Genomic DNA, 123,342 nt, shown 5'->3' with positions numbered 1-123,342 from the left:
TCTAGGTGATCCACCCGCCTTGGCCTCCCAGAATGCTGGGATTACAGGCGTGAGGTACCGCCGCCCGGCCCGGCCTACATTTTTAAATGGTGAAAAAAATGGTATGTGAAAATTATATAAATTTAAAATTTTATATAATTTTATTTTATTTTATTTTATTTTATTTTATTTTATTTTGAGACGGAGTCTTGCTCTGTCACCCAGGCTGGAGTGCAGTGGCCGGATCTCAGCTCACTGCAAGCTCCGCCTCCCGGGTTTATGCCATTCTCCTGCCTCAGCCTCCCGAGTAGCTGGGACTACAGGCGCCCGCCACCTCGCCCGGCTATTTTTTTGTATTTTTTAGTAGAGACGGGGTTTCACCGTGTTAGCCGGGATCGTCTCTCGATCTCCTGACCTCGTGATCCGCCCGTCTCGGCCTCCCAAAGTGCTGGGATTACAGGCTTGAGCCACCGCGCCCGGCCTAAAATTTTATATAATTTTAATAAATTTTTGTAATACAGCCACAATCATTCTATTTACATACTGTCCATGTATAATTTTATGCCAAGACATTGTATGTTGGGTAGTTGCCATAGATACCTCAAGGCTCACAAAACCAAAAATATTTAGTGTCTGATCCTTTGCAGAAGTGTGCCTCTACCTGTTCTGTATATATATGGTATGTCTGTTTATTTGAGGTTGATCCATTTCTTTTATATGAGGTATGTGCTCATTAGGTATTTTTCGAAATGTTATTACAATGCATAACCCCATAAAACTGTTCATCTTCTTAAGAGGAGAAGCTCCGTTTTGCTCACCACTGGACTCCCAGTGCCTTACTCAGTGCTGGCAATTGCAGGGACTCAGTATATGTTATTGGGTAAGCATTTTAACATCAGTGCTAAAACAGTGATTTCAAAACTCCAGAAGGAATTTCTCACCTACTAGAAAGTTAAGTTGACTATATCGGTAGTGTCTAATTTTTCTTTAAAATTATTTTTTTAATCCTTCTTTGCTGATTAAAATTCTCCCTACCCGTCCCCCAACCACTGAATTTTAGATATGCAATGAAAAGATAATTAGAACCAAACTATTGGAGTCGTTTTTCTTTCTAAATAAAGCAACATTTATTAATAATACTAGCAAAATTGAAATGGCCTCAGCCTTTTACATCCGTGCGCCACGTTTTAAAAATGACGATTACTGGATTCCAAGGCATGGTTGTCAGAAACATTCTGCGTAATTAAAGCAGAGCAGCAAAAAATACAAACGTGAGTGCCGATCAACATGAGTGTGTAAAGAAAAAAAGTAAAATTTTGCATTCTGTGCGATGTGTCGAACGTGAACGTATTGCACGTTGTGTTGCAGATTTACTACAGCTGAGTCATTTCGGGACACGAGTGTGTGTTTCCAGGAAAAACGAGAGGAAGGAACCAGGCTGAGGGGCTCGCCGGGTTCCCCCAGGCACTCCCAGCAGCAGACACCAGTATTCGGCGGCGGGCGGCGGCGTGGTCAAAAAAAGGCGCCGCTGCCCCTTTAAGAGGCAAAGCACCTTTTCCAAGATACCATCTTGCACCAGGAGTTCACGTAAGCTCTCCACCTACCTTGCTATATCTCTCCTCCCTGACTGGGTACGGCCTGCCGGCGGGGCGAGCGAGCCTTTTCATTGGTCTTGCCCTCAGGGCCCTCTCTCTCTTATTGGCTCTCAGGCCTGCCACTCGGCACTGTCTCCCGCCCACCTCAACCTTCGGGCTAGGTTGAGTGAGGGCTCTTGGGTTAGTTCCTGTTAGGCCCCGGCCGGGGGAGTAGGTTGAAGTCTCCTAAGATGCCCGGTGGGCTGGGGCACCGGGAGCTGTGAAGGGAACGTGAGGAGGCGGCGTAGTGGAGACCCACGGCAGGCCTGAAGAAGAGCGGCGGCCGAGCCCGCCTTCCCTGCACCATGCTCATAGAGGATGTGGATGCCCTCAAGTCCTGGCTGGCCAAGTTACTGGAGCCGATGTGAGTGAGCCGGGCTGGGCCGGGGCCGGCGAACGTGGGCGTTGGGGGCCCGCGGGGGCGTGGGGGAGGGGAGGCGGCGTGGGGGGCGGCGCTGAGGGGCCGCGGCCGGGAGGTCCCGGCGACGCCTTCCCTGTAGTACTATCACCATTGTGGTGGGGCTGAGGGTGGAAGAGGAGCGCTGGGGACGGAGAGGCACCGTGGATGTGGGACTGGGGGGGCAGGCAAGGACAGCGAGGGCTTTTGAAACGCAAATATCGGGGTGTTGGAAGGGGTAGCAGGGGCAGTAAGGGAATTTAAAACATTGCTGTTTGAGAACTGAGAGAGGGGTAGCAGGGCTCTTGAGGAATTTTTGAAATGTGAATATTGGGATGTCGAAGGGAATAGCAGAATATCATCAAGGGTTTGATAAACATTATTATTCTGGGACTGAAAGGTCTACAAGCAAAATATCGAGGGCATTTTCGAAATATGAGGGCAGAAGCGGATAGCAGGGACATTGAAACTATATAGCTATTATTGGTGAGTTCTAAGGGATCGAGAATATTGGAGGATTTGAAAAATACTATGGAGTAGATGGAAAGGATGTGTGGCATTTGAAGGGTTTTAGAAATTATTGGGGACGTGATAAGTGTGGTAGCAAAGATATTAAGGGATTTTAAAGTATTATTGAGGACTCGATAGTGCTAGGGGAACTGATGACTTTTAGATACATGAAGGTTGGAAAAAATAGGTTTTTGTAAGTTTAGTTGAGGGTTGAAAGGGCTACACTGGTATGCAGCATTTATTGGTGGGGGAGTGTACCTAACAGCATATAGGGATTTTTAGATACAGGTGTTGGAGGAATAAAAGGAGCGGTAGAAAGAATAAGAGATTTGTAAATATTCTTGTGCGATTGAGAGGATAGTTTTGTAAATGTTTTTGTAAGATTGAGAGGACACCTGAAGATAATTGGGGTGTAGGATGAGGGACTCAAAAGAATGAGACCGGTCTTTTAAAAATATTTTGGGTAGTGTTAGTAGAAATGTTCTTGGGAGGCTTGAAAGAGGTAATAGAGGTATCAACATTTTGTTTGTTTTATAACCTTTTTTTTCCAAACAATGCCTCACTCTGTCTCCTAGGCTGGAGTTCAGTGGCTCGATCTCGGCTCACTGCAACCTCCACCTCCCGGGTTCAAGCGATTCTTCTGCCTCAGCCTCCCGAGTAGCTGGGACTACAGGCGCGCGCCAGCACGCCCAGCTAATTTTTTGTGTTTTTAGTAGAGACATGTTGGCCAGGGTGGTCTCGAACTCCTGACCTCAGGTGATCCGCTCGCCTTGGCCTTCCAAAGTGCTGGGATTACAGGCGTGAGCCACTGGACCTGGCCATGTTTGATAACCATTTTAAAGGCTAGGGTTGTGGAGTGTTTATTTGGGGGAATGGGGTATGGCTAGTTACTGGAAAGGAAAGGATAATGTTCTGCCTCCTCCTTGCTTCTGCTTATTCTCTTATTGAAGGTTAGGGCTTTCTGCTTGAAAGAAAGGGATAGAAGAAGAGATGTGCAGGCTTCGATTCATTAGGTCAGACTGCATTAGTGGAAAATTGAGTGTTTTTCAGAGGTGAAGATAGGGAGTAGTTTGGGAGGTGTGGAGGCATGATAAAGGAGCTTTTGGGGGACAGTGTGAAGCTACTTCCCTGTTAATTTTTCAGTGAAAATGACTTCTGAACACACTCGAAGGTTTTTTAGAAGAATATAGGTCTCTTGAATAGGGGTTTTTTCACCCCTACAATGAAGTTTTGGGCACAAAGATGGAAATGGTTTGTGGTGAAGGTGGGAAATAAAATGGATGTAGTGAAATTGACCGTATATGGGAAAAGATTGAAAAAAGAAAAATATCTTTATGTTTAAAGTGTTCTTCATGTGGCCGGGCACGGTGGCTCACGCCTCTAATCCCAATACTTTGGGAAGCCCAGGTGGGCGGATCATGAGGTCAGGAGTTCGAGACCAGCCTGGCCAATATGGTGAAACTCCGTCTCTACAGAAAATGTAGAAATTAGCCGGGCGTGGTGGGGCGTGTCTGTAGTCCCAGCTACTGGGGAGGCTGAGGCAGAAGAATCACTTGAATCCCAGGAGGCGTAGGTTTCAGTGATCTGAGATGAGATGGTGCCACTGCACTCCAGCCTGGGCGACAGAGCCAGACTCCATCTCAAAATAATAAAAATAAGAAAAGTATTATTCATGTTAAGATTAAAAAAGAAAAAATACATCTCTTTATTTTGTATTCCTGCTGCTCTGATGCCTTTAAAAAAAAAACCTACTTTCCATACAAGTTTAATTTTGTTAGTAGATATCCTTTTAAGAAGTATTAAACATACATTTTATGTCTTGGATAGAAGGTAACAACTTTTAGCCTTGTAGTTACTTGCTTTTTCTTTTCTTTTCTTTTTTTTTTTTTTAAAGCTCCCTAAGATGTTTTACTCTGAGTAGTGCTTTTTGGTTTTTTTTTCCCCCCTTAATGTTGAAAGTTAGTCTGGGTGGGAGCTTCATCTTGCTTAGGCTTTTTTTTTTTTTTTCTAAAGCTACTTAGACTCATAAGTATGATCATTCTGTAATTTTCATGAGTAAAAATTATCTTTCAAAATGATTACTTGAGTTTAGTTTCTCTTTTTGAGTTATATATTCAACTTAAAGTTCACATGCTTATTTTTTTTTTAAATTTTTGTTATTTAGGGTAAAAAAAAAGGCTAAAATATTTATTTATTTGTTTGTTTGTTTGTTTATTTGAGATGGCGTTTCGCTTTTGTTGCCCAGGCTGGAGTTTGGTGGTGCAATCTCAGGTCACTGCAACCTCTGCCTCCTGGGTTCAAGCGATTCTTCTACCCCAGCCTCACTAGTAGCTGGGCTTACAGGCACTTGCCACCATGCCCGGGTAATTTTTTGTATTTTTAGTAGAGATGGGGGTTTTACCGTGTTGGCCAGGTTGGTCTCCAGTTCTTGACCTCAGGTGATCCACCCGCCTCAGCCTCCCAGAATGCTGGGATTACAGGCATGAGCCGCTGCACCTGGCCTAAAATACTTACTTTTAACTCGCCTAAGTAATGGTTTTGAATGGAGATATTAATAATAATAAAGTAAATGCAGATACCATGTATATTTTTATCCTTAGTATGTCATCATGGGAGATTTTTTGTTTGTTTAGATATCCTAAAATGTAATAAATGATATGCTAAAGTGGGCTGTGTTTGTAAATTTACTTTTTTGCATATTCCAGATTCAAGAAAATTTTCATGGCAGATTGGCATGTTGCTACAACATTGCATTTCAGAGCAGTTGCTAGGCTTTGAGATAGTATAGTTGCACTGGCTAGGTTGGAATCAAAACTATAGCTGTGCACATGATTTTTTTTTTTTCCTTTTGCTTTTGTTTTTGAGATGGAGTCTCACACTGTTGCCCAGGCTGGAGTGCGGTGGCGCTCACTGCAACCTCCGCCTGCCGGGTTCAAGTGATTCTCCTGCTTCAGCCTCCTGAGTAGCTGGGATTACAGGTGCCCGCCACCATGCCTGGCTAATTTTTTGTGTTTTTTAGTAGAGAGGGAGTTTCACTATGTTGGCCAGGCTGGTTTTGAACTCCTGACCTCGTGATCCGTCTGCCTCGGCCTCCCAAAGCGCTGGGATTACAGGCATGAGCCACTGCGCCCGGCCTGTGTGCACATGATTTTCTATCACATTTTCTTATTTAACTTAGTTTACAGTAAATTAAATTTATAAAAGCTTCCAATTCCTGGGGGATTTTTAAAATGTTACAGCTTGTCCCTAGTGAAACATATGCATATAACAGGAGGTATTTCTTTTTTTTTTTTTTTTTCAAGACAGAGTCTCGGTTGCCGAGGCTGGAGTGCAGTGGCACGATCTTGGCTCACTGCAGCCTCCGTCCCCGGGGTTCAAGCGATTCTCCTGCCTCAACCTCCCAAGTATCTGGGATTACAGGCATGCACCACCTTGCCTGGCTAATTTTTGTATTTTTGGTAGAGATGGGGTTTCACCGTGTTGGTCAGGCTGGTCTTGAACTCCTGACCTCAGGTGACCCGGCTCCCAAAGTGCTGGGATTACAGGCGTGAGCTGCCGCACCCGGCCTAACAGGAGGTATTTCTAAACCAATCTAGTTTACAGTTGATTATTCCCTATGGACTAGTTAGTAATGTCATGGGCTAGTAGAGCTTATAACTGTCATCTTCCATTCCCTTTGTAGGTAGCAAACACATCTATTACTTTTATTAGAGGAAAGACAGGAGGGAGACAGGAAGAAACGACACCTTAACTGGCTGGAATAAACTAGTACCACCATTTTTGTTGGCAGTGCAGTAAAAGGGAGGGAAACCAATATCTCAGTCAAGAAGTTTCTCTCTTTCCCTACAGCTGTATGAGTAAACTAGACTCAGTTCTTGTTTGGGGCCTTCATCTTTCCTCACTTTCAAAATATCCTAGATATCCTAGTCATAGAGACTGTGTAGGGATCATGCACAATTTAGAGATGTCATGGTTTCTTTCTGTCAGAAATAACTGCTCATTGTAAGTATGTGAACCCCTTTAAAGTACGGTTCTACTAAATTCAGGAGATAAGTGCATCACTAAATAAATTTCTGCAAGTTTAAAAAAAGATCAGGCAAGCATTTTTCAGTAACCTGTAATTCTATCAAAACATGTTGTATTTAATGGGGAATGTTTTATTTATATTATATAAAATGTATAAATATGTATTATTCACTGCTGCTTGTTTGGCTTAGTGTAAAACTTTCTCTTGGTGTATGTTTTAAAAAGCATGGTGGAATTTGTAAACTCTTTGGACAATTTGCATCTGTCTATCTTACTTTAATAGACGTTGTATGAATCAGGGCATTTAATTTCCAGTTCCATATCTGTTTCTGATTCACTCTGTGACAGGAGAAATTGTCTACCTTTTTCTGTTAAACAGAATTAAATTTTATTTGCCTTTTACCTACTTCACCAAGTCTGTTATGAGTATTAAAAATGTAGACTAAGTGGTTTGTGTACCTTTGAATCATTCTATAAATATAAACAACATTTTATGGTTTTTGGAGTATGAAAATACGTGAAACTGTCTACAAAAGTATTTTGCTTATTACTGTTAAACACCACTGCCACTTAAATAATAATGATCAGTCTATTACAAGGCAGATCTAGAGTCTCATTGCAGGTGCTATAGGTAGCAACAGGAACTGCTAGTCAAAGTCATAGACTTGATGTGCGGTTTTTGTGAGTTCTGGCCATATCAGTGTCTTTTAAAGTGCACTGGGAGACTGAATATGTTGTCAGCTTGGAGTGTGATAGAAAAGGCAGCAATAAGGTTAATAGAATAAGTTTATTTCATTGGTTCATATTTATGGGTTCAGTGATCATGATGCGTATACTTTGGTTGAACTCTAGAGTTTACATGTTGCTTTATGTTGGCAGTCCTTTTCAAATTGAACTCTGGATGGTAATCTCTGCAGTTGCCCAAATGGGAGGAAAAATAATCATCTAGCAATTGTTAGACCTGACCACCTGGTAAATAAACTACGGGTTAAATAAGTATTTTGAGGTATATTCTTAAGTTTGGGAAGAATTGGTAATTTTCTAAGTGTACTTAGTGGCTTCAGAGAGTTAGTGTGCCTCTAAAGTGCTGTAGGACTTAAGGATACCATTCATGATTTCATAGAAAAGAACTTTGGCCAGAAGACTTCTTGGCAAGTTTTAGTCCACTAACTTAAGAATGTATTTATTCTTATGTCCTTTGGTCTGCCTTTTAAAGATGTCTGACTTCATCCTTCCTGGCCCGATAACTATAGGCTAGAAGCCAGAAGTTGCTTTTATAGCCCTATGTTTCTTGCCACTGTCTTCTCTTATCCTCTCACAATGTTGCTACTTACTTCCTTATTAGTATCTTTTTATACAATTTGTTATTTTGTACTGTAATTATTTGTTTGCATGTCTACCTCTTGGCCATGGGAGTGCAGGGCAAGGTCTGTTTTGTTCAGAGTAATTCCATTACCAAGCAATATGCTTGGCACTTAGTAAACATTCAGTATATGTTTAAATGAATGAACATTCTCATATGTATATATAGGTAATTGACAATTAGAAGAGAAAGAAGTTTTTAGTAGTCTAATTTTGCGCATATGTTTAGCTGGTGGTTACTATACCAGGAGCTATCGTCCAAATACCCAAATGGTATTTGCAACTGATGAATGTATGTATATGTTTTCCTCCCAAATAAACCTAGGGTTATTTCTTCCACATCATGTTCATTCATGAAAGCCCCTAATTACTTAAAAGGAAGATGAAAGTACTATGGTCTGAATGTTGTTGTCCCCCCAAAATTCATGTTGGACATCTCAAAAAAAAAAAAAAAATGTAAGGAGCCTGCTTGTTACCATGAGAGGACATAGAAGGTACCATCTATGAGGAATGGGCCCTCACTAGACTCCAAGTTTGCTGATGCTTTAATCTTGAACTTCCCAGCCTGCAGAATTCTGAGCAACACATTTCTGTTTATAAATTACCTAGTTGGCTGGGAACTGTGGGCTCATGCCTGTCATCCCAGCACTTTGGGAGGCTGAGGTGGGTGGATCACTTGAGTCCAGGAATTCGAGACCAGCCTGGACAACGGGGCAAAACTCTGCCTTTACAAAAAAGTAAAAAAAATAGCCTTAGTCGGGCATGGTGGTGCACGCTTGTAGTCCCACCTACTTGGGAGGCTAAGGTGGGAGGATCACTTGAGCCTGGGACGTTGAGGCTGCAGTGAGCCATGATCATGCCACTGTACTCCATCCTGGGTAACAGAATGAGACCCTGTCTCAAAAAATAAATAAATACTAAATTGCCTAGTCTAAGGTATTCTGTTATAGTAGCCCAAACAGACTAAGACAGAAAGTTTTCATTTGAAAGTACCAATACATGTATATCTTTAATAGGTATTAACAAATGTGAAAGTCAACTCCATTTTTACTTACTTTGTCCAGTATGGTCTTGTCTTTTTTTTTTTTTTTCTTTTGAGAGGAGTTTTGCTCTTGTTGCCCAGACTGGAGTGCAATAGCACGATCTCGGCTCACTGCAACCTCCGCCACCTGGGATCAAGCGATTCTCCTGCCTCAGCCTCCTGAGTAGCTGGGATTACAGGCATGCGCCACCACGCCTGGCTAATTTTGTATTTTTAGTAGAGACGGGGTTTCTCCATATTGGTCAGGCTAGTCGCGAACTCCTGACCTCAGGTGATCCGCCCCTGGGATTACAGGTGTGAGCCCCCGGGCCTGGCCCAGTATGGTCTTATCAAAGGAATAATCTGAACACAGATCTCAGAGTCAGACTGTTTTAAAAAATTTACTTTCATTCTTTTAAAATAAAAATAAAAGTATTATTGCATTATGACAATATAGAAAATAGAGAAAACAAAATTATTAGTATTTAATTTCAGTTTCTCTTCTGTGTATAAATTTTTTTTTTTTTTTTTTTTTTTTTTTGAGACGGAGTCTGGCTCTGTCACCCAGGCTGGAGTGCAGTGGCGCGATCTCGGCTCACTGCAAGCTCCGCCTCCCGGGTTTACGCCATTCTCCTGCCTCAGCCTCCCGAGTAGCTGGGACTACAGGCGCCCGCCACCTCGCCCGGCTAGTTTTTTGTATTTTTTAGTAGAGACGGGGTTTCACCGTGTTAGCCAGGATGGTCTCGATCTCCTGATCTCGTGATCCGCCCGTCTCGGCCTCCCAAAGTGCTGGGATTACAGGCTTGACTGTGTATAAATTTTTATATAGCTACAGTCAAACTCATTGTAAAATTCTGATTTCTTTGACATTACATTAGAAGCATTTTTCACATGTATATGTTGCTTTTATAACCGTCACTTTGGTTTTTTTGTTTTTTGTTATTCCCCCCACCCCTGAGGTGGAGTCTTGCTCTGTCGCCCAGGCTGGAGTGCAGTGGTGTGATCTCGACTCACTACAACCTCTGCCTCCCGGTTTCAAGTGATTCTCCTGCCTCAGCCTCCCAAGTACCTGGGATTACAGGCATGTGCCGCCACGCCTGGCTAATTTTTGCATTCTTAGTAGAGACGGGCTTTCACCATGTTGGCCAGGCTGGTCTCGAACTCTTGACCTCATGATCTGCCTGCCTCGGCCTCCCAAAGTGCTGGGATTACAGGCGTTAGCCACCCCGCCCGGCCCTTGTTTTTTTTATCAAGACAGGGTTTTGCTCTGTCACCCAGGCTGGAGTGCAGTGACGTGGTCATAGCTCACTGTAGCCTCAACCTTCCAGGATCCAGTGGCATGGTCATAGCTCACTGTAGCCTCAGCCTTCCAGGATTGTACAGTCCTCCCGCTTCAGCCTCGTAAGTAGCTGGGACTATAGGCGCGTGCCGCCACATCAGGCTAATTTTTTAATTTTGTTTTTTTAGAGATGGGGGTCTCACTATGTTGCCCAGACTGGTCTTGAACTCCTGAGCTGAAGCTATCCTCCCACCTCAGCCTCCTGAAGTGCTGGGATTACACGCATGAGCCACTGTGCCTGGCCATAACCATAATTTTTAAAAAAAACATTTGTTTATTATATTGTATTTTATATTACATATATATTTTTTGAGATGGAGTCTTGCTTTGTTGCTCAGTCTGGAGTGCAGTGGCATGATCTCAGTTCACTGCAACCTCTGTCTCCTGGATGGATTCAAGCGATACTCCTGCCTCAGCCTCCTGAGTAGCTGGGATTACAAGCGCCTACCACCATGCGCAGCTAATAACCATCACTTTGGATGTCTAATATTTCACAAACATCCAACAATAAGAGAATGGTTACCTTGGCACTATTTTTTTTGTTAAAAAGTAATGCTGTTTTTATATAATAAATACATTTTATGTGTGTGTAGCTTTAGGTGCCAGTAGTATTTTCTATATTTGCCTTTATTTCCTTAGTCTGGTCTCTCATAAGTGTAACTACTGGTCAGAGAATATGGATTTTTTTTTTTTTTTTTTTGAGACGGAGTTTCGCTTTTGTTGCCGAGGCTGGAATGCAATGGCGCAATCTCAGCTCACCGCAACCACTGCCTCCCGGGTTCAAGCGATTCTTCTGCCTCAACCTCCCGAGTAGCTGGGATTACAGGCATGTACTACCACGCCCAGCTAATTTTGTATTTTTAGTAGAGATGGGGTTTATCCATGTTAGTCAGGCTGGTCTCGAACTCCCGATCTCAGGTGATCCACCTGCCTCAGCCTCCCAAAGTGTTGGGATTACAGGCATGAGCCACCACGCCCCACCGAGAATATGGATATTTTTAATGACTGTTGATACACATTAAGATCAGGAGATATAATTTTTTTTACCTGTGGCTCAGAAGCACATGTATTAGCTATTTCACCTCTGAAAGAAAGAGCACATTAAGATGGAACTTAAAATTAGATCCATATTCAGAAACATGTAAATTTTTCTGAAAGTGGAAAAGTTCTAAGTAGTCTTGGCTTTTTTCCTAAAGCAAGTAAATGATAATGGTTTTTCAGTAGTGTTTTTTGGCTTGGGGCCAAAGATATAGGACCTTACTCTTTGATTTTATGATTGTATGTCTGAAATTTTCTGTGAAGCTTATGTACTGGCTCAGCAGTTGTGTAATATACGTGCAATAGAGATTTCATTAAAAGGGGAAAAAGACAAATTTGAGATTTTTACAGATGAGGCATTTTTAGGGCAATGTTTCTATTAGCTTACTCTGATAAAAATTTGTTGACTTTTTAAAATAACTTAAAAGATAATTGAGATGTGTTCTTAAAACGTTATTATACAAGGTGTGAATTTTAAGGAGTCCTATTTGTAAGTAACATTAACCTTTAGAAAATTTCTTTTGTTGATTCTTTAAAAGGTAACCGTTGGTTGATACTTAAGATATGTTAATTTTTCTTGCAGATATACATAAGAAAAAGACATGCTTGTGAAACAGATTTTACTTGTGTGGAATTGCAGCTGATTTTTAGTTCCACAGATGTGCTGTCTGCCTGATCTTAAATGGATCACTTAATTTATCTTTACAGATTTACAAATCTATAGTAGAATGGTAATTTAAAATGGGTATTACTGTCTTTTCTAATCTCCATGTTATAATAGAAGTCCCTTTTTGTCTAGAGACATGTTTATTTAGCATAGTCGTGGATCCCAAATTTTACAATCTCTTTCATCCCCAAATATGCTTGTTTTTATAGTCAAGCAGTAGTGGATTCCCATAAGCTTTGGTTCCAAATAAAGTAGCTAAAAGATTTTAAGTACTCTTCCTGGGTATGAGAAGAAGGAAGTGATGAATTTTCAGGAAAGGGAGGTGATACCGCACTTGTATTATATTCTCAAGAGTCTTAGTTGTACTCAGATTTTTGTGACATACTTCTGGAAGTCTTGTTGAGTAGTTAGCATTGATACTGTAGCTACACTATCATGGCTGTGTTTTAGAGATTATATAGTGAGGAATCAATGGGTGAAAGAATAAGAATAATTATGAAGGTCTAGAAAATTAAAGCACAAAACTCCCCAGTGTATTTAAGTTTCACTATTCAATTAGTGTGACTTATTATTTTAGACTTGTAATTTTCTTAAGAGCGTACTTTATGGATACATGTTAGGAGCCGTTAAATTTAAATGGTCCTATTCCTTTGGCTGTAAACATGCTGTTGTATTTGGTGCAGATTTCTGTCAGTTATTGACAATCATTTGTTTCCTCACATTAAACAAATGTTTAGAATCTGTGATCATTCTCTTCTCCTGGAGTCTAACCTTTTCTACTCTATTTTACTTTTCTGTATATTCATCTTGATTTTTAAAACTATCGTATCAAAATGTGTGTTTTTAAGAGTCTGAATACTAAATATATGTAAAATATATCTGGGTTTCTTTTCTTTTCTTCTTCTTTTTTCTTTCTTTCTTTTTTTTTTTTTTTGTGAGACGGAGTCTCGCTCTGTCGCCCGGGCTGGAGTGCAGTGGCCAGATCTCAGCTCACTGCAAGCTCCGCCTCCCGGGTTCACGCCATTCTCCTGCCTCAGCCTCCCGTGTAGCTGGGACTACAGGCGCCCGCCACCTCGCCCGGCTAGTTTTTTGTATTTTTTAGTAGAGACGGGGTTTCACCGTGTTAGCCAGGATGGTCTTGATCTTGTGACCTCGTGATCCGCCCGTCTCGGCCTCCCAAAGTGCTGGGATTACAGGCTTGAGCCACCGCGCCCGGCTTCTTTTTTTTTTTTTTTTTTTGAGACTTGAGTTGCGCGCTATCGCTCAGGCTGGAGTGCAGTGGCATGATCTCGGCTCACTGCAACCTCCGCCTCCCAGGCTCAAGCAGTTCTCCGGCCTCAGCCTCCCAAGTAGCTGGGATTACAGGTGCATGCCACCACACCTGGCTAATTTCTGTATTTTTAGTAGACACGGGACTTCACGATGTTGGCCAGGCTGATCTCGAACTCCTGACCTCAGGTGATCCTCCTGCCTCAGCCTCCCAAACTGCTGGAATTACAAGCATGAGCCACTGCACCCAGCCATTATCTGGGTTTCTTAAACCCATTTCAGTTATCCAATATCTGAATATTTTGCCCATTCTTCACATGTAGAAACCTTATTATCCATACCCAGCACTAAATCTATCAGATCATTAGACTCCTTGAAGATTCCTATAACACCAGAGAAAATAACGTTGCCATTTTGTGCCATTCTTATTTATTTTTCTAAGTCTTTCTCTTCTGTGTTAGACTACCCTTATCCAAGAACTAAACTTTCTACATAAAGGTGGAAATATAATTTTTTCCCCTTCTCTCCTCCATATGAGTGTTGACTAGAACTACACTGATCAAAAATTTCTTACTGTTCTCAGGGGTGAAATTAAGTTGGACTACACATCTGTTTTTTAAGGTGTTTATAGAATAATCAGGGTAAGCGTGGCATGTGTATTTTTTTTTTTTTCTTTTTTTGAGACAGTCTCGCTCTGTCACCCAGGTTGGAGTGCAGCGGCGTGATCTCTGCTCACTGCAACCTCTGCCTCCCGGGTTCAAGTGATTCTCCTGCCTCAGTCTCCTGAGTAGCTGGGATTACAGGCGCATACCACCACGCCTGGCTAATTTTTGTGTTTTTAGTAGAGATGGGGTTTCACCATTTTGGTAAGGCTGGTCTTGAACTCCTGACCTCTTGATCCTCCTGTCTCGGCCTTCCAAAGCACTGGGACTGCAGGGGTGAGCCACTGCGCCCTGCTGGCATGTATAATTTTTATTTTATTTTTATTTTTGAGACAGTCTTGCTCTGTTGCCCATGCTGGAGTACAGTAGCACAATCTTGGCTCACTGCACACTCTGCCTCTTGGGCTCACGTGATTCTCCCACCACGGCCTCCTGGGTAGCTGGGACCACAGGCGCATGTCACCATACCTGGTTAATTTTTTGTAGAAATGGGTTTCGCCATAGTCTGAAACTCCTGGACTCAAGCGATCCCCACACTTGGCCTCCCGAAGTGTGGAATTATGGGCGTGAGCCACCACACTGGACCATAATATTTTTTGAAGATAGAAAGGCTATATGTTCACTATTTTTGTTTTTAATTTAAAATTTTATTAATAAAAATTGTATGCATTTAAGGTGTGATGTTTTGATATACATACAAATGCTGAAATGTGCATATATATCAAAAGCTAATTAACATAATCATCTCATATAGCTATCTTTTTTTGTGTGGCGAGAACACCTAAGATCTGCTCTCTTAGGCCAGGCACAGTGGCTCATGCCTGTAATCCCAGTGCTTTGGGAGGCCGAGGCGGACGGATCACGAGGTCAGGAGATCGAGACCATCCTGGTTAACACGGTGAAGCCCCATCTTTACTAAAAAATACGAAAAACTATCTGGGCGTGGTGGTGGGCACCTGTAGTCCCAGCTACTCAGGAGGCTGAGGCAGGAGAATGGCGTGAACCCGGGAGGTAGAGGTTGCAATGAGCTGAGATTGAGCCACTGCACTCCAGCCTGGGCCACAGGCAAGACTCTGTCTCAAAAAAAAGATCTATTCTCTTAGCAAATTCAAGTTTACACACACACACTCTCTCTCTCTCTCTCTCTCTATATATATATATACACACACACACACACACAGGCACACACATATATATATAAATTTTAGAATTTAGCAGTTGGACTTACTAAGGTTATCTGTTCATAATTCTCCAAAATGTAACTTATTTTTTACTTAAGAAAAATCTTTACTTTCTTTAATTTTTTATTTTTTGAGACACGGTCTCACTGTGTATCCCAGGCTGGAGGGCAGTGGTGTGATCATGGCTCATTATAGCCTGGACCTCCTAGGCTCAGTCTATCCTCCTGCCTCAGCTTCCTGAGTAGCTGGGACTACAGGCATGTGCCACCATGCCTGGCTATTTTTTATATTATTTGTAGAGACTGGGTCTCGCTATATTGCCCAAGCTGTTCTTGAACTCCTGGACTTAAGCAGTCTGCCTTGGCCTCCCAAAGTGTTGGGATTATGGGTATGAGCCACCATGCCCAGCCTTGACTGACTATCTGTCTATCTATCTGTCTGTCTATTTATTTATGTATTTAGAGATGGAGTCTCGCTCTGTAGCCCAGGCTGGAATGCAATGGCATGATCTCAGCTCACTGCAGCCTCTGCCTCCTGGGTTCAAGTGATTCTTCTGCCTCAGCCTCCCGAGTAGCTGGGATTACAGGTGCCCACCACCTTGCCTGGCTAATTTTTGTGTTTTTAGTAGAGACAGGGTTTCACCATGTTGGCCAGGCTGGTCTTGAACTCCTGACCTCAGGTGATCCACCTGCCTCGGCCTCCCAAAGTGCTAGGATTACAGACATGAGCCACTGCACCCGGCCAGGCACATGAATGTTTAAAGAACCAGCCTTTCCCATGACAATGTTAATAGTGACAACAAAAAAACCTGTGTTACTGAATTACGAACTTTAAGTATAAAAACTAGAAGGAAGTAAAAGTACTGGTGCTTGATTTTTATTTTGTTTACTAATCTCACAAAGTTATTGGAAATGTGATTGATATTCTTGAGCTGAAGCCTCTTTTTTTTTTGGAGACAAGATCTCACTCTGTTGCCTAGGCTGGAGTGCAGTGGTGTGATCATGGCTTGCTGCAACCTCCAACTCCTGGGCTCAAGGTGTCCTCTTGCCTCAGCCTCCCAAGTGAGCTGAAATCTTTTAACTTTCTGGCTGGCAGTGAAGGCCCGAGAATTATAGAGCAAGATTAGTTAGATTTGAATAGTGTTTTTTAGGTTATATAATCACTTTGCTTGCATAATGGTTTTACTTACTGTTATTCTGAATTTTTTGTTTGTTTTTTGTTTCTTTGAGACAGGGTCTCATTCTGTCACCTAGGCTGGAGTGCAGTGGTGTGATATCGGCTGACTGCAATCTCTGCCTCCCAGCCTCAAGCATCCTCCCACCTCAGCCTCCGGAGTAGCTGGAATTACAGACGTGCACCACCACACCTGGCTAATTTTTGTATTTCCTGTAGCAACAGGGTTTTGCCATGTTGCCCAGGCTGGTCTTGGACTCCTGGGCTCAAGTGATTCTCCTGCCTCAGCCTCTCAGAATGTTGGGATTACAGGCCTGAGCCATTGCACCCAGCCTGAATGTTTTCATTTTACCTCCATAACCATACTGTGAAGGATATGTGTTAATTATGTATTCATCAGAAAGTCTAGAATATTTTATATTTGTGTGTGTATATATATGTTTACAACAAGAAAACTTCTAGTTTCATGTGATGTACATAAAACCTTGATTCAGACAGATTACTATCCATCAGGAGTTGACAACCCAAGGATTATGAGCTATCCTGGAATAGGAGATGATTTTGAGTGTTAGTGTTGGATTACTTACTAGAAAAAATGTGAAGTAGGTAAAGGTTATCTCTGCTGTCCTTTCACCACTTCTCTTTTCCTTTCTGTTTCTAACTCCTAGATCTTTCTTTCTTATAGCTGCTAAAGCATTTGCCAATAATATTTAAATGCCATTCTTTTCATGTTCTTATTTTTTAAAAAGATCTTTAAGATACTCATTGAGATTAGCCAAAGGGCTGATAGCCATTTTTAGATACTGGTGCCTGTGGTGTCAGGAGAGGTGTCTTGAGGAGAGGAGAAAGTTTTTCTATCACTTCCCTTCCTTTTGCTCATCAATCACCTGGAACAGATAGTTCCTGAAGGTGTTACTGACAGTGCTTCTATAGCTGGGAGCCAAACAGCAACTTAGGGATCAGTTGCCACTCTTTCCCTATTATCATTGAGAGAACAAATAAATGTAGAGCTCACCCAAGATCCTTGGTATAATTAGAACCTCAAAAATAGAAGACATACTAGTCATTTTGTAGAAATAAATGCAAAAGGAAAATCTCGCAGTATGTATATGTTTATTGTAAAAGTTGCCTGTGTTTGTGGTCAGTTTTTAGAATAGTTTTGATCTCTCATTTTCCAAAATAAGGGTTACTTCATTAATGACACAACTGTTTGAAAAAAAAGTGTTTTTAAAAATTTTTGTTTTCTCTTTGTCTAACTAGATGTGATGCTGATCCTTCAGCCTTAGCCAACTATGTTGTAGCACTGGTCAAGAAGGACAAACCTGAGAAAGAATTAAAAGCCTTTTGTGCTGATCAACTTGATGTCTTTTTACAAAAAGGTAATTATTATGGGCCTTCAATCAAGTATTGAAGTAAAGATTTTAAATTTAAAACTCCCTGAAAAGTCTTGGAGATATAAGCTTGATAGGAAAGAAAGTAGTCAGAGTCCTTTGAATACTTGAATATACCCATTCATACTTAATTATTTATCATGTTTTGTTAGAACTGGTTTTTTCCCTTTTCTTCTTTGCTGCTTTCCTCTATTAAGGCAATGGCAGCTCTAATGCTTTTTAGATGATTAGGTCTTTTGCAGCTTTTGACGAAGCCTACTTGATGATTGAGGAATAACAGTTTAAGGATAATGAAGCTACTTATTCTTGCTTTTCATTAAGATGATGAGCTCATCAGTTTTTTCCCCCCCTTGGATGGGGCTTCTTAATATCCAAGAAGAGATGTGCATGATCCTCTTCTCTTTGTGCCTTTAACTTTTCATCTTACCAAATCCGTTTCCATGGTCTACAGATCTTCCTCAAGGTTTCCCCTGTTGCCTCTGACCTTATCTCCTATCATTCCCCCTCACTTGTTCCACTCTAGCCACATTTACCACCTATTTTTTGAATTATGGCAAACATGTTCCCAACTCAGGCCCTTTGAACTCATTTTACCCTTGCCTGAAACATGGATTCTTCCCTCGCTTCTTTCTGGTCTCTTCAAACATCATCTTCTCAAAGCAGTTTCCCCTGAGTGCTCTACATACAGTGTAGTATAGTATACTCCATGCCTCCATCCACTCTCCTCCTTCCAACCCTGTTTTATTACTTTTTTATTTATTTATTTTTATATCTGTGTATTTTTATTTTTGTAGTGTTGGGGTCTCACTTTGTTGCCCAGTTTGATCCTTGAACTTCTTGCCTCAAGCAACTGCCCCACCTTGGCATCCCAAAGTGCTGGGATTACAAGGCATGAGCCCCTGTGCCTGACTCCTGTTTTGTTGTTTTCATGGCACTTGTCACCACCTGTCATAGGTTTATTTCCCTGTTTATCTGTCTCTCTACCCTTTGTTTGCCTTTCATTTGGTTGAGAGTGGAGACTTGGAACCTACAGTACTTGGTACATGGAAGATGTTCAGTAAATATTGTTGAATGGGCCAGGCGTGGTGACTCACGCCTGTAATCCCAGCACTTTGGGAGGCCCAGGCGGGCGGATCATGAGGTCAAGAGATTGAGACCATCCTGGCCAGCATGGTGAAACCCTGTCTCTACTAAAAATACAGAAATTTGCAGGGCGTGGTGGTGCATGCCTGTAGTCTCAGCTACTCGGGAGGCTGAGGCAGGAGAATTGCTTGAACCCAGGAGGCAGAGGTTGCCTTGAGCTGAGATCGCGCCACTGCACTCCAGCTTGGGCGACTGAACGAGACTCCGACTCAAAAAAAAAAAAATATATATATATATATATATGTTTATCAGTTGATTCAGCTATTGGTGATGAGAAGATATCATTTAAAATAAGTATTTACTGTGAAAGAGAAAAGTATGGCTTCTCAATCTAAAACATAGGATTACATATTTTTTCATGCATTTTACAGCTCTTTTTGTAGAAACAAAACAATACTGACAGAATTTCTTCCCAGTATAACAACTATTTAATTTCCTCCCCAGTACAGATGTTTTCTTTTCTAAATGTGTTAATTTACATTACTTAATTTACGTTAAAGATGAATCTTGTGAAATGCAGAACCATGATAAAAGAGAAAGCAAAACATGGTAAAGATATTTGGGGTAAAAGGCCAAATTAATTTAGACGTCTAAGAATTCTTTGTTATAAAAAGTTAGAGGCCGGGCGCGGTGGCTCAAGCCTGTAATCCCAGCACTTTGGGAGGCCGAGGCGGGCGGATCACAAGGTCAGGAGATCGAGACCACAGTGAAACCCCGTCTCTACTAAAAATACAAAAAATTAGCCGGGCGCGGTGGCGGGCGCCTGTAGTCCCAGCTACTCAGGAGGCTGAGGCAGGAGAATGGCGGGAACCCGGGAGGCGGAGCTTGCAGTGAGCCGAGATCGCGCCACTGCACTCCAGCCTGGGCAACAGCGTGAGACTCCGTCTCAAAAAAAAAAAAAAAAAAAAAAAAAGTTAGAAAGGATTAGCCGGGCGCCGTGGCTTATGCCTGTAATCCCAGCGCTTTGGGAGGCTGAGGCAGGCAGATCACGAGGTCAGGAGATCGAGACCATCCTGGCTAACACGGTGAAACCCCATCTTTACTAAAAAAAATACAGAAAAATTAGCCAGGAGTGGTGATGGTTGCCTGTAGTCCCAGCTACTTGGGAGGCCTGGGTGACACAGCAAGACTCCATCTCAAAAAAAGTTAGAAAGGATTTTAGTAATTTTAAAAAATTACATAAGTAATATGTATGAGAAGGAACTATACACTACATTTTTAAAAGGATAAGAAAATAAGTAACCATAAATTTGCCACCAGAGATAAATTTATATCACTGTTATCAGCTTGTATATGTCTTTCTAGACTAGCACTGTCAAATAGAACTTTGTGCATATGGTCTACATCTGTACTTTACATTTCAATAGCCATTAGCCACATGTGGCTATTGAGCACTTGATAATCTGGTTAATAGGCCAGAGAAATTGATTTTTTTTTTTTTTTTTTTTTTTTGAGACAGAGTTTTGCTCTTGTTGCCCAGGCTGGAGTGCAGTGCTGCAATTTCAGCTCACTGAAACCTCTACCTCTTGCGCTCAAGCAATTCTCCTGCCTCAGCCTCTTGAGTAGCTGGAGTTACAGGCACGCACCACCACACCTGGCTAATTTTTGTATTTTTAGTAGACAGAGTTTCACCATGTTGGCCACACTGGTCTCAAACTCCTGGCCTCAAGTGATCCACCCGCCTTGGCCTCCCAAAATGTTGGGATTACAGGCATGAGCCACTGCGTCTGACCAGAAATTGATTTTTAAATTTAATTTTAATTAATTTAAACTCAAATTTAAAGAGCTACATGTGACTAGTGGCTACTATATTGGACAGTGCAACTGTAGAATTATGTCTATGTTTATATTGCATCTTAAAATAGTATTAAGTGAGCATACTCTTTTATAATGATATATAATGTTTTAAAAATTTAATAGTAGGCCGGGCGCGGTGGCTCAAGCCTGTAATCCCAGCACTTTGGGAGGCCGAGACGGGCGGATCACGAGGTCAGGAGGTCGAGACCATCCTGGCTAACACGGTGAAACCCCGTCTCTACTAAAAAATACAGAAAACTAGCCGGGCGCGGTGGCGGGCGCCTGTAGTCCCAACTACTCGGGAGGCTGAGGCAGGAGAATGGTGTGAACCTGGGAGGCGGAGCTTGCAGTGAGCTGAGATCTGGCCACTGCACTCCAGCCTGGGCGACAGAGCGAGACTCCGTCTCAAAAAAAAAAATAAAATAAAATAAAATAAAATAAAATAAAAATTTAATAGTGTACCTTGAATATTGCTTTTATTTTTTATTTTTAATTTTTTCCAAACTTTGGTTTCCCAGAGAATATTGTTTAATAGTAGATGTTTGTCTTTGCTTTTTACAAATTGAGCTATGTGTCTTTCAGATTACAAAAGATAATAAAGTGTTATAAATTGTTTTAAAAAATAATTATAAGTGAAAGTATTCTTATTATAGAGGCTTTGAAGGGTCTGATTATCTTAAGTTTATATGTAATAGTTAATGAGAGCTAACAGTTTTATAATCATGGAAAAATGCTTACTACACAAATCAGTAGTATAAAGAAATTTATAAGAAGATACTTTTCTATAGAAAAGATAACATTTTAGAAATAGGTTTTATGTAAAAGATGTAATAATTGAAATGTAAGCAGAATTTGTGTTGTGCTTTTAATATGCTCTTTAGCTGTTCCTTAGGGTAGGACCAATCAAAGTTAATTAGATTTGGTTTTAATAAGGCATAGGCCAGATGTGGTGGCTCATGCCTGTAATCCCAGCACTTTGGGAGGCCGAGGCAGGCAGATCACCTGAGGTCAGGAGTTCGAGACCAGCTTGGCCAACATGGTAAAACCCCGTCTCCACTAAAAATACAAAAATTAGCCGGGCGTGGTGGCACATGCCTGTAATCCTACCTACTCAGGAGACTGAGGCAGGAGAATCACTTGAACTCAGGAGGATTGAAGCTGAGATTGCACCACTGCACTCCAGCCTGAGCAACAGAGCAAGACTCTGTCTCAAAAAAAAAAAAGGCAGTATAAATATTTGACATTAATACTTTTAGTAAATTCATCTGGTTCTCCCATTCAGTTGTCTGAGAAAGTTTCAAACAGAGCACCCTTTAAGTAAAACACAAAAAGTTAGTTTTGTATCATTTTCTTTTTTTTTTTTTTTTTTTTTGAGACGGAGTCTCGCTCTGCCGCCCAGGCTGGAGTGCAGTGGCCGGATCTCAGCTCACTGCAAGCTCCGCCTCCCGGGTTCACGCCATTCTCCTGCCTCAGCCTCCCGAGTAGTTGGGACTACAGGCGCCCGCTACCGCGCCCGGCTAGCTTTTTGTATTTTTTAGTAGAGACGGGGTTTCACCGTGTTAGCCAGGATGGTCTCGACCTCCTGACCTCGTGATCCGCCCGTCTCGGCCTCCCAAAGTGCTGGGATTACAGGCTTGAGCCACCGCGCCCGGCCGTATCATTTTCATATCAATAAATATTTAACTGATTTAAAACAATTTTCAGTTAAGTTTTTTGAGTTGGCAGTGCCTTTAATCCAACAATAAGAGGTATACCGTAAAAGTCTTCTACTCTTTTACGTCCACCGCGTTCCCACCTACAGTACACAATTTTGTCAGTTTTTATTTTATTTCAGTTTTTTTATGCAGATGGATAGAAACACATATAAATATATACTCTTAAATCTTCGAGATCAGGTATTATTAGTATTCTTTCTTTTTATAGCTGTCGTGTACTCTATTGTATAGATATCCCATAGTTTATTTAACTAGTCTCTTATTCATGGAAATTTGAGTTGTGTCCGATCTTTTGCTATTACATACTCCAACAAATAATCTTATATATTATTTTGCAAGTAGGTCAGAAGGATTTTAAAACCTGGAAGTGGGATTCTCTTCCATAAGGTAGGACTCATTTTTAGTCCTACCAGCAGTGTACAAGATGCCCTGTTTTCCTAAGCTTTGCTGACAATGTGTTGTCAAATTTTTGTTTTTTGTTTGCACAATATGTAAATGTTATTTCTTCTCCTTAGAAACTTCAGGTTTTGTGGACAAACTGTTCGAAAGTCTCTATACTAAGAACTACCTTCCACCTTTGGAACCAGTTAAGCCTGAGCCAAAACCACTAGTCCAAGAAAAAGAAGACATTAAAGAAGAGGTAATGCAAATTTTTTCTCCTGCTCTTGGGGGCCTCTTAGATTCTGTCACCAGTATCCTTAGTTGGAAGTTGAGCCTTTTAAAAGTAATTGCGTATTGATTCAAGTTTCCGGATTTTAGGCATGGTACAGATTATTCATCAGGATTTCGTAGTTGCTTGGACTGAAGAGTTGGAAAAGTTTCAGATAGCTTGTTTAGAGATCCAAGAAATATTTTAGCAATATTGAGGAAGTCAGAGAAATCTTATCTAGTGACTTTTAGAAAAAGAAAACTTGGTTAAATATAGAGAGATTGACTGAAAGTGAACTGTTAACAAATCCTCAAGAGAAATCATTAGGTAACACATTTTCATGTGTATGGAGAAACCAGTTACACTTTTTGATTATATAGAGTTTTAAAAAATAGTTAATTTGGCCGGGCGCGGTGGCTCAAGCCTGTAATCCCAGCACTTTGGGAGGCCGAGACGGGTGGATCACGAGGTCAGGAGATCGAGACCATCCTGGCTAACGCGGTGAAACCCCGTCTCTACTAAAAAGTACAAAAAACTAGCCGGGCGAGGTGGCGAGCGCCTGTAGTCCCAGCTACTCTGGAGGCTGAGCCAGGAGAATGGCGTAAACCCGGGAGGCGGAGCTTGCAGTGAGCAGAGATCCGGCCACCGCACTCCAGCCTGGGTGACAGAGCGAGACTCCGTCTCAAAAAAAAAAAAAAAAAAAAAAAAGTTAATTTAATTGTGAACATCACTGTCAATATTGGAAAGAGGACTTTAGAAATGTTTTTATAATATTGAAGTATAAAAACATGGTTATAGATGGTAACCTAATTGTTTGAGCCAAGAAGGAAATTTTACAGAGTTCTTTGTACTTCCTTTTATATACAGACAATATAGCATAGAAAAATGTGGATTCTGTAATCAGGTTGTGTGAGTTATAATAACAACTCTACAAGTTCACTTCTCTGTCTCACTCTGATATCAGTAAAATGAGGATCAGAGTAGTGCCTATGGAGGATTAGGTGAGATTATGTGTGTGTATATATATGGTTTCTAGTCCAGTGCCTGGCACATAAATGTTGGTTATCATGCAGAAATATTTCCTAATTTTTTTTATTACATTTATTCTGAAGGTAAAATGAATTTTTAATTTAGAAATAATTTTAAACTTAAATAAAAATTACAAGAGGCCGGGTATGGTGGCTCATGCCTGTAATCCCAGTGCTTTGGGAGGCCTAGGTGGGCAAATCACCTGAGGTCAGAAGTTTGAGATCAGCCTGGCCAACATGGGAAGCCCTGCCTCTACTAAAAATACAAAATATTAGTTGGGCATGGTGGCAGGCATCTGTAATCCCAGTTACTTGGGAGGCTGAGGCAGGAGAATCACTTGAACTGGGGCGGCAGAGGTTGCAGTGAGCCGAGATTGTGCTGTTGCACTCCAGCCTGGGCAACAAGAGCAAAACTCTGCCTCAGAAAAAAGAAAAAAAAAAAAAAAAAACAAAAAACAAGAATAGTATCCAAAACACCCATATGACATCTATCTAGATAAACTTTTTTTTTTTTTTGGTAGAGATGGAGTCTCTTTATGTTGCCCAGGTTGGTCTCAGACTCCCACCTCTGCCTCCCAAAGCTCTGGGTTTATAGGTGTTCTAGATATATTTACTGAAACTTTGCCCCATCTGCTCTCTTTAAATATCCATATGATTTTTTTCTTAGTCATTTGAGTAGTAAGTCACATACTTCATGTCTTTTCACCCGTAAGTAGAGTACTTCAGTGTGTATTTCCTACAAATAAGTAATATTCTCTTAGGTAACTTATGATACTGCGATCAAGTTCAGTAAATTTAACATCCGTATAGTATTTTAATGTATTATCTGTATTCAGTTTTATCAATTTACCAGGCAATGTCCTTTTTTTATTTCCGTTTAAAAAAGTTTGTTGTTGTTGTTAAAGAGACAGAGTTTCACTATGTTGCCAAGGCTCGTCTTGAACTCCTGAGCTTAAGCGATCCTCCTGCCTTGGCCTCCCAAAGTGCTGGGAGTACAGGCATGAGCCACTGCACCTGGTCCCAAGTGTTTCTTTTTTATAGCATGTTCTTTTCCTCTCCATTTTCAGGATTGATTCTAAGGATTAGGTATCGTTTAGTTATTTCCAATTCATTTTTAAATGCTAGGCTGATTGACCTGATCCAACATTAAAAGAAAAAAATGTGGCTATATTTAATTAAGATCAACTGAGAATGCTGTCTGTTTTTTTTTTATATATATATCATGCCCTGTAATTATCTCATCAAGTTCTCTGAAAATTGGAGAGGCTTGTTTAATGTGTCTTCAAGTACTGGAAATAGGAAGAAACCTTTCTGGTTTTTTGTTTGTTTGTTTGTTGTTTTTTTTTTTTTTGAGACAGTCTCACTACATTGCCCAAGGTTAGAGTGCAGTGGTGCCGTCTCAGCTCACTGCAGCTTCCACCTCCTGGGTTCAAACGATTCTCCTGCCTCAGCCTCCCAAGTAGCTGGGATTACAGGCATGTGGCACCATGCCTGGCTAATTTTTGTATTTTTAGTAGAGACAGAGTTTCACCATATTGACCAGGCTGGTCTTGAACTCCTGACCTCGTGATCCACCTGCCTTGGCCTCCCAAAGTGCTGGGATTACAGGGGTGAGCCACCATGCCTGGCTACCTTTCGGTTTTTTTTTTTAAGACAGAATCTCATTCTGTCGCCCAGGGTGGAGTGCGGTGTTGTGATCTCGGCCCATTGCAACCTCTACCTTCCAGGTTCCGGCAATTATTCTGCTTCAGCCTCCTGGGTAGCTGGGATGATAAGCCCTGCCACCACTCCTGCCTAATTTATGTGTGTGTGTGTGTGTGTGTGTGTGTGTGTGTGTTTTTTTTAGTAGAGATGGGGTTTCACCAAGTTGGCCAGGCTGGTCTTAAACTCCTGACCTCAAGTGACCTGCTTGCCTCGGCCTCCCAAAGTGCTGGGATTATAGGCATGAGCCACTCCGCCAGGGCTGGAAGAAATCTTTCTTGAGAACTTTCACAGAAATTTTTCTTTGGTACATTATAGTATATAATTTTTGGTCTATGGTATAGATTATGTTTTTTATAAGTTAAAATTTTTTGTGACTTTTTTACAGTCATTGAATTTCAGTGGTATAGATGTATCTGTTTGAGAGGCAGCTGATTTGAATATAAGAGAAAATTTGCATTATCTTGAGTTTATTGATTTATTTTTTTGAGATGGAGTTTCATTCTTGTTGACCAGGCTGGAGTGCAATGGTGCAGTCTCGGCTCACTGCCACCTCCACCTCCTGGATTCATGCAATTCTCTTGCCTCAGCCTCCCAAGTAGCTGGGATTACAGGTGTCTACCACCACTCCCGGCTAATTTTTTTGTATTTTTAGTAGAGACGGAGTTTCACCATGTTGGCCAGGCTGGTCTTGAACACCTGACCTCAGGTGATTCACCTGCCTTGGCCTCCCAAAGTGCTGGGATTACAGTTGTGAGCCACTGCACCCAGCCTATCTTGAGTTTTGAAAGAACAGTTAAAAAACAAAACAAAACTGTTATACTGTCTTATTTGTGTCTTTGTAGATACAATTTTGAGAATTGTGAAAAATGGATAATACCAGTTTCTGTGTAGAGCTACCCCAAATGACAACTTTCTGGCACTTCTCATTTTCTGGGTTTTATACATAACTTAATTGCAATTACTGAAATAAATTATAGTTCATTTAATAGTGCATAAACATAATTGTTTATAGTATTTCTGTTAGATAATAGAGTAGGAAAGGAGTCTGAGGTGGCACACATCTTTGGTTAATTGTCTTTTTCTGGTCTGTGCTTAGTTGCTCTAACAGGGTATAGAGAAGCAAATCTAGGGATTACCCATTTTAACTTTCTTCGTTGGTCTTTGGCTATATTGGGTTCCATTAGTGGTTTTCTGGTTAGACTATTGATCACCAGGGTAAAAGAATTTGGATCATTGGCACCAACTCGTCTTGCTTCTGGAAAAACAACGTGGTAGACATGTGCCATGATTAATGAAGCACACTGCCTTCATTCCTCTTTTCTTTATCTCATCTTTTTCCTTAAATTTTATTTTGTGAAGAAATTCAATCATTTGTCCTGTAGAGTTTTTACTGTCTGGATTTTGCTGTTTGCATCCCAGTGGAATAATACATCCTCTGTATTTCCTGTGAATTAGGATAGAGAATGATTTTTAAATGTAGTCTAGTGACTGTGTAGTGATTTTGCTGCCATATGGTTGCCATATTGTGGCTGCCATTTTATGTTGCCTGAATTTTATTAAATTATCTCCTAAGTCCATTCACTCACTTCCCGATTTGTATATTTGTCAGTGAGATTCTCCATAGATGGGTATTTGTTTAACTCTTGCAAATTACTTTATTTCACCTTTCTCTAGTAAAGACTGTATATTTGGTTTGAGATAAACTTGGTTCAAGTACAATAATAAAAATCACTGGTTTTCTGGGAGGCAGAGGTTGCAGTGAGCTGAGATGGCGCCACTGCACTCCAACCTGGGCAACAGACTGACACTTGGTCTCAAAAAAAAAATTAAATTAAATTAAAAAAAAATTACTGTTCTCTTTGTATTTCTGGTCAATTTTGACTGTTAGGCTTTGAGAGAAAACCTTAATATTTCCATTAGTTCCTATACAATTTTTCCGTAGTTTACATGAATTACTTAGTTTTATAGCATTCATTAATTTAACCATTTTTTCCTAAAACATTTCCTATGAAAAAAATCTGAAGAGCTACTAAAATTAATTATATATGTATATGTATTTCATAATGAGGAAAACATAACCATTTTACTATATGGTACTTGGAGATTTGCTGTTTTATTTTAATTTGAAGAATGAATTATTTGTACTTTTCCTACACTACCTTTCCCTACTTTAAATTAACATTAAAAAATTAACCTACTGCTTGTTGAAGTAATCTGAGCATCTTTTTTATTTCTGCTGTTGCCTAACTCTTTTGGGTATGATTTGACTTTATTTTTTTAGTGTATTTACTTGTGCCCTCTCTTGCGCCAGAAATATTATTAGGTAGATGGACATATTTCATAATTTATAGAGGGACTATCCTTTTTTTTTTTTTTTTTTGGAGACAGATTCTCGCTCTGTTGCCTAGGCTGGAGTGCAGTGGCGCAATTTCGGCTCACTGCGACCTCCGCCTCCTGGGTTCAAATGATTCTGCTGTCTCAGCCCCCTGAGTAGCTGGGACTACAGGTGCATGCCACCACGCCTGGCTAATTTTTGTATTTTTAGTAGAGATGGGGTTTCACCATGTTGGCCGTGCTCGTCTAGAACTCCTGACCTCAAGTGATCCGCCTGCCCAGCCACCCAAAGTGCTGGGATTATAGGTGTGAATCACTGCGCCCAACCAAGAGGGACCATTCTTATTTCTTTTTTTTGTTTGTTTTTGAGAAGGGTCTCACTCTCTTGCCCAGCCTGTGGTGCAGTGGTGTGATCATGGCTTAATGCAGCCTCCGACTTCTGGGTTCAAGCAGTCCTCCCATATCGGCCTCCTGAATAGCTGGAACTACAGGTGCATGCCACCATGCCCAGCTAACTTATTTTATTTATTATTTTTAGTAGAGATGGAGTCTCGCTGTGTTTTTCAGGCTGGTCTCAATCTCCTGGCCTCAAGTAGTCTTCCCACCTGGACCTCCTAAAGTGTTGGGATTACAGGTGTGAGCCACCGTGCCTGGCCCTACTCTTATTTCTAATCAATATTTTCATATAGGTATTTCAGGAGCCAGCAGAGGAAGAACGAGATGGCAGAAAAAAGAAGTATCCTAGTCCCCAGAAGACTCGTTCAGAATCTAGTGAACGAAGGTTTGTGTTTATCTTTAATTAGGAAGATACTGATGACTCACTTTTTAGTTGCCTTGCAAGGGATTTTTAATATATATACTAACTCCTCTCTGTAAACTCATTAAAGAAAGATGTTACCTTTCTTGCTTTCATTCTTTCTGTTTTTTTCTTTGTTTTACTTTCTGTTCCTTTTATAAACAGTCATTATTATGTGTTTTCCCCAAGAGCTCAGGGGTGGGAGCAGTCCCCTTAGAGAATATTAATGAAATGTTCCATTTCGTTAGGGGTGCTCAGTATTAAAATCATCCATGGCATTTTTTATGACAAGTAGTACAACTTGTATATTGAATCATCAACCTAACATCAAAAATTGGTCTTTGTTTAGGAACACTTTGTTTTGAGCCTTTTTTCTTTTCTAGTTCAAATTTTCTGTTTTCCTCTGCTCATCTCTCCCCATACTTTGGATTCACCTCTTTTTTTCATTTCTCCCCACCCATAATTGCAGGAGGGATTTTTTTTTCTCTGTATATATTTGATTAGAGGAATTATGTGGTAGTTTTGCAACTTTCTAAAAAAGCGTAGATATTATGACTCAAGAGTAGTATTATACTATAGATTTGTTTGCAGACTTGGTTTCTATAGCCTGCATATGGCTTTTATATCTGTATATTGTAGGACACGTGAGAAAAAAAGAGAAGACGGGAAGTGGAGAGACTATGACCGGTACTATGAGCGGAATGAATTGTACCGTGAGAAGTATGACTGGAGAAGAGGCAGGAGTAAGAGTCGGAGTAAGAGCCGAGGCCTGAGTCGTAGTAGAAGCCGAAGTAGGGGGCGCAGCAAAGACCGGGATCCAAATAGGAATGTTGGTGAGTAGATGAGTGTCCCCCTAAAAACTCTGTAGTTGTTTATCTGTCTCTATCACAAGGGTGCAAGAAATTCTCTTAAAGAAAGATGTACCTTTAATATGTCTAAGCAATGTAAAAACTGGAATTGTCTCAAGAAACTCAATATTCATTTTGTTAGAAAACAGGGCTCTATTCTGGGGATGGAATCAAGGGAGTTTGATTAAAAAGGAGCTGTTCAAGTATTGTACATGTCTAGACTTAACTCATTTTGTTTAATGGATACAAATGTCCTTTAATCAATAAAGCTATCATGTGAGGGAGAGGGTTGCCTGCTTTTCTTTTTTGTTCATTTGGTTTTCTAAAAGTAATTGATATGCTGGAAGGGTGCTTGAAGTTGATAAAATTAAAAAGATAAAATAAGTAGATTATTGGGATCCCAACCACTCATTTTCTGAGATACAAGTTTGGAAGTCAGTTCTTAGATAACCTTCTTATTAAATATCTGTGGAGAAGCTGACTGTTTTTTTAAGTGTGACTAATGTTGATACTATAAAAGATGATTTTGTATAAGTTCTTGCCCAAGATATGTCACATGTTGATGTCCCCACTTTTAGGATATATTAATAAAGAGAGCAGTGCGAAATATGGATAGCTAGATAAGTTTAATTCAACATTCTCATGTTTTCTTTTTTTTTTTATTATTATACTTTAAGTTCTAGGGTACATGTGCACAACGTGCAGGTTTGTTACATATGTATACATGTGCCATGTTGGTGTGCTGCACCCAACATTCTCATGTTTTCTTTTTTTTTTTTTTTTTTTTTTTTTGAGACGGAGTCTTGCTCTGTCGCCCAGGCTGGAGTGCAGTGGCCGGATCTCGGCTCACTACAAGCTCCGCCTCCCGGGTTTACGCCATTCTCCTGCCTCAGCCTCCCGAGTAGCTGGGACTACAGGCGCCCGCCACCTCGCCCAGCTAATTTTTTGTATTTTTTAGTAGAGACGGGGTTTCACCGTGTTAGCCAGGATGGTCTCGATCTCCTGACCTCGTGATCCGCCCGTCTTGGCCTCCCAAAGTGCTGGGATTACAGGCTTGAGCCACCGTGCCCGGCCATTCTCATGTTTTCTATGTGAGAAAATAAACATAGTTTAAGAACATGAAATATCTGATCTCTTTGTTTTCTGTTTTTAATTTTGTCTCCAAACAGAGCACAGGGAAAGATCAAAGTTTAAGAGCGAAAGGAATGACTTGGAGAGTTCCTATGTACCTGTGTCTGCACCACCTCCAAACTCTTCTGAGCAGTATTCCTCTGGGGCACAGTCTATTCCCAGCACTGTTACAGTGATCGCACCTGCTCACCACTCTGAAAACACAACTGAGAGTTGGTCTAATTACTATAACAATCATAGCTCTTCCAATTCTTTTGGTCGAAACCTACCACCAAAGAGGCGATGCAGAGATTATGATGGTAAAAATCAACACCTTTTCTCATATTGTGCCCAAAAGTACTAGCAAAGCAAACGTTGCATATATTGCATATCTTTTAGTTATAGTCCAGTTTATTTTATTTTATTTTATTTATTTATTTTGAGACAGAGACTCGCTCTGTCGCCCAGGATGGAGTGCAGTGGCTTGATCTTGGCTCACTGCAACCTCCATCTCCTGGGTTCAAGTGATTCTCCTGCCTCAGCCTCCCAAGTAGCCTCTCAAGTAGGTACCAACCCATGGGGAATGTTGTTTAATCTGTATTCTTACTCACTTCACTGGCCTGTATTATTTCCAGCAAGTCACACACAGGCGCGTGCCACCATGCCTGGCTAACTTTTGTGTTTTTAGTAGAGACAGGGTTTCACCATTTTTGTCAGGCTGATCTCGAACTCCTGACCTCAGGTGATCTGCCCACCTCAGCCTCCCAGTGTGCTGGGATTATAGGTGTGAGCCACTGTGCCGTGCCTGTAGTCCAAATTTTGTTAAAAGGAATGAATGGGGAGGAGAATCTCTTTTGCCATATGCTTATTTACTTGTTTGATTTAATGGTTTGGCTCTCATTGAGAGAATATTTAAATTTTACCCTTTTTTAGATTTTTTTTTTGTTTGTTTTCTTGTTCTCATTGTTACTTCAAACACTGTATACTGTAGTATACCATAAAATTTCATAGATGCTAGTAATTGTAATTTTAAAAAATTTTATTTATTTATTTATTTTTGGAGACAGACTTGCTCTGTCCACCAGGCTAGTGTGCAGTGGCACAATCTTGGCTCACTGCAGCCTCTGCCTCCGAAGTTCAAGCGATTTTCCTGCCTCAGCCTCCCAAGTAGCTGGGATTACAGGCGTGAGCCACCATGCCCGGCTGATTTTTATATTAGTAGAGACAGGGTTCCACCATATTGATCAGGCTTGTCTGGAACTCCTGACCTCAGGTGATCCACCTGCCTCAGCCTCCCAAAGTGCTGGGATTACAGATGTAAGCCACCATGCCTAGCCAGGAATTATCATTTTTTTGAGTAGTGTTTGGTGCTGGGAATTTGTAGAAGTTACTTACAAGTTTGATTTGCCAACTTTCCATTTGAATGAATGAATTGGTATGTGTGTATTTCTTTTAAATTTTTATTATGGAAGTATTTATATATTCATAAACGCTGACAAAATGGTATGCTTAACCCCAGCGTATCTGTTACATCATTTAAATAGGCACCAACTCATGGGGAATGTTGTTTTAATGTATACTCCCACTCACTTCTGTGGCCTGTATTATTTCAGGCAAGTCACAGACATCATAATTTTTTTCTATAACTATAGAATGCATATGTTTTTACATTTTACTTATTTTAAAGTAGGAAATAGAGTCAAATTATAATTCAAGAATTACCTCATTCTCGCCCTAATCTCTCAGCCACAGAGTACTCCTTCCCAAGGCCAACGTAATGTTATCAATTTGTTGTTTATCTTTCCAAACATAGTCTGTGCATATGTACGTAAGCAAATACATACACATATTTTCCCCACATTTTTAACATAAATACTAGTATACTACTCATACTTTGCATAATGTTTTTTCATTTAGCAGTATTTCCTGGCATTCATCCTATGTTAAAACATAAAGAGCTTCCTCAATATTTATTTAGGCTTTTTAGTATTCTTTTTTTTCTCTTTTTTTTTTGAAATGGATTGTTGCTCTGTCAACAGGCCGGAGTGCAGTGCCGTGATCTCAGCTCACTGCAGCCTCCACCTCCTGTGTTCAAGCGATTCTCCTGCTTCAGCCTCCTGAGTAGCTGGGACTGTAAGCGCGTGCCACCACACCCAGCTAATTTTTGTATTTTTAGTAGAGATGGGGTTTCACCATGTTGGTCAGGATGGTCTCAATTTCTTGACCTGGTGATCTGCCTGCCTTAGCCTCCCAAAGTGCTGATATTACAGGTGTGAGCCACTGCGCCCAGCCCTACTTCTTAGTATTCTTTATGTACAAACGTGTTTAACTTATTCTTTATTGATGTATGTTTGGGATGTTTCTATTATTTTTCTACTATGAACAGTACTGCAAATGATAACCTGGTACATAATGTCCACCTGAATATTTGAAAGTTTCAGCTTCCAGATGCAGCAATAATGGTTGCTTTAGAATAATGAGAATAGATTGAGAGTAAATAATCTAGATCAATGCCCTTATTCTCCCCTACCCCAAGCCTTTGCTAAATTGATATTCGCTTAAAATATCTGAGTTTTTATTATGAAAACTTAATTGCAAATGGTTTAGTATAATGGTAGTTGGTAACCTGTTCTTGACTCTTTTATTTGCCGTCTCAACAAGTCATAGTATCATAGTATAAAAAGTAGAGAGTACATCTGCCTCTACCTTGGGGATATGTGATGCTTAACAGAGTAACACTGAGACTTTGGATTCCTTGGAGAAAACTACTTTGTAAATGAGATTGGTGGGTTTTTCAGGGACATGTTTTGTTGTTTTCTGAACTCTAAGTAGATGATAATAAGATTCCTTTTTTATTTTTTATTCCACAGAAAGAGGATTTTGTGTACTTGGTGACCTTTGTCAGTTTGATCATGGAAATGATCCCCTAGTTGTTGATGAAGTTGCTCTGCCAAGTATGATTCCTTTCCCACCCCCTCCTCCTGGGCTTCCTCCTCCACCACCTCCTGGAATGTTAATGCCTCCAATGCCAGGTCCAGGCCCAGGCCCAGGCCCAGGTCCAGGCCCGGGTCCGGGCCCAGGTCCAGGTCCTGGCCATAGTATGAGACTTCCTGTTCCCCAAGGACATGGTCAGCCTCCACCATCCGTTGTGCTTCCCATACCAAGTAAGTATATATTCGTTGAATTTTTCTTTCTTTAGTGTTCTATTTAGAAGAACCCCATCCCTTTTAGCTAACTTGACACTTCTTTAAAGTGTTTGAGAAATAGAGTAATAATATAATTTGGAATATATTCCCATAATTAAGATGCTATTTTTTTCTTTTTTCCATCCATTATTGCATAGTGTTGTTTGTATTACCACAGTGTAAATTTTGTGTGTAGTGGCCTAACCTGTATTGACCTCTAGTCAAATCTAGTTCTCATCTTAAGAAAGCCAGTATTTATTTGTTTATTTTTATTTAGTTTTTCTTTAGAGACAGGGTCTCATTATGTTGGCCAGATTGGTCTTGAACTCCTGGCCTCAAGCAATCCTCTCCCGCCTTGGCCTCCCGAAGTGCTAGGATTACAGGCATGAGCCACCACGCCTGGCCAAGAAAGCTAGTTTTTAAGATGTCAGAGAAAAAACATGTTAGCAATTTTACGAAATTTTCCAGTCTCTAAAGAAAATCCTTCAAGAATATTGAAATAATATTAAAAAAAAATTTTTTTATTAAGGACATTTTTAGAAGTAGAATAGTATGTGTGTTGCATGTACCATCATCCGGCCTCAATGATGATCAATATTCTGCTGTTTTGTCTCATTTATTTTCCCTTCTCTCCCATAAACTTTTTTTGGGTTGGTTGGTTTTTTGCTGGAGTAAATTCTAAATGTCATGTCACTTCACCAGTATGTACTTCAGTATGGATCTCCTTTCTGATAAGGACTTTTTGTTTTTGTTATTAAAAAAAAAAAATCAATATGCCATTATCACGTCCACCAAAATTAGGAGTAAGAAATGTTTTAAAATGGTCATTTAAAAAGCATTATTAAGGCCGGGCGCGGTGGCTCACGCCTGTAATCCCAGCACTTTGGGAGGCCGAGGCGGGCGGATCACAAGGTCAGGAGATCGAGACCACGGTGAAACCCCGTCTCTACTAAAAATACAAAAAATTAGCCGGACGCGGTGGCGGGCGCCTGTAGTCCCAGCTACTCAGGAGGCTGAGGCAGGAGAATGGCGTAAACCCGGGAGGCGGAGCTTGCAGTGAGCCGAGATCGCGCCACTGCACTCCAGCCTGGGCGACAGAGCGAGACTCCGTCTCAAAAAAAAAAAAAAAAAAAATAAATAAATAAATAAATAAAAAGCATTATTAACAGTTGCCAACATAGTAGAAATAGAAGTAAGACTAAATTTTTAAAAAGTAATTGAAAAAATTATGGAATGAATTGTTTTCATGTATGCAAAGATATAAAACGTTATCTGCTTGAAGACATTTAACATTAAAAGATGGCAAATTAGGCTGGGCATGGTGGCTTGTATCTGTAATCCCAGCACTTTGGGAGGCTGAGGTGGGTGGATCACTTGAACTCTGGAGTTCGAGGCCAGCCTGGGCAAGATGGCGAAACCCCATCTCTAGAAAAAATAGAAAAATTAGCCAGGCATGGTGGTGTGTACCCGTAGTCCCAGCTACTTGGGATGCTGAGGTGGGAGAATGGCTTGAGCCTGGGAGACAGGTTGCAGTGTGCTGAGATTGCACCACTCCACTCCAGCCTGGGTGACAGAGCCAGACCCTGTCTCAAAAATAAATAAAGATGGCAAATTTTTATTTTTAGAAATATCGCTGTTCAGTTTAAGCAGTACTTTTGATGAATTTCTTTTTAACATTTTATTTTGAAATTATAGACTCAATTATAGAATTATAATTACAGAAATTATAAAAATGGTTTAGCATGATCCTGAGCTTCCCTGCAGTAAAGTTTTCTGTAGGATATACATTTCATGGCCTGGCACAGTGGTGCATGCCTGTAATTCCAACACTTTGGGTGGCTGAGGCTGGCAGATCACTTGAGCTTATGAGTTTGAGACCAGCCTTGGCAACATGGCAAAACCCTGGCTTTACAAAAAACACAAAAATTAGCCAGGCATGTCGGGGGGTGCATGTAGTCTCTGCTGCTTGGGAGGCTGGAGTGGGAGGATTGTTTGAGTCCAGGAAGTCAAGGGTGCAGTGAGCTGTGATGGCCTCACTGCACTGCAGCCTGTATGACAGAGCAAGACCTTGTCCCTAAAAAATAAACGGATATGTTTTATTATTAAAGTTGGTAAATGTTTGGAGGGATTTAATGCATATGTTTGGCCTATAGAAACATTTTTTTTTTTTTAAACGTAGCATTTGTGATTTTTTTTTCTTTTCTTTTCTTTTTTTTTTTGAGACAACATCTCACTCTGTGCCCTAGGCTGGAGTGCAGTGGGGAGATCTTGGCTCACGGCTCACTGCAACCTCTGCCTCCCAGGCTTAAAGGGATCCTCCCACCTTAACCTCCTGTAGGACTACAGGCGTGTGCCACCATGCCTGGCTAAAGTTTTTTGGACGTTTTTGTAGAGACAGCGTTCACCATGTTCCCCAGGCTGGTCTTGAACTCCTGGTCTCAAGCAGTTTGCTCTCCTCAGCTTCCCAAAGTTCTGTGATTACAGATGTGAGCCACCATGCCCAGCCCATATGTGAATATTTAATATAATCACATAAACAGTATAATTGTGAAGATCAAGCTGAGATTTTATTTCCCAGATAAAGCAACATCGTTTTATATATGGAAATTCTAAAATAAAGAACATTATCTCAATGTGGGAACATATCTATTTAAAAGTTAAATTCAAGAATACCATTTCTCCTGACATTTTGCTATGAAAAGTTTGAAACAAATAGAAAAGTTGAAGGAATTGTACTTGTGTACTTACCATCCAGGTTCTACAATTAGCATTTACTGTATTTATGTTAGCACATACTTTTCCGTTTCTCATTTTTACTGTTCATGCTTTTCACAGTATGTTGCAGACATCAGTACACTTAATGAGCATGCTTATCATTAACTTGAATTCTGTAGAACTTTACCATCACCCTAGAAAGTTTCCTGAAGCCTCTTCTCAGCCATTCTCCACCTTCACCCATAGAGGCAACCTGTCCTGCCTTTTTTCACCTTAGATTTGTCTGTTCTAGAACAAGTAATGTTCTTTTAATTAATTATACAACTCGCAGTGCTTAAGCTTGCATATATCAAATTCCTTAATTCTGTTCAGAGCCAAATTAGGTATTTTAAATGAGCATCCAAGTTAGTACTAGTATGGTATTTTTTTCTTTATTTTAAGACGAAGTCTTTGTTGCCCAGGTTGGTATGCAGTGGCGTGATTTCGATTCACTGCAGCCTCCACCTCCCACGTTCAAGTGATTCTCCTGCCTCAGCTTCCCAAGTAGCTGGGATTACAGGCGTATGCCACCACACCCAGCTTATTTTTGTACTTTTAGTAGAGATGGGGTTTCATCATGTTGGTCAAGCTGGTCTCGAACTTTTGACCTCAAGTGATCTGCCTGCCTGGACCTCCCAAAGTGCTGGAATTACAGGCATGAGCCACCATGCCTGGCCTACGATGGTATTTTTTTTTTTATTATTATTATTTTTTGAGACAGGGTTTTGCTCTTGTTGCCCAGACTGGAGTGCAATGGTGCGATCTCGGCTCACTGCAACCTCCGCCTCCCAGATTCAAGTGATTCTCCTGCCTCAGCCTCCTAAGCAGCTGGAAATTGCAGGCATGTGCCACCACGCCCTGCTAATTTTTGTATTGTTAGTAGAGACGGGGTTTCTCCATGTTGGTTAGGCTGGTGTTGAACTCCTGACCTTAGGTGATCCGCCTGCCTTGGCCTCCCAAAGTTCTGAATTACAGGTGTGAGCCACTGCTCCTGGCCTGGTACTTGTATGAGGAAATATTAATGCTGTACTTTTCACTTTTTGTTATCTGTATGTAGGACCACCCATAACACAATCAAGCTTGATAAACAGCCGTGACCAGCCTGGGACAAGTGCAGTGCCCAATCTTGCATCAGTGGGAACAAGACTACCTCCTCCTTTGCCCCAGAACCTCCTTTACACAGTTTCAGAACGTAAGTACATGTTGTTTGACTTAAAATTGACAGGGTATAGAAAAGCCAAGTTGTCTCATATCAGTATTACCCTTTAAAACATTGTAAATAGTTTCTGTTCTTATCGATTCTAAAAATTATATTTGTATTCACAATACAGTTTATCATGTGTTTGTGCTATATAGACATATTTTAATTTTGTGTGATATGGGAGAGAAAGGCAGGGCTTTCTGTTTCGGAGCATTTTACTCTGCCATGGAGTAGTAACATTTATTCTCTCCTTTTTATTTTTTTGAGATGGAGTCTCTCTGTCACCCAGGCTGGAGTGCAGTGGCGTAGTCTCTGCTCACTGCAACCTCTGCTTTCCAGGTTCAACTGATTCTCTTGCCTCAGCCTCCCAAGTAGCTGGGACAACAGGCACGTGCCACCATGCCCAGCTAATTTTTGTATTTTTAGTAGAGATGGGGTTTCACCATGTTGGCCAGGCTGGTCTCAAACTCCTGACCTCAGGTGATCTACCTGCCTTGGCCTCCCAAAGTGCTGGGATTACAGGTGTGAATCACCTGTGCCCAGCCTAATGTCAAGTCCTTCTAAAGGAAATTTATTTTGATGCTTTTTTAAAAAATTGTTTATCCTATTGATTTTCTAAAATGAAAGATATATCTCCTAAGAAGTATACAAAAGAGCGGGTTAAATATGCCTAATAATTAACTTGCATACTGAAATGAAGATAGAGAGCATCATTTAAATTGTAATATTCTGTATTTAGGCTGTTTGTGACATTCACATTTAATTGTAATTATACATTTTTCTTGGGCCTGGCACAGTGGCTCATTCCTGTAATCCTAGCACTTTGGGAGGCCGAGGTGGGCAAATCACCTGAGGCTGGGAGTTCGAGACCAGTCTTACCAACATGGAGAAACCCTGTCTCTACTAAAAATGCAAAATTAGCTGGGCATGATGGAGCATGCCTGTAGTCCCAGCAACTCAGGAGGCTGAGGCAGGAGAATCGCTTGTACCTGGACGTAGGTCGCAGTGAGCTGAGATCGCACCACTGCACTCCAGCCTGGGTGACAGAGCAAAACTCTGTCTCAGGAAAAAACAAAACAAACAAACAAAAAACCATTTTTCTTGAATCCTAATTCTCTTTTATTTCTTAGGTGTTTTATTGTTTACTAAAGCTTTAAAAAATTACTTTCTTCAAAAACATTTTTTTAAAAGGTAGTTGGTTGTTAAAAATGTCAAATTAGATTTTTTTTTTTTTTTTTTTACAAGGCCAGGTAACTTTATGGATATGTTCATCTTTTATGTAACTGTGTTTATCATAAAGTTTGTTTTGCATCCTAAACATTTCTGTATGTCTTTCATGTCTTGGAGAGGCAATTCAGCAAACTTGTTAAGCCCAGTTTCAAATCCTGGTTTTATCATTTACTATCTTTGTGACCTTGAGTAAGTTGCTTAGCCTCTCTGTAGCTCAATTTCCTCTTCTTTAAAATGAGAGTAATATTACCTCATTAAGGTTGTTTTGAGGAATAAATTAGTACATCTAAAGCATCTAAAAAAGTGCCTAGCCACTAGTAAGCTATAAGGATTCATTAGTATATTATTGTAGTTATTATTGTTTCCTGAAATTTCAAACTCTGAAATCAAATATATTAACTTCTTAAATCTGGACCTTCGACCATCCCTGTTTTTGTCAATGGAATAACACCCACCTAATGTCTAGAATTGAAACCTTCACAGGTCTGACTTATTGCTTTGCTTTTTTACATCTAGTTAATCAAAATATCTTTTTTCTTTGAAGTATCCGTTTCTATTTCTTCTTTGGCCTGTGCTCTCATCCACTCTAGATCATCTCACATTTGGATTGTTACTGCAGCCTACTTCACACCATTATGTTTTATGTTTAACTTCCTTAAGTCATACCACATAATGCTACTGAGCTAATTTTCCTGAGAAATCCAACCATGAAAGTTCCTTAAGAGAACTTTTTGGTGGCTACCATTTCTTTCTGAGCCATCAATAAACCCCTCTCTAGGGCTTCTAACTCCTTTTTTTTTTTGTCTTTTTCTTTTTTTTGAGACAAAGTCTTGCTCTGTCACCCAGGCTGGAGTGCAGTGATGCAGTCTCAACTCCCTGCAACCTTTGCCTCTCGGGTTCAAGCAATTCTTATGCCTCAGCCTCCCAAGTAGCTGGGATTATAGGAATGTATCACTATACCCAGCTAATCTTTTTGTATTTTTAGTAGAGACAGGGTTTTGTCATGTTGGCTAGGTGTCAAACTCCTGGCCTCAAGTGATCTGGCCGCCTTGGCCTTGCAAAGTGTGCTGGGATTACAAGTGTGAGCTGCCACTCCTGGACTTTTTTTTTTTTTTTTTTTTTTTTTTGAGACAGGGTCTCACTCTATTCCCCAGGCTGAAGTGCAGTGCTGCCATCTTGGCTCACTGCAACCTCAACCTTCCAGGCTAAGTGATCCTCCTACCTCAGCCACCCAAATAGCTGGGGCCACAGGCATGTGCCACCACACCCGGCTAATTTAAAAAATTTTTTTATAGAGATGGAGTCTCACTATGTTGCTCAGGCTGGTCTCAAATTTCTGGGCTCATGTTTCTCCCACCTGAGCATCCCAAAGGGTTGGGATTACAGGCATGAGCCACCGTTACTGGCCTTTAACTCTTTCAATAATCTACCTCTTCCTTCTTGGCAATCTTTGTCCACTGTTCTTCAACATGCACCTTCTCTGGTCATGCCAATTATACCCTTTCTGTGCCCATGTCATGACTCAACTCCCCCCGCCCCCATCTTCTTTCCTACCAATATACTCTGTCTTCACCTCTTTCTAGGCCCAAATTCTAAGTATACTTGGAAGACATTATTGCTCTCTTCTTTCTATCTATCTAGACAGAGTCTCACTTTGTTACCCAGGCTGGAGTGCGGTGGTGAAATCTCAGCTCATTGCAACCTCTGCCTCCCAGGTTCAAGTGATGCTTGTGCCTCAGCCTCCAGTTAGCTGGGATTACAGGTGCCTACCACCACACCTGGCCAATTTTTGTATTTTTAGTAGAGATGGGGTTTCACCATGTTGGCAAGGCTGGTCTCAAACTCCTGACCTCAGGTGATCCGCCCGCCTTGGCCTCTCAGAGTGCTGGGATTACAGGCATGAACCTCTGTGCCTTGCCTATTGCTCTGTTTTAAACTCTTACAATACCAAAAAGCATTTATTACATAATGACATATATATAGGCCTACTGTTTGATTTTTTTTAATATATGTAAATCTTACATTCAACTGAGCTTCTACAGAACAGAAATCACATTTGATACTTAAGTAATTGTTTTTCATGTTTCATACTTAGTATCTCTCTCTATTCTGATGGCTGTAGTATCTTTTCATAGAACATGTTTGTTACTTATTTTTTAATTATGGGAAATCTCAAATATATATAAAAGTAAAGAGGACAGTATATTGAACTCCGGTGTACCCAGTAGAATGAAGTTCTTTGTACTTATCCCTCAGTTTCAGCCGTTATCAATTTATAGCGAAGCCTCTTTTATCTATTTCCCCCTGAATCAGCTCTTAATATTGTTTGCCTTTTGGACTTGTAAATATGAAAAAGTGGACTATTTATTCCAGAGTGTGTAGCAGATGGCATATTTTTATGCTGTTAAATTTGGTATTATGACTCATGATAAAAATTCCATCTTTTTAATTTTAAAAAAATCTGGCAATTACCATTTATTTTTATATTGTTAAATTTAACATTGTGACTCACTCTATAAATATTCCATTTGGTTTTAATTTTTAAAAATCTGGCAGTTGCCATTTATTTCAGTGACTTAGCTTAATAAATAAATTAATTTGGCAAATATTTGTTGAATGTCTACTATGTGTCAGGCATCATGCCAGACACTAGGGAGCCAAGGTGAATAAGATTAATTAGATCTCATGTTTTTTGAAATCCATTTTTCTGTTTTATTTAAAAGTAAGACTATTTTGTGATAGATGAGTAAAGGCTTTTGAGAACTGTATTTCCAAATTATTATTTTTTTTGAGACAGTCTTGCTCTGTTGCCCAGGCTGGAGTGCAGTGGCGCAACCTTTACCCCCCAGGTTTAAGCTTGTGCCCCAGCCTCCTGGGTAGTTGGGACTACAGTTGTGGGCCCCCATGCCCAGCTAATTTTTGTATTTTTAGTACAAATAGGGTTTCGCCATGTTGGCCAGGCAAGTCTCAAACTCTTGGCCTCAAGTTATCTGCCTGCCTCAGCTTCCCAAAGTGCTGGGATTATAAGTGTGAGCCACCGTGCCCAGCCTCTAAACTCATTTAAGACTGGTAACATTTCTAAGAAAATTCTTGGGACCAGTACAGTTAGCAGTTTCTTATTTTGGCAGGTTAAGGTCTGTATATGAAAATATCTTACTTTAATTTTAAAAATACATTTTTAAACTGAAGAAAGGACATAATCTCAGAATAAAGGACAATTTTAAAAAAAATTTATTTAAAAGTTTTGAAATTTTTAGTAGACACAGGTTCTTGCTTTGTTGCCCAGGCTGGTCTCAAACTGTGGGCTCAATTGATACTCCCGCCTCAGCCTCCCAAAGTGCTGGGATTACAGGTGTGAGCCATCACACCCGACCTCAAGGACAGTCTTTTAATTAAACAAAAAAAAATCTTTTGTATATAGAGGCAGGGTTTTGCTGTCTTGCCCAGGCTGGGTGTCTAAGCAGTTCTCTTGCCTTGGCCTCCCAAAGTGGGTAGGATTATAGGCATGAGCCACTATGCCTGACTCAATCTTTTAATATTTGATTTCATGAAATAACACTACATTTTCCCCCCATTTTTGTCTTAGAGCAATAAAAGGTGATAATTTCCCATTAGCATTTGTGAATTACTGCTTTAGAGGATTGTCTTCTATGCTGCATCAGTATTGATAAACAGATTTGATTGGTTGGCAACTGAATATTTTGAAAGTTATAGAATATTCATATTGAACACTTCAGAAGTCTGCTATGCAGAGAAATGTGTGGTTTTCTTTCTTGTCAAATCTGATTCTAAAATTTATAGAGAAATTTTGAAAACTAGTAGAGTTCCTGATAATCTAAACATTAAAAAGGGGGAGATGTGTAGTATAGTTTGTCAGGCATAAGTTTATTTATTTATTTATTTTTAGACAGAGTCTTGCTCTGTTGCCCAGGCTGGAGTGCAGTGGTGCGATCTCAACTCATTGCAGCCTCCGCCTCCGCCTCCTGGTTTCAAGCAATTCTTTTGCTTCAGCCTCCCCAGTAGCTGGGATTACAGGCACACACCACCAAGCCCGGCTAATTTTTTTTGTATTTTTAGTAAAGACAGGGTTTCACCATGTTGGCTAGGCTGGTTCGAAACTCCTGACCTCAGGTGATCCTCCCGACTCAGCCTCCCAAAGTGCTGGGATTACAGGGGTGAGCCACCACTCTTGGCCTCAGTTTTTAATATCCTTCTATTAACTTTTCTAATAAGTTTTTAATATTTTTCTATTCAGTTGATTTTAAGATAGTTTTTGAGCTGGGAGTGGTGGCTCATGCCTGTAATCCCATCTCTTTGAGAGGCTAAGGCAGGCAGATCACCTGAGGTCAGGAGTTTGAGACCAGCGTGATCAACATGGTGAAATCCCATCTCTACTAAAAATACAAAAATTAGCTGGTTGTGGTGGCAGGCGCCTGTAATTCCAGCTACTGGGGAGGCTGAGGCCAGGGAATCACTTGAACCTGGGAGGCAGCGGTTGCACTGAGCTGAGATTGCGCCGTTGCACTCTAGCCTAGGCAACAAGAGCGAAACGCCGTCTCAAAAAAATAAATAAAATAGTTTTAAAAATATTTTTGTGTTTAAGTCAGACAATTGAATCCTTCACATTGTTCAAGTTTATTTTTCTAAATACAGGTCAAGCATTCCCTGTCTGAAATGCTCCAAAATTAGAAACTTTTTGAGTGCCAGTATGATGCTGAAAGGAATTACTCATTGAAGCATTTTGGATTTTGGATTTTAAGATTCGTGATGTTCAGCCAGTAACTATAATTCAGAGATTCAAAAATGAAAAAATCTGAAATCTGAAACAGTTCTGGTCTCAAACCTTTTGGATATGGGATACTCAACTTATACTATAATTGGTAATTTCAAAAAGATTAGAAGTTTGGTTCAAATAAAGTAAAAAGCTGTATGTATGTTTTCAGTGTGTAATGAGAACTTGAGCTATCTTAAAAGTTAAACAAGTTGGGAAAGTTTGTTAAGTCATGGATATTTTATTGTTATTTAAAATTAATATTAAAATTCACAGCCAGAAAATACAGGTGAAAATGCATATCAAATGGTGTTTAGTTGTACAAATTATGTCAATAAGGACCCAAAGTAAACACAGAAAAGCGAAATCTGGAGTTTTGAAGGTAGGAGTTGGAGTCTGCTCAATGTTAGGTACTAGGAATATACAGATAAATAAGAAATGGTCATCCAAGAATCTAAAAATCTAATAGTGGGAAAGAAATAGATTTAAAAAAATCCACAAAATGAAAACTCATTACACTATTTTGCTATTACAGCTAAAAAAAAAAACCCCAGGTAACAAAGGAACTAATTCTGTGAGAAATAAAGCACTCATTTAGGCTGCGGTTGTCACTTGTTTTGGAGAAAGAAAAGTTGGATGTTAAAATAAGAAATAGAATTACCTGATTGTAAAACTGAATAGGATATACACAGTTCCTGGTAAAGTTAATACTGGCTGGATGCAGTGGTTTACCCCTGAAATCCCAGCACATTCAAAGGCCAAGGTTGGGAGGATTGCTTGAGCCCAGGAGTTCAAGGCTGCAGATAGTGCCATTATACTCTAGTCCGGACAGCAGAGAGAAGTAAGACCCTGTCTTAAAAAAAAAAAAAAAATTGATTATAATTTAGAAAAGACTTTGAAATTTTGTTACTTTTCTTGAGTTAAAATGTCATAGACCCTGTGAAAATAACTTAAATAACGAACTGTATTTGGAATTTTGTGTAAAGACAGCAGTCAACTGTTAAAATCAACTATTTCCTCTGAAGTACTTAAAATTTTCCCATGCCCCCGCCCTCTTTATTTCTTTTTGAGACAGAGTCTTGTTGTGCTGCCCAGCTAGAGGGTGGTGGCATCATGGCTCATTGTAGCCTCAACCTTTCAGACTCTGGAAATCCTCCTACCTCAGCCTCCTGAGTAGTCGGGACCACAGGCATGCGCCACCATGCCCAGCTGATTTTTTAAATTATTTATAAAGATGAGATCTTTCTGTGTTGCCGAGGCTGGTCTTGACCTCCTGGGCTTGAGCTGTCCCCCCATCTTAGTCCCCCAAAATGCTGGGATTACAGGCATAAGCCACCACGCCCAGCTTACCCCAATTTTAAAAACATTTATTTATTTATTTACTTTTTTTTTTTTAGAAACAGGGTCTTGCTCTGTTGCCCAGGGTGGAGTGTAGTGGCGTGATTCTAGCTCACTGCAGCCTTGAACCCCTGGGCTTAAGTGGTCACCCCACCACAGCCTCCCAAATAACTAGACTGTACAGGCACATGCCACACCATGCCCAGCTAATGTTGAAATTTTTTGTAGAGAGTTGCTGTGTTGCCTAAGATGGTCTCAAACTCCTGGCCTGGAGCAGTCCTCTCACCTTGGCCTACCAGAGTGCTTGGATTACAGACCTGAGGCATTGCATTTGGACCCCTAATTTTTTTTTTTTTTTTTTTTTGCGTGGGGGTTTCTTAGAGAAAGAAGAACCAGAGAACTTGCTAGAAAGGAGACCAGAGAACTTGCTAGATAAAATCTTAAAGAGCTGTACCACTGCAGCCTCCAAGTTTTAACTCACCAACTCAGTATATACTTTGGCTTTTACAAGATTATTATTAAGTAAAATATACTCTCTTTTCTACCTTGCTTTTGGTCTGTTCTGCTTCTTGAAGAAGCATAGTAAAGATATTTTCTAACTGCTAAGTTTGTTCATTGTACTGGATGTGTGAAAAAGTAAGAGTAGTAGGTAACATCCTGGATTCTAGAGACCGATTCTTAGGTTGAAGATAACTGTCCAGTCTTAATATAAATTCACATAAATCTTTATCTTTCAGAAAATACTTTCCTACTAACTGTATAAAATTGTTAAAACACTATAGATCTAAATTTGAGTTTTGCTCATTTAATTCTGTGGCATACACAATATTTCTATGTAGAATAATGGATTTGATGGCTAGAAAAGTAAGTCAGTGTCTAATAGAGTCCTTGTATATTGTCTAGAGCAGGGGTCCCCACCCCCCAGGTCACGGTGGCATTAAATTATCATAGGAGAACCAACCGTATTGTAAATTGCACATGCGAAAGATCTAAGTTGCGTACTCTGTATGAGAATCCAGTGCCTGATAATCTGAAGTGGAGCAGTTTCAAACTAAAGTCATCACCTCTACCCACTCCCGCCAATTGTGGAAAAATTGTCTTCCATGGAACCGGTCCCTAGTGTCAGAAATCTTGGGGACTGCTGGTCTAGAGGCTTTCTCCCCCTTGTGTTTGGTCTGATTCATGTTGTATTAGTTGTGATATTGTCTGTTTCAACATACAGATATTCATCCAAAGAAATACTTAATTGTCATTTGGGTACTTTAAGCTTTCATTTTTTCTTTAAGTGACTGTTTGATTTATATTATGCATCAGGCACTGTTTAGGCCTTGGAACTTCCCAAGTGTACCAGGAACCTTGTATTCTAATTGAGAAGACACATAAATATGGCCAGTATTGGGAAGATGTAGCTTTTTATTTTTTCTGGAGTTGAGTTTTTAGCTTAAAACTTATGATTTTTTTCCTGTGAATACTCTTTTTTTTTTTTTTTTTGAGACGGAGTCTCGCTCTGTCGCCTAGGCTGGAGTGCAGTGGCGCGATCTCGGCTCACTGCAAGCTCCGCCTCCCGGGTTCACGCCATTCTCCTGCCTCAGCCTCCTGAGTAGCTGGGACTACAGGCGCCCACAACCGCGCCCGGCTAATTTTTTGTATTTTTAGTAGAGACGGGGTTTCACCGTGGTCTCGATCTCCTGACCTTGTGATCCGCCCGCCTCGGCCTCCCAAAGTGCTGGGATTACAGGCGTGAGCCACCGCGCCCGGCGTGAATACTCTTAAAGACAAAATCAGGAAAATTATACAGAGTGGGTAAAATTTTAGGTTGAATAAAGGCTGTCTTTATTCTGACTAGAGTTAATATTAAGAAGTTGAAAATATTGATATTAGGCATGTTACCTATATTAACAATTTAAGATGAGAACATGAACTTGGGATGTTTGCAGTTTGGAAACTCTCTACCCTGACCAAAACTAAACTGAATGAATATAAATTCTGACAGACTGATCTTCACCATTACTGTAACCTATTTGATATTGAACATTTTTTTATTATGTAGCTGGGCGTGTGGGCATGTAACTGTAGTCCCAGCCCCTTGGGAGACTGAGGCAGGGGAAGATCCCTTGAGGCCAGGAGTTCCAGCTGCAGTGAGCTGTGATCACACCTATGAATAGCCACTGTACTTTAGCCTGGATAACATAGTAAGACCTCATCTCAAATTTAAAAGAGAAAACATATTATTATGGAAAATTTCAAATACAACATACATAAAAGTAGACTGTATAATGTAGTGAATCTCCATGTACTTATTTCTGGCTTCAACAGTTAATCAATGTGGTTAATCTTGCTTCATCCATAATCTACTCCTGACGATTATTTTAGTGCTGTGGGGTTTGTTTTTTCTGTTTTTGTTTTTTGACAAAGTCTTGCTCTGTCACCCAGCCTTCAGTACGGTGGCATAATCTTGGCTCTCTGCAGTCTTGACCTCCTGAGCTCAGCAGTCCTCCTGTCTCAGCCTCATGAGTAGCTGGCAGCACAGATGCATGCCACCACACATGGCTGATTTTTAAATTTTTTGTAGAGATGAGTGCTCCCAATGTTGCCCAGGCTGGTCTCAAACTCCTGGGCTCAAGCAGTCCTCCAGCCTCAGCCTCCCAAAGTGCTGGGATTACAGATGTGAGCCATCACACCCGACCTTAGTTTTTATTTTTGGTTTTTCTTTTATGACTCCTCAAAATTTAGCTTAATGACATGATTGTTTTAGAATAAGTCCCAAACATAACAGCATTTTATCTGTAACAACTTATGTATCTTTAAAGATAAAAATTAAACATACATACACACAAAATCATACATACACACAGTACTATTATCACAGTCCCCCCAAAATTTGTAACAGTTTACTATTGCTTGTGAAATATCCAGTTAGTTTTCATATTTCCCAATTGTATCATAAATGCCCTTTTATACCTGGTTTATTTGAAGCTATATCCAAACAGAGTTATACCTTACGTTTAGTTGATATCTTAAGTCTTTTTTTTTTTTTTTTTTTTTGAGACGGAGTCTCGCTGTGTCTCCCAGGCTGGAGTGCAGTGGCGTGATCTCGGCTCACTGCAAGCTCCGCCTCCCGGGTTCACGCCATTCTCCCGCCTCAGCCTCCCAAGTAGCTGAGACTACAGGCGCCCGCCACCACGCCTGGCTAGTTTTTTTGTATTTTTTGTAGAGACGGGGTTTCACCATGTTAGCCAGGATAGTCTTGATCTCCTGACCTCGTGATCCACCCGCCTCGGCCTCCCAAAGTGCTGGGATTACAGGCTTGAGCCACCGCGCCCGGCTATCTTAAGTCTTTATAGAAATATTCCTTACTTTTTTTTTCCCCCCCTTGGCATTTATTTGTTGAAGAAACAGATCATTTGTCCTGAAGAATTTTCTCACATTTTAGACTTGGCAGATTCATGTTCTGGGGTCATCTAACACATTCCTCTGTCCCCTGTATTCCCTGTAAATTGGAAGTTAGAGCTAGGTATTTGATAAGATTCATTTTTTTTCTTTTTTTGGCAAGAACATTTTATAGATAGCGTTATGTACTTCCTACACAGTACATTATAATGCTCATGATGTCTGGTTGTCTCTTTTCTGTATTATAAATATTGATTAGTGTGTAGAGGTGTTTTCATCCTGATCCATTCATTTTAAAACTTCCTTGATGGTTTCAACAGCCGTTTTTGATCATCGCCTGGATTTGCCGTTGTATATGAAACTCTAAATGTATAGTTTCTTCTGCATTTATTGCTGGCATTCCATATAGTTGACTGTAACAACCATTTGGTTAACCTGAAATGCAGTTTTTACAGAAGAGACATGATATATGTATTCTCTTTCATTTATCAATTTAAAGAATGAGTTGATTGCCTAGTTTTTTCCAAAGGGAACTCCTGGTTTTTTGTTTTTTTCTTTTTAAGTATCATTATGAACTCATGAATTTTTAACACTTGATATGTTTCACTCCATTATAGTCTTTTTTGATGTTCAGATTGTCTCATCTTTAATCAGTGGGAGCCTCTTCATGTTGGCTTCTGATCTTTTTTTTTTTTTTTTTTTTTAATTTTTGACATGCCAGTCTTTGGTAACTCTCTTGCGTCTGGAAGGACAAGGTATACCAAGGAAGTACCAGGCTCATCTTACAGATTTTCTGCCCTGACCTAGAATTGGCCCTTTGTCTAAAGAACTCTTGCTTTTATAAGTAGTATTTAGAGACTCAGTAGGAATTGTTTAAGAAAGTCAGGCTACATTTGAATTAATTGCCATCTTTTTGAGGTATTTGTTTTTTTATTTTAATTTATTTATTATTATTTTATTTTATTTTTTTGAGACGGAGTCTTACTTTGCCACCCAGGCTGGAGTACAGTGGCGCGGTCTCGGCTCACTACATCCTCTGCCTCCTGGGTTCAAGCAATTCTCTGCCTCAGCCTCCCAAGTAGCTGAGATTACAGGCACCCACCACGTTTGGCTAATTTTTTTGTATTTTTAGTAGAGACGGGGTTTCACCATCTTGGCCAGGCTGGTCTTGAACTCCTGACCTCGTGATCCACCCACCTCAGCCTCCCAAAGTGCCGGGATTACAGGCGTGAGCCACCGCACCCGGCCTTGTTTTTTATTTTGAGGCAGAGTCTTTCTGTGTCACCCAGACTGGAGCGCAGTGGTGCGATCTCGGCTCACTGCAACCTCTGCCTCCTGGGTTCAAGTGATTCTTGTGCCTCAGCCTCCAGAGTAGCTGGGATTACAGATGTGCACCATCACGCCTGGCTAATTTTTGTAATTTTAGTAGAGATGGGGTTTTACCATGTTGCCCAGCCTGGTCTGAAATTCCTGAGCTCAAGGGATCCACCTGCCGTGGCCTCCCGAAGTGCTAGGATTATAGGTATGAGCCATTGTGCTCGGCCTTTCTAAAGTATTTGAATTGTATGTTCTTTGTCAGTAGTTTTAAAAACAGACATTTGGCAAAGTAGCCTTTTGGTTTCCAGTTTACTTTGAGACAGCTATTATTAATTAGATATACTCAGTACATTGAGTGATGTATCATACATTTAAAGTAGTCATACAGACTAAGATTGTACTTCCCATTTTTCTATGTATTTATGTATTTTTATTTTTTAATTAAATTTTTTTCTTTTAAAGACAGCATCTCACCCTGTCACCTAAGCTGGAGTACAGTGGCACAATCGTGGCTCACTGCAGCCTCGACCCTCTGGCTCAAGTGATTCTCCCGCCTTAGCCTCCCAAATAGCTAGGATTACAGGCGTGCACCCCCACGCGTGGCTAATTTTTAAAATATTTAGTGGAGACAGTGTCTCGGTATGTTACTCAGGCTGGTCTCAAACTGCTGGGCTCAAGTAATCCTCACACCTTGGCCTCCTAAATTGTTGGGATTGTAGACGTCAGCCACTGCACCTGGCCCCGTTTTTCTCTGTAACATACTACTTCATTCTGCTGATAGGTCACTCTTCACAAGTAATTCTCTGCCATTGATTGTGTGCTTACAACTATTTGTTCACCTCGTTGAGAATATGTTAAACTGGGCCAGGCATGGTGGCTCATGCCTGTAATCCCAGAATTTTGGGAGGCCAACATGTGTGGATCACCTGAGGTCAGGAGTTTGAGACCAGCCTGGCCAACATGATGAAACCCCGCCTCTACTAAAAATACAAAAAATTAGCTGGGCATGGCGGCAGGCACCTGAAATCCCAGCTACTCGGGAGGCTGAGACAGGAGAATTGCTTAAACCTGGGAGGCGGAGGTTGCCGTGAGCCCAGATCATGCAGTACTCCAGCCTGGGTGACAGAGTGAGACTGAGGCAGGAGAATTGCTTAGACCTGGGAGGCGGAGGTTGCCGTGAGCCCAGATCATGCCGTGAGCCCAGATCATGCAGCCCAGATCATGCAGTACTCCAGCCTGGGTGACAGAGTCTCAAAAAAAAAAAAAAGAAAGAAAAGAAAAAGAAAAAAAAATACGTTAAATTGCTTTGCAGTGTAATACTTAGCTGATTCTTTTTAAATGTACTTTTTTTTTTCCCCATCAACTTTTAAGTTCCAGGGGACATATGTAGGATGTACAGGTTTGTTACATAGGTAAATGTGTGCCATGGTGGATTGCTGCACAGATCAACCTACCACCTAGGTATTAAGCCCAACATCCATTAGAAATGTAAATTTTAAAAGGGTTAATGCTAAGTGCACAGCTATACAGATGATGTGTTACTTCCTCTTTTGCTTCTTATATAGGAAGAAAAGGGTAGTGAAGTTTAGCATCTCTATATTCCCTTTAGAGACTTACTATGAAACCAAGTGGTTCCTTTCCTGTCTTATTAAGGTGCATTTAAAATATTTAGGGATTTTACAGCTTTTAAGGACATTTCACCAGGTATAAAAAAAAATTCAAGGCTGGACGCCAGGCCCGGTGGCACTTTGGGAGGCTGAGGCAGGTGGATCACGAGGTCAGGAGATGGAGACTATTCTGTCTAGCATGGTGAAACCCTGTCTTTACTAAAAATACAAAACAATTAGCCAGGTGTGGTGGCAGGCGCCTGTAGTCTCAGCTACTTGGGAGGCTGAGGCAGGAGAATGATGTGAACCTGGGAGGCAGAGCTTGCAGTGAGCGCCGCTGCATTCCAGCCTGGGCGACAGAGCAAGACTCCGTCTCAAAAAAACCCTCAAAATCCATTTTATTTTGTCTTGTGTCACATAGTAAATGTCTGATGTTGGACATATATAATAACTAAATCTTATAAATACGTCTCAAATGGGGTTATCAGTGAAAAAGATACTATTAAATGGACACCCAAAGGGATTTTGCTCCTTGACACCTTGTCTTTTTCTAATCCCGTTCTTCAGATTTTGGCTTCATTGTGTGTGCATTCTTGCATCAGCCTATATATAAATCCTAAATGTGTTTTCTTTCAAAAAGTGCTTCTTAATATCCAGGATGATTTCATGTGTCCAGTGCTGTGCTGGTCTGTTTGTCTTTTTTTTTTTTTTTTTGAGACAGAGTCTTACTTTGTCGCCTAGGTTGGAGTGGCATGATCTTGGCTCACTGCAACCTCCACCTCCCGGGTTCAAGCAGTTCTTTGCCTCAACCTCCCTAGTAGCTGGGATTACAGGTGCCTGCCACCATGCCTGGCTAATTTTTGTATTTTTAGTAGAGACTGGGTTTCACCATCTTGGCCAGGCTGGTCTTGAACTCCTGACCTCGTGGTCCACCCGCCTCGGCCTCCCAAAGTGCTGAGATTACAGGCGTGAGCCACGTGAGCCACTGTGCCTGGCCTGTCCTTTTCCCTTTCTCAATTTTTGTTACCCATGTGCTCACAGAGATAACACATTTTCACTATCTTTAGTTTTTTCTTTGGAGCATTTCTTATTCTTTGTGAAGGTATGCAGGTAGTGGTTTGTTCTTAATGCCTTTATCTTTTATTCTGCCCTTAGATATGGAAGCATATTTTGTGCAAACCTGAAATTATGTGGGTTGGTTGGAGGGGGGTGGTTTTCTTTTTAATGGATATGACAGTTTTCATACCTGCATATCTCATTGGATAGAAAAATTGTGTATAATTAGTAGCTCAGGGCTCCTTTTTCTAATAACCTGATATGGTTCACTGTTCAGCTTTGGATACAATTAGCACGTAGTGTTCTCCACTTAAGATCAGAAAAGATGGAGATTATATATACTACCTAATTCTTATTCTTTTCTTTATACCTCGATGGATCCTAACCAGTTGCATGTCTGTTCTTTCTTGAGTTAGAAAGAATCCCAGGGACATCTTTCTGTACTTCTATTCCTGTTGGTTTAATTTCTCTGTTTTTGGCTCAAAGTCTCAGGAAACACATCATCACCTAAGAGAAGCTTGTGACTCTCATTCCCAGCTGCCCTCCTATTCTTTCCTCTGTAGGACAGCCCATGTACTCTCGTGAACATGGTGCTGCTGCATCTGAGCGACTTCAGTTGGGGACACCGCCTCCTCTGTTGGCAGCTCGTTTGGTGCCACCTCGAAACCTCATGGGATCCTCCATTGGGTACCATACCTCAGTCTCCAGCCCTACCCCTCTGGTTCCAGGTAAGCTTTGCTACAGATGGCCATCCACCTCACTGATCTTTTTTACCTTAAGCTGGCCAGCCTAAGCAGTGACCTGGCATCCTGATCTGCTGTCATAAAGTCCCATTAAAGCTCATAGGTAGTTTTATTTTCTGTTCCTTTGCTTCTTTGGTTTGTCTCTAGTGGCTGCTAGATGATTAGGCCTGTGTATCTGTCATCTCTGGTGTCCTCTATATTTACTTTCAGTGCCTCGGTAACAAAGTGATGCTAGTTCCTTGAGCTAGTTTCTAATCAGGTAGATAGGAAGATAATATCTGCTTGAATGTTTTCTGATTAGTTATACATTGTAATAAACTAGGTTAATTTTTCTTTGAAACAAAATGAAAATAAACATCTGGTTTCTTGCCGATCATGTCCTTTTTTCCCTTTTGCCCCTTATATGGTCCTTTTGCCCCTTGTATGGTCCTTTTCCCCCTTGTATGTGTGTATAATGTAGCGATTCTTAAAAATTCTTTTGTCCTATTGACATAGGTATTTTGAAGGATCTGTGGAGTGCTTTGTGGGTGTTTCATGAGGTGTTTTTAACCCTTTCTCACTTTGCCTTTAGATCTTATTCATCTTAATTAACTAAAGGGCTTTTAAGTTAATTGGTGTTCTGTGTATTCCCAGGATTTATAGCACAAGGTCATTTGATTATGTAACTTCTTTAAAACTTTCTGCAGTCTTAACTGTAGGAGATTTTCTGTCAGTAGTGCCAAGTGGTAACTGAAAATTTTTAATCATAATTTGCTGATCCATTTTTAAAAAGATAAAGCAGTATTCATTTTGTATGTTATATTGCATGTAATTTTTAGAGTTGGCATAACCAGGGAAGCTGTTACTTTACATATCATTTTCAAACTGTATCATTCTTCAACACGTTGAAATTTAATAAGAAACTATGTTAGATTTACTTTTAAGCTAGACACATTACAGTGTGTTTCCATCAGGAGGGAATGCTCACAATTAAATACTGTCTTTAGTTGTCTTAAAGAAACAAAAAATTATAAAGAGAAGTTAGAGCAAAAGCTAAAATAATTAAGTATGAAGCCCCCAAAATACTCTTCGGCAGATAACTATAATCATAGTCCTGTAACCATTGAGGCAAAATTATTTGTTTTTATTTTTATTTTTATTTTTTTTTTTTGAGACGGAGTCTGACTCTGCTACCCAAGCTGGAGTGCAAGGGTGTGATCTTGGCTCACTGCAACCTCCACCTCCAGGGTCCAAGCGATTCTCCTGCCTCAGCCTCCTGAGTAGCTGGGATTACAGGCGTGCATCACCAAGCCCAGCTAATTTTTGTATTTTTAGTAGAGACGAGGTTTCACCATGTTGGTCAGGCTGGTCTCGAACTCCTGACCTTGTGATTTACCCACCCTGGCCTCCCAAAGTACTGGAATTATAGGCGTGAGCCACTACACCTGACCCAATTATTTGGTTTTATTAATCATCATCAGGAAACTTTGAGACTGAATGCAAGCCTTAGGAATGAAATAAAAAATCTCTAATAGGAATGTCATTGTGATAATAATGTATTAAATTTTCTGTTCCATCCTTCTCTGAGGAGGACAGTACAAATGCCCCAAATGATTACTTTTCAACATAATTTAACGTTTTATTAGAGGGAGACAGTTCTTAATCTAGTGATGTCTTTTTTGTGTAATTCCATGAGCTGTTCTCAAAACCTGGAAAAAGGGGAAACGTGGGGGTGGGGGGAAGAGAAGGAATGCCAGCCAGCAGTTCTAGTTCTTATATTAGATATCTCAGAATCACCTGTGCTTTAATAGCATTTTATTATTATTGCCTCCTTGTAGCTTGTGGATGTTTTGTGCAAGAAGGAAGTTAGCTGGTGAATCTGAAGTTGGGAGAAGCCTAATATTCATGGGAGAGGTTTAATCTAAGAGTATTGGGGGTGAGACATTTTCTGGATTGAGGACTTCTGAATCCTAGTTGTGCTATTTATCGACCGTTGACTCAAATGCCTGTAGTGGCCAGGAGGATCCCCTAAATGAGGATAATTTGCTGATCTTATATTCTGAATCACTTCTATACTCTAAATCATAGAAGTGACTGACGTGTATGTGAGCGCATGTGCTGTTTTATTTGAAATATGGTTTATGTGTGAAACCAGCTGTCTGTCTCTAGTTTGAAGAAGTGCAGATAACCAAATGAATACATTTTCTTTTCACCTCAATTAAAAAGGTGCCTAGAAATTGGAGATATGATAGATAACAGAGGAAACTCAGTCCTTCACATATGGTGTTTGTGTTTGTAAAAATTTGTATTAACAAATGTGCATTGGGCTGGGCACGGTGACTCACACCTGTAGTGCCAGCAGTTTGGTAGACTGAGGCCGGCAGATGGCTGAAGCCCAGGAGTTCAAGACCAGTCTGGGCAAGATAGCGAGACCCCATCTCTATTTTTTTTAAATTAAAAAAAATGTGCATTGACATTTGGATAAGGTAATTAATATATAGAGCAGAAATGAGTAGGTGAGTGAATCTGAAAATACCAGTATTTAAGAATAGATGCATGTATCTATATTCTGTAATAGGAGCATTTTTTTTTCAGTTTCAAAAGGTGTGTCTAGATACTGTAACACAAAGAGAAATGCAGTCTTCACCTCAGGTTCCACATCTGCAGATTCAACCAACTACAGATTGAAAATGTTCAGAAAAAATAAAAATAAAAAATAGCAATACAATAATTAAAAATAATGCAAGTTTTAAAAACAATATCCATAACAGCTATTTACATAGCATTTATATTATGTATTATAATTAACCTAGAGATGTTTTAGAGTATACAAGAGGATTTACCTAGGTTATATGCAAATACCACCACCCTATTTTATATAAAAGTCTTGAACATTTGTGCATTTCGATATCTGTGGGAGGGTCCTAGAACCAGTCCCTCACAGATACTGAGACGTGACTGTAGGTTGATGTATTTATATTTGTTGGAGAATATATGTTTTTTAAGCAAGTGTTTATTTTAGAACAATGAGAGATGATTTAACCTCCCTCTGATTTGTTGTGTGTTTTGTTGCTTTGTTTTCCCTCAGATACATATGAACCAGATGGTTACAACCCAGAAGCTCCTAGTATTACTAGTTCTGGTAGATCTCAGTACAGACAGTTCTTTTCAAGAACACAGACACAGCGTCCCAATCTGATTGGCCTAACATCTGGAGATATGGATGCAAATCCAAGAGGTGAGAATACCTTGAACTTTTTCTGATGCTAAGTGTTATGCAGTAGTTGGATATAGTTATTACATTTGCATTTCTGGCCTCGCTTGAGGAAATTAAGGTCCAAATTACTTATATATCATCTCTTTGAAGGGTACTATGTATTAATCTCAGATGTTTTTAAATAACTTTATCTCCAAGGTTTATTTTAAAGCTATAGTTAGAATATATTTATTTTTACATACAAATCTCACTAATATTACTTAACTACTTCTTTTAGTAGGACTTCAGGCTGTTTTAGTTTTGTTGCTAGGCACTGTGTTAGGTATTGTGTATAGATAGATGAAATTACTGATCTCCTCCTCAAAGAACTGATCATTGAAGGGCCTACTTTGGCACCTCAAAGTACTAGGATTACAGGTGTGAGCCCCTGTGCCCAGCCTAGCATTTTCCTGATCTTTCTTTCTATCCTAGCTTTATTAATTCTTTTTTTCCTGCCATTAATAACACTATTACCACTATAAGAATAACAAGTTTTGTATGAAGACTACACCAAATGCCTTCTCATATATATATATTTTTATATATATGTATATATTTTTTGAGACAAGGTCTCCTTCTGTCACCTATGCTGGAGTGCAGTGGCGTGATCTCGGCTCACTGCAACCTCTACCTCCCGGGTTCAAGCGATTATCCCACCTCAGCCTCCTGAGTAGCTAGGATTACAGGTGTGCGCCACTACAACCCTGCTAATTTTTGTATTTTTGGTAGAGACGAGGTTTCACCATATTGGTCAGGTTGGTCTTGAACTCCTGACCTCAGGTGATCCAGATCCCACCTTGGCCTCCCAAAGTGCTGGGATTACAGGCATGAGCCACCATACCCAGCCTCATATATATTATTGTCTCTCATGTTTCTGTTTTTATTCTCCCCTTTTACAAGTAAAGACACTGAGGCTTAGAGAGGTTTAAAGAACTTGCCCAAGGTCACGCAGCTGTTAAGTGCCAGAACTAGAATTCAGAGTAGAAGTCATGTTTTGTATACAACAGGATTTCTTTGTTGTCTTGGGCAAGTCATTTAACCTTTAGTTATATCTCCTTCCTTTAATATGACACACTTCATTAAATTTAAAAAAAAAGCATTAGGCAATGTTAGCTGGTAATGATAAAAACTATTTAAGGAGAACATAATGGCATCTCAAATTCTAGAATGTTTTATGCCATCACAGTTGCTGTCTTCTTCATTAGCCTTCTGAAACACAAGTCCCACAAGAGCAAGGATCATGTCTATTTTATTCACCAATGTATACCCAAGGTCTGCTATAGTTGCTGAGCTGTCACATAGCTAAATGTCAAGTGAATGAATCTTTACATCATAATTTCCCTGACAAAGATGAAATGAAATGTACCAACTCCTAACCATATACCTACCCCGGCATTCAGCTCTGGGTTATTCTTTGCTTGGTGGAGTTGCTAAAGTTAAGAGAGATACTCAGGATTTAATAGGCATAGTTTTGTGTTGTTAATTTCTGTTTTGTTCAGTACACCTCTTCCTACCCACAGGTTATTTATTGTAAGGACAGATTCTTAGAATATTTCTGTCAATTTATAGTACTGGCTTTGGATTTTCTTCCCACCTTTAAACCTATAGAAAATCAAAAGAAACACAGTAAACATCTGAATGCCTTCATTTAGATTTACCAGTAATATTTTATTACCTTTGGGCATGAATGCTGTCTTTTCTTTCTTCTCTCCACTCACTTTTTTTTGTTGAATCTCTTGAAAGTTAGTGGTAGACATTGTGAAACTTTAACTCCTTTACCTTATATCTAAGAATAAGACAGTCCTATATAAGCACAGTATTATTGCCACACATAAAACCATAATTCCATAATAATATGTAATTCTTATGATGTGGTTAACTTCTTGTTGAATCACACCAGGAGGCAAATAATGTCCATTAATGGTGCTAAGTTTGATTGCTTGCATAAGGTGATCATTGTTAGAGCTCTCCATTGTTTTTGTTTGTTTGTTTGTTTGTTTCTTTATGAGACTGAGTTTCACTCTTGTTGCCCAGGCTGGAGTGCGATGGTGCAATCTTGGCTCACCGCAACTTCCGTCTCCTGGGTTCAAGTGATTCTCCTGCCTCAGCCTCCCGAGTAGCTGGGATTACAGGCATGCACCACCATGTCTGGCTAATTTTTTTGTATTTTTAGTAGAGACGGGGTTTCCCCACATTGGTCAGGCTGGTCTCGAACTCCCAACCTCAGGTGATCCACCCGCCTTGGCCTCCCAAAGTGCTGGAATTACAGGCGTGAGCCACCGTGCCCGGCCCAGAGCTCTCCATTGTAAATGTAATTTTTGGAGTGTTACTTTGGCACCATAAGTATCTTGTTTTCCAACAACCTTTCACCAGTACTTTTTTCATCTATTGATCATTCATGCCTGAGTCATTTATTACATCGAGGTTAACTTTGAGTTTTGAAACATGGATTTCTAGTTTTTATAGAAAAAGGCATTTGTAACTTTTCTCTGTTAGGCATTTCTAAAAGAGAAATGAAAGTAATTGAGCTATTAATAGTACTTTTTAACTTTTAGACTAAATATATTAATCATTGAGACTCCTGAAAAACTAAGTAATTTGAATTTTTGTTTCCAACAGCTGCTAACATTGTGATCCAGACTGAACCACCAGTTCCTGTTTCGATTAACAGCAACATAACCAGAGTAGTTCTTGAACCAGATAGTCGAAAAAGAGCTATGAGTGGTTTGGACGGGCCACTCACAAAGAAACCTTGGCTGGGAAAGTAAGATAATTTGCTAATTAGTAGCATCTAATTATTATTGTTGTTTGCATTAGTAAATTCATAAAAATAAGATTTGTCATTAATGATTTTCAAACTAGGTATCTTGAAGTTAGGGTTCTAGAAGACATTGTTAGAATGTTGTAAAAATTAAAAAGTTAACAATATTTATAATAGGGTTTGTTTGTTTTTTTTTTTTTTTTGAGACGGAGTCGCCCAGGGCAGAGTGCATAATCTCAGCCCACTCTAACCTCCACCTCCCAGGGTGAAGTGATTCTCCTGCCCCAGCCTCCTGAGTAGTGGGATTACAGGTGCCAGCACCATGCCCACCTAATTTTTTGTATTTTTAGTAGAGATGGGGTATCACTGTGTTGGTCAGGCTGGTCTTGAACTCCTGACCTCAGGTGATCCATCCACCTTGGCCTCCCAAAGTGCTGGGATTACAGGTGTGAGCCACCACACCCGGCCCATAAAAGGTATTTCTAATTTGTACCTACCTATTTCTATACCTAACCCAATATTAAAAATTACTGACACACTGGCAATGGATAGAAAAGAAGAAAAAAAATGAAATAAATGGTGAAGAAAATAGCTTAGTACCCTTGCAGAAGTTGAAAATAAGCCATTAAAGATGATGTTCTAGCCGGGCACGGTGGCTCATGCCTGTAATCCCAGCAGTTTGGGAGGCCAAGGCAGGCGGATCACTTGAGGTCAGGAGTTCGAGACTAGCCTGACCAAAATGGAGAAACCCAAAATACAAAATTAGCCGGGCGTGATGGTGCATGCCTATAATCCCAGCTACTTGGGAGTCTGAGGTGGGAGAATCACTTGAACCCTGGAGGCAGAGGTTGCAGTGAACCGAGATCTCACCATTGCACTCTAGCCTGGGCAAAAAGAGCAAAACTCCTCAAAAAAGAAAAAAAAAGATGATGTTCTAGCCTTAATTTAATTTAATGATGTTAGAGTCCTTGATAATTGTGGTAGCTCTTTATGTTAGATCTTTTTAGCATATGATTTTAAGTGTTAGTTGGGCCTTTTCTTTTTGTAATCTATTGCTGTTCACCTTTCTCTTCACCTTTTCTATTCTCACGTAATAAGAATAATGTCGGCCGGGCGTAGTAGCTCACACCTGTAATCCCAGCACTTTGGGAGGCCGAGGCGGGTAGATCACTGACGTCAGGAGTTTGAGACCAGCCTGGCCAACATGGTGAAACCTTGACTGTACTAAGAATACAAAAATTAGTCGAGCGTGGTGGTGTGTGCCTGTAATCCCAGATACTAAGGAAGCTGAGGCAAGGGAATCACTTGAACCCAGGAGGTGGGGGTTGCAGCGGACCGAGATCATGCCACGGCTCTCCAACCTGGGCAATGGAGTGAGACTCTGTCTACAAAAAAAAAAAAAGAATAATGTGAAAATTGCTTAGTAATTTCTGAAGAATGTTAAGGGCTCACAAAAGGCACTTTAAACAAATTAATCAATGTAATTAATTTATTGTATAGAGATGTGGTCTTACTATGTTCCCCAGACTGGTCTGGAAGCCCTGGGCTCAACCAGTCCTTCTGCCTTGGCCTCTCAGAGTGCTGGCATTACAGGCATGAGCCACTGCGCCCAGCCTGTAACCTGTTTCTTGTTGTTTAATATATTTTCTGTGGTTTGAATTTTGAATATAATGTTTCATAGGATTTTGAAAAAGTTTTCTGGGATTATAGGTGTGAACCACCATGCTCATCCACAAAAGGCACTTAAAAAAATTATAAACCTAAATTCTTTGTGGTTTTATCTCTTGGCTAGTCATGAAGTAGGAGAATTAACTAAGATGTATTAATCTTCCTTTTAGGCAAGGAAATAACAATCAAAATAAACCAGGGTTCTTACGAAAGAATCAGTATACAAACACCAAATTAGAAGTCAAGAAAATCCCTCAGGAATTGAACAACATTACCAAGCTCAATGAACACTTCAGCAAATTTGGAACTATTGTTAATATCCAGGTAAATGTGGCTATGTCAGTGACAGAAGCCAGGCATTTTATGGGTCTTGGGAAAATTTCTATTAGCTCACCTTGTTTAAATGAGTCAGTGGTTATTCTGATTATCTCTTCTAAGTGCTGAAAATGCCACCATATATCTGTATATCCAGTTTTATGATGGACTTGTTAAACCGTGTTTGTTCTTGTGAATTCATTTGGTTCTTTTCTGCAATCTCTTCCTGAAAGAGAATGGGTAGCCTCACAGTTTTGGAGACTGGGAAGTCCAAGATCAAGGTGCTGGATGATTCGTTTCCTAGGGAGTGCTGTCTTCCTGTCTTGCAGATGGTTGGCTTCTCGCTGCATTCTCACATGGCAGACAGAGAAAGAAAAAGAGGGGGTTGGGGCAGATTTCTTTCTCTTATTTTAAGGCCACTGATACTATTCATTAGGATGCACCCTTATGACCTCATTTAACCTTAATTATATCCTAAAAGCTCTATCTCCAAAACAGTAATATTGGAGTTTAGGGCTTCAACATGTGTATTTTGGGGAAAACATTCATTACATAGCAATGGGTCATAATTCATTTGACTATTTTTTGGTTTTGGGAATTTATATTGTTTTATTTTCTTCAAGGTTGCTTTTAAGGGTGATCCAGAAGCAGCCCTAATCCAATATCTTACCAATGAGGAGGCCAGGAAAGCCATTTCTAGCACAGAAGCAGTTCTAAACAACCGATTCATTCGAGTCTTGTGGCATAGGGAAAATAATGAGCAACCGACACTACAGTCCTCAGCACAGCTGCTCCTGCAACAACAGCAAACACTTAGTCACCTCTCACAGCAGCATCATCACCTGCCACAGCATCTTCATCAGCAGCAGGTGCTAGTGGCCCAGTCCGCTCCTTCAACAGTGCACGGAGGTATCCAGAAGGTAATCTGGTTCACTGGGAATTAAAGCTCTTTTAGTTACACCCTCTAGATCAGTATTTTTCAGTTCCTGGTCCTTGGGTCTTCTACATAAGAGCTACTCATAATTTGAACCGCAGACCAGCAGCATCTGGTCTCCTGGGATCTTACTAGAAATGCAGATTCTTGGGGGAAATATTGCAGATTCTTGAGCCATACTCCATCCTACTGAATCAGAATCCCTATGGGTGGGGCCCAAGGATTTGTGTTTTAACAAGCTCTCCAGGTGATTCTTACATACCTTAAAGTTTGAGACGTGCTATTTTACATCAGAATCACTTACCTGGGTGCAAATTCCTGGGCTTCACCTTCTCAAACCTGTGTAGAGTCAGTCTCTAGCTATGGGGCCTATAAATATACATGTTTAACAAGTACTCTTAAGTTATTGTTATGCACACTAAAGTGTAATAACCATCTACCACTGAGCAACTTTGACTGTAGAGCTATTTCTTTATTTTGTATTAGAATCAGTCTTTTTTGTGTCACCCATTTGCCCTCCTGTTTCTCATGTAAAAAAAATTATACGTTCCTTCTAAAAATGGGTATAGAAGCTCCAAGAGAACTGGAATTTTGCCTGTTGTGTCCATTCTATCCCTAGTGCCTAAAACAATACCTGGTACATATTGCTCAAAACATATTTGATTGAATAGATGAAGGAAGGAAAAAACAAAAGAACAAAATACCGCACATCAGAGCCATTCAGATACTGACCTAGATAAATCTCATGCTTACAGTAAATGCATTCAGATTTTTAAAAAGTATTCCTTATAGTACATGGTGTCAACTCCATTTATCATCCTGCTCATTTGCATCTAAATTCTCTTTCAGTTATCCCACTTGTATCCCACTTCATGTAAGGGCCCAAAGGTGAATGCTTCCCCTAGATGTTGGATGAATAGTGTAGAAAAGAGTTCGTACTATCACCTTCATGGTGATCATTAGACAGGTTCTGTTAGTACAGCCCAATATTGCATTATGTTTTTGAGGTGATCATTTCACAGTTATTCATATTAAGCCACTGTCAGTTAAGACCCCCTAATTATTCTTATTTTTTTCTTTTCTTTTTTTTGAGACAGTCTTGCTTTGTCGTCATTCAGGCTAGAGTGCAGTGGCACAATCTTGGCTCACTGCAACCTCTGCCTCCTGGGTTCAAACTATTCTCCCACCTCAGCCTCTCGAGTAGCTGCGACTACAGGTGCATGCCACCATGCCTGCCCAATTTTTGTATTTTTAGTAGAGACGGGGTTTCACCATGTTGGCCAGGCTGGTCTTGAACTCCTGACCTCAGGTGATCCACCTGCCTTGGCCTCCCAAAGTGCTGGGATTATATGTATGAGCCACTGTGCCCAGCCAAGACCCTCTAATTCTTTCAGAGCATTGCATACCAGAGGAAACATTAAAAAATAGTTGTTTTTTTGTGTGTAGGTGCATGCATTTTGTTGTGATATGTTTTAGACATTCCAAAAAGTATGAATAATCTATCAATCATTTGTATATTCACCAGTGTCATTAAAAAATAAAACCTTATGGATAATGGAAGCACCTTCCCATTCCCATTTTCTTATCTTCTTCCCTAGAGTAATCATCTTAAATTTGTATCATTCCTAGGCATGTTTTTAAACTTCTGCCACATAAGTGTTTATTTTGTATATGCAGATGATGAGCAAACCACAGACATCAGGTGCATATGTTCTTAACAAAGTTCCTGTTAAACATCGTCTTGGACATGCAGGTGGTAACCAGAGTGATGCATCACATTTATTGAATCAGTCTGGTGGTGCTGGAGAAGATTGCCAGGTAGGCATTTTTGGGAGCTTCAGATATATTTAGAAACATTCAATGAATTAACAAAATAAATTAGTTATCAGCCAGACAGTCAAGACAGTTGTGACAGCTAACCTAAGTGTGGCAGGTATACCTCTCTAATTTCCATGTTGCAGTCAGAAATTTGCTAGTGAAATTTTTTTCCTATTCAAAGTTAAGTAGGAGGCTGGGCGTGGTGGCTCACACCTGTAATCCCAGCACTTTGGGAAGCCAAGGTGAGTGGATCAACGGAGGTCAGGAGTTTGAGACCAGCCTGGCCAAAATGGCGAAACCCCATCTCTACTAAAACTACAAAAAAATAAGAAGGGCGTGGTTGCAGGCACCTGTATTCCCAACTACCCGGGAGGTTGAGGCACGAGAATCACTTGAACCCAGAAGGCGGAAATTGCATTGAGCCAAGATCACGCCATTGCACTCCAGCCTGGGTGACAGAGCAAGACTGTCTCAAAAAACAAAAACAAAAACAAAGTGAAGTAGGAATTTGAGAATTTTAGATATTTATTTATTTATTTATTTAATTTTTTTTTTTTTGAGACAGTTTCGCTGTTGTTGCCCAGGCTGGAGTGCAGTGACACAATCTCGGCTTACCACAGTCTCTGCCTCCTGGGTTCAAGCAATTCTCCTGCCTCAGCCTCCTGAGTAGCTGAGATTACAGGCATGCGCCACCATGCCTGGCTGATTTTGTATTTTTAGTAGAGACGGAGTTTCTCCATGTTAGTCAGGCTGGTCTCGAACTCCCGACTTTAGGTGATCCACCCACCTCGGCCTCCCAAAGTGCTGAGACTACAGGCGTGAGCCACTGCATCCAGCCGAATTTTAGATATTTATTAATAGATAAGTGTCTTTATTAGTTAATTTCTTTAATTTCATCTTTTAAGAATTTAGTGAAGGGTATTCTGTCATAGTAAAAAAACCAAACTTTGAAATATGTTTTAAGTAATTTATTTTTAGTAATATATCTATACTATAACTCTTGAGCATGGTGATTATTACAAAGAGAGCTAAATAAAAAGAAAAATAAGCAGAAAAAGCGAAGAAAACTGCAGAGGAAGAGCAGCAATGCATGCTATCCCAAAAAATACAATATAGCTTCTGTAACTGAAACAACCTGATATTGACTCATGAATAGACAAGACTAGTGGAACAGAATAGAAAATCTAGAAATAGACTCAATTGCACATAGGAGTTTATTATATAATAACAAAGTGTCCCAGATCAGTGGGGAAGTTATAGACATGTTGATAAATGGTATTGGGATAACTGGATAGCCAGTAGGGAAAAGATGAAATAAGATCTGATCCTTTTTTTTTTATTATATCATAAACCAGTATAAATTCCAAATGGATCTGAGATTTAGATGTTGATTGAAAAAACTAAATGATACAACCCTCATGAAAGGAAATTTGGCAGTACAGTATCTGCCAAAATTATGTATATGCATTACTAAACTAGTTATCTTCCCTCTAAGAATCTATGTCAAAGGTATACTAGCCAAAATATAGATAGACATATGTGCAAGGCTAGTAATGATATACCCTTTATAATAACAGAAGACTGGAAACAACCCAAATGCCCATCTGTAGGGGACTGGTTACTGCAAATGTAGTATATCTATACAGTAAATATACAACTATATAAAGAATGAAGAATATTTTTATATATACTATGGAGTGATTATCAGAATATATTCAGTAAAAAAGCAAAATGGAAGAAAAAATACATAGTTTACTACTGCTGGTGTGAAAAAGTAGAGGCAGTGAACACAGAGAAGTATTTGCTTATAACAGGAAAAAACCAAAAAGATAATTCATATTATTTAAATCCTGTGGTTATGGCAAGTATAGAAGAAGCTAGATGACTTTTGATTATGTCTTGTTTTGTAGATTTGACTTGGAACCATGTAAATAAATTCTGAATGTAATTATAAAGTAAAATTAAATGAAATAGAAGTAATCCCTAAAAAGTGAAAAGAAAAGTGAAACCCATGAACTAGCATATCTGCATTGAGTGCTTTAAAACAGTGATTTGATGATATATTCCTAGTGTGATATACCCTGAGGACAAAAAACGATTTAAAGAAATCATATCAACATTGGCATTGTTGATATTCTGAAACCCATCTGTGAGCATTGTAGGGTAATTAAAATGCGGAATTATGCTGATGTCCTTCACAACTGAGATTTTCAGTGTGGCTGAAAAGAGAGATAGAAGATAGATAAGATTAAGTAAATACGCTGTAGTCCTGCATTTGAATAGAAACTATCAGTATAAACTCAGGTTGTATTTTATCTTAAAGGGAAAGAAAGGCAACGAAATATTCCCCAAACGTTTCCCAATTCTATTCACTGAAAAGGTCTAGAAACAATGACCAGCCCAGTCATTGAGCATCCCTAGCACTCAAAGGGATCCAGGGAACCCTGAAGAAATAGCTGTCTCCAGACCTGAGACTGGCAGTATTGCAGATGAGCCTAGAATATGGTATCAAACTAGAAAGTAAGGAGAGTGTCAGAGAATACTAGAGTTCTGTCAAAGAGAAAAACGAATCTGATCAGACCTCTAGATCTACCCACTAATTTAAAAGAAATTTGGGGTATAGAGGGACATCTTCAAGGGTACCATAGAATCCTGTGGGGTAGTACTACTGGATGAGTGACCTGGTTTCTTCAACAAACAATTTGCAACGAAAAGCAAGAGATGGAGAGGGAAACTATGAAGTAAAGGAGACTTCAAAGAGATACAACGAGTTATACTTACATGGACTTTAATAGATCCCATTTCAAATGGGAGGAAATTGTTTAGAAAATTACAAGCTGGAACTGGAGAGGTGAATATTTAATATTAAAGAAGTGTTATTGCCTTTTAACTATATATTGTGATAGTATTGTGGTTATGTTGAAAAATGAAAGGAGTCCATATCTTTTTTTTTTTTTTTTTTTTTTTTTGAGACGGAGTCTCGCTCTGTCACCCAGGCTGGAGTGCAGTGGCCGGATCTCAGCTCACTGCAAGCTCCGCCTCCCGGGTTTACGCCATTCTCCTGCCTCAGCCTCCCGTGTAGCTGGGACTACAGGCGCCCGCCACCTCGCCTGACTAGTTTTTTGTATTTTTTAGTAGAGACGGGGTTTCACCATGTTAGCCAGGAAGGGCTCGATCTCCTGACCTCGTGATCCTCCCGTCTCGGCCTCCCAAAGTGCTGGGATTACAGGCTTGAGCCACCGCGCCCGGCCAGGAGTCCATATCTTTTAGAGATATAATTGAAATATTACGGATCATATGATATTTGGGATAAGAATATAGTTAGTTGGGGATATAAATGAAAGAAGATTATTTTATATATTGATTATTGTTGCTGCTTGGTACTTTTGTGTGTTTCAAAAATTCCATTATTTAAAAAAAAAAAAAGTGATTAAAGAGTTTCAAGTCAGATGGCCCTGACTGACTTAACCTGCCTCTTACTAGCTGTTGCTATGGGAATTAAAACTTTAATGTTAATTTTATGTTAATAAGAAAAAGCCCAAGAGGGGAATGTGTAGCACATAAATAGTGCTCAGTAAATTTTAGTTGTTGCCATTTTAATAAAATAAATGATAACATGAACATCAGCTATACAAGGTTCTTATGGTACATGCAGGACTTTCCTGTGTAAACTAGTTTAGTTTTGATGATAATTAAGTGTTGTGGTGATTGAGAGAAGTCTTACATTTGGATATATTATTTATGAGATTGAATTTTCCATGGATTTCTTACTATTATTTTCTCTCTCTCTTATATTATTCAAAATTAATTAAAAAGTTTCAAAGAAGACCAGTACAGTGACTCACACCTCTAATCCTAGTACTTGGGGAGGCTGAGGTGGGAGGATCACTTGAGCCCAGGAGTTTGAGACCAGCCTGGGCAACAGAGAGAGACCCTATCTCTACAAAAAAGAAAAGAAACCAGCCAGGTGTGGTGGCTCGCACCTATAGTCCCAGCTACTCAGGAAGCTGAGGTGGGATTAAGCCCAAGAGATTGAGGTTGCAACAAGCCGTGATTGCACCTCCGCACTCTAGCCTGGGCAGCATAGTGAGACCTTGTCTTTAAAAAAAAAGGAAGAAAGGAAAAATTAAAAAAAAAAAAAAAAAAAACGTAGCTGAATTCTTAGAAGAATTTTTCAGTTATTGGAAACAAGGGTTTTTGTTCGGCACTTCACCTAACAAAAAACAACTTATGATACCCTCCAGCCAGATGCCACCTGTAGCCAAACAAATTCAACTTATTATTCAGTGAGAGGTACACACAATGCAACTGTGTGTGCCAAAAGGACTTATTTTAGGATTTCGGCTAAGTTAGATGATTTAGAAGGATTTAAGGAAACAGGCATAAATTCTGTAATAGGATATCTTACTAAATCTTACCTGGAATGAGGCTAAAGTAGTAAATGGTAAAGAAGCAGCAGTCATTCCTGGCGTAAACGTTATGTTTAGTCATTTTATGGTTTGGATAGCATTCATGTTTTTGTCTCTGTTCAGTCATGATTAGGGAGTGGTCTTCATTTTGTCTTGATCTGTTATGGTCACAAGAGCAGCTTTGTCTGATGTTGGTATTTTGTGAAATTGTGTTTAACAGGAGGGCAGTAAGGCTGTTTTTATCTTTTGGGTGACAAATTTATGAATAAAGAACTAGATTTTATAATGAAGTTTTTAAATGTAGAAAGAAAATTTAAATCCTAAGAAGAGTAGAAATATATGCATCATTTCTAAAAAATTACTCTAAGCATTTCTAAGATATAATTATATTTGTGTGTGCTTTTTTTTCTTTAGATATAATTATATTTGTGTGTGCTTTTGTTTTCTTTAGATATAATTATATTTGTGTGTGCTTTTTTTTTTCTTTATCTTTTAGATATTTTCAACTCCAGGCCATCCAAAACTGATTTACAGCTCCTCAAACTTAAAGACACCTTCAAAGCTCTGTTCAGGGTCTAAATCTCATGATGTTCAAGAAGTGCTTAAAAAAAAACAGGTAACAGTCTTGATTCTTCTTGCCTTACAGAAGAAAAGATGCGTTGAATTGTTAAGTGGTTACATTATCACTTTTAAATCAGTTCATGTCGGTAGGGCATGACATCATAATGCTCATATAGCTTCTCTAATGTACACTTGGAAAAAAAAGGATGGACATACAGAAAAAAATGTTTCACAATTGCCATTCAGAATTTTTTTAAATACACTATTATTCCCTCCAATTCTAGGGTTTATTTTCTTTTTTAAAATTCCTAGGTAGATAATAATTCATATAAAATATAACACTTTTGTAATTATTATCTATATGATTCAGTTCTGAGTTTCATTGTCATCCTATTAAGTTCACATAGGGTTTTCCAAATTAAATAGATATTTGTATGTACTATCTCAGTATAATTAGAGATTTAACAGGAGGGTGGGAGGCACAATTTTCCTGGTGAAATCCATAGATTTTACACTATTATTATTATTATTATTATTATTTTTGAGACAGAGCTTCGCTCTTGTTGCCCAGGCTGGAGTGCGATGGCATGGTCTCAGCTCACCGCGGCCTCCGCCTCCCAGGTTCAAGTGATTCTCCTCCCTCAGCCTCCAGAGTAGCTGGGATTACAGGCATGCGCCACCACACCCCGGCTAATTTTGTATTTTTAGTAGAGACGGATTTTCTCCATGTTGGTCAGGCTAGTCTTGGACTCCCGACCTCAGGTGATCCACCTGCCTCGGCCTCCCAAAGTGCTGGGATTACAAGTGTGAGCCACTGTTCCCGGCCTACTCTATCATTTCTAACCTATAGCTGCATGTCATTTTTTTCTTTTTCTTTTCTTTTCTTTTCGACGAGGTCTCTGTGGCTCAGGTTGAGTACAGTGGCGTGATCATGGCTCACTGCAGCCTTGATGTACCAGGCTCAAATGATCCTCTCACCTTAGCCTTCTGAGTAGCTGAGTAGGCATGTGCCACCGTGCCCCGGCTAATTTTGTTCATTGTTTTGTAGAGACAGGGTCTCATTCTGTTGCTGAGGCTGGACTCAAACAATCCTCCCACCTCAGCCTCCCAAAGTGCTAGGATTACAGGTTGAGCCACCATGCCTAGCCTCACATTTTTAAACTTTAAACTTCAAAAATAAGGATTTAGCTTATTACATTGGCAAGTGAAAACAACTTTTGTTTTTCTTCATAAGGACATTCAGGTCATTCAAGTCAATAAATCTCATAGAGATAGCTAATTAGGTCCAATATTTTAAATATTTTTTAAGTACAGTTATAAACTCTATTATGTTGAAAGTGTTAGAGAAAATATACTCAAAGGTTTCATATTTGGTGTCAGCTATTTTTTTATTAGGGGGACAGTCTGTCTCAGGGAGGACCCAGAAAAAATGAGTTGAGAATGGTGGCAAATTATGTTATCTGTATTAATTTCTTTTTCACTTATATAGGAAGCAATGAAGTTACAACAAGATATGAGGAAAAAAAGACAAGAAGTGTTAGAAAAACAAATAGAATGCCAAAAGGTAAAACAAGAACTCATTATTTGCATGCTAGAATTGATGTATAGAATTGATTTTAAAAGTATTATTCGTGATTTTTAAAGTCTTCTTTATATTAAAGTTTATTAAGCATGGTTTTACCTTTTTCTGTTTATTTCGTAGATGTTAATATCCAAGTTAGAAAAAAACAAAAACATGAAACCAGAAGAAAGAGCAAATATAATGAAGACTTTGAAAGAGCTTGGAGAGAAGATCTCACAATTAAAAGATGAATTAAAAACATCTTCTGCAGTCTCCACACCATCTAAAGTGAAGACAAAAACAGAGGTATCTATTTGCATTTTTTTATTTAACATAGGGTTATTGAACATCTACCATGTGCCTGGCACCTTAAAAGTACAATGGAACCCTTAGGTAGCTAATATCCTAATAGGAATATAGGCAAACAATTATTGTACTTAAATATATCCTGATTATAGTACTTTTTTTTTTTTTTTTTTTTTTTTTTAAGGAGACAAGGTCTCACTATATTGCCCAGGCTTGCCTCAGATGCAGTCCTCACACTTTGGCCTCCCAGAGTGCTGGGATTACAGGTGTGAGCCACTGCACCCAGCTGCCACAATTTTTTTTTAAGTGTTTGTACAGATTCTCTGTACCCTTTTTGGGAAGAGGTTCATAATACCCTGTTTGAACAGAGATGTGTTTTTTAACTGAATATTTTGGTTCCCTGCTGAAGATGACACTGTTAGAGTGATGGTAGTGAAAGAGGTATTTCCCATTTCAGCAGTGTTTTTTTTAATGCTGTAATAGTATTGTAATAAAACCATCCTTTTAAAAAAGTAGCCTGGCCTATTCATATGAGTAAAAATGTGGCATGTTATTAAAAAGAATAATCAGAAGTTCTAGATCTATTTAAGTCTAATTTTATTAATTTCTATCTGTTTCCTTGCCTGTACTTGGTTTAGACAGTGGTTCCATTATACCACAGTTCTGTGGTGTGATTATAGACAATTCTAGTCCTCTCAGAACTGGTAATAAATTTGTCAGATATGTAGAATGTAAATTGTTATATGCAATATTACATTAAATTTGAAATTATGGTTCTCTATCAGTATAGAAACATAAAATGTTTAAGATTTCTTCTTAAAAGTATAATAAAAATGTTTTTTATTGAATTTTTTTCTAATTAATAGAAAATACATATGCACATTTTAAAAATTAAAGAGGTGAAAAATATCACTGGCAGTCATGTCTCTTAAAGACTGATAAATAATTTGTCTCTAATAAAAAAGAGAATGGCAACAGTTATGGATTCCAATCTGGTAGTAATTATGTAGCTGTTACTTTTGTACTATAAATACATTTTTACTATATAATTTATTTTGCTCTTTTGTGTTTCATTTGTGATACTTTATTATGTGACAGTTATTCTGAGCTCCCTCATCTCAGGTGTCTGTTCCTAGGATCTGATTTTTAAGCCGTCTAATGCTTACTATTTTTCACTGATACCCATTTACTTTTTACGTGTTGACACTACTATATCTGTAAAGTTAGTTTTTTCAAAACACCCATGTTTATTGCATCCTCTCATTCTCTGTGTCATTGTGTAACTATAATGTTCTGGAGAAGATCTTGTAAGTTATCTAAAAAATACCTTTTTATTTTCAATTTTTCCAAAGGCCCAGAAGGAGTTATTAGATACTGAACTGGACCTCCACAAGAGGCTGTCCTCAGGAGAAGACACCACAGAATTACGGAAAAAACTCAGTCAGTTACAGGTTGAGGTGAGATTTAAAAGGAGTTAGTGCCCCACCACATTTAACATCTCAAAAAAGTTTTCCTTTGGCCAGCATGGTGGCTGACACCTGTAATCCCAGCACTTTGGGAGGCTGAGGTGGGTGTATCACGTGAGGTCAAGAGTTTGAGACAAGCCTGACCAACATGGAGAAACCCTGTCTCTACTAAAAATACAAAATTAGCCAGGTGTGGTGGCGCATGCCTGTAATCCCAGCTACTTGGTATTCGGGAGGCTGAGGCAGGAGAATCGTTTGAACCCGGGAGGCAGAGGTTGCAGTGAGCCGAGATCACGCCATCACACTCCAGCCTGGGCAACGAGAGTGAAACTCCATCTCAAAAAATAAAAGAAAAAAAAAGTTTTCCTTTGTTTTTAAGGTTTAGTCTAACAATATATGCTGTATTCTACTTTTTGTTGTTATTCAGGCTGCACGGTTAGGTATTTTACCTGTGGGTCGAGGAAAGACCATGTCCTCTCAAGGTCGAGGAAGAGGCCGAGGGCGTGGAGGAAGAGGAAGGGGCTCACTAAATCACATGGTGGTGGACCATCGCCCCAAAGCACTAACAGTTGGAGGATTCATTGAGGAAGAAAAAGAAGACTTGCTTCAACATTTCTCAGTAAGTTTTTAAAACAGCAAATGCTAACTCTAAAAACACTGTGTTCATCATTTTCCTTGCTGCAGTGTGTATAAATGTCAAATGTTTTGTAGATTAGAAAAATCAGTTGTAAAAAACATGAATACTACCAAATGCCTATTTAATATATTTAAAAGTCAAGAAGCAGCTCTTGCTTTTGATTCCATAATACTCCACTTAAGTGCATTTGTAGTGACAAGTTGTTTCAAAGCTATACTTAATGCTTGTTTTAGGTTTATTACATGGCTTACCAGGTATTTACAGTTAATAGTGAAACAGTCTGGGATAGAGGCAAAATTCAAAGAAAGAATTTATTAGGATAACAGGTATATTTAGTTATATTCTGTATGTAGTGACAACCCCTTACTTTTAGGCAAACATGCAAATAGATTTGCTACAGGCAAATGTCTTTACTGTTTTGGACATATGCAGTATATACTCTTTCCAGGCACTCATTCATTCAGTAAATATTTTATTGAGCATTATTTGTGCTAGAACATTTTCATACATGATCGCATTTAATTTTAAATGACTGTATAAATGTGAAATACATGTAAAACGGTATACATGTGAAATCCTATGTGTACAACAGATGTGAACACCACAACTTAAAATGTCAACAGCAATCATATAATTAATAAATAGTGGAACCAAGATAACTAGGTTCCCTATTCCTCAAAACTCTTTTGAGAGGAAATATTTTTAGCCCTATTAAATGTTAAAGATGGCCCAGGACAGTGGCTCATGCCTGTTATCCCAGCACTTTGGGAGGCTGAGGCAGGTGGATGACCTGAGGTCAGTCAGGAGTTTGAGACCAGCCTGGTCAACATGATGAAACCCCATCTCTACTAAAAATACAAAAATTAGCTGTGTGTGGTGGTATGCACCTGTAATCCCAGCTACTTGGGAAGCCGAGGGAGAAGAATTGCTTGAACTTGGGAGGCAGAGGTTGCAGTGAGCTGAGAGAGTGCCATTGCACTCCAGCCTGGGCCACAATAGCGAAACTCCATCTCAAAAAGAAAACAAAAAATATTAAAGATAGTGAGGGAAATCATAAAGAGCAAGGCTTCACTTCAAGTGTTCTTATTAGTTTGATGCCCATTAACCTTGTTTCACCCTGATTCTTGGGGAAGATAGGCTGTTATGAAAAGGACATTCCACATTTGAATGTCCTCTGGGTTATGAATGGTTCACTCTTGACCCAGTTCTTTCCCTGGTGTAACCCTTATTTGCCGTTTTTGTAAAGTGGGAGGATAGCTCTAAGTGACTTCTTGAGGAGTAAAGAGGATGGCGAAGCACTATACAAGTGCAGGGTATTTTTGTGAAGGCTGCCCGAATGTTGATTTTTGTCTTTTAAGGTTTAGTTTATAAAATTAAAATCTCCTTGCCAAATAAATTGGTCATGTAGAACGAATACCAGTTCTGGTGAGGTGATATTGGATTATGTGAAGCAGAATTTCTACAAATTTGACTCATTGCAGAAAGTTTCAGTTACAAAAAATAGTTAATCTTACTAGGAAGACAGCTACATGTTCATTCCTGTGGTCACTGGAGACTATATGTAGATGTTTAAAATTTAACCCAGAAGTCATGCTCAAATGGATCTCTTTCCTTCTGAAAAGTAGAACCATTCTAAAGCATCTAATAATAACCAATTTTTATGTACATGTACCTGACAAGTCTGCAGTGTGGCATTCAGTTGGCAGATGTGGTTATGTCTTGACACTTAGGAAAAGAGCAAGCAAAGCTAAGGCAGATGAGGTAACTTAGGAACAAAACACTTCCTTTGGTTTGGATGGCTCTTTTGTTTTCTTGTTTGATAGCGTGCTATCAGATAGGGTCTTGAGTACGAGGAGCATGCTTCCCTAATAATAACTACTTGGGCAATATAGTATGCTTTCTTTGAAATACAGAAATACATATGCTTAGGCATTATTGTGAATAGAGTTAGCAAACATAAAAGGAAACTGTTCTTCAAGGTCTTTTGTATCTCACAGAGGCCAAGGTAAAATCTGTATTTTAAATATTCTTCTATTCTTAATGATTATGAAAGGATCATGGGTGAGCCGTATCTATATGAAAAAATGATGGATGGATTTTAATGAAGTTATTCGGAATCGAATTCTGGAGTCCTTCAGAGTTTGCTCTTCAATAGTCTAAGAACTTACCATAAGTGGGTTATGGTTGTATGCAAATGGCAGCTATAAATATGCTCATTATAGTGCATGTAATAGTGAAAAATGATAACCGTGTAAATGTTTGACAGTGTTTTGCTGCCTTTAAAAACGTATTTATTTATTTATTTTTTGAGACAGAGTTTTGCTCTTGTTGCCCAGGCTGGAGTGCAATGGCGCAATCTTGGCTTATTGCAACCTCCACCTCCTGGGTTCAAGCGATTCTCTTGCCTTAGCCTCCTGAGTAGCTGGAATTACAGGTATTAGTCATCACACCGGGCTAATTTTTGTATTTTTAGTGGTAGTAGTATTAGCACGTCTCTATTTTCCATAGTTCCTGAGGAACACATACTCCTTTTTTTTTTTTTTTAAATAGGTAGTTATCTTTTTTTATTTTATTTTATTTTTTTTTATTTTTTTTTTTGTGACAGTCTCCATCTGTCACCCAGACTGGAGTGTAGTGGCACAATCTTAGCTCACTGCAAACCACTGCCTCCTGGGTTCAAGCGATTCTTGTGCCTCAGCCTCCTGAGTAGCTGAGACTATAGGCATGCATGACCACACCTAGCTAATTTTTCTATATTTTTACTAGAGATGGGGTTTTGCCATGTTGGCCAGGCTGGTCTCAAACTCCTAGCCTCCAGTGATCCGCCCGCTGGCCGCCTTGGCCTCCCAAAGTGCTGGGATTACAGGTATGAGCCACTGTGCCCGGCCAATGCAAACTACTTTTAAAATCAGACTTTTTACTTCACATTCACTTTTGGGATGAAGCATCAGTGTTTTATGTTGTGTATTTTAAAACCAAATTTGAGGATATTGGTTGATCTTGATCTTTTTGGTCCCAGGTACATACATGAAAGGTATATATAGATTAAAGCATATACAAATTTAAAATACATAGAATATTTAATTTATAGTGCAGGTTATATATATAACAGCATAAAAACATACATTAATATATAAATATATTAATAATATGTATCAGAGATCAGCACACTTCTTCTCTGAAGGACTAGATAGTAAATACATTGTCTTCTCTTTTTCACCTGCTCTTCCCTCTCTTCCTCTTTCCTTTCTAGTTCTTTTTCTTTTTTTTTTCTTCTTTGTACTTCAGTGGATGAACATTTTTTTCGTTTAATAACCTTTTCAAAAATGTAAAAACCATTCTTAGCTCCTAGGTCATTAAAAACAGGGTGCTGGGCTACATTTATCCTGAGGGCTGTAGTATGCAGACCCCTAGTATGTTATTATATTACTTTATATATCAAATATTTAAGTTAAACATAATTAATTGAAATATATAAATATAATTTTATATATATATATATATATATATATTTTTTTTTTTTTTTTTTTGAGACGAAGTCTCGCTCTGTCGCCCAGGCTGGAGTGCAATGGCCGGATCTCAGCTCACTGCAAGCTCCGCCTCCCGGGTTTATGCCATTCTCCTGCCTCAGCCTCCCGAGTAACTGGGACTACAGACGCCCGCCACCTCGCCTGGCTAGTTTTTTTGTATTTTTTTTAGTGGAGACGGGGTTTCACCATGTTAGCCAGGATGGTCTCGATCTCCTGACCTCGTGATCCGCCCGTCTCGGCCTCCCAAAGTGCTGGGATTACAGGCTTGAGCCACTGCGCCCGGCCTAATTTTATATATTTTAAAGATCAAAATCAGTGAATCCAGAAAGAACTTTCTAATTTTTTTTTTTTTTTTTTTTTTTTTGAGAGGAAGTCTTGCTCTGTCGTCCAGGTTGGAGTGCAGTGGTGTGATCTCCACTCCCTGCAGTCTCTGCCTCCTGGGTTCAAGTGATTCACCTGCCTCAGTCTCTAGAGTAGTTGGGATTACAGGCGTGTATACCTCCTGGCTAATTTTTTTTGTATTTTTTAGTAGAGACGGGTTTCACCATGTTGGCCAACCTGGTCTGAAACTACTGACCTCAGGCGATCCACTGCCTCAGCCTCCCAAAGTGTGAGGATTACAGGCATGAGCCACTGTGCCTGGCCCAGAAAGAATTGTTTAATAGAAGAATCTTTATTTATATATCTTTTTTTTCACAGAAATCTTAAGATTTTTAATATCTTAATGAAGTTAATGTTAAATATTTATAATTGAAGTTTAATTCAGAAGTTGAAAATTTTAACAGCCTTGCCAAGGGCACAGATGGGACAAAAACTAAAGTACATTCCTTCATCCCTGTTGAAGGGAGGTTCGGCTAGATACAAAAGGAAAAGTTATTTTTTCTAAATATTTGGAATATATAGACTGTACTTTGATATTTTTCAAGTAGTATGGCTCATTTAACTAAGAATTTTGAATTTTTCCTTCTTTTGAAGAAGTCTAAAGTTAGGTTTTAGGATTGATCAATTCAGAAATTCAGCTGCTCATATTTACATATTTCTCTTCTATCCTACCATGTTGCCTTTTATTAGGCTTTTTTCCTCTTGCCTTGACCTCCCAAAGTGTTGGGATTACAGGCGTGAGCCACTGCACCTGGCCAGTTTTTTTCTCTTTTTTCAAATTCCTGTTTTTACTGTTACTTCTTGATTTTTAAATTTTTTTTTTTTTTTTTTTTTTTTTTGAGACTGAGTCTGGCTCTGTCGCCCAGGCTGGAGTGCAGTGGCCGGATCTCAGCTCACTGCAAGCTCCGCCTCCCGGGTTTACGCCATTCTTCTGCCTCAGCCTCCGGAGTAGCTGGGACCACAGGCGCCCGCCACCTCGCCCGGCTAGTTTTTTGTATTTTTTAGTAGAGACGGGGTTTCACCGTGTTAGCCAGGATGGTCTCGATCTCCTGACCTTGTGATCCGCCCGTCTCAGCCTCCCAAAGTGCTGGGATTACAGGCTTGAGCCACCGTGCCCGGCTTTGATTTTTAAATTTTAAGCATTATATATTGACTTCCCATTAGTCTTTCTGCTTCCCACCGCTCCATTTTTTTTGACCTTGTTGTGTTTTATTTTTTTCTTACAAATTTATACCTTAAAAAAATAAATTATTCTACTGTCATTTCGGTGGGGGTCTGGGGAAGGGTATGAAATTGCATACCACAGATGGTCAGTTCCCCATCTTTAGCCAGAAGTCCCTTTGAGTCTTAAGAAAGAGGTTTATCTCTAAAGTACTGTTTAGAACCTGTGCTCCCACAATATTTATATAATTTGTTTTAATTTTTATATTCTTACTGGATAAAACCTCTAATTTCTCACTCCTGCCATTCCTGAAACTTCATATAAGGCAACTGAGTATTTCTGCTGTAATTACTAAAGACTTCGCACATAGTTAGCTTTTCCCCACAGCCTCTCTAGACAGGGATTTTCCCCCACCTTCCAAGTATATGAAAAATATATTTGAGAATGTTACTGTACATGGAAATGATACCTTACAGTTAGGCAAATAGTTTTCTTTTGTGCTTTCCACAACAAAAATTAGCCTTTTCTTTGTATTTAACATGTGGAGAAAGTTTTTTAGATAGTGCTTCATTGATTGCCCTTCATCAGACCTTGTTAAAAGAGTAATGTAGGCCTGGCGTAGTGGCACCTGCCTGTAATCCCAGCACTTTGGGAGGCTGAGGTGGGAGGATTGCTTGAACCCAGAAGTTCAACACCAACCTGGGCATCATAGTGAGACCCTATCTTTACAAAACAACTTAAAAATTAAAAGATAATATAGGTGATTTGTGAGCCATGACCATTTACTGTTGTTATCTGTCACAAGTGATCAGGAGTTTACCTTTTCTGCACGCTTTACTGTGATCAGGATTCTTCAGGTGAAAATATAATTTTCGTAGCTAGTTCTAGGAGTGAAATATGGCAATAGTAATTCTATGACCCATAAAGACATTGAAACTCTAAACTGCCTTAATTTTTTTCTCTTAATTTTGAAAATTTCTTTACAAAGATGATGCTTTTAAAACATTCAAACAATACAGATTATAAAGGAGAAGGCACAACGAATTTGAAATCTTATCAATTACATTTTTATGAACATCTTTCTAGCACCTGTATCTGTCATACGTATACATACTACCTATGCTGTTTTGGAGTTTGTTTTTTCATCCGTAGTGTATCATGGAGAATTGTTCATGTTTATGAATATAGGTATACATTTGTCTTATTTAAAGGCATTCTATTGTAAGAATATGCCATAATTTTTATGTACAACTCCCTATTGATGAATTAGGTAGGTAATTTACTATTTCACTATTATGAACAATGTTATATACATCGTGTTAGATTTGGCATATTTACTGGGATAATTTTTCTTTCTTTTTTTTTTTTTTGAGACGGAGTCTCGCTCTGTCACCCAGGCTGGAGTGCAGTGGCCGGATCTCGGCTCACTGCAAGCTCCGCCTCCCGGGTTCACGCCATTCTCCTGCCTCACCCTCCTGAGTAGCTGGGACTACAGTTGCCCGCCACCACCCCTGGCTAATTTTTTGTATATTTAGTAGAGACAGGGTTTCACTGTGTTAGCCAGGATGATCTCGATCTCCTGACATCGTGATCCGCCCGCCTCAGCCTCCCTAAGTGTTGGGATCACAGGCGTGAGCCACCATGCCTGGCTGATAATTTTTCATTATGTGGGACAGTGCTGCACATTGTAAAACTTCTGGCACCCCTGGCTACCACCTATTAATTGCCAATAAGTGCTTCTCAGTCACTGTGACTACCAAAATACCTGCTAGAGTGATGTCTCCAATTGAGAACCACTGCTTTAGGTAGATTCCTAGGAAGGAGATAACTGGATCAAAGGCAGGCATTGAAATTTTGGTACAGCTCGCCAAATAACCCTTCAGACTGTTGTACTAATTTATACTTGTAGTGACATTGGATGAGAGTACCTGTTTGCTCTCCCTCATATAGACTTGAAGTTTGTTTTTTTATCTGTCAGTCAGTTGATTGATATATGATGACTAGCATAGATTGGGCATCAATTTCTAATCTGGGAAAATGACTGGACTACATGAATTTCTCTTAGAGCAGCTTCTACCAAAAACCCTAATATGCATATAATTTTTAATTTATGGTATATATAGTTGATCTCATATTCACATATATATATTTTTATTTGAATTATTTCCTTGGCCAACACATATAAACAAAATGAAAAAGGAGTAAAAGTGTATACAATGAAAAATAAGATTCCCTTCTACCTCCAGTCACTCAGTTTCACTCCCTGTGGATAATTATTGTTACCAGTTTCTCATATATCTGCTTAAAGATACTCTCTCTCTCTATATATATATATATATTATTTGTTCTCTCTTTTATAAAAATGGTAGCATGTTATACAACACCCTTTTGCCATATGTACTTTTTACTTCATATATATTAGACTGCTAGATTGTTCTATGCTAGTGCATGTGGTGTTGCTTCGTTCTTTTTAATGACTGCGTGGTATTTCATCGCACAGATGTATCGTACTACATTTGAACTGCCCTATATTGATGGACATCCCATTTTTTCCCAATATTTTATCATTTTAAACCATATTTAGATGTGTATATGAGAGAATATATATGTATGTGTAGAACAATTAGGTACTTTAATAAGTAACAGATATGTTAAGAGATTAATCCTAGATTTTTTGAAAAAGTACTTTTTAGGGCCGGGTGCAGTGGCTCGTGCCTGTAATCCCAGCACTTTGGGAGGCCGAGGTGGGTAGATCACGAGGTCAGGAGATTGAGACCATCCTGGCTAACACAGTGAAGCCCCGTCTCTACTAAGAATACAAAAAATTAGCCAGGCATGGTGGCATGCGCCTGTAGTCCCAGCTACTCAGGAGGCTGAGGCAGGAGAATCGCTTAAACCTGGGAGGTGGAAGTTGTAGTGAGCCGAGATGGCACCACTGCACTCTAGCCTGGGAGGCAGAGCGAGACTCTGTCTCAAAAAAAAAAAAAAAAAACCTTATAAAAATATAATATATGCAAATGGTTAAAAGGATGACTAGGGCTGGGTATGGTGGCTCATGCCTATAATCACAGCACTTTGGGAGGCCGAGGCAGGTGGATCACATTACCTCAGGAGTTCGAGACCAGCTTGAACAACATGGCAAAACCCTGTCTCTACAAAAAATACAAAAATTAGCCGGATGTGGTGGCATCTGCCTGTAGTCACAGCTACTCGGGAGGCTGAGGCATGAGAATTGCTTGAGCCCGGGAGGTGGAGGTTGGAGTGAACCCAGATTGCGCCACTGCACTCCAGCCTGGGCAATGGAGCAAGACTCTGTCTCCCAAAAAAAAAAAAAAGTATGACTAATAAAACTAAAATCTCCCTTTTATTCATCTTTGTCCATTCTTAAAAGATAGTCACTATTCTTAGGTATCTTTATAGAAAAATACTATGTATGTAAGAATACATATATAAAGCTTCTTACTTTAAAAACATTTACCAAAATGTGATCATATTATAAATACAGGGCTATGTTCCAAACCTTGCCTTTTTCACATAAAAATCTTAGCTATCTGATATTTCTTTAATTTTTTTTTTTTTTTTGGAGACAGAGTCTCAAGTCACGTGTCACCCAGGCTGGAGTGCAGTGGTGCAATCTCAACCCTCTGCATCTTCCACCTCCCAGGTTCAGGGATTCTCCTGTCTTTGCCTCCCGAGTAGCTGGGATTATAGGCATGCGCCACCACGCCCGGCTAATTTTTTGTTTTTAGTAGAGATGAGGTTTCACCATGTTGGCCAGGCTGGTCTCAAACTCCTGAACTCAGGTGATCCACCTGCCTCAGCCTCAAAGGGCTGGGATTATAGGCATAAGTCACCGCAGCCAGCCTATTTCCTTAAAATTTTTAAAGGTTATACCTATAGTCACCTAAAAAAGTTTATAAAAACCAACTAAACTGATCATAAACATACAGTTCAGTGATTTATCAGAAGACAAATACCTAATATACTTATTCCTCAGGTCAAGAAATAGAACATTTCCAATACCCCAATCCCCTTTGTTGCTTCTCCCAGCCTCTGTCTACCTTCTCTCCTTCTCAGAGCAGTAACCGTTAGCCTCACTTTATGATGAACACCTTGCTTGCTTTATACAGTCAATCCTTATTATTTTCAGATTCCATATTTGCCAGTTCATCTACTCGCTGAAATTTATTTGTAACCCCAAAATCAGTACTTTTGCTTTCGTGGTCGTTCTCAGACATACACACAGTTGCCAGTCCCCTCATGTGCCCGTTTTCAGCTGAGATAGAAATAAGGTGGCGCTATGCCTTCTTGTTTAAGCTTTTATACTGTAAACAAATGCCCCTTTTGCAGTCTATTTATTTTATTATTCATTTATTTTTTATTTTTGAGACAGAGTGTCGCTCTGTCTCCCAGGCTGGAGTGCAGTGGCGCGATCTTGGCTCACTGCAACCTTCGTCTCCCGGGTTCAAGTGATTCTCCTGCCTCAGCCTCCCTAGTAGCTGGGATTACAGGCGCCCACCACCACACTAATTTTTGTATTTTTTAGCAGAGACGAGGTTTCACATGTTGGCCAGACTGGTCTCAAACTCCTGACATCAACCTCCTAAAGTGCTAGGATGACAGGCGTGAGCCACCATGCCCGGCCTTTGCAGTCTATTTAGTGCCACATTTTTCTCAATTTTTTTTGTTTTCTTGGTGATTACACTGTTTTATTTTAAATGGCCCCTGAATGTAGTTCTAAAGTCCTGTCTAGTGTTCCTAAGTGCAAGGCTGTGATGTGCCTTACAAAGATACATGTGTGTGTTAAGCTTTGTTCAGGCATAAGTCAGTGCTTTTGGCCATGAGTTCAATGTTAATGAATCAGTAATACGTATTAAATAAGATGTCTGTCAACGGAAACACATAAAACCAAAGTATGTGTTGATAAGCTCACAAAAATGTTGTGACCCTCTAAGGCAGGGATGTCCAGTCTTTTGGCTTCCCTGGGCCACATTGGAAGAACAAGAATTGTCTTGGGTCACACATAAAATACACTAACACTAATGATAACTGATGAGCGGAAAAAAGTAAAAATCTCATAGTGTTTTAAGAAAGTTTACGAAATTTGTGTTGGGCTGCATTCAAAGCCATCCTGGGCCATATGTGGCCCGTGGGCCTCAGGTTGGACAAGGTTGCTCTAGAGGCTCGTAAGAATCTAATTCTATTTCCCCTATGATTAGTGGCTCAGTATTTGCCAATTAAATGTTTGCATCAACTTTTTAGAACGTAACTACTGCACGTAATGAGAATTGACCGTAGTTTTATCACCTAAATGAGCATTCCTAAATATTACAGTAGTATTCTGCTTGTTTTTAAAATGTTATATAAATGGAATCACACAGTGTGTATTCTTTTGTGCTTGGCTTCTTCTGTTTAATGTTTGTGAGACTTATTCATGTTTTTACATGTAACATTAATTTGCCATTTTTATTACTATAGAATAGTTGCATCAATATACACAGTTTATTTTTCATCCTCTTTTTTTTTTGAGATGGAGTCTCACTCTGTTGCCCAGGCTGGATCGCAGTGGCGCGATCTCGGCTCACGGCAACTTCTGCCTCCTGGGTTCAAGCGATTCTCCTGCCTCAGCCTCATGAGTAGCTGGGATTATGGGCATGCACCCCTACACCTGGCTAATTTTTGTATTTTTAGTAGAGATGGGGTTTCTCCATGTTGGCCAGGCTGGTCTTGAACTCCTGACCTCAGGTGATCCCCCTACCTCGGCCTCCCAAAGTGTTAGGGTTACAGGTGCCAGCTGCCGTGCCCAGCCTCATCCTCTTATTGATGGATATTTGGGTTATTTCTACTTTGTGGCTTTTGTAAGCAGTGTTGCTATCTTATACATGTTTTTAACTACACATGTACACACATTTCTCTTGGATATACAGTTGGACCTTCATATGTGTGGGTTTCACCTCCATGGATTAAACCAATTTTGGATCAAAAATATTAGGAAAAAAATGAATGGTTGCATCTGTACTGAGCATGTACATTTTTTGTCATTATTCCCTAAACAATATAGTATAACAACTATTTACATAGCATTTACATTGTATTAGGTATTATAAGTAATCTAGAGAGGATTCAAAGTATATGGGAGAATGTGTGTAGGTTATATGCTAATACTACACTATTTTATGTAAATGACTTGAGCATTCATGGATTTTGGTATTCACAGAGAGTCCTGGAACCAGTCCCCCAGAAACACCAAGTGATGACTGTATGTGGAATTGCGGAGTGAACCCCATCAGTTTTAGATTCTTACCAGTTTAGAATCAGTTTGAGATTCTCACCATTTGTGTATGAGAATTCTTAACTTGGTAGCATCATATCTTTATTCTAATTGCTGATTTGATTTGTTAAGTTAGATAGTAGAAATTTTTCTTAATTTCAGACTGCATATACATTTCTGGTTCTTCCTTTAATAATGTGTATGCAATACATTTAATGCCTTATTCCTTTTGGAGGACAGAGCTCTTATCCTCTTTGGAGAGCAACACGGTTATTACAGATTTAAAAATCTTTATTACTTTTTCTGATTATAAAAGTAATGCATTTTTATTTAGAAATTCAAATAATATAGAAATGAACAAAACAAGCAGGGAAAGCCTCTCTGTAATTGGGCTGTGTGTTAAAGGATAGAGGAAGGGTAAAGGATCTCTATTACATACATTACCTGATTTTTAAAAGATGGTAAATATAGACCAGGTGCTGTGGCTCATGCCTGTAATCCCAACACTTTGGGAGGCTGAGGTGGGAGAATTGCTTGAGCCTAAGAGTTTGAGACCCGCCTGGGCAACATAGGGAGACCCCGTCTATAAAACTAAAAAAATTAGCCAGGTGAGGTGATGCATGCCTGTGGTCTCAGCTACTTGGGAGGCTGAAGTGGGAGGATCACGTGGACTCAGGGAGTCAAGGCTGCAGTGAGTGTGATCTTCCCACTGCATTCCAGCCTGGGAATCAGAGCAAGACTCTGTCTCAAAAAGAAAAGAAAAGGTACATATATATATTTGGTAGGGCTATTTTGATACATCAGTTTGGTATGTCCCATGAGTCATAATGTTTTGTGTTAGGTTATAAGCATTTAGACCCTGCAAGGAATGGTGGGAATTTTTCTCTTAGAACACAGGATGAAGTCTGTGCAGGCAGTAATGGATTTATGAGTCTGCCCTAATGTACATTCACACCATGCTATGCTCCAAGTGTTTTATGGAAACATTTGGCAAATGCTTCAAGAGGTTTAACAATGATTTTTGCTAGATAGACTAGAATGAAAGCCCAAATAAAAAAGAGTCTCTTCTGTTATGTTTTTCAGAACCCTCAGTTCTATAAATGAGGACCTTTGATAGGAAAGCTTTAGGGATGGCTAAGCTTTTACTTTTTTGAAACTTTGGATCCCTGTTCCCTTGTCTGTGTTGCTTTGTCTTTAAAATTTGCTTTCCCTTATTGGAATTTGCTGGGGAGAAAAAAATGTTTAAAAATTAGTACCAAGTAACACATTTGAAACGGAGCAGTTTTATGAGTTAGGATATTATTAGGTGTATTTAATGTTTACTGAATGCATAGATGAGCTGGGAGGTGCTTATTAATGTATAGCATTTCAGAATTGGAAATAGGAAGAACTTTATCAAACATAGGTGGGGCTGTAAGAGATGCAGTGAGATGAATAAGCAGATGATTCACCTTTAAAAAAATTACTTATTTCTAAGGTTTGAGTCTATGTATGTAGATATCAAAGCCAAAAGTCAATACATGTATTAAGAATATTTCTTGTCCTCATCATGACTTCTGTAAGTAGAGCAACTGTACTTAGAAAAAAAAGTATTACTTCAACCAAAACAGATGCTAACATGTACCTAACGCAGATATAAACCATGGGTTATCCTAGGCAAACCAGAATATATAGTTGCTCTAATTAAAAGGGACTTTATTTTGTTTTTTAGCTCTCATTGGAGATTGTAGAGCCACCTTAACAGATTTCTCCCCTGCCCTATATTATACTTTTTAAATAACACAGAATTTGCAAAAATCATTAGTAATTGGAGTGCAAACTTGTATGTTCTTCTAATATATATTTTAGGCTGCAAACCAAGGGCCAAAATTTAAAGACCGTCGGCTACAGATATCATGGCACAAGCCCAAGGTACCATCTATATCCACTGAGACTGAAGAAGAAGAAGTCAAGGAGGAGGTAAATTTAATGGTTGGAAATAAGAGTTGAATTAGATCACTTTTCAATTGTGTATTTTTTATGATATTAAATAGTATAAATTTAAAAATAAATACTGGGTTAAGACCAGTTTCGATGTTTATTAGATAATTAAAACAGGTCTAGAGACATAAAAAACTGTCTTGGGGATTATTTTCTTCTGGTATAGGAAAGACTGTTCTTTTTTATTTACATTTATATTGGATTTATTTGGGCTTTAGAAATTTTTATTCTGATGAATAAAGTCAGAGATTACATAAACAAATTAAGCTTTAATTGGTTGGTTTCTCTTTTTTTTATTCAAGTTCCATAGTAATAGATTTGAGTTTCTTATTTTCCTTCTGTGTACAATTAGTTAAAATGAGTGTGCAGAAATTGAACATAGAGGAAAGAATTGGAAAACTAAAGACCTCAATAACAAAAGTACTGAATAATCAACTTCTTAAAATATATGAGAATTTATTTTGCTTTTTTACTTCTGTTATTTATCATTAGTTTATTTAGTGAGCACTTAGGCTACATTGCTAGGTTTTCCTGATTTATATGACAATCTTGGTTTTAAAAGATGCCTAGCATTTATAGTTTGATCAAGTGTCTTCTCACTATATGGGTAATTTTACACAGCAAAAGCAGAAATTTCCCCAGATTAAAAGAAAAAAAAAAAGTCATGATATTTGGGTAGTGTTTGCAGATACATCTACTTTGTCTAAGATTTTAGATTTTTATGTAAGATTTGGAATATCAGTGTCATGGGGAAGCTAGTATATTCACCTCTCACAAACGATTGGATGGATATAAAAACAAAGATTTAGGTGTTTGGTCATTTATTTTCCTAATTCTTTTTTTTTTTTCTGTTAAGCTGTTCTTTATTTCAGGGAGAGGGCAGGGGAGGGGGCTCAGTCTTTCTTGGCAGCAGCTTTCCTCAGGGCGGCCAATACGTTGCTCAGCTCCTCCCGCTTCCTCTTGGCGCGGATGTGTGTCCCCACCCTTTTCTTGATACGTTTGAGGGCCCGTTTGTCCTTGGAGACCTTCAGTAACTCCATGGCACGCCGCTCGTATGGGGCAAAGCCGCACCCATCCCGAATCATGTCCCGCACGAACTTGGTGTGTTTTGTCAGATGCCCGCAGCGGCCTATTTTCCTAATTTTTAATAGAATAAAATTAATTTTAATTTATCAGAAATGTATCTCATAGTCTTTAATTTTCTGTACTAAATGTCCACATTATTTTCCTGATGATGTTAGAGTAGAAATCTCCTATTAAAAGTAGCAAAATTAGCAGGGGAGAAGAATTTATATTCATTTACAAAAATATTTTGGGGTTGTTTTTTTTTTTTTTTTGCCCTGAAAGATACTCCTGCATGCATCCCTTATGAAATCTAGCCTGGGCTTTATATACTACTCTGTTTGTCCTTTGGCGTAAAAAGCATTTTACTTACCATTCTTTTGCCACTAAACAGATTTTAACCTCTCTTTCTTCAGGAAACAGAAACCTCAGATTTGTTTTTGCCTGATGATGACGATGAAGATGAAGATGAATATGAGTCTCGCTCATGGCGAAGATGAAATCTGATGCTAGCTGTATAATTTTTAGGAATATTGTTTAGAAGAACAACTTTTAAAAATTATTTAAAAGAAGTCAATGAGCCAAAAAAATTTTTTTAATTTTTCTTTTCAACACAGTAGGTTCAAGAACAGCAAGTTTGCTATTTAAACACATCTCATAACTGTACATGATATTAAAGCACCAAAGGCCTAGTGACTTTTACACAGTTGTGAAGATCCACAGCAATGACATGGATAATCTCTAGAGCCTTATTTTCCACACCACCTTTTTTTTGTTGCTATTGGTGTTGGATTATGATGTAAATGACAGGGTGTTCAGAAATTTTATTTTGGATTATAATCTACTGATAAAGTTTAATTAAATGTCAAAATCACCTGTAATCTTTTAACTCTCAGTTATTATGGATGGGTCATCAGACAGTAGGAAATATTTGTAATTAAAATACCCTTTTGCTTTCAAGAGTGGTCTTGGAAGAAAAATATGTTTATTTTAATTTTTTTTTTTTACTTTGGAGGAGCCCAATTTGTATTCAGTCTAAATTTGTTTTTCATGGTTTTTATGTGTGGTAGTACTATTTCAGTGAAAATCACAACAAACTGTGTGTTCTTAAATGCTACAGCAATGGTAGCTAGCTCTATAGTATTTCCATTCTCTTGTCATATGAACTCCTGGACTTTTCCAGCTACTGATTCTTAGTTTGCTTTGATATTTAGTGAGCGCTGGTTCGGCTGGTCTTTTTAAAAATTTTTATAACTCAGAATGTAAAAGGCTTTCACCTATTGCCCCTTTCTCATCCCCCTTTTCTTCCTCTTGCCTTTCTATTAATAGGCCTGACTTTCGTCATCATTGATATAAGTGGTTCATTTGGGCAACCGCAGGCAGTCTCCAATAAAAGGTTCAAACCAGTACCTGGATAAATAAGTGATGTTTTGATGAGAATGATGAAAGGATTTTGGGGAGAAGAGAATCACCAGCTTTTTTTTTTTCTCCCTCTTTTGAAGCTTCAGTTCAGTTATAGTTACACAGAAGGGTTTTAAAATGTCTGAAATTCTTTTCCTAAATTAAAACCATGATAGTGAGGTGACTGGGGGTGGGAGGTGGGTGGGAGGGGGTTGAGGGCTGAGTATGCTAGTAATAAATGGGAGTCATATATGACTTTGATCAGATGACCTTATTTTTTCATAATTTTGTAGTTTGTTGCTATCCATGAACATATGCATCCCTCAGTAGAGTTTCCTGTGTGCATTTTTACTGTACACTGTATAGAGTATCTGTTAAGTAAAATATATATGTAAATTTATGTCCTCGTGTTCTGAATGTTAGATGGAAAAGCAGAGGAGCAACACTACACTGTACTGACCCCTGGGAAAATAAAATGATTAATGTACATAGACCATCACTTTTTCAAGGATATACACATCTTTGTTTTTATATATGTGTGGTATGAAAAATTGAAACCTCCTGTTGGCTCCAAAAGGTTCTTGGTGACCACTATGTCAAAGATTTTGTTTGCTGAGGTAAAGACTATTTCTCAAAATAGAAACTATTCACTCAAGAACTTAAAACCATCAGGATTCTAGATTTACTTAGCTATAAGAAGTTAAATCCCATGTTCTGATAATCTTTATTCTTCTACGTGTTTTCCTGGACTGATGTGTCAAACCAGGGTCCTTTTTAAGTTCATATAATTTTCTTTCATAATAATAAGAACTTCCTCTTTCTAGGTTATTGTTATATTTCTAGTAACACTGAAGGTAAAATAAGCTTATAAAAGAAGGAAAACATTAGAATGGTGTATCTAGAGTACACAATCTTGCTCCTTACTCCTCCATCATCTCTAATGAAATTTTTCTTGATGTCTGTGGCTCAGTCGGTATATATTTTGAAAGATTCATTGTGGTGAATATTTTGAGTCCTGACAGTTTAATCGTGATAGAGGGAACAAAGGATTTATATATTTTTTGTACAAAGCTTTTTCTTAAACTGTATAATTTTGTAAATAATTTGTTTGGGTGTTTTGTTTTTTGTTTTTTTTTTCTTTTTGTGTACTAAAACTACCAGCGTATAGATTTCAATAAGAATTGTTGTATTTTTGTATTTGGAAACTGAAAATTACAGTAAATAAATGGAACTGTAAGAAAAATTTCAGTAGATTGACAGTTCAACAGAATGAGATTCCTTTTCATATGATTTTTTTGACCTCAAAATGAACATCTTATCAGTAAAAAGTTGAAAATTTGACTTTTTAGTATTGGGGGCAGAGGATAAAAAAGAGATGTGTTAAAGTGAAAAACAGTTTTTTCAGTAAGATTTGAGGCCCTTTCTATAAAAGTTTTCAGTACACCTTAAACAGGACTAAAAATATTTTAAAAGTATGCTTTCAAAGAATTTTAAAACATGTTTGACTCAAAGATGAATTTAAAGTGAGTTAATTATAATATTGGAACACTTAAGGTTAGCGTAAAATAGTTTATATATATCCCCCGCCCCCTTTGGGATATTTTACTTCCACCATCGAATCTTCAGCTGTTAGAATTTCACTTAAAAGTGAATAACTGCCATACATGTTTTCTTGGCATCTTTATTTACAGAAATAACATACAGCATCTAAGGCAAATTCTGTTCCTCTTAATGTGTATGACATCATTTATATGTATCAATAATAGCCACCAGTTGATTAGGTCAGCCTGATATACTACTGGATTACTGTCCAAGATAAAAAAGTAACCCCAAGTATTGCAAAATTTCCCTCAATTTCATTGTATAACATTGAAGAAATATTGTTACCAGCTAAGATGATAAATTGGAAAGCAGTCCTGTTAAGGTGAAAAGGGTCCTTGGTGATGAGTCATTTTTTTCAAAAAAGAAAAAAATCATGTGAAAAGGAATAGTGGTTCCTCTTGATGTATAGTATGCCTGTATTATAGTTTTTACAAAATTGTGATCTTGTGTAATAGTATAATAGGAGATATTGTTGAATTTCTAACTGTTTATACATTTAAATTCATATATGTAATGTTTGTTTTATCAATTACAATCTGAATTTCTAAGAAGCATGTTGACTTTTGCAATAAAGATGCAATATGGAATGGTTCACAATTGGAAAAAAAAAGAAAAAAAGATGAAAGTAATACAAATTTAAAAGAATTTGGAAAATTTATGAACCATTCCAAAAATTATAACAATCACCAAAAGAGCTGTAATTCTGGCTTGTTCTGGAAAGAAAGAAAATGTGTGTGTATGCTTGCTTGTGAGAGTGGGTGAGTAGTGGCCATGTATGTGTGTTTTATGTTGTGTTCATAAACGAGAGAATGTCATTCAATATGAAGTTGGGTTTGAAGTCACTGGCTATTAAATATTAAGTAGGATAACTTTCTCAACAGTAACCTGGAGAATGAAAGAGAAGGTATTAAAATGCTACTTGTAAGTAACCTTTGATAGCCACATTATTTTGTTCATGGATGGTTCTTAGGTATCCCAGATAAAAAGCACAAAACAGTTTCATGAAAGCAATTATTTTAATGTTGTCTTGAGGATATTCATTATGCCTGCCAATTGTAGGAGGGACATTTTCCTTAAGTAGAATAGGAGAAGGGAAAAAACACCTACAAGAGATGATTTAAAGATAAATCAGTTCTGAATGTGACGAAGATTTGTAAGGGACAAACAGGAGTAGGTAGTGATCTTATGTACTAAGGACTGGGTGGTGATGAGAAAGAGAAGGGAAGTGTATCACTTTGTTTTACCATTTAAAAAAATGCTATTATAAAATTCCCCTTCCAATGATTATGCATTGTTTAAGAAGGAGCATTCTTTAAATTTCAGCTTATACAAGAAAATACTCAAAGAACGAGAGTAAAGTTTATTTTCATTCTTTTCAAATAAAATTTATTTTATATATTATGTAAATAGCAGATAAGCTGTTTGTCACCATTGCTTTGAATAGATCATAATTAATCCTAAATATATTTACAATAAACATTAGTTTTGGGACTTTTTTGGAGGGAGGAGGCATAATTCTGAACATAGTTACATCTATTGAACAAATCAAATGTTTTACTAAAACAGAGCTTTCATTAACAGAAATTAATGATTTTATGTGATATTTTTACTGATTTTGAAGTAAATTGTACTAAAGCCAAAGATAAATTTTGAATCATAAGCCCCAGCATACAATCAAATCTGGATCTAGATATGTTACTGTAAACATAGATACAATTGTGTTTATCAACATGTGGGGATATTGGATGATTGGGTTGCTTTAGACTAAATGGACCAACATTACCTTGCTGTGTAGAGCTGCTCATTTTATGTTCATTTTTAGTCTCAAAGACCTAATTTGAAAGACCAACCAAAACTGACCTAGAAAAGAAAAAAAAAAAAAAAAAAGGCAATCTACTGCTACTGCTTGTATTATGAATCACCTTCATTTATGCTAAATTGATTTTATTGCCAAGATCTCTCCTTTCAACAGGATCATCTACCATTTGGCCTCTTCCCTGTTCTGCAGTTGACCTTAGGTTAACTAAACCATTCCAGCATTCTAAGATAGGCAATTTGATACAGGGTGAAATCAAGGTCAGAATAGTGTTTGAAGATTGTGAGTTATTTGTGTTTGCATCTACTCTTAAGCTTCTGCAAGCATTTCTTATTGTGGTGGTGGTGGTGGTGGTGGTGTTCATTAACATAAGCATGATTAACATTGCTGTTACTTTGTCTTTGCATTTATATTAAATTATCTTTTGTGAAAGAGCAGCAAGGAAAGAAGACCCCTTAGCTTGTTTTAGATAAAGATAAGCCTGAATTTCTGACCTCACTTCCACTTCAGTTTTCTAACCACTACATAGAGGTATTTTTTGTTTTTTGTTGTTTTTGAGACAGAGTCTTGTTATGTTGCCCAGATTGGAGTGCAGTGGCACAATCTTGGCTAATTTTTGTATTTTTGGTAGAGACAAAGTTTCACTGTGTTGGCCACGCTAGTCTTGAACTCCTGACCTTAAGTGATCCTCTAACCTTGACCTCCCAAAGTGCTGGGATTACAGGCTTGAGCTACCACCCCCAGCCAACTTCATAGTTTAGTAGTTTGATGTGGTGACCTACTAGTTCTTAAAATAATATGTAGAGTTGGAGTTCAGGTTTAGCACTTGATTGTTCAAAATTGTAATTTACTGTATTCTTTGAAGGCAAGTATAGGGGCGGAAACAAGCCTTTTCAGCACTTAGCCGTTTCTGTTGATTAAATTGTTAACACTCTTTTGTAAAAACCTTATAAAGATGAGTGTCTTATTAATAGTTTCCTAAAATCCTTGCGATTTTACTTCTTAGTTTGCCTCCAGACTTCTATTATTGTGAGGTATTGATATATTTCTTCTAATTTTAAATTTAATTAGTAAGGCCTAATACAGACCTTGCCAAATTAATTTTTTCTTGAGGATAATTTCGCTTCAAGATTGAGACTACTCACATAGTCAGTTTGAGTTCTTAGACCAAATGCTGCCTATTTATCTATGTAAACATGTATTCCTGCATAAATTATTGAATGGTAATTTCTGAACCACCCTCCAACAGTAGGGCTATTTATTTACTTTAGGATTTACATTATTAACATTTAGAGCCTGCAGGGGGCTCCAAAAGGCAAACTTTAGTCTTGGAGCAGGGACTGAATCTTTTTTCACAGCAACTCAAAATGAGACACATTTTGCATTGGAACCCAGTATACACACACAAAACGAAAGTTTACAAAACAATACCTACCCAATATGCACCTGATATTTTCATCCTATTAGATAAAAATCTTGTCAGGTTCCCACTATTTGGCTTTCAAAATTACAGTTTGGAAAATTAGCCTATTGAGTTGCATGATGGAGCGCATTTTAAAGTAATTGTCTTCCTTGCCGTGACATTGTAGAAACTATTTTGAATATAAAATGTTACTACTTCTGTTTTTCCTTTTTTTTTTTTTTTACTTGATGTTTTTTCTTGAAGAGTATTTTGTAGTTTTTAATTTTTAAAGTAGACAACTTCTCAGTGACTTTTTAAGCTTGCCTACGGTTTTATATTTTTGTCATTACTTGTCTTGGGAAGGGAATGGGAATATTGATATATTGGTGCTACATTTTATGCAATTCAAATCACTGCAGTTATTATTTGTATATTTTTTAAAAAGCTGTGAAGTCCATAAAACTACAGTTTTTTTTTGTTTGTTTGTTTGTTTTTTTTTGAGATGGAGTCTTGCTCTGTGGCTCAGGCTGGAGTCAGTGGCGCAATTTCAGCTCACTGCAACCTCCACCTCCCAGGTTCAAGCGATTCTCTTGCCTCAGCCTCCCGTGTAGCTGGGACTACAGACACGTGCCACCACGCCGGCTAATTTTTGTATTTTTGTAGAGACGGGGTTTCACCATATTGGCCAGGCTGGTCTCCAACTCCTGATCTCGTGATCCACCCGCCACGGCCTCCCAAAGTGCTGGGATTACAGGACGTGAGCCGCTGTGCCTGGCCCACAACTACAACTCTTTAAGGGCTATAAATCAGTAAGAGATTATTTGGCTTTGAATTAAATTTTGTACTTAGAGTTCACCTTAGCCATCAACAATTTAAAACGAACCAATTTTGATACCTTAAAAAAAAAATGTATATTCTAACGTGCCACTGAATTTCACCTTTTTCAAACATATCCCTATAAGTTTATAAGAAATATAAGAAATAGATAAGCCCTATATAAAACATAACTAACTGCCTTTGCCACTTTTCTTACTCTTGAGCAAGTGTGTCACTTGTCTTTTTACATGTCTGACCTTTCCCAGTTTCTAAAGTGCGAAAAGAAAGACTGGGGACATGTCCATAAGAATATTCCCATATATTCAGAAATGCAAAGGAGAAAACCATTAAGTCTGCAAAGTAGTGAAATCAGAACTCATCATGGAGTTATGAGTTACACATTTCAGTATTTCTACCCCCTTGTCTATGTACTTTTCTTTTGGAATTCCTTAAGCAATAAAACCTGACTTTCTTATAATACCATGGTACCAAACAAATACTTTGAATTAACCTGATTGATAATTTTAAACTCACTTCGAAGAAATAACCCATGGACTGAATGCAGACTGTGACCCAATTAGTGGAGTGAGTCGTTTGCCTACATTCTGTGCTTACCATAGCCTTTGAGGAAGGTGTTCTTACCACCTTATTCAGCTTTGAAAACAGTTTCAGAGAGATAAATTTGCCTTCCTGAGGTCACACAACCTGTAGTGGTGGAGTCAGTATTTGAACACAGGTCTGACCCCACAGCTCAAGTTCTTAACCTCTGTGCTCCACTGCTTCTAATAAAACGGAATATTGCCAAGTCTGTAGAATGTCACTGGTCTTTTTTATTAGTGTCTGTCAAACGCTGCCATTCTGGCTCCATCTTTCTCATCTGCCTTGGATTGGAACCAGACTCCCTTGGGGAGCAACACTGTGTTTTTAGGTAGCATATTGGAAACCACAGAGAACAGCTTATTTATGTTAATTTGTGGGGGAACATTTTAAAGTAGTAATTTTCTGTGACCTCCACAATATACAGCCAGCCAATTTGATACATTCACAATAATTTAGCTATATCATAACCTGTGTTATTTTGTTTTCAATTTTAAATGTTTTCCCTGTGACAAATTGAATTATGATAATCTTGCAGTATTTCTACCTTGATTCTTTGTGTTTTTCAATATTTCTCGTGTCTTTTTCCTTTTAACCTTCACATTAAAAAAATCATGTTGTACATAAATAAGTTTACATGCTTTAATTTAATGATGTTTTCATATAGAACACTGAATTTTCTAGACAAAAAGTGCTGAGAATAGCAGTGTTCGTTTATAGTTATGTTTATGCCATAGATTTTTAAAAAGAATTATTCTCAGTGAATAAAACTGATGTTCATGTCATTGTTCTGTTTGGGGAGTTGTTTTTTTACATGTTCACATTTCTTAGATCATTCCAAATCTTTACGAATTTCTAATTTTTGCTATTTGGAGAACTTTGAAATGTTTATTGACTTGTAGTTGTTATGGTAATAGTCATCTGAAAAAAGAAAAAGATGTAAGTGGCCTTGAAGAAGAGGGGACTTTTTGTTCTTTGACAGCCCATGAGAAAACTAGGCATGTTCTAAGAGGTTCAATGAAAAAGTCTTATATTCTTGACAAACTTTGTAGCATTAGGGAATATTTCCAATATGATAATTGTATCAGGAAAATTGCTGAGACAAAAGAGAATGATTATAACATTCTGCTGGCCACACAGCACATGTTTTAAGACAGGTATTTCACCCTAAAAATAAAATTGGATTATGTCGTGTGTTTTTTTTCCTCTGTGAAGATTCCAGAAGTATGTCATGTGTGTTTTTTAAAACTTTTACTGTGATCGAATGCTTAAAAAAATGCATGTTATTAAAGAGTTTTTCAGCATATTTTGCTTTGAAATGTTAAATATAGGGAAGGAAGAATTTTATACGTAGAAACTTAGTTTCTTAGAATTATAACTTTATTTTCTGAAAATTTTCTACCAATAACTTTAAAGCACTTTTCTCCCTGATTTATTTAAATCCTAATAAATTATACATTTCTGCACTCTAGCCATTCATGTGAAAATTATTTGGAGTCATCTCAATAGAATGGTGCTGTGTGGTCTCCTGAGGCCCCCAAGTATGTCAAAGAAGTTTCATCTACTCTTTGCAGAAAGTTTCTTAAACATTATTATTCAACTCTGAAGTATACTATTATTTTTCTTTTTTTGTACAAGAGGAAACTTGGGCATAGAGCAGTTGTGTCACCTATGGTCTCAAAGCAAAGCCAACAGTTAAAACCACGTTATGTCTGACATCAAAATGGGGCTTTTTACCATTGCTTGCTACTGTGCTCACATCTCAATTCTTGCTACTTGTGTGAGCTGTGAACAGGGTTTAGTCTTTTTTTGTTTTGTTTTGTTTGTTTCATTTCTTTGGAGACAAGGTCTCTCTCTGTCATCCAAGCTGCCTGGTGGGAGTGCAGTGGTGCTATCATGGCTCATTGTAGCCTGAACTTCCTTGCTCAAGCAATCCTCCTGCCTCAGCCCCCCAAAGCACTAGCATCACAGGTATAGTCTCTGCCCCTGATCTTCTTAGTCTTTAGAAGACTCAGTTTACTCATATAAAATGAACATTATAATATTAGTACCCATTTAATGTTCACAGGGTTGCAATGAACATTAAATGGGAGTTCACTGAAAGTATTTTGTGAAATGTACATCACTATCAGCAGATCTAAGCTTCGTCAAATGGTCTCGAGTTATTTTCAACTGCAATTGAATTTTCTACCTTGGTTATTAAATCTTGTGGAACCACCTAAATAAATGTGTAAGCAATGTTGAAGAAAAGAGAAAGGTATACTGCATACCTGAGTTGGCACCTCTGTATTTCTATAATACTGTATACCATGATAATCAACTAGATAAAGACAGCTATAGGTGACGACATTTTCTAATCCGTATCAGTTGTAAGTACACATTACATGTAGTCATGAGGTGTGTCAAAACAAAGCATGTTTTAACAGTCTTACAAATCACTTCCCAAGATGGTAGAAGGGGCTCACTTTCCTAATAAGAATCCTTTCTTTCTAGTTTTCCTCATACCACATAAAAGCATAAACACTTCCCTAGTATTGGGCTCTTTGTTCTGGGTGTTTATTTAAGAGAGTCACTTCAGAATGACCCTTACTGGCTGTTCTGTTGTCTGTTACATGATCTGCTTCAGCCCATTAAATCCTTTAGTGTGAATCCCTTAGTTATAGAAAATGAGATATTTCCTTAACTATTCTGTGGCTGGGCGCGGTGGCTCATGCCTGTAATCCCAGCACTTTGGGAGGCCGAGGCGGTGGGATCGCTTAAGGTCAGGAGTTGGAGACCAGCCTGGCCAACATGATGAATCCCTGTCTCTATTAAAAATACAAAAATTAACCTGGCATGGCTGCGCACGTCTGTAATCCCAGCAACTCAGGAGGCTGAGGCAGGAGAATTGCTTGAACCCAGGAGGCAGAGATTGCAGTGAGCCAAGATCGCACCATTGCACTCCAGCCTGGGAGACAGAAGAAAAAAAAAAAATTTGTAAAATGTGTATACTTGTGTAAAAAAGCTGGCCAATGAATTATGTTATAGGGTGTGGCCAAAGGAAAACAATTCAAATAGAAAAACTGATGAAACTGTTTTGTATATAGAATAGATTTGTTTGGGGGACACTAGAATAGCTATTGAATAGATATATCATTAGTACAAAGTATGTGAAATAACTTCACAAGTCATTCGTGGACTTTGTGTTTCTGGATAAAAGGCAGAAAAAAAAAGCAAGCTGTCATTTTCTTCATCTTGTAACTTTTACAAAAGTATTCAAATGATACACACTGTGAAAATAATCATTATTAAAACGATTAAACATTTCTTTTTTTAGTGAGTTCTATTATAACCATTTAAGCAAGCATATTGATTTATTGAACACCCTGGAAGACAAAAATGTTTTAAACACGCAAATAGAAACTAGACACACTTTTTGTCTGGAAATGATGAATCTGTGCTTGTTTCCCCTCTTCCCTTCTAACATGCCACACTATTAAAGTGACCAGAGGGAGACTTTACTTACTTTTTGTTTTATTATTAGATTGGTATTTTTTCCCTTTAAAAAATTTCAATAGCTTTTGGGGTACACTTGGATTTTGTTACATGGATGAATTCTATAGTAGTGAATTCTGAAATTTTCATGCACCAATCACCTGAGTAGTGTACATTGTACCTAATATGTAGTTTTTTATCCCTAACCCCCACCACCCTCCCCCTTCTGAGTCTCTAAAGTCCATTATATCACTCTGTATGCCTTTGCGTACTCATAGCTTAGCTCCCACTTATAAGTGAGCACATAAGGTTTTCGGTTTTCCACTCTTGTGTTGCTTCATTTAGAATAATGGCCTCTAGCTCCATCCAAGTTGCTGCAAAAGACATTATTTCATTCTTTTTCAGGGCTGAATAGTATTCCATGGTGTATTTACGGCACATTTTCTTTATCAGCTCTTTAGTCAATGGGTGCTTAGATTGGTTCCGTATCTTTGCAATTGCAAATTGTGCTGCTATAAACATATGTATGCAAATGCCTTTTTCATATAAATGACTTCTTTTCCTTGGGATACCCAGCAGTGGGGATTACTGGATCAACTGTTAGATCCACTTTTTAGCTCTTTAAAGATCTACTTTTAGTTCTTTAAAGAATCTTCACACTGTTTTCCATCAAGATTGTAGTAATTTACGTTCCTACTAGCAGTGTATAAGCATTCCTGTTTCCCTGCATCCACGCCACATCTATTGTTTTTTAACTTTTTAAAAAGTTATTGCAGGAGTAAGGTGGTATGGTATCTCACTGTGGTTTTAATTTGCAGTTCCCTAATAATTAGTGGTGTTAAGCGTTTTTTTCATGTGTGTTGGACATTCGTATATCTTCTTTTGAGAAACGTCTATTCATATCCTTTACTTACTTTAAAATTTTTAAATTATTTTTATACATTTATTTTAAATTATTAAGTAAAGTAGAGATGGGGTTTCACCATGTTGGCCAGGCTGTTCTCAAACTCCTTGGCAGCAAGTGATCTGCCCATCTAAGCCTCCCAAAGTGCTACGATTACAGGCGTGAGCGACCACGCCTGGCCACCTTTGCCCACTTGGTTTTTCTTTCTTTCTTTTTTTTTTTTTTGAGATGGAGTCTCGCTCTGTCTCTCAGGCTGGAGTGCAGTGGTGTGATCTCAGCTCACTGCAACCTCCACCTCCCGGTTCAAACTATTCTCCTGCTTCAGCCTCCCAAGTAGCTGGGATTACAGGTGCCGCGCCACAACATCCGGCTAATTTTTTATATTTTTGTTAGAGACATGGTTTTGCCATATTGGCCAGGCTTGTCTCGAACTCCTGACTTCAAGTGACCTGCCCGCCTCGGCCTCCCAAAGTGCTGGGATTACAGGTGTGAGCCACCGCACCCGGCCGCTTTGCCCACTTTTTAGTGGGATTATTTGTGGTTTCTTTTGGTGATTTTTTTGAGTTCCTCGTATATTCTAGGTACTAGTCCTTCGTTGGATACATAGTTTGCAAATAGTTTCTCAGAGAAAGACTTTTCTAAGAGGCTGTTTTTATATCTCAATTTTATACTTCCTTAGGACATCATCTCTCTATTCATAAAATTGTAAACCTTTTTTTTAAAATCCCATTCCCCACAGCAAAGGATACCCACCCTTCCCCCCTCCCCCTTTTTTTTTTGAGACGGAGTCTCGCTCTGTCGCCCAGGCTGGAGTGCAGTGGCGTGATCTTGGCTCACTGCAAGCTCCGCCTCCCGCGTTTACGCCATTCTCCTGCCTCAGCCTCCCGAGTAGCTGGGACTACAGGCGCCCGCCGCCATGCCCGGCTAGTTTTTTTGTATGTTTAGTAGAGACGGGGTTTCACAGGATACCCCTTTAAGAAGAAGGGAGGCCGTGGTCACATTGATTTCCTCCGGGATAGCCAGGGGCACCATGCTTAATTCACAGGGAGTCCCTCTTCGTTTTCTGCTTTATTCTTCTTTCTTGTTGTTGCAGTGATTAACTTCATGTGACTACCCAGAAGCCGGAGGCAAAGTTGTTCTTCAAATTTCAAATCAAAACAGGATAACAGGTGTGAAATTTTTAATAATGACTTTATCTGGACTAGATCTGGAGCATTAGGGGAAGGGACTTTTTAATATTACCTGTGGATTCCCTTCTAACACTCCACTCTCACCCTAAAGGGTAAGCACCTGCAGAAAAAAAGTAAGCCTATTTTATAGCCAACAGGAGACTTTTTTTTCCAGGCAACAAATATAAGGATTATGTAATCATTCAAACTTTTACATTGTTCTAGCACTTCCTACTAGAGAATACAAAGATTACAAAGTTATCGTAAATAAGATTACAAAGTTATTGTAATTAAGATTACAAAGTGCATGAGAGACTGGGACTTTCATGTGGGTAAAGATAATTTGCTATTGCTACTTCATGAATTGGTAGTAATACTAAAAAGCAGCTTACACAAGTTTTGAAGAACTTTACCACCTACCACATTATGTCAGGAACAAATGAGTGTCATCTGCACATTTGTTTCAGGAGGATAATAAATTATAAGATAAACACAGAGGAAACATCCTTGCTATTTCTCCCCATACACGTTGATTTTGCATAACCTTAGTAGCTCAGGTTTTTATGAAAGTTAACTCCTTTTTCCTGACAGAGGCTGGCAACACTGGGAAGAAGATAAATTCTAGAATAGTTGCTTAATTTTCTTCTTTCTCCCATACCTGGTTTATCTGTTTTTTAAATACTCTGTAGATATTTTAGTAATAGGTGCAGTTCTGGATGTTGCTTTTTTAAGGTGATAGTATCTGTCCTAGAGTAAAAATACCCAAGAGGAAGTTTGTGATACGTGAAAAAGTGGTCTGGAAATTTTGAATATGTGCATAGGCACCTTAGAGAGTTTTGCTACCATGTGGCAGAAAACTCATCAGTATCACCAGTTTTGGTAGTCATCAAAGTATACATCACTCCCCCGTGTTTTTTTCATTTTCCTAGTTTATAAAGTGTTCGTGTTTCTATTTCAGATGAATTGCATTCTGCTCTGCGAGAGCGTACACATTTTTACGACAATACAGCAAATAAGCATGTGCTGCAGATCAGGAATATGTGGAGAGGGAAATAGAAACATGGCCGGTGTGGGTAGAAAGACCTAAATGTTGCCATACAGATGAGCAGCTCTTAGAATTCAGTTGGTCTGTGTACAAAAAACAGTGCCTGTTACATGGCTGATAGGTTTTGTTGTTTAATAAAACACAGAAGTGACACAGAAAGCTTTGCCTGCATGTGGGTTTTGTTTTGTTAGTATAACTAATGGCATGTGGGCTTTGCCCAGCCCTGTGTATTTTCCCCACATTTGGATGAATGAGCTAATGTGCTACTTCCAGGGAGCTTGGTTTTTGGTCATAGGCTGTCTTCTCTTTGTGGTATTTCTATTTTAATTTCACATCCTACCAACTGCTTCTGGGATCATTGATGCTAAAGGGGTATGTTCATGGGGGTGGGTGGAAAACGGAGGATAATATCAAAGGAATCTACTATTCTTGTATTGTTTCATGTCTTTATTTCTTCTAAACCTCCTGTAAGTCCGAGGCTGAGGCCATCCCAGTTGAGCAGGCAGAGAGGAAAAGGCACAGGGGCATTAGGGAGAGGTCGATTGTGGGATGAAGGAGGACCTGTGCCAGTGAGGGGTTCTAGCTTGAAAGGTGAGACAGTCATTCTGGCTCATAGGGGAACATGCCGTTGGCCTGCTGGAGACTAGAGCAGGGTCTTGCTGTACCCTACTCGGTAGGTACTGCACGATCATGTGAGCATACGTGGTCATGACGAGCTAAAAATAGCCCCCCACCCCTGAATTTTTTCTGGTAAGCAAAGCAATATTTCAACCACCTTTTTAAATGCACTATCAGTGGCACTCACTCCCTAGACTGCTGTAGAGATTAAACAGAATGCCAGTTTATGCACAGCAGTAGAAGTGCCTCTCCTCTCCGTGCAAGAAAGCATTAGAGAATGCAGGTGAGGGAGAGTGATTTCATTAGAAGGGATAACCTCAAATCCACCCTCATTTATGACAGTGGATCTTTCATAAATGACACTCTTTAGGTCAAATGTGCAATGACCCAGATGTTAAGAATCACTGCCTTTGAATAGTAGCTTACAAAATGTGGGGAAAATACACAGGGCTGGGCAAAGCCCACATGCCATCAGTTGTACTAACAAAACAAAACCCACATACAGCCAAAGCTTTCTATGTCACTTCTGTGTTTTATTAAACAATAAAACTTATCAGCTGGTCTCAAACTCCTGATCTCGAGTGATCTGCCCACTTGGGTATCCCAAAGTGCTGGGATTACAGGCATGAGCCACTGCGCCTGGACAATAAATATATTATTAAATATATATATTAAACTTCTCCAAGTGATTCTGGCATGCAGAATGGGAAGTATTTTCTAGAATCACTGATGTCATACACTGATGACAGCAGGCAGGACATAGGTGACCTTTCCAAAGAAGTGCAAAGGCACATCCCCCTGTGACAATTTGGATAAAAGATCTGAGTGATAAAAGTGCCATTGAAAGGATCTAATCCCCGGTCTCCAGCATGGGTTGGAGGCAGACCACTGGAAAAAGGACCGAGTTTTCAAGCCGTGTCTCCTGTGGCCCCTGTACTGATCACCACATTGATACCAACCATCCTGCAAATCTCCCTTAGACTGTGAAGGGAATTGTATTATATTCAAAGGACTGTGAGAAGCAACATCATGACCGGGAATATGCATTAGGAGGCAACATGGAGCCTGTCACTATCATTCCATCGTGAAAGCTGCAGCCATACAAAATGTGAATTCTATGAAATATACCCAGCATTGTCATTCTCATATATTGACTATAATAAGGCCATCATGATAATAATAATAACTCACAAATACTGAGCACTTATTTTGGACTGTCCTAAGAACTCATTTTATAACGTTTTGAGGTGGGTACTCTGTTTTTTTTTTTGTTTTTTGTTTTTTGTTGTTGTTGTTGTTTTTTGAGGTGGGTACTCTTATTATTCCATTTTGCCATTGAGGAAGTTAAGATACTGAGAGGTTAACTTACCCAAGTTACAAAGCTAGTAAATGTAGAGTCAAACTTTACGTCCAGATGATCTGGTTTCAGAAATGGCTCCACTATACTACTCCATACTGCAGATCACAGAACCATGAGGGGGCCATGTTAACACCATCTTGCAACTCCGTGAAGTGACTGACAGATTCAATTCTGACCAATTTTGTATGGAGGCAAAAATAAAGGTTTGAATAATTTTGTATTTGTAAATGATGATTTTAAAATTTACAATCTTACCATTCATTTAACATCCATGAAAGATGCTGCTTTTAGAATGTTTATGGAAACTGGACAGTTTTCTAAATGCTTTTTTAAAAAGTAGGAGTCTAATTCTTTTCATTTTCTAGCATTAGTTTTAGCCCCTATAAACTTAACTCTTACTATTATTGCTTACTATAACATTTAAATGCTAGAAATCATGAACAGAACTCTCTCTGACAATTTTTCTATGCTTGTCTTAGGAGCAGTGATGCTCACTATTATTTCCTGTCATCGCCATACATATACATCTTTTTTCTATTTGTGTCTCTTTTATACTCGTTCTATTCTTCAAGATTGTCTTTATGAAGATACATCTGTTTTGCTTTGGTGATTAGCAGAAACATTAGCAGACCTACTGTTTCAGAGCATAAATAATTAATGGATGTTCCTCATTAATTTCTTCTGAGACTGACTCTTGTTAGACTACAGTTAGATATATTTCTTGAATTAAGAACAGATATAAGGAGCACAGACCCGCCGCCTACTTTGAAAATAGGCCATTTACTTTTGAGGGAAAATTATGACATCCCAATCCATCAGTGGCAATAAAAGAAAACCTGTTTTAATGAGATGCAACACATGTCTTTTGTTTGTGAAGGGGCTTAACATCACAAGGTGTCCGTTCTATGATTTGTTTCTCTAATTCTCTACACAAACCTGCCTTTTAATCAAACAGATTCAAAACACCAGGATCCTGCCTAGTGCCGCCCCTGACATCCCTCCTCCCTTTGCTTTGTGAAAAAGCCCCGTTTCATTGCCTGCTGGGGGTCCCCTCTGAGGTGATACACATACAGTGGAACCTTTGTCCTGGTTTACTTTTTTGGTTTCCACCCTTAATATTTATTAATATATATCCCTTTTAAATAATCTGTTCACAATTAATGGACAGGCTAAAAAAATATAGGTTCTGAGGCAAATAGCCTAGTGAAATATTTTGCTTGAAGGCTTTAGCCTAATTAATAGTTAGGTTTTCTTCCAAGAAAAAAAATCAAATGCACATAAGTATGTGTTTGGTTCTGACACATAGAGTAGGTAAAGGTTACCTGCCAAAGCAGAATGTCTGCTTGGTCTTCTCAGGGATCTCAAGAAAATTGTTCAGCCTAGCTCCGAACTGGGCTACACTTCACCCAAACAAAGGCAAATTGTGGATGGTTTAAAAACAAAACAACAACTAAACTAGTAGGATAAGTGTATTATACAGAAGTAGATGCCTCAAAGGTAGTGCTAAAGTATCATATCTCCCAAATGGTTGTGCTACAACTCTGAGTAATGGCAACCATTGCAGGAAAGAGAAGCTGTATTTCCTAGAAGTTCTCTTAGGCATACTGGCTCCTGAGGATTTATCTCAAGGTAATAATGCCAGGTATTAATGAGAAATGTTGGTGTCATCCTGAAGGGCCAGCAATAGCAAATTGATTAAATAAATTATAGGAGAGCAATATGATTGAATAGACCCCACCCATTATAAATAATATTGTCATAATAAAAATAGCTAACTTTTTTGAGGACTTGTCAGGCATAGTGCTAAGTGTTAAATAATTATTTTAAAGAATGTTTTTAAAAAGTCTCATTTAGTTTTACAATGATCCTTAAGGCACATATTATTATGCCCATTTTACCCAGAAGGAAAACGGAAGCACAGAGAGGTTAAGTAATTTGTCCAGGATCACATAGTAAAGACATGGCAGAACTGAGCTATGAATCCAGGTAACATAAAAATTTAAAAATGGTCTCAATGGATTGTTAAAGGAGAAAAGGACATTATAAAACTGATTATCCAGTAAACTTTCATTTTAATTTTGAAAAATATAGGGTTTTTTTTTTACTACTGATTATGTGTCATCTTTGTATTTTTAAAATTAAAAAAATTACTTTTATATTCGAGAAAAAATTGGGTTGTATTTGATATAAAACATTTTGGCTATTTATAGATCTACACTACAATGTCTACTTGATGTCTACCTGATGTCTACTTAACGACATCAGGATGACTTTCCTTCCCTTGAGATTGCTGTCTAAATTCAGTAAAGAGCAGGCAACTTATTAAAACCAAAAAAAAACTCCAGAAAAAATATAAAGCCCAAGTTTGCTGTTACATTTGTTTCGACTGTAATTTAGAACTGATGCATAAAGAAAAAGCTAGGCAATGACTCTTAGATGTCTAAGCAACTGTAATGTACCCTGCAGATTGTGGTGGAGAGCCTGCCCGGCAAGAGTTAGATGAAGGTATACAACAGGAAAAGTGCACACTCGTGCATTCACAACTCAATCCCAATATTGGTTTCTTTAATAAATGGAGCCATAAAGTTGTATTGAAGTGAATATACATTATTAGTATCGCTTACCATGTTTATGATCCACTCCATATCAAAGTGACATAAAAAGCAGAGTTAGTAGCAATTAATATCCAATTGCTCATCAAACTTTAATTTGTATTTGCTTTCCCCTGATTGATACATCTTTTATAACTGAAAGGCTCCATCTCTTTATAACATATGCTATCATTCAAGGCCACTTGTTTTAATCACTCTGCAAACCAGCATGAAATTGTCTAATAATTCACCCAGGTTTTGTCACAAGTGCCTGAAGTTACAGCAGTCCTTTAAAAGGAGCAGCGGTCTTGCTCAGAATGTTTGAAATTATTAAAATAGCAGATCAGATCCCTGGCTAGAAAGCAACCTTTTTTTTTTTTCAGATAGAGTCTCACTCTGAAGCCCAGGTTGGAGTGCAGTGGCATGATCTCGGCTCACTGCAACCTCTGCCTCCCGTGTTCAAGCAATTCTCCTGCCTCAGCCTCCCAAGTAGCTGGGGCTACAGGTGCATGCCACTATGCCCAGCTGATTTTTGTAGTTTTTTAGTAGAGACAGGGTTTCACCTTGTTGGCCAGGCTGGTCTCAAACTCCTGACCTCAAGTGATCCACTGGCCTTGGCCTCCCAAAGTGCTGGGATTACAGGTGTGAGCCACCGTGCCTGGCCAAAAGCAATCTTGTCTGATTAATCAGACGATGATTTTTCAGAGGCATGAAGTTTAATTGTTTTTACACTGATTGGTTTGGATTTTGGTAGCACAGTTGCAGAATAGAATTAATATTAGGTTTTGGAGGAAGGTTGCAGTTGAGAAGTGTCACCTGTCAGCTTGGCTGAGCAACAGCAGTTTTCAGTGGTTACTCATCCACAGCCAGTGCTAATTTGGACTGGACATATGGTGAAACAAACAAACGCAAGCACTGATACCCTTCATGTTACCCTTTAATAGGCCTTCCACAGATAGTGAGTTCGGAATCATCCAAGAGTCTTTATTTAGTCTGGCTGTTGCAAAGGCTTGAGGGTTATCCAGGGCATCAGATGGAATTCTCAGCACACAGTGGGACCTACAAGACCCTGGACCTTCCCTCTGCACCAGAGTCAAAGTAAACCTTCTCAGTCTTCCAGGCCATGTCCGTTTTAAAGGCTCCTAATATATACAAATTTTTTTAAAAAAAAATACTAAGATGAAACTATGAAACTGGCATATTTTAGATCCTCACCTTAAATAATGTAAATACTATTTGCATTTAAAGAAAAGGAAGCAAAAAAAGAAGACAAGTGATGAGGGAAAAGAATAAGATGACAATGACTTTAAGTATAACCTAATTTAAGAAAAATCACAAAGATCTAAAGATTTGGCCCCAAAAAGTCTGTCAGCCAACCTTTGTGGTAGGTCCCAAGCCCTAGAGAGCCTTGTTTGGAAGGATGGAGGCCGGGCAAATTCGGTGGGGTGAAAGTGGGTTTAGGGTAGTGTCTGGTTCTTGGAACTATTTTAATGTGTAGATTAAACCATCTGAAAGGGTGGTTTCTTCACCGAAACTGTAATGAAGAAGGATTTGGATGAAGGTTACAATCCCAGCGCTCCTTTTACGTTTCTGTCCTACCATTGGTGTTTGGCTAAGAGTATCTTGCGGGAGGGAACAGGCAAACCGAGAGCATCCAAACCAAGTGAAAGGCATCCCTCACTCTCCCAACTAGGAAGCAATGGTATGGTGGTGAGAACACAAATCCTAGAGGCCTGCTTTCAAATCCTGACTCTGCACCTTCCTAGCTGTGAGAAGTTGGCCATGTTACCAAACTTCTGAGCCTCAGTTCTCTTAGCTATAAACAGAGGATAATAATGACACCCTCCTCCCTGTAGGATTGTTATGAGGATTAAACAAGATCACCCTCTGAAAGCACTGGGCACAGTGCCTCGCATAGCAAAAATGTTCAATAAATACTAGGTATTATTACAAAATGATTACTGGCTGAGCTCAAGCTTACAGAGCCAGGAGTATGGATGTGTGGGAAGCTGCACGTTCTTGCCTACTCGGACAGCCATGAACAGCCAGAAGTATTATGTTATCCACAAAAACCCAAATGATAGCACTCACTTTATTTTTTATATCATGAAATATTTCAGACTCTTATAAAGTTTAGAGGAGGATATAACAAACACCAAAGGTACCCATCATTCAAGAAATGAAACGTATTATGAGCAATAAAATGCTATGCAGTTATTAAAATGAATGAACTGGAGCCATGTGAATAAATCTCTGAAACATAATGTTGATCAAAAAGAGCAAGTGGCAATAGAATGCATATAATGTGATGCCATTTATATCAACTTTATAAACTTGCACAATGATGCTATGGATAAATTGTTCAGTGATGCATGCATGGATAGTAAAAGCACCAAGACATGCAGGAGAATGATAAGCAATGCTTGTCTTAGGAAAGCTTTAAAGGATGGGAGCCCTTCAATTCTCAGGTGTCCTGGCTTTGTTCTCAGCAGGGCCTAGGTCAGGAGCTCCTCTCCCTGCTGTCTTTACACAGATGTTAGCCCCTGTGGAGGCAGAACTCCAGGCAAGCAGTGTTAAATACACTGAAAGCAAAATTCTCCCTTTGAATGTACTTGGCTCCCATTAAAGTCCAGGGGCGCTCTCTCTGCAGGCCTCAGTCTCTTTTTGACGCCGCGATGCCTCCTGCACATCATGACATGACATATCCAACCTGAATTCTGAAGGTTGGATGTAACATAAAAGCAGCCAACCAACGGCATAAATGTATATGAAATGAAATCAATAGAAAGTGTATTTTTTCCCTCTATTGAAGCTAGTCCTGGGAGGGTACATCACAGGAGCTAGGACAGTGCTAGAGAGATACTAACAGCAGGCAGGAGGCAGGAAGGGTGTGAGCAGGGGTGGGGGGAGCAGTGCAGGAGGGAGTCAGTGTTCACATTCCCTGTGTGAACCAGGGCTTAGTGAGAAATGCCCTTGTTTTTCCCTCATCACTTAAAAAACAATCAATTATCAATGCTTCTGTGATAAAATAGAGATTTTTGCTTTGTTCACTTCATTTAGCCTAAATGAAGGTCATGGCAAAAAAATAATGAGTTCTGAGATTGCGTTGATTTCTGTCGCAAAAGGTTGATAGCCGATTATGAATTCATGATAAGATTAAAAACTGAAATCAGGCAAAGAGAGAAATGGTTTTGTTCATGCATTTTTTTCCCTGCTAACTTCACAATGGGATTTTTATATCTCATAATAATAAAATTCTAGGCGTTGCAATGAGTCCTTTGCATCAGTGATTTCATTGATCTCTCATGATAGACATACAAAGTGGTATTAGAGTGCTTACATGAAACCAGAGGTACACTGTAAGCCAGGATTGAACTCAGGGAGCCTGACTCCAAAGTCTATGCTCTATTTATCACCATACAATATGCCTGCCCCAACTGAAATTCATGCTGTGAATAAATGTTCTTCGTGTACTAACAAAGTAATCTTCAAACTGTGCAGAAACTTTGCCACAATGCTTTATTGCTGGCAGGGTCTTGAGAATGATCTAACATGAACCTTTCTATCTTCATTTTATTTATTTATTTTCGAGACAGAGACTTGCCCTGTCACCCAGGCTTGAGTGCAATGGCGCAATCTCGGCTCACTGCAACCTCCGCCTCCCAGGCTCATACGATTCTCCTGCCTCAACCTCCTGAGTAGCTGGGATTACAGGCGCCTGCCACCATGTCCAGCCAATTTTTGAATTTTTAGTAGAGATGGGGTTTCACCACGTTGGCCAGGCTTGTCTCGAACTCCTGACCTCGTGATCTGCCCTCCTTGGCCTCCCAAAGTGCTGGGATTACACGAGCCACCGTGCCCGGCCCAACCCTTTCTATCTTAAAGTTTATATTATAGGTGATAACGTGGTCAGGTAGTTGAACAGGGGACCTCTTCTCTAGTCCCCCTCTTGTTCTAAAATTGCTACAGAGGTAAAATTGATATCTCCTTCTGGGCTCTTGCCATCACTTCTCATAACTCTCCTCTCCTCCCTCAGGGCTGACCTCTGCACCTTCTTATATTACATGACCCTGTCCTGTCCCTCTCTGGCCTCAGGTGATTGGACTGTAGGTGAACACCTAACCTTGGGGAAAGCAATCACTAGTGGGTAGAATCAGCCAGACTGTCTTCTGAGAATCTGGACAAAGAAAGAGAGAGCTGAGAAATAATATATGCTGTCTCCCTTCTTAATCAGAGTGATGCTGTTTAGAAATTCCTGAAGTCATCAGCTTCACAATTACATCCTACAGAGCTGCTCTGTTGATTCTCAGCCTAGAGCTGTTTGTATATGCTGCCCCATCTTTGCTTCTTTTATCCCCTTCTCTCTTTTCAGCACTCTTTACTTAGGGGTTACTAAAACTTTTGCTACTACATCATCATGGCTTTGGGGGATGTTTTGCAGGATTCCAGCTTATTTTACATTAGTTACACTTCAGAATGTTTTTCTTCTTATGGCAGATTATAGTAGTGGGGACTCATCTTCATCTCAAAAGTGTGCTATTTTTGTAGTTGAGTATTATAATACACATTGATTTGCATTCATTGCATTTTCAGTGAATAATAGATATTTTCTGACCTCTTGTCATCAGCCTCCAGGCACACATTTTTAAAATGCACATGCAATTATCTGGTGTCATCTTGTGACTTTGCAGTGAATCCAAGGGCTGGATGGGAAAGTAGTCCATAAATGAGGCTTAGTATTTCTTTGGGTTCCTTGGTTGTGACAATAGGAACTAAGTGTAACTTAAACAAAAAGAAAATTTACTAGAAATATAGAGTAGCTTACAGAATTTAAGAAAGGCTGAAAATCTCAAGGAACGACAGAAAGCAGACAGTTCAGAAGAAGCAGGAATAAAGGAACTGTACTTTATTTCTTTTTCTTTCTTTTTTCTTTTTTCTTTTCTTTTTTTTTTTTTTTTGACACAAAATCTCGCTCTGTCGCCCAGGCTGGAGTGCAATGGCATGGTCTTGACTCACTGCAACCTCTGCTTCCCAGGTTCAAGTGATTCTCCTGCCTCAGCCCCCCAAGTAGCTGGGGCTACAGGAGTACACCACCATGCCTGGCTAGTTTTTGTATTTTTAGTAGAGACAGGGTTTTGCCATGTTGCACAGACTGGTCTCAAACTCCTGGCCTCAAGCGATCCACCTACCTCACCCTCCCAAAAATGATGGGATTACAGGCGTGAGCCACCACGCCCAGCTGGGACTGTACTTTCAGGTTGAACTCCTGCAGTTCTTGTCAGTGCACTCAAGATCCTGTTTCTGTGTAGAGAACATGGGCCTGGCCTATGTCAAACCATCAGCCAGAAGAGGGTAGGACTCTTGATTGACAGGCTCACCAAGATTGTCTCCACTCAGAAAGCGCTGGTTCTCAAAGCAAAAGTGGAGTGCATACCGGTAGAAGGGGTAGGCTAAAAGCAGTTATTTATTTTATCCTTTCAGTATTGTATTTGATCTCTCCCCCGGAGTGGTATGAGCAAGCAGTCTATGACAGCCACCATATATAGGCTTGTTATCGTGGTGGTCATGAATGGAGACCCCATGTGGCTCCATGTTACTTAGCACAATAGGCTTGTACTGGGTATACATGGGCCCGTGTGTTCTGGCAGGAGAGTCTTGTGTTACATGAGACTTCACGGTGCTAGGTGCTGGGTTGTCTACTGCTACTAGAATATGAAGAGGAAATGAGTATTTAGATGCTCCGTCTCACCTTCAACCAGGTCTATGGTTGGAACTAAAATCTGCATCATCTGCAGAGAAGGAGAACCTGATCTGTCACAACAGTTAGAGACAGAGTTTTCTAAGATGTTATACAAAAGTCAGTAATTGTTCCTAACCAGGTCTCTGAACATGTCTACTTCAAGTCAGGAAATGCTTGCTCCTCTTGATTTACTTACTTTCCAATGAAAACAAATATTTCATATTACTCAGTTTTGGATTGTGTCCATATATATAATATAAAAGCTTCCCGGTTTATTTTCTATTTAGGTTCACAAAGATCATTGCCCTCTAAAATATTCATCACTTACTTCAAAATAATTTTTAGCACTCAAGTAATTCACATGCACTCAAGTAATTCATTTAGCACTCAAGTGTTCATTGTAGAAAAATCGGAAAATAGAGACAGGCCAACGGAAGAAATGGAAAATCCACAGACAACCACCTGAAATTTTTTTGTATGCCTCTAGATTTTTTAAATTATGTGAATGTATTACATATATATGTGCTCACAATTTTCAAAAATGATCATATAACTTTCATTATCTTTTTCATTCAACAATAAGTTATTATCTTTCCTTAATTATAAACACATATTTCTTGTACCTTGTTTTCATGCTTCCAACGAGCTTCATATTTTAATATGAAAACATTAATATGTAATTAATTAATATAAAGTGTTATGCTTACTTGGTCATAGTGGAGACAGGGAAGAGACAATTTGCCCTATTTCTTTTTTTTTCTTTTTTTTTTTTTTTGAGACTGAGTCTCACTCTATTGCCCAGGCTGGAGTGCAGTGGCACAATGTTGGCTCACTGCAATCTCTGCCTCCCAGGTTCAAGTGATTCTCCTGCCTCAGCCTCCCAACTAGCCAGGGCTACAGGCACCTGCCACCTTGCCTGGCTAATTTTTGTATTTTTAGTTGGGATGGGATTTCACCATGTCGGCCAGGTTGGTCTTGAACTCCTGACCTCAAGTGATCGCTTTGACTCCCAAAGTGCTGGGATTACAGGCGTGAGCCACCGTGCCCAGCTTGCCCCATTTCTTATACATAACCATTAAACTTAGATTTCTCCGAAGCAACAAAACCTCTACAATGGTGATTTAAAAAAAAAAAAAATGAATTGTCTTGGGCAACAGTTTCCTTTATGGATGCCCAGATGTGTTAAAAGTCTTCAAGTACTTGGTTGTATTCTTTATGTGGAAGAAGCTAGCATTCTCATCTCCATTTTACTGCTGAGAAAAAAAGAGACAGACTGCATTGAGGCCATCGGAGAAGTCATTGGCAGAGCCCAAAGAGAACTTGAAGTTGTAATGGCCCAGTCCTCTAATCAAACCACAAAGCCACACGACTTCCCTTTTCCGCTGCTTCAGGGCTGGTCTTGAAACGGAAAGTGCTGCCTCTCACCGAGGGCTGAATGGTGATTTGCCATTCACGGTCCAGGCTGCTCTGCAGAGGGGCACAGACTCCCCAGCTCTCAATTGCAGGTGAAAGCTTGTTATCATGTGCAAGACCCATTGATCGGTTTCGACAATGACTCCTGAATTATATGGCACCTAAATGTTTGCTGCCAGAGAGATCTATACTGTGGATAGATGATGGGTACTTACTGGAAACTATTGCCTGACAGATGAGTTTTGCTGTTTTGTCTCAAGGAAATATCCCTGAGCAACTGGAGATCTCTTCCTCCCAACATTTTCCCTCACTTCTGGTATAATGTATTGTGCTAGAAAATAGTGAAATAAAGTGACTTTCCATTGTCTTAACATTTAAAGAAAAGTCATATTGGTTTTGAGTACAAAGAGGCGCAAGATTTTTATGAGATTGATTTGGCAGTTCACAAAAAGAAAGGAAGAAGGAAGGAGAGAAGGAAAGACAGAGAGAGAAAAGAATTTGAAAGTGTGCACACCCATTTACCCAGCAATTGTGGTTTGAGTAATTTATCCAAAGCAAATAATAGTAGAAGAGTGCAAAGACTGAATTACAAAGGGTCTTCTCTTTAGTGTCATTTACTGTAGTGAAAAAATGGAAACTATTTCAAAGTTGAACGATAGGAGATTGGATAAATGAATCATGGCTTGACTATATAATGGGGTTATATGCTGTCATTAAAAAGAATGTGGGCTGGGTGTGCTGGCTCTTGTCTGTAATCCTAGCACTCTGGGAGGCTGAAGCGGGTGGATCGCCTGAGGTCAGGAGTTCAAGACCAGTCTGGCCAACATGGCAAAACTCCATCTCTACTAAAAATACAACAATTACCTGGATATGGTGGCACATTCCTGTAATCCCAGCTACTCAGGAGGCTAAGGCAGGAGAATTGCTTGAACCCAAGAGATGGAGCTTGCAGTGAGCCGAGATCGTGTCACTGCACTTCAGCCTGGGCAACAGAGCGAGACTCCGTCTCAAAAAAAAAGAAAAATGTATATTAGAATTCATAACGACAAGGAAAGTTGTGTATGATATAATGTTAAGTTAAAGAAAAAAAAAGCAAGCTGTGAAACAATTTGGGTCCAATATCTGCTTTGTAAAAATAATACATACATGCACACTGTCACCATCACACAAATGTGCAAGAACCCTGGTTCTGCCTGCCTCTCTTCCCCTGTCTCCAATTATTGTCCCCTTGATTCTTCTTTCAATGACTCCCCTCACCACAGATCCATTGCCCAAGAAGTTCTCTCTGTCCCTTTAGTGACACATCCTTCAGACGTCAGCTCAAATATCCCTTTCTCAGGAAAGCGTGATCCCACAAATAGGATTCAGGATCTCCGTTATTTGTTCTCAGAGTCACCATGGAGGAGACAGACATTTTCTGCACAACACTGAGAAAGTCATTAGTGCCGTTCACCAAATACCAGGTAGCCAAAACTCTGGAAGTAAGATAATGGAATTCTGTCACAAATTGTACTATCAGTAAACCATTATGCATTCTCCTGTTTTCAGACTTCATGGATACTTCTTTTGTTTGAACATTTAGTAGAATTCTTTTTTTTTTTTTTTTTTTTTTTTAACGGTGTTTTGCTCTTGTTGCCCAGTCTGGAGTGCAATGGCACGATCTTGGCTCACTGCAACCTCTGCCTCCCTGGTTCAAGTGATTCTCCTGCCTCAGCCTCCCAAGCAGCTGAGATTACAGGCATGTGCCACCACGGCTGGCTAATTTTGTATTTTTTTTAGTAGAGATGGGGTTTTACCAGGTTGGTCAGGCTGATCTCAAACTCCTGACCTCAAGTGATCCACCTGCCTCGGCCTCCCAAAGTGCTGGGATTACAGGCGTGAGCCACCGTGCCTGGCCTAGAAATTTATTGATATTAAGGAAGTATTAATAATTTTTTTTATGTGTGGTAAGTGTTGTGATTATGTTTTAAAGAGTCTTTATCTTGGAGAGATACATTCTCAAATATTTACGGGAAAAATAACCCAATGCCTGAGATTTGCTTCAAAGGAACACAAGAGGGGGTAGGGCAGGCTATGGGCAGTTGGTGGTCAGCACTGCATCGTACTGAGTAGATAGGGGTTCATTGTGCCGTTCTGTGGTGTGTTGAGTGTGTTCAAAATCCTTCCTAATTCAAAAGCATAACAAGGGACTTGCCAAGAAATGACTTCCTACTCCCCTTTCCTGTCTCACTCAAACTGCTCCCTCTTGGGCCAATCACAGAATCTGGGGAGCACCCATGTAAAAGCCACCCCTGCTCCCCAGCACCCTGCAGAAGCAGCAACAAGCAAGAAAATTGATTTAATGGGGGTCCTGCTTGTGGCAGCCTCATGCACCTCAATGGCCCAGTGACTCGTGACCCACGGGCATTTATGGCCTGCTCAGCTGCCAGATTCAGCCATGCTTGTGCTTGAGTTTGATGTTGCCTAGCTGACACTTATCCTAGTGCGCCTTGCCCCAGGCCTGCTGTTGGGTGGGGAGGCCCCAGGCATCAGGGAGCCCCAGCCAGGCCAGGGCTGGAGCCACCTGCCACCCACCAGCGCTGTGGACCTGTAGGCATGGCCTAATAGGGGACCCAGGGATCCAGCCAAGAAAGCCATGTCTAGTCCCAGGTCACATTCACATTGTCCCCACTGACTTACCCTGAACTTCCAATTCTCCTCCTTCCAGGCACATGAATCATGCTCCTTTGCCTCCAGGGAGTTACTGCGGTCATGTGACTTGCTTTGGCCTGCGAAATGGGAGCAGGAATGACAAGTATCAGTTCATGTAGAAGCCTTTGAGGAACAGTCCAATCTGCTCGAATCTCTTCCCCTTCCTGAACTGGCAACTGTGTGATGGTAGAAGCTCAGTCAACCTTCATCACTGAGTAGGGTGACCTGGGCAGAGACCGCCCCACATCCCACTGATGTATGATGCAATGTATTGTGACAAACAACAAACAATTCTTTGTTCTTTTCTTTTCTTTCTTTTTCCTTCTTTTTGAGACAAGGCTTCACTCTGTTGCCCAGGCTGGAGTACAGTAAAATGATCATGGCTCACTGCAGCCTCGACCTCCCGGGCTCCACCGGGACTACAGGCATGCACCATCACATCCAGCTAGTTTTTGTATTTTTTGTAGAGACAGAGTTTTGACATGTTGCCCAGGCTGGTCTTGAACTTCTAAGCTCAAATGATCCTCCTGCCTTGACCTTCCAAAGTGTTGAGATTACAGGCGTGAGCCACTGCATCTGGACAATTCTTTGTTATTTTCAATGACTGAGATTTGAGGGCTGCTAGTTACTGTAGCATAACTCAGCCTGTCTATCATATTTATCACTTACCGTAGTTGTAGTTTTACATCTGCTATTCTGAGTCAATGTCTCGCTCATCTATGGTGTCTTTCTTTTTTCTTTCTTTCTTTTCTTCTTTTTTCTTCTTTCTCTTTCTTTTCCTTCTTTCCTTTCTCTCTCTCTTTTTCTTTCTTTTTCTTTCTTTCCTTCCTTATTTCTTTTTTCTTTCTCTCCTTCCTTCCTTCCTTCCTTCCCTCCCTCTTTTTGTTCTTTCAACAAGGTCTTGCTCTGTCACCCAGGCTGACGTACAGTGGGGTGATCATAGCTCTATGCAGCCTTGAACTGCTAGGATCAAGTGATCCTCCTGCCTCAGCAACCTCAAATAGCTGGGGGTATAGTTGTGCACCACGATGCTTGGTTAAGTTTGTTTATTTATTTATTTATTTTTATTTTTATTTTTTGAGACAGAGTTTTACTATGTCACCCAGGCTGGAGTGCAGTGGTACAATCTCGGCTCACAGCAACCCCTGCCTCCCGAGTTCAAGTGATTCTCTTGCCTCAGCCTCCCGAGTAGTTGGGAATACAGGTCCCCACCACCATGCCCAGCTAATTTTATATTTTTAGTAGAGATGGGGTTTCACTATGTTGTCCAGGCTGGTCTCAAACTCCTGACCTCAGGTGATTCACTCGCGTTGGCCTCCCAAAGTGCGTGAGACACCTCACCTGGCCTTGGCTAAGTTTTTTTTTTTTAATGTTTGTAGAGACAGGGCCTTGCTGTATTGCCCAGGCTGGTCTTGAACTCCTGGCTTCAAGCTATCCTCCTGCCTTGGCCTCCCAAAATGCTGGGACTACAGGTGTGAGCCACCAAGCCTCTCCTTATGGTGTGTATTTCTTATGAGACAGACACGGTACTAGAACCTGGAATCACAGCAGTGAATGAGGTAAACAAAGCCCCTGCTCTCTCAGAGTTTTGTTCTTGGCGTGGAGACAGACAATAAACCAGAAGAACAGAGACCCGCATGAAAACACGTCATGTGCACATCTTGGCAGCAGAGAGTTTCAGACAGAGGGGTGTGCAAGCTCAGATGGGGGGGTCCTGCAATTCTTGTGCTTGGAGAACAGGAAGCAGGGTGTGGACTGGGAAGTGGAGAGGAAGATAATATTGTAGGGGTGAGGAGTAGGGGAATAGAACCTGCAGGACTTTGTAGGCCCTGAGAAAGTCTTGGGATTTTATTCCGAGTGTGCTAGGAAGCTATTGAAAGGTTTTGATCAGGGGTATGATGAGATGAAACTCTTTTAAAAAGGATCTCTCTAGCTATTTTGAGAATTGACTAGGGACACAGGGAGGTAAGGGCAGAAGTTGGGAGTTCAGTTAGAAGCCAAGAGATGTTGGTTGGCTGGACATGAGTGATGTCCTTGGAGGTGGTGAGATTTGTGAAAGGGAAAAACCAAAAGTCATTTCTAAATACTATCCTGAGCAACTAGACAAAGGTGGTACCATTTTGGGGACAGGAAACATTGAGGGCAGAGAGACCTTAGAAAGAAGGTAGTAGGAATTAACAGTTGTATGAATAAATATGGATGTCCAGAAAAAAATACATGAAGTGATATGTACTAAAATGTGAGAGTAATTTTAGACTGTGAATTGCTTTTCCTGCATTTTTTGTGCTTCTCCATATTTTCTTTTTTTCCTTCTTCTTTTTTTAAAAGACAAGTGCTTGCTCTGTCGCCCAGGCAGGAGTACAGTGGCACAATCACAGCCCACTGCAGCCTCGACCTCCTGGGCTAAAGAGATTCTCCCACTACAGCCTCCCAAGTAGCTGAGACTACAAGTATATACCACCATGTCTGACTTACTTCTGTATATTTTCTAATGTCTCCATAATAAACATACAGTAAGAAAAATAACTTTTTTTTTTTTTTAGATGAAGTCTTGCTCTTGTACCCAGGCTGAAGTGCCATGGCACGATCTTGGCTCACTGCAACCTCCATCTCCTGGGTTTAAGCGATTCTCCTGCTTCAGCCTCCCAAGTAGCTGGGATTATAGGCACCTGCCACTACGCCTGGCTAATTTTTGTATTTTTAGTAGAGATGGGGTTTCACCATGTTGACCAGGCTGGTCTCAAACTCCTGACTTCAGGTGATCCACCCGCCTCAGCCTCGCAAAGTGCTGGGATTATAGGCGTAGTGAGCCACTGCGTCTGGCCAAGAAAAATAACTTTTATAGAGAAAAGTTGTATTTTTCCAATTATAAGTTGGGGATTGTGGGAGTCCAGCAAACTTCTCTGGTGGCCCTCACAAATTCCTATAGTCTTTTAAAATTCATACTTTTCTTCTTGCAGCAGCACTGTCGCTGCTGTCGTTTTATCATGTGTGATCTGGGGGACATGACTAATGGTGGCATAGCCTCTGCATATGTGACCTCGGCTTATTTGTCTGTGCCAATCGTAATAAGCACTCACACCTAGCCCTGTGAAGCAGGTACTAATAGTGTTCCTGTTTTGCAAATGAGGAAACTGAAGCTCAGAGTGATTAATTAATTAGCCCTAGGTCACACAGCCTGGAATTCCAGCTTATGTCCCTCTGACTCTAGAACTGGTGCGCTTTTCTGTTTGTTTGAGACAGAGTCTTGCTCTGTTGCCTAGGCTGGAGTGCAATGGCATGATCTCGGCTCACTGCAGTCTCTACCTCCTGGGTTCAAGCGATTCTGCTGCCTCAGCTTTCTGAGTAGCTAGGACTACAGGCATGTGCCAATATACCTGGCTACTTTTTGTATTTTTAGTGGAGACAAGGTTTCACCATGTTGGCCAGGCTGGTCTCAAACTCCTGACCTCAAGTGATCCTCCTGCCTCAGCCTCCCAAAGTTGTGCTGAGATTACAGCTCTGCGCCACCGCGACCAGCCTGAACTGGTGCTCTTAAGCCAATATCTCAGACCGTCTCCCAGTGGAGCTGATGTGTGTATCCCCTCTGAAACTATGTGTTTTGTGTGTACCTGCTGGACCGCTGTGTAGGAAAAGTCTGTTTTTTGCTTCTTGTCTGCCATTTCTGAATTGTTGCAAACACATCCTCATGTGGCATTTCCCAAACTGCAAGATTCTTGGCCAGAGTTTGATAGAAGGCCCTCCAGTTTTATCTACACCTGCAGTTTTTAGCACCAGCCAGTACGGTGGGCTACATCCATGGATGGGTCCGCGGGGAACAACTCTAACTGCCCGTGAACATTTCATCCAAACATCTGTTTTCCAAATCTGTGAACTGAAAAACTCTTTGGAGGTTATTATTGTATCTGAAGTTCTTTTCAGGAGTTGGCTACGTCGATTCTCTCACATCCCATTTTGACTCAGGCACCAACTTTATTACTACCCCACACACCTTGATGACACAGATGGAGTTAAGTCACACCATAGTTTTACAGACGCAAGTCTGAAATGCCAAAGACAAAGTGTATAACAGTTACATTTTAATTTAGAAAATAGTAGAATGGATCCTGTGGGTAAGGGCTGGGATATATGCACTGTGATGGCACAATCCTTCCATGCTCTCATGGCCTCTGCGGTGGACTGAAATGGCCCTTTGCAAAGTGTTGCTTGAGTTGCTGGCTAAAGTTTCTCCCTCCCACACCAGTGCCTTTCAAAGGCTTTGAAATAACTGTTTGATTAAAACAAGGCAGGCTGGGTGCAGTGGCTCATGCCTGTAATCTCAGCACTTTGGGAGGCCAGCACCCTGGCCAACATGGTGAAACCCTGTCTCTACTAAAAAAATACAAAAATTAGCAGGGAGTGGTGGTGGGCGCCTGTAATCCCAGCTCATCAGGAGGCTGAGGCAGGAGAATGGCTTGAATCTGGGAGGTGTAGGTTGCAGTGAGTTGAGATCGTGCCACAGCACTCCAGACAGAGTAAGACTCTGTCTTAAAACAAAACAAAGCAAGGCAAATGTCACACCAAAAGTAACAGGAAGACACAGTAAAATGTGTAGCAAAGCTGTAACTTATTCACACATTTGGAAGAGAAACATGGCTTGCAGAAAATCTTCAATGAAACTGCCAATGAAAAATAAAAGCTTTTAGTTAATTTTAGAGCTGGATATGTGATATATTCCAGTTGCCAAAAAACAAAAAACAAACAAAAAAATTCCAGGCTGGGTGCGGTGGCTCTCGCTTGTCATCCTAGCACTTTGGGAGGCCAAAGTGGGCGGATCACCTAAGGTCAGGAATTTGAGACCAGCATGGCCAACATGGTGAAACCCTGTCTCTACTAAAAATACAAAAATTAGCTGGGCGTGGTGGCGGGCAGCTGTCAACCTAGCTACTTGGGAGGCTGAGGCAGGAAAATCACTTGAACTAGGGAGTTGGAGGTTGCAGTGAGCTGAGATCATGGCATTGCACTCCAGCCTGGGCAACAAGAGTGAAACTCCGTTTCAGGAAACAAACAAACAAACAAAAACTCCTGTATCTTGTGAAAAGAGATCCATTACAATAGCTTTGAAATTATTTTGTGCTTTTAAAAAGTTTATTTGATATTTTAGATGTTTTTCAAAATAAAATAGATAAGAAACTATCTTTCAGTGCCCTCATGATTCCCCAAATAGTTATGCCTATTTATATGTCTCTGTGGGTTCTCAAATAGCTCATTTGCCCATCCAGGTATAGAATAGGAGACACTGTTGAGGACCCCATGTTTACATAAGGGTTCAGACTCAAATTCTCACTTGGGCTCTTAATGACATGAGTTAACCAGCATAACATTAATCTCTGCAGTCTGATTACTGCTAAACATTGCAAAGAATATACAAAGAGATTTAATGTTCTCAATTTAGAAGGGTGTCACTCGGTGCTAAGTCTCTCTAAGATGTTTAGTAACAACGTAGGAAATTTGTTGTTATTTAAAGATCAGCTAGGTGAGACTCTCTTCAATAATCCTAAAAATAGCACATTTGTATTTAAAAATGTGTATGTTTAATGAGTACTTTCTTTTCTTTTTTTTTCAGACAGAGCCTCACTCTGTCACCCAGGCTGGAGTACAGTGGTACGACCTCTGCTCACTGCAACCTTCGCCTCCTGAGTTCAAGAGATTCCAGTGCCTCAGCCTCCCATGTAACTGGGATTACAGGTGCCCAACACCACAACCAGCTACTTTTTGTATTTTTAGTAGAGATGAGTTTCACCATGTTGCCCAGGCTGGTCTTGAACTCCTGACCTCAGGTGATCTGCCCACCTCTGCCTCCCAAAGTGCTGGGATTATAGGTGTGAGCCACCGAGCTCAGCCATGAGTACTTTACTTTCAATATCTGATTTTCTTTCTCTCTCTCTCTCTCTCTCTCTCTCTCTTTCTTTCTTTTAGATGGACTCTCACCCTGTCACCTAGGCTGGAGCACAGTGGCGTGATCTTGGCTCACTGCAACCTCCGCCTCCCAGGTTTAAGTAATTCTCCTGCCTCAGCCTCCTGAGTAGCTGGGATTACAGGTGCACGCCACCAAGCGTGGTTAATTTTTTTTTGTTGTTGATATTTTTAGTACAGATGAGGTTTCACTATGTTGGCCAGGCTGGTCTTGAACTCCTGACCTCATGATCCGCCCACCTCGAGCTCCCAAAGTGCTAGGATTACAGGCGTGAGCCACTGCTCCTGGCCACAATATCTGATTATCTTTCAAAATTTTATTTTAAAATATATTTAGGGAGTGCAGGTACAGATTTCTTACATGCATATACTGTGTCATGGTGAAGTCTGAGCTGTTAGAGTACTCATCATCTGAATAATGAACATTGTACTCAATAGACAACTTTTCAATTTGATTATTATCTTTTTGGTAGCAAGAACAAGTGGCTGCAAGTACTGGTTAAAAAAATATGTTATTATTTATGTGATACATAATACTCGAAGACATCCAGAAAATACAGATGAATAAATACACTACAAAATATCTCTACAAGGGAATACTATGCAGTCATTAAATGGCCAAGACTGGTGAGGGAAAGATACCATGTTATGGAAAAATGCCCATGATAGCCACTGTCACCACCACAAAAATGGTGACAACTACCATTTATTGAGGGCCTAAATGTTTTGGACACTGAGCACTTTGCCTATATACATTTATTTTTCCCCCTGAAAACAGCCCCATGCTTAGATACTAAATATTATTCTATAAATGCAGACACATTACCCTCTGTAACTTTCCTAAGCAAGGGTAGAACTTTCTGGCCCCTAGGCTTGAGCTGATATGGGGACCGAACAGTTGAGCTCCATTTGCCCATGCTGTCCATCTATAGGTCTCTATAACTGCTTTGTGGGCAAAATGGACACAGTTTAAGATGTGAAGTTTCAACAAGATATTTTGAAAACAATGGATATAAGGGGGCTGTCAATTCAACAAACTTTCCCCAATATTCTATGTCAGAATAGTTCCTTTTGGTGGTCTAGACAGGCCCAAGCATTTGCACTATATATAGACTTTAGCTAGTTCTTAAGAAGCATATGATGGGAACTTCTTAAAATTAATGTTATTTACCTGCTAGGATGTAAATGCTAAAAGGATGTGGTCTACATTATGGACAAGGGCTCTGTAAAATGTGATATTAGAAAATGGAAATTTTACGAGTTCTGGGAACAGAAACAGGTGATGAGAGTGAAATGGGGGAAAATTCTAGTTTTTGCTGCATTGTT

The 123,342-nt window shown here is 39.4% G+C and overlaps 1 protein-coding gene across 2 annotated transcripts; it reads left to right on the top strand.

The window, feature by feature from the left end:
* Positions 1 to 1,721: 1,721 nt before the first annotated feature.
* LOC105467239 (RNA binding motif protein 27) lies at positions 1,722 to 91,108 on the top strand. 2 transcript variants are annotated; one of them, XM_071098259.1, is made up of 21 exons: positions 1,722 to 1,977; positions 17,519 to 17,637; positions 22,820 to 22,944; positions 28,709 to 28,800; positions 29,455 to 29,648; positions 30,833 to 31,093; positions 33,644 to 33,937; positions 37,770 to 37,904; positions 53,186 to 53,350; positions 56,433 to 56,582; positions 59,220 to 59,364; positions 61,200 to 61,353; positions 61,968 to 62,264; positions 63,956 to 64,096; positions 69,002 to 69,121; positions 70,556 to 70,630; positions 70,769 to 70,933; positions 72,286 to 72,390; positions 72,827 to 73,018; positions 86,229 to 86,339; positions 87,839 to 91,108. In XM_071098259.1, the coding sequence occupies exons 1-21, from the start codon at positions 1,919 to 1,921 to the stop codon at positions 87,920 to 87,922; spliced, it is 3,183 nt and encodes a 1,060-aa protein (XP_070954360.1). In that variant the 5' UTR covers positions 1,722 to 1,918; the 3' UTR covers positions 87,923 to 91,108. The 2 variants fall into 2 exon arrangements, with proteins under 2 accessions (XP_070954360.1, XP_070954361.1); XM_071098260.1 differs by lacking the exon at positions 53,186 to 53,350.
* Positions 91,109 to 123,342: the final 32,234 nt, after the last annotated feature.

This window comes from Macaca nemestrina, chromosome 6 (genome assembly GCF_043159975.1).
Source record: "Macaca nemestrina isolate mMacNem1 chromosome 6, mMacNem.hap1, whole genome shotgun sequence".
Classification (NCBI taxonomy): Eukaryota; Metazoa; Chordata; class Mammalia; order Primates; family Cercopithecidae; genus Macaca; species Macaca nemestrina.
This window is presented reverse-complemented; position numbering and strand designations above follow the sequence as displayed.

Coding starts and splice junctions, on each gene's coding strand:
- LOC105467239 (XM_071098259.1), top strand. CDS start 1,919: ATGCTCATAGAGGATGTGGATGCCCTCAAGTCCTGGCTGGCCAAGTTA. Junction 33,938..37,769: donor CGTTGTGCTTCCCATACCAA/GTAAGTATATAT, acceptor ATCTGTATGTAG/GACCACCCATAACACAATCA. Junction 61,354..61,967: donor GAACTATTGTTAATATCCAG/GTAAATGTGGCT, acceptor ATTTTCTTCAAG/GTTGCTTTTAAGGGTGATCC.